The sequence below is a fragment of the Rhamphochromis longiceps genome, linkage group LG6 (genome assembly GCF_057381845.1).
Source record: "Rhamphochromis longiceps isolate RC_006_pf linkage group LG6, R_longiceps_female_GT1.1, whole genome shotgun sequence".
Classification (NCBI taxonomy): Eukaryota; Metazoa; Chordata; class Actinopteri; order Cichliformes; family Cichlidae; genus Rhamphochromis; species Rhamphochromis longiceps.
The window spans coordinates 37,561,398-37,696,196 of record NC_140562.1 but is presented as its reverse complement, the minus strand read 5'-3'; the positions used below and the strand labels follow the sequence as shown (position 1 = coordinate 37,696,196).

Genomic DNA, 134,799 nt, shown 5'->3' with positions numbered 1-134,799 from the left:
GATGGTGGACGTGTAAAAGATAAAGAAAGGGAAAAAAGATATTAGAGTTAGAGTGTAACGTGCTTTGATTTACAAAACAATTTGTAATCTGTCAGCTTGTGTAATGCACCTGAGCCTGTATTCCAAAACTGAAGAGAAACGTGGATTTAACTCTTATCCACTCCAAAGGTCTAATTTATGTTACAGGTAAGCAACATTTCAGTAAAGCATTCTGAAATACTTAACAACAACAACAACAACAACAACAACAACAACAACAACAAAATAAATAAAATAAAAAAAAAGTAATATTATGCATTCCAGACCTAATGGAATTTTATAACTCACCGATAAAACTTAAGTCTCAGCTTCATTCATTCAGCTGTTGCATTTAAATATTGGGCCCATTCATTATGGCTGAAGCCAATGTGGGATTTTAATTTTTTCCAAGTTTTCCAGTGATCAGATTGGATTAACGTGTACAGTCAAGTGCGCTTGCTTTTAAACAAAGCTAGTAATTCATGACTAATGGAACCTATAGGGGGCATGTCCAACAAAAACAGTGTGTGTCAAGTGGATTAGGGTGGCCTGATGGGCAGGTTTATACCCTATACTCTCTCACCTGACCTTCGTATGTCGTTATGCAGTTACAGAACAGCCGAAAAGATGCTGGGCAATTCTTTTTTCATTTATTTTGGTTTCATGATGAATAAAGTTTATTAGAATCGCATAAAAGCCCCTTCTCTAACTTAACGCAAATAAAGCCGGAGGACCTTAACAGCACCCATACTTTTAAAAATGGTTTGCTTTTATTTTGTTGATTATATACTAGCTTCCTAATCAGGCTCAACAATTGAATTTACGTCGGCATCGAAATCACAGCACAGTACTTTGGCTCCATCTAGTGGTTCAACACAAGACTGACCTTTAATAGACTATCATAAGCTGTGTCCTAACATAATTATACGGAGCTGGAAACCAGTAGATTACTCACTCTAGCGCTTAATCTAAAACATTGAAATACTAACATAGCAGCTACATTGTAATTTTAAAAAGTTTCAATGCAAATATAATCAAATCGTATCATTTATATACAATGCATGCATTTAATTTCCTATTATTATACTTTCAGCGTTTCCAGTCTTACGACTGTAATTTATATGCCAACTCAATTTAATTATCGAGTCACTGCCCAAAATAAATGATCCATCATCCACCTAATATGGGCCACTCATGGTTCGCTGTCTATATTACATAACCTCATCTTTTCCTACATGAGCGCATTGCGCCACCTTGAGGCCAAGACACAGCAGTGTTGAAGGACCTAGGCTGGGCAGAGGGGTTGCAGGAGCAGCAGCAGCATCGCTGTTCATAACCTTCTACTCATCGGATGCTGTTTGCCCATAGAGCACCTGGTGAGAGACATTTTGCCATTGTTTTATTTCCCTAACAGGCCTGCGCTGATGCCTTTGGTTGCTTCCTCTGATATAAGGATGAAGACAGTGAAATGAGCTTCGCTGTTTGTGCGACAGACCTATACGTCGCCCATAATGGTCGATCGTGGGATATCAGCAGGAAGCATCCTAAACATGATTTGGTTGGCTTTAAAGCACGTGATAACAGATATCTGTCTAAATTAGCCTGTGTTTGGCTTAAAAGGTGTGCGTAAAGGGATGTACTGAACGTGACAGATTAATGCACGCTTCAGATGACATGTCGCTAATAAATGTTAGACTCATTGTGGCCAGTCTTGTGTTTATCCTACAATCTGCGCGATATTGGGATGAAATTAGATGATACTTTTTGCTTATTATTAGCTGGTCTTTGCTATCATTCTTAAATGGCTCCACGATGAACGCTGGACTGAGACATGGCCTAACCGAGCTAATTTTCAGGCTCAGTCATTGGCCGACTCTAACTCATCAGCTGCTGCCGCTTGCAGCCTCAGTTGATGTGTGGTCATTTGCAGAGGAGATTCATATCAGAGTGGGTGAAGCCGTGTGTGTGATCAAGCGTCTAAAGAGAAAATCTGGGCCACTAGGAGCCAGCCTACTGAAAGGATGGACCACGTAGTTCTCTATTGGGAGGTTGGGGGCTGTCCCATTGGGCTTGAGCTGACGTACAAAAAGGAGCCTCACATATGACAACGTGTGCGTAATTAAATCTTACTAATTCACCTATGACTCTCTCGGAGCATGAGTCAGCAGGCCTGCCTACTAATAATGCAGAGAGGGGACGGGGTGTTTGTGTCAGTGAAAAGCGCTGTTGTGCTGTTTTGTGTGCATGGGAATCCTGACAACTGCCTGGAAATCATATGAGAGAATCATGGGGAGCAGAGAAGTGGATATTCTATTTACGTCTGTATTTTCTCTGTTTCCTTGACTTCCTGTGGTCGGTGTATATGCCTGTCTTCTGTTTGGCTCAGAGTTTCTGGATCTGATTGAATTAGCTGTCATATTACATGTTTTATTATCTCTTTCTTTCTAAGCCCCATCTCCCTGTCACCCTCACATGCACTCTCTTTTTGCACAGTATCTAACTATTCTTCCTCCTTTTTCAGTGGAGTGCGTTGTGAAGCTGATGACAGGACAATCCTGCTGAGCGACTCACTTTGGGAGTTTAGAAGAATGCCTGAAATACTGTAAGCTGTCTCTTTATTTTTGGAACTTACATTTTTTTTAAATTTCTTGTTGTTAGCTGCACTACATGGACTGATAAGCTTGCCAATGTCCTCGGGTGATAACCGAAATAGCTACTGTGCATATGACACACAAGCACACGCACAAATGCTGAAATAATTTTTGCTTTATGTAATTATATGAAACAGCATGCCTCACCCACTCCTGTTTACAGTGTAAGAGTATATTTTTTCATTGATCGAAGGATAAATATTTAATGGTCTCATTAATAGATTTATAGCTATAAACTGCAGTCTAACACTGTTCTTGTTTTCAGCAGGATGCATTAAGGGGCACATGTGAACTTGTCAGGCAGAGATGAGTCTGACTTCCTGGTTCCTGGTGAGCGGTGGGGGGACACGCCATCGTCTCCCCCGAGAGATGATCTTTGTAGGGAGGGATGACTGTGAGCTTATGCTGCAGGTACTGTACTGTGAATCCACCCGACATATGATCTGAGCTGTCATTCTTACTCTGACTGGATTTTTATCTGAAGCACTGAGATTAGTGAGGATTATAGTGATTGACTGGATCTTGTATGGTTTAGTCCCGTAGTGTGGACAAACAGCATGCTGTCATCAACTATGAGCCAAATACGGATGAACACAAAGTTAAGGACCTGGGCAGCTTAAATGGGGTGAGTGAATTTTTTTTAATTTATGTGTATGTGTCTTAAAGCAACCCCTGCCTAATGTTTTTTAATGCAATAAAATCTACATCAGTGTGTCCCAAAATTAAATATCAAACATTTCCCTGAAAGTATACCTTATTTATTCTTATTTATTCTTTTTCGGGCCGTGGCTTTCTCATCTTCTACTGCTTCCGTTTTTACAAATTTTTATTAGTTTCTCTTAAGCCCTCAGTATTCAAGGAAATGCATTACTTTGAGTACTAAATTGCCAGAGTGCCCCTTAACTGCTTCAGCAATTTACTGCTTACAAAAGTAGTCGTGAACCTGTTCTAACATAATTTGGTTTTTTCTTTGGATTTAAATTATTTTCCAACCCTAAATAAACTGAAAGACGTCATTTTTGGTAGTGCAAATATTATACATAGCTTATGACAGGCAGCTTGATGGTGCAGCGGCTAGCGCTGTCACTTCACTGCTCCTGGTTCAAACCTCTTAGTCGGCTGGGGCCTTTCTTTGTGGAGCTTGCATGTTCTTCTTGTGCTTCCTGTGAATCTGTGGGTTTCCTCCAAGTGCTCTGGTTTCTTCCCATAACCCAAAGACATAAATTTTATCCTAATTAGTGATTCTAAATTGACCGTGGGTGTGTGTGTGTTTGTCTATGTTCAGGGTCACACCCATGATCCTAATTTGGGTAAGAGCTTTAAGACAGATGGATGAAAAAAGTGGCAGAGTACAAACATTTTTATGTGTGTACAGATGTTTCCCTGCTTAAATTCAACATGAAATAAGCTTTTTTGTGTTAGATCTGGTTAGGATTGTGACTAAAGGTCTGGTACAAAATTGGCAGTTGGTTTGTGTGTTATGGACAGCATCATTGTTATGCAAGCAGTACTGAGATTTCAGGAGACTCTAAATAATCTCACTTTTGTACAAAGTCCTCATATGTTGTTCATAACCACATTGTTTCTTTGTTTGTTCCCAGACATTTGTCAACGATGTCAGAATACAGGAGCAAATCTATGTCACGCTGAAAATTGATGACAAATTGAGGTTTGGATATGATATCCTTTGAATGTATTCTTGTGTTATCTGTCAAACCCAGTAGCACACAGTACAAGGTCAGTGAACATGGGGTGCACTGTAACTTTATCGGTTCTTGAATAGCCTGTGAATTCTCATTGCACTCTGCCTACTGCATAATAGATAAGGCTATCAGTGCAGGTTTCTCATCCCTGCAAAGGGCTCGTCATCTTTTACCTTAACTTGTCTCACATACCAACCTGTTTACTGTGGTTCGAGGAGAGATGCATATTCCTGAGGAGGCCCTCAAGGTTAGATGACACGCTACACAGAAGAACAATATTCATATGTTTGAAGACGGTGTAAATAGTTGTGTTTGAAACAGGATAGGTGCAAAGATCTTGTACTTTTTCATCAGTTAGGAGCAATATTGTAGAGAATAGATCAAAGAGTTCTGCTGAAGTGGGCAAAATGACTTTTCAAGATTGATGAATTTGCTGTTTCATCAACAAAAACTGCCCAGGTAGCTGCAGAAAAAAAAATAATGCAGATTTCTTATTCATGAGCTAGAGGAACATAGCACATTATCATTCAAAATATATGCAAACAGTATGGCATACGATCAGTATGCCATACTGCTATCTGGAAGATTAAAAAGCAAGAAAAAATCTAGACAAGATATACATCGTAATTATTTTGACAGTATTGTGTAACCTTTGTCTTTGGCTAATTCCCCTTGTTTCTGTTGTCTAATTTGTCAGCATGAAAAGTTTAGCAGCCAACTTCAGTTGAACCAGAAGAAACTCCCAGAGGCAGAATCATCCAAATCTCAAGTCAAACCACCTGAGGCAGCAGCTGCACAGGTGTGTGAGGGAGCCACTGCCAAGCCAAGTGAGGCCAACAGGTCAGAGGACAAGGCAACAGGTAAGTCTGAGCATTGAAAGTTAAAGGACACTGGACACATATAATATAGTAAATCTAATACCTTGAATCGATAAAATATTCCCAGATACATAAACTGATAATGAAAGAATTTTTAGAGGTAGTTCTTAAATAGATTTTAGGACTACAAACTATAGCAGCCGTACTCTAGGACAGTGGCAGACGTTTGGTAATTTAGCTTCTGTATAATGCCACAGAGGATTCAAAATCAGACAGTCAAGATGTGTGAAATATATTTCCCTGTTTTCACAGGTTCAGATGAAGTCTTTTCTGTTATTATTTAATGACAAATTAGACAGATAAAAGACAGCTAATTCCAAATGTTGAACTTGCATTTGGTATCCATTTTCGGGAACTCTTAGTATGATCCAAAGAGATGTAGACACAAAATCTTACGGTGTCAAAATAAACAATCTGGTGCATTCTGAAAACAAAGGAATGCAGTGGTCCACCCAGCAACACCCCAAGGCCTGAAAGACCATGAAAAACAACTAAAGTCAATGATCACAGAGGGTTGCAGGGTTGTTACCTTACAATAAAAAGCACCTTGGGAAACTGTTGTGATTTGACACTATATAAATAGAATTTAACTGAATCAAGGGCCTAAATATAGATGGCAAATTATATGCAGTAATATTGGGGATGTTGCATTACAATGACCTTTACCTGAAGCCTATTTAGGGTCTCTAAGCCTCAATTAATACATATGTGCATTCCTATATATAAAGAAATGTACTGTTTTGGCAGGGGATGTCACAGTGCTGCACAGGGGCACCCCCCTGTATGGCCAGCCTGCCTGGTGGGGAGATGGAGACACTGAAGACCAGCATCCAGGAAAGTCAGAGGACAAGAGTTCAGACCGGAAACGAGAAAAAGTTGAAGCAGGTACCAACAATTATTGCTCATTATCAGTTTACTTTTTTGGAAATATTACAAATATTCTGTAAACTTTATGGTGCCAGACAAATATCTTTGTATTAATTGTGCCAGAATCTAAGAAAAGTGAGGAGATCCCAAAGTGTACCCTGCAAACAGCCTCTAATCAGGAGCCTAGCTACTTCGAGATCCCAACAAAGGATGCAAAGGATCCCTCAGGAAGTAAAGTCAGCAGTGAATCCATCTCAAGAGAACAAGAGGGTGGTGCTTCTGCTGCAGCAGAGCCTGCCCATGGCCACGCCTCCTTCACCATTGAGTTTGATCCTGGGGCCTCAGGTAAAGTGACTGTCAAAGACAGGGTTGCGAAGGTAGGACCAGAGACCAGGCCACGCCCTAAAAGGGCTGTTGGGGAGGAGCTGAGTCCTCTTCAGACAGCCATGGTCGCAGCAGAAGTCAAAGTTGCTGACTGGCTTGCTCAGAATGAGTTACCATTGGCTCTAAAAGAAACGGTTGCAGAGGATGATGGCGAAAGCGTGAAAAGCGATGTGCCTGTACAACTGCGGAGTCTTAAAGGTGTGTTTATATGATATAGAGTTTGGTATAGTGTACAGTATTACACGCGATACTTACTTTATCACTCTTATGCAACATTTTGATCTATTACCTCACTATCCAGGAAGTAAACATGAGGATGGCACTCAGAGTGATTCAGAAAATGCACTGGGTGAACAGCGCAGGGCTGCAGCGCTAGAAGAGCGCTCATGGGGACTCTGGGGAAGCACGGGGATGAAGATCAGAGAGGGTCGTGCAAACGTACCAGAGGGTCTCTTTGCAGAGGAAGACAGTCCTGCACGTCGTCGTAAACCTTCAACATCCAAAGTAGCAGAGAGGAGACGTGGCTCAGCACCCCATCAACAGAGCGGGCGCGACGAGTGCTATCATCATGGAGATGATTATAGTGATAGAGGGACTTATACCATCGAGCTGGAGAATGGAGATCATGAAGAAGAAGAGGCTAGGAAACTGATTGACAAGGTAAAAACGTTAAAGTTATAACTCTTTTTTATAGTTTATCATCTAATCTCCTGATCATAATATGTTTTCTTACTTGTGTATATGTTAGGTGTTTGGTGTGGACCAGGAGTCTGGGTCCAGGGTGGGGAGTGCTGACCAGAGAGAAAGACTCGCCTCCCAAAGGTCTGGCACTGGAGACCGAGGAAAACCCGGACGCATGGAGACAGAGGTGTAACAGCGTTCTTCTAAGTTATACTCAATAAGCTGTCTTCTGACTGACTAAAGCAACATCTGTTTCCAGTTATTGACATGTTTTTGTTTTATTTCCACGTTTGCTTGTTTAGGTCTTGTCTGAAGAGTTGATGGTGGGTGGTCCACGCTGGGTGTCACAGTGGGCTACTCTAGCTGCCAGTCATATTAGGACTGACCCTGAAGGGTCAGGAGGCGAAAGCCACATCTTGGTCACGGAGGACAGAGGTATTAAGTTTAGGTTTACTAAATCTCAAAAAAGGATTCCTTTAATATTTATTAAATTAATTTCAGCATTTTGTTCATGCTTCAGTATGTAAACGTTTGCTAAACAAAGTCCACAGGGTCCAATCACACACTGGGGTTAAATGATAAACACGTTGTAAAAGCAGCATAAGTAGACAGGTGTCACAAATTTACTCATAATTCAGTTATACAGCAGTCTGTCACATTAGGCTTGTCATTTTTCTGTAATAGCTATGGTATACTGTTACAGTGGTGGATAATTACAATGCAAAGAGTAATCCAGATGAGATAAAAGTTAAATTAATTTGTCAAGGATATGAATGCTTGCAGGCCTTCTTCTTAATTGGTTTGTGCAATATAGCCAACCAATGACAACTTATCACTCTCTGTATGTAGTTTCTACTCTTCAGACTGTGGACAACAAATAGAGTGGCCATCTTAGGCACACAGCAGCCACTCAGAAGAAAGTTAGCTTAGGTGGTCTCCTTAAATGCACAGAAGCTAAAATGGCATGTGTCAGAAAGAGTATGACGCCTACTTCAGGTTAGCTAACATAGCTGCCAGGCTGCTGGTCACATTTCACCAAATAGGCATTAGGCAAGCAACTTTTCATATCCAAGAGGAAGATTTATTCCTGATTATTTCACTAACATACAGCAGACTGTAATTATTTGCATTTGGCACAATAGAGTCACGTGACCACAGTGAAGCCAGAGGTTTCATGTTAAAATATTGAAGTATCGCAATATTTTACAAGTGGAAGACAAAATAGTTTCTTAACGTGTGCCACTTTCAGTCAAAGGTCTGAAATTGCAGCTTTTTTGTTTTTTAAAGAAAATAACCTTTCTGACTAACTACAGTGGAACACCAACTTACGAATACCCCATTTAACAAAAAAATTCAAGTTACGAAGGCACGTAACGGCAATATTTCTGCCCGTGTTACGGCAAAATACCCGTGTAACGAAATCCACTGGCTCTGATTGGCTGAGCCCAGAATGCCCACAATGCCTTCCGTATCATATGACAACCCCCTTGGCTTTCGTACTTGCGCTTCGCTGTTCCACTTGAACGACGTATTGTTGTTGCAGTTAGCAATTAGCCTATAGCCTATCGTTCACTCAAAAGGCGCGATGGGTGCTTTGACTTACGAACATTTTTGACTTACGAAAGACCCTCGGGAACGAATTAATTTCGTAAGTCGGGGTTCCACTGTATCTGAATTTTATGTTTTAGCTTCTCGTTGCTTCAAGTTGCAAAAATAATTGAACAAATTTTTATTGGGACTTTCTATTAAGGATCTTTATTATAGCCAACTATTAAATTAAAAATCTGGCAAACACCTCTAACAGTGCACTGATTCTACCAGTATATAATCCACTATATATGTATATATGTATGTTTAATGCACATTCTGATCAAATATTTTCTTTCTTTTCAGCTGATATAAGTGAATCCAGCCACTCAGCCTCCTTTGCCTCTACTGGGTACACAGAGCGCAAGAGGAGAACCCTACCCCAGCTGCCTGGTGAGGATCTCAGCCTAGGAAGGAGGACCCCAGGCTCAGGCCTACGTGCAGATATGGGGGAGAAACAGGACACAGAGCTACAGGAGAAAGAAAACCAGGAGGAAAAGGTGGGCAGAGGAAAGACTCGACCCGGCCAGTGCACAGGAGGTGTGGGCAGTCACAGTGGCAGCCCTAGTCGTTCGTCACCAGCCAAGTCGCAGGATAGTGGTGGTGGGAGGTCAAGTCAGTCAGGTGTGTTGACAAAGCTCCCACCTCGTCCCATGACCAGCGGGGAAAAAAGAATGGAGGAAGTACGGAGGAGGAAAAAAGAAGAGGAGAAAGCCAGGGAAAGTAGTGGGAAACCCCTATTGAGACAGGAGAGCTTCACTGTGGAGAAACCAAGTTCCAACGTCCCTATAGAGCTCATACCACGTATTGATGGTCTCACAGGCAAAACTCAATCTAGAGAGCCTGGCATCGACAGCGCCACACTGCAGAAAGACTCAGAGGCTGTAGCAGCCTTTCTAGAAACCACTGTGTCAGACCAAGGCGATCCCCCAAGTCAGTCCATTGAAGGATCCATGTCACCAGAGTCAGATGTTGACACGACAAGTACAGTAAGCCAAGCTGATGGAGCAAGGAAAGTAGTCCAGAAACGCCGAACTCTAGCAGGACAGCAGAAAGAAAAAACTGTAGTTTGCTCATCTGGCAAGGGTCCTGCTGGTGGTAGGGAGACCCAGGACAAGAGGGTCAAGAATAGAACTTCTGGTCCTTCACAGCCAAACCGTCCTTGGACTTCCCTGGATCTCACTGATGATGATGTCAACTCCAATTCTCTCTTATCAGACTCACAGCCCACCTCCACGAAAGACTCCAAAAACTCACATGCTAGAGGTCAGACAGGGAGCACAACAGTTGGAGCCAGCACTAAGTCTAGCCGGGCTAAGATCAGTCAAGCTCCTGCCTCTGCTTCCGCCAGTAAAGCCACCAGTGTCCCCAAGCCCAGGCCTACCAGGGCATCACTGTTGCGGCGAGCCCGGCTGGGGGATTCCTCAGACACTGAACCTGCTGACCTAGACCGGATGTCTGTGGCCTCTGAGGCCTCCACTGCTAGTTCCACATCCAAGACAGGGATGGCAAAAAGAGGCATGTCCAGAATAGAAGCTCTGGCACAGCCAAGGAGGCCAAGAGTGGGCTCCCCGTCTGCCCAGAGTGACTCAGAGGCCACTGTGACAAGGAGTAGAGGTCTGGGGGCCCGCGGTGCAGGTGATTATGGCATCAGGCAAGGATTGAGAGGGTCCAATATGACTTCAATGCCTGGACCCAGAGCAAGAGCTAACAGTGCCTCCAAGCTACCTGACAAGAGTAAAGGAACCTCATCACATGCCACACCTGCATGTAAGTGTGTACACATTTTTTTTAAATGTTCCTAATTATGCTTCGACTGCCAAAAGATTGTACAGTTACCTGCAATTATCTACTTAAAGAAGAATTCATCTGGCATCTTAAGCTTCATCTAAGCTTCACTGCCATTCTTTCCTCAGCTGGAACTCGGTGGCGCCGTGTACCAGTGGAGTATGCTTCCACCTCAGAGGATGAGTATGGCTCAAATCGTCACATATCCAAGCAGGGGCACACACGGCTATTCCCGTCTACTCGAGTAGCCCAGCTTGGAGGTTCAGCTCCAGCAACCCCAAATCCTGCAGGCCTAGCTACCGTGAAGCAGCACTCTAGGGAACAGGATGAGTATATGAGAGATTGGACAGCACACAGCGAGGAAATAGCAAGGTACGTAGGTGAGAAGTACTCCTGTGTATATGAGTGGATGAATGAGTCAGATAGCAGTATTCTAACACATTTTTCCTGCTTTAGGGCATGTGCCTCTTTATTGCTTCTTTTTTTTTAGCTTAGGGTTGCAGTTCTTTTTATTGGATCTTATTTTACAGCTGTTATTTTGTTTTAAATAAATATCACAAAATAACACAACAAAATAACATCATACTTATGTTTGCTCCACAGGATAAGTCAAGATCTTGCAAAAGACCTGGCCATGCTAGCCAGAGAGATTCATGATGTGGCAGGGGAGATTGACTCAGTGAGCCCTGCAGCGACCGACCCTGGAGCTCTGGTATAGTTGTTGCATCTTAAACTAATTATAGCATACAAAATATAAGGATTCAGTTTATTCAATAACATTTATAGCAATCCTAATGCTAATAGAATACAGATTCTTAATTCTTAAGTTTGATTACATAACATGGACAAAAAAATTGGATCTGAGGAAAGAATATCAATTTTCAATATATTTTATTTCCGTTTCAGTTGGAGGAGCGTGTGTTTGATGACAGTTTGGACCTCGGCGGCTCCTCCACACAGCATAATAGCATTCTGGGAACCAATGGGCAGTCTGTGGAGCTTCGATCTCGTAGGTCTAGCGGACAGAGCTCCAGGTCCATTCGGCGACAGACATGGAATAGAGATGATGTAAGGCCTTGCTTCAATTTTAAATATAATGTTCTCCTCAATATATGGCCTGCTATGTACCATACTGCTAATCTAGATTTTGAATTTGATGTGCTTCTCTGCATTAGAAAGTGAAAGTATGTGGAGCAGCAAACACAGCAAGTTTAGAGTTATGTTAAGAGCAAAAATAGCAAGACGTTCATGTCAGTCTGTACCACTGTTTGACACTAGAGGGAGCTCGATACATGCTAGTTACAGTCATCCCTTAATTGGTATGTGACTTTTGTTGCCATGATGCCAGGTCTCTCTTGGAAATGAGATTTTTAATCTCAATGAGATTTTTTACCTGGATAAATAAAGGACTAATAAAAAAATAGGCCAATGTAAACCTAAAAGCAGTGGTAAAGCTAATGAAAAAAATGATGTACTTAAATTAACTAAATGTAGCAATAGTACAGGTTGTTTACATTTTACCGTGTAAATTAATCACTTTTTGCCAGTAATTTATAACTGGTAGATTCAGATGATATTTTTTTACTGTCTTTCAGGCGGTCCCAGACAATTTGCTGCTAGCTTCTGTGACTCAGCTGTCAACCAGGATACGCCAATCTGTTGACAGAACAACCTGCAAAATCAGGCAAGTATTGTTTGACCACGCTAAACAAAAATTGATTTTCACGTGTTGTTGTGGTTATTTATATATTCAATGCACACACTAAAGAGGGATTGCATGATACAAATATTGTCTGTGTGTGTACAGATTCTTGTCTGTGTTTTTTGTTGGAAATAGCAGGTGACACAGTTTGAATGACACATCACACAGGCTTACTCCGCCACCCAGTTACATATTTTTCTCATTAGAATGACAATTCAAAGGCAGATTTTTTTCAATGCTACAATGTGCTGATGGCATCTGAATGAAATAATTTAAGCAGTCACTTAATCTATATTAAACATGTTTTATGTATTTCACTTTTATCCTATTTTTGTAACAACCTGGCTTTGCAGGATCCTCTTCAAGGATAAAGAACGAAAATGGGATGAGATTGAGACCAAACTGCAAGCAGAGCATGACTCCTTACTGCTCAAGAGCTCAAACAAGGTGATGAATCTGCTGAAGGCTTGTGAAACAGACAGGACTGTGATATTTATAGCCAAATAGGCAGCACTGGTGTAGAAATTACAATATTAGTGTAGCATTTTGGTCCATCAGTCAGTACAGCGCTTGTTCACCGTGAAATATTTTAAAAGGATGGATTGCAATGGAGAAAAACAGATACAGTGTGTAACAAGATTGTGATCCGATTCTGTCTTTATTTTATGGAGACTCTACATTTAATGTATTGAAGCTTCTGGAATGTGAGCCGATAGATAACCAACCGCAAACTCATCTTTCCTTATTGGGGTTATTTTGGCACAGTTTAATTCAACCAAATTTTAAAAAAGAAGTCCACAGTCACAGTATATTCCATAAGTACACATTTATAGAAGTAATCTTTTAGCCTTTTCTTGGCTTGAATTAATTGAACACTATTTTCAATCCAGTCATTCCTTACCATTTTCTGATTACTTATTCTAAGCAATCATAGTGAGTGCTCACAGTGCTATAGCTGTTTGGAGAATGAAATCAACTATGTCATACACCCTTTAGATTAACTTCAAATAAATTTCAGTATTTAGGCACCAAATGTGATTAGACTGTTTGGAGAAAAAAAAAGACTTACAACTTCACCTCTACACACTTTTACCTCTCTCCAGCACAGGATCATAAATTCTGACTGTAACACTGTCTGGCCTCATGTGAACCTCTGAAAAGAGATATGTGTGTCCACGACACAAGTTAAAGGGCTCGTAAAGCATTACTGAGTATAAAGGGCTCGGCTCCAAACTTTTTCCTGAGGCAATGAAAAGATTAATCGAGTTGATTTATTTGCTGTAAGAGCCTTCACTTACTTAATCAGGCCTGAGACCAGCTTTCATTTTTCTATCACATTCTCTTAACAGGAAATTTCAACCATCATTCAAGACTTGAAGAGGGTGGAAAGACAACTGATGGGTATGGCTCTACCTATGCTTCTCTTTAGTTTTTGGAAGAAAAGCGTGAAATATTGTATTGTTGTATTGTATTCTGCAGTGTTACTGCAGTCTACACCACGGGAAGTCTTATGATGTATTAAGTGGGACTGTTTTTCTCTGCTCCAAACTGACAGTAATTGACATGATGGTAGATCCAGATGGAACTCTGGATGCCCTGTCCAACCTGGGCTTGACCAGTCCTCTGACTGACCAGAAGATCAGCCCAGGGGCTCAGCAGAGGGCAGCTGTGTTACAAACTGAAGCAGAAGCTTCTTCACGCACACTTTCATCCTCCAGGCCTGAATTACTGTCCACTGAACCTGTTGGATCTTCAAACCATGCAGAAGTGTCAGAACGAGACCCAGGGCTACAGCAGAGCTCTAATTCCTACAACTGACATTCCACGGTGGATTAATCCAGAATGCAATCAATTGGAGATATCAGACACCCTCAGAGCAGACCCTGGTGTGAGGTTAGAAGTTTTTCTGAGATAAGATGAGGACCCAGAGCAATGCCTTTTATATGGAAAAGTCTCTCTGCTCTGTCAGTCAAACTAAATTATGTTAGGACTCTAAAATTCCAACACTGTCAAAGGGAATCTCTTGAGATGACAGCTCTATTATATGACAGTATTACACTATTAACTGCTAGGCTAACGAAGAAGCTTTGACATCATATACAGTAACCCATCTGTGTTTTTGTGTTGCAGCTCATTATCATTACCCATTATCCTTGAAAACATTTGAGAAAAAGGGCAGATGTGATGTTAAACCTAAACCTACCAAATTCCCTTTTAATTATTCTACTGTTTTGGCTTGAAATGAGCAAAAGCAGACCAACCTTTTACCTTGCATTCTTTGCAAGTGACACAAAAGCTTGACAGACTTAGAGCCAACATGGAAACCCAAACTGAAAAGGTGCAATAGTGTCAAGGAGCCATGTTTGAAAGTGTTCTTCTGTCCTGCCTAAGAGTTGTTTATCAAATTATTAGGGGTGCAACGATACACAAAATTCACGGTTCGGTTCGGTTCGATACTCAATATTTTTTCGACACAAAGAAATTTTCATGACTTTTTAATTTATCATTTATTAAAATTATAAATATATATTTTAACTCAAAAGTACAGTTTTTAAATGTAATGTTGCTGAAACAACAAAATAATAATAAAAAAAATCTATCTGATCGAGAAATCACTCATCTTTGGAAAAGAGAGTTTATTACAGAGAAATGGCTCTTTCCAAAATAAAAGCTATACTATATGCTTCTTCTGGGCTATATTCTCAGCAGCATATTAAACATATCAGGTCCCCATAAGGAGAATCATGTGCTAACGGCTGTCTAAATGACTCTGGTAAAGTTTGTAGCATGCGTGCTTGTTGTTTTTGTCTGCTTCCACTTGTCTTTGCACTAGGATGATGTCGGAGTAAATGTGCAGTCATATTCGTTGTGTTCCCACTAGTGCTGTTAATCTCGTTAAAATGACATTAACGCCATAACGCGGCAAATCTTCATTAACAAGTTACCGCATATCGCCCCATGCATGGGGCTTGACGGCGTCAACACATTAACTAGCTAACTGCGCTAACACACTACTTCCCACCAATTGAGCATTGCGTGGCACATCCGACAAACTGTTTTACTTTTGTCCATGACGCACTTACCATCAGGGTCATGCTTCACTTGAAAACCAAAATAGTTTCAAAGGCCAGATCTGAATGAAGGTGGGGGAGGTTTAATTTCGGGTAGCGTTGAGGCAGTTGCCATGTTGCAACGAGATTAGCTTCTGTCTTGCTAGCTTGCGCTGCGCTCAGTGGATCTGCACTCAGCAGTGCAGCCTAGGCGGAGTAGTCGAACCCAGATCCACTGAGCGCTCGACACAGACAGCATCGTCAGAAGAAAAGTTGATACATTAAATAAAAAATTTTGTATTGTTCGATACATATGCGTACCAAACCGAAAGCACTGTATCGAACGGTTCAATAACGATGTATTGTTGCACCCCTACAAATTATATATTTTTGTCCTGTTTGCAATAGCAATGCCTAAGGTAGCCTCAGTAATGATTTTCCATGAGAAACGGCCACCGTGCCTATTTTTGGGAAAAGAACTGGGTGCCTATATTGTTATGTACCAGTGTTATATTATAAAGTAGTTACGTTTAAAACTTACATCCATGCCCCTTTTCCTGTGCTGATGTCATTTGAAGACAGTTTATCAAAGATAAACCCGATGTGTTAATGAAAATTGTGAACTGAAATGTAGCTCCCAGAATAGGATTTTCCTCTTCCAAATGCATTTTGTCACAAGTGCCCTGGCTCAAACAATCATTATAATCCTAGATACTAGAGAGTCCAATGTAAGGAAGATGGCGAGAAGGAGGTAGACGTCTTTTTGTTTTTGCATTTCAAAGCCAATATATGTTGCTATTATTCTCTGAGGGACCAGGATGTAATGCACCCTAATGCTACTCCTTTATCATGTTTATGTCTTTGACCGTGATGAGATGAACGGTTTATCAAACTACTTTCTGATTGCAAGTTAAATGTGTTTGAACCAGCATAGACAGGGACTACCTCCAAGTCCTGCTTTTTGTTGTTGAATGATCCACAGTGTAATGACTGGGTAGGTTTTCCAATGTCTTGCCTCATACCAATGTTTACATATGAATGTATCCTGATCAGAACTGTTGAATAACATTTTAGCCAAAACAACTTTAATAAAGATGAATAATTGCATTTTGTGCTCGGCATACTTTATCTTTCCTTTTGTTTGAGCATTTGGAGATTTTTTTGTTTGGATGTTTTGTATGAGCTTTTTTTGTATTGATGTTAGGTTTAAATGTCAACCTTGCAATATCAGTGTTTTTCTCATTTTCAATAAAATGCATGATAATCATGAGCTGTTTTCCACGGCTTACTCAGTGGCTCTGAGCTGGGATAGGCTCTGGGCCAGTTGCACAAGCAGAAGAAAATGGCCCGATGGATGGATTTTTCAACTGCCTCCACTCTCAGGGGGACAAAAGGCTGGTTGAGTTTAACTGCATTGCTTATAACAATATTATTTCTATATTTGGTTGAATTAAGAAGTATTTAAAACTCCCTCATCCTCCACTAAAAATGTAACTGGTAATGATTAATAATGTGTTATTAAACTTATTTGTCTAACTTTAGTAATACTAATTAATTAATTACATTTACGTTTCCACTTCTTGCCCTTCATCACCTCACAATCTCTTTTGAACTGCCATCCTTCCACCACAATCTGCCCAATCCACCTCCCAGTCTGGCTTCACTCCAACTCTTTGCAGAAGAAAGTACACACGACAAATTAGGTTTTAGAGGCCACATTGCTAGAGTTACCGCACTACTAATTGTGTGTCTTCAGATATTCTGCTCCACTTCCTTAATCCTTTAAAGCTGTGTCAGGGTTTTTCTCCCCTGTGAACAACTTTCACCACAACTGCTGGTGCACATCAGGGATTGTGCAGGTGCTCATCTACTGGAAATGCTAAGTTTGACTAAACTGCTCCCACTTAGTTTCATTAAGTTCAGGTTCCCTATGGGCTTTACCACCCTCACACTGCATTTATTGCATATAAATAAAGTTTTCATAACACTGCAGTTTTTGAGATATGAGGTATCTGTTTGGTAGTTTGTAAAAAAAAAAAAAAAAAAAAGTTTTCAAAAGTAATTGTTTAAACATATATAATGTTGAAATTATGTGTTAGGTCATGCACAGCTTACATGCTACACATTATTCAGTTTAACTTGCAATAGTAGTATTACAGCAATAGTAATCCTGTTACCTCAGTGTGAGTAAGGTGTATGATGCTACACTGTGACTGTTTGGGCTACTTGTGTAATTTACATATTCTGCAGTTCCACACTGATGAATGTTCATCAGTGTGGAACTGCATTGGAGAGGAGAACAACAGGAGAAGCTTTGTCAGCAAACTGGGTGTTCAAATTAACTATAGAGTGGTACAGATGGCAGAAACCGTGCTCAGAGAGATAATTTAGATTATTGTCAATAAAATGTGAATGTAATGGTCATTGATTATCATATGGCTTTTTAATTGGAAGGAAAGGGAATTGTATATTATAATCTCTATTGAAGAACGGTAACAAGAATGATGCTCTGTGCTTGCCCTGCCTTCCCGTTAACCAGACATTAACACTAATGGCCAAAATGCTCCACTTCAGAATGCAGCCTCCAAATGTTAGCCTGACATCATGTAAGCCACCTCCTAAAGACTTAGGAAACAGCTTATTTAATATGACTTCACTGGTGCACATTTTCCACACTTTCCAAATTTTCTGGACTTTTGGATCAAATATACTCAAGTACAATGTGTCAGAAAATACCAAAACAATGCTACACTGAATTGATTGCCTACATGCTAGGTTCATCCTGGCTTTAGTCTTTATGCTAACATAAAGTAACTGGCTGCTAACAATATAATCATTACATTAATGTTAAAAATCATCAGTTTGTAAAACAACACATTCAATGCATTTCCAAAATTCTATTGTTTAAAATAATTTCAGCCATCAATCTTTAATCAATGAGGAGACAAATAATGTAAATATCACTGTGGTACTATGAACACAGTGGTCACAGGGTTACTTGTGTTGTGAAGTAGGTCGGGGCAAAGTCAGTTTTTCTTACACCAGCAGCCTTTTTGTATTCACAACATAAACTGTCGTGGCTATAAAAATCTTTGTGTGTGCGGTGTGTGCTCCCCTGGCATATGGTCCTGTATAAAAGGTTTCTTAAGGTGAAGTTAGAGTACTTCAGGACATTCTGTCTCTGCCAGTATCAGTATCCGCATGTGAAGTGCAAATGGCAGAAATTCGATTTCCTACAATTGTGTGTGTGGGAAAGAGAATGTGTACGTGTCTCACAGCGTACTCACACTTTTCTCAATAAGATTAATCTCTTTCTGATGCTTTCTGTCTTGTTCAGTACATCCATGCAGCTGCTCAAATTGCACCTCCGCCCTGTTCACAAGCTTACAGAAGCCCATTTCTGCCCCTCCCATTATGCCTGGGAGACTGTACTACAAACTGTAGCTCAGGCACCACAGAGAGTAAAAGTGGCTGATTCAGCTTCTGAAAGATAGATTGGAGAAGAAAAAAAAAAGGACAGGAGTGGCAGCATCTCTGTGTGTGTGTGTGTGTGTGTGTGTGTGTGTGTGTGTGTGTGTGTGTGTGTGTGTGTGTGTGTGTGTGTGTGTGTGTGTGTGTACTTCAGAGCATCTCTGCACCCCAGCAGACAGCAGCAGAACACAGGTCATCAATGGAACTGTCAGATGATCCAAGGTCAAGGGAGCAAGACGAGGCTCCCCCAACACCTCTGCCCTATGTGTCCCAACTGAAAACCAGCAGTTACAGTGCAATCCAGCAGCATGGCTACTCTGCATCCATCTACCTGCGAAACAGAGAAAAGCTGGAAAGGGTAAGCAACTTCCTTACAAACATCAGTTACTTTTTTAAAAGTGAAGAGGTAAAGTTAAACCTTGATTATTGTAGATGTGTAAAACTAGCTAGAAGAAAAAAGGTGTCAGCAACTGTCAAATATGCAATGAGCCATTCTGTGAGTTTAGAGGAGCGATTCACTCCATCTGCTGGAAATCCATTCACTTTGCATGCTTGTGATGTATCTGCTTTAACACTGGAGTATGCAGCTGAGGTTTGTTGCCTCCAATGAAAATAAATTACAACTTTCTTTCCAGCTGGTTCACACCCAGCAAATCCACATCAACCCAAAAAGGACAAATGCTCAGGTTTACCTACCAGATTTTGCAGATTTCTTAGAGTTTGAGTCCGTTCTCGTCTTTATAAGCATTTGCGTTTACTTAAGTATTTCTTTAAACATTATGCTTTAAAGCTGTGAAACCTGACTGAAACTCTTCATTCCCCTGCAGATGATCTGTTAGCTGTTTTACAATTGTTTGAGAAATTTTTGAGATAAAATGAAAGTTTAAGACAGCTGGTTCAAGTGATGGCTTTTCAAGTAACAGTTTAACTACTGCTAGCTTTAAGGCCAATGGTAGCCGATAAATAGAGATAGGCTGATTATATTTAAGATTGAAGATTGATGATTTGTTCAGAATGATAAAATCACATGATGAGAGATGAGGTGCAAATAAGGAATTATCCAAAAAGGGAAAAGTAAGCTATGCAATGGCTTCTCCCTTTAGAAGTCACCACACCGAATCATCTGCCTCAATCTTACTTCATCTCTAGCATCATCCTTTGTCACACCAGCCCTCTGCATGTCCCCCTTCACTTTCCACGAATCTTCCTCTTTCCCCTGGTAGTTTCATATCAGTGAACTATGCCAGTATATCCGCTATCCTGCACCATGTTCAAACCATCTCAGTCATGCCTCTCTAACTTTAGCTCTAAATCACTTAACTTAAGCTGATAGCTTCTATAGACTAATTTCTAAACCTGTCCATCATGGTCACTGCCTATGAAAATCTTAAAATCTTCACCTATGCTACCTCCTGCTTGGTGGCTGGATAAATATCAATCTGATATGTATCTCTGACCATTTTATGTGTTAGCATTTTTCACAAAAAGGGAAAAATGTCTAATATTTCTAATTCCTTTTAAAGCATTGCACCATTACTCCCAACACAGTTCTGTTGCACAGAATTTTAACTCAGAATCGAATCTTTCCAGACATGATTTAGATCCAGTTAGGCCAATTAGATCTTCGGAAGCCAGTTAATATACTTAAAATATTGAGCAGAATTGATGAAGCTATGCATTTACGGGGTGTCCTTCCAAGAGATTCACTTACTTTCTTTCCTGTTTATAAGCAGCAGAACGGTATAAAGCCATTTTCTCTACATTCCCTTTCCTATTGCTGCAAATTGTCCATCATAGCATAAAAATCCACTTTATCTGCATTTCAGTAACTTAAATGCCCACTGAGATATTGTTGTTACATTTAAGAGAATTGTCAAGAAAAACTAGCTAACCCTGTTCTCATTCTTGTAGTAATAAAGCCAAAATGTGTGCATGGCAAGGTTTTTAAATCATCATAATTACACATACTAATGTGTTAGCACTGTGTGGCTCTTAAATGTGAGACTATTAATTAGTTCTTTGTGTTGGAGGACTCTACTGCACATAAGAAAATGTCCTGTACAGAGAGACAGGAAGGGACGAAGTGTAAAGTTTGCTGTGACCTCTGAAGCCTCCTGCAGAAAGCATTTCTTCAAAAGAGAGCATGTGAAGCATCACCATTATTAATATAATGTATATTCAATAAATTAGTAAACAAAGCTCCATTACTGGTAAATTGTAAACAGTTTTCTGGAATGACTGCTTACCTTGAGATCTTAATAATTTTGTATCAAGCAAATTCTTGGTCATGAAAAAAAAGTTAAACATTAACTGATTGTCTGTCTTTTAACCATGTGGCCTGTTAGCTGAAGAGAACTAGTAAACCCAGTGCTCTGCTGGGGACAGACAATTACTGATAGAGTGAGACAACCTAACAGGATCATTTTTCATTGCTGGATCCCTATCTGCACCCCATCCACACTCCCTTTGGCATGTTGCCTAGCTGTCTCCTGTGGCGCTGTGCCCAGTCAGCTTTCACTCAGCACATCACCCTGACTATGACGTTAGAAAACACCACGTCCTGTGCGCTCATGGAAAACCTGCTGTTGAGCTTTCGGTGTGAAGGTGAAACACCTATACACAGAAGCGTTCTTCACAGGCAATCACAGGGGGGGTGTTTTAACGGGAGGGGAGGTCACCTTAATTAATGTGGAGCTAGTAAAAGGAGACAAGATGTCATATAGAGTAATTATAAATGTAAGCCTCAAAGGACAGTACAGATGGCCTGTTAAAAAGTAATAAAGCATTTTAAATTGAGTTTAAAAAGCAGGTGCTTTAAATGCATCTTGAAACATTTAATTCTAACAGAAAGGACAAAAAATTTGAAGAAATTTAGGATCCATTTCCTGTTTTGTAAAACAGAAGCAATAAAGCTAGCTGAAACATTTACACCTCAAGATACTTTCACCATCATCATTTTTCACACATACCTCTACTGCTATAGAACCCTTATATTTGGATCATTTGCTCATTGTTGCTTGGTAGGTATTCCATGCCTTACTATTCAAAAGTCTATCAGTGAAATGACTGTGCAGTTACTAAATTGTTTATGTCAACAGTTTTCTGTCATGACCGCCAGTGACCAGAGTCTCACTCACTTTGTTGCTGAGCTATAAATTGCCCTTTATAACTCCGTCTGAGCTTGTGATGGTTGGGAACACTGAAAATCCAATTCGGCATGTCACTTTGTTTCTTTCTCAGTTTGAAAGTGTGATTGTATGACCCCATGTGTGCAGCTTTAGGAACATTCACCTCTCATGGGAAGTAACTCAAATAGTTTTGTTGACCCATCCCTTTCTCTCTTTCTCACTCTCTCTCTCTCTCTCTCTCTCTCTCTCTCTCTCTCTCTCTCACTCTGTCACCCACACACACACACATACACACACAAATGCAGTTTGACGTGCAGAGGGCACCTGTCCTAGACAGGCAAAGCAGTTTTCCCTGTTACGTTTTTATTCCACTACTACGAGATCTCGTCTTAATGTGTCTTTTTTTTTAGTTAAAATTCAAACTTTGTACTCTGCATGCATTTTGTGTATTAATGTGTTTGAAACTTTGAAGAAAGAATGTATTCATGAGTATTAGTTGTATTAAAAGAGTCACTCCAAAACTCTACAGCACAAATTGCTTGTTTGACGGGTTAATTTGTGATAAAGTCCACAAAGCTATGGAATACTAGCACTGTTGCAATATTTTGCTGCTAGCCTACAGAGTCTGCTGATAAATGTTACTTCAAGCAGTTCTATCTTACTATATCAGTAGCATAATTTACTGACCTGTCTCTGAGAGTCATTCTTATTTGCTCCCAGCCATGCAAATACATCTGTTTTTGCCTAAGAGAGTGAATGTAGCAAAAACCCCTCCAGCCTCTGTGGCATAGCTAAGTGCTAATGCTTTTTTTGTGGCAAGAATGTTACTAACATGCATCTATATAAATGCTGAGTGAGACAACTGCATCTGCTGATTAGCACAGCTGAGGCACACCCTGATGGAAGTTTTATTTTTGCAGGTATTTGTTCATCAATTAAACAATGTTTAAATTGAAAATTGCACCGGATGATGGCTCTGCATAAGATTTCAGGGAGTCGCTAAAGTTACTACAGTTCAGCATGAAGGAGATATGAAATTTAAAGCAAATTTTTTACTGATGAAATTGTTGGTATGTATAACTTAAAATTAGAAAAATCAACACATTTCTTTAAAGTTTACTTAAATGCAGTAGTGCATACAGATTCCTCCTAACATTTTTCGACCTCACATACAGGTCTCATAAACATAACAGAAGCGTACCTGCAGTTTGGAGCATATGTCGTTTTGCTGCCATTAAGCATATATTCATCTGTGAGGAAAGAGTTGTGGGGGGGGGGAGGAAGGAAAAAGGATTTTACATATTTCATTTTTTTCCCCACTGATACCCTTCTGTGCAATAATATGAGGAGCTCTTAAAGCTATAGCAGAATTGAAACATGGTTCATTCCACTGGAATAAAGCAAATCTACTGCAGTGATTTAAACAAAGTGGGAATTAAAGAAGATAATTATGCCAACTTCCATTTATATCAATTATTAATGGGAGCTATAGGGCTTTTGTAGATGCCTCAATATTTTCTGAGTGTAACCGTGAATGCTGAGTGTGGGTGTGCATGCGCCTGCATACAGTATGGTGAGCAGGCATGTGCGATCTACTGAGTCCAAAATGTTTTGGGGGAGTTTTGCTGCAGCTGTCACATTTACTAATGGCATGTTTCAGCATCGCTCCCTTCTAAGCACAGACCAACTGCTTGCTGCCAGATGAGTTTTATTCACTTGGCAGATAAAGGAGGGAAATACAGCTGGAAAAGGAAGAGAAGAGGGAAAGTGAGGGAGGGGGAGGAGGGTACTGGAGCTCAAAGCTACGGCTCTTTATTGGCCATTTTGAACAAGAGGGGGTTGGTCTTTCATCTTCTCTCTCACCGCTTCGACTGTAAGGCAGACAGTGAACCGCACACACAGTTCACACACAAGTACACACACACACACACACACACACACACACAATCAGCTGCTAGAAGAACCATGTCAGGACACATAACAAACCAGAAGCTGATGCCCACACAGACAGACCTTTTGGGACACTGAGGTACCTGCAGGATGAAGACAAGGACCAAGAGTGAAGACATCAGATTTGAACAGGCTGAGGGCTGGGTGGAAAAGAGAGGCAAAGATGTGTGACTGAGCTCCTGTTTCCCACCTTGTAGTTTAAAGGAATGCTGCTCTCATGGCAGGACCAACCCCACAGGAGCCATTAAAGGTGATGTTTTTCAGCTCTTTCTATATTTAATAGGTAATGTTAGTCTCCTTTTGGCCATAGGTGGATTGCAATGCATGTTTTTTCTTGGACTTTTTTCTCTAGGTTTCAGTACACCAGTGTTTCACTGCCTGATTGATTAAACTCTTAAATTCCTTATCTTTTTAAACCATATTAAAACTAAAAGCTCATATGTATATCAAAACTTTAGGTTTTCGTCAAAGTGTTTTTTACTATCCAAGATTTTTTTAATATAAATCAGTCTCTCCTTTAGTCTTTAAATGATGCAAAATGGCAAATAACACAGCCATCCTTATAGCTCGGTGCACAGTAGTTGCAGTTGCCACCAAAAAACATCTGATGTAAAATAATTTTGAGAAAGAGACTATTAGCATATAAGAGCTGGAAATGTTGCTTTTTTTTTCAACAATTATGTAAGATAAGTTTATTAATTACAAACACTGTTTTAAATGCAGTAGCAAACATTACAAAAGTTAAGAAAATAACTTAATAAATTACAAAAACAATTGCCCAGAACCCAATCAAATGTGTCCAAACTGGAAGTATTCAGAAGTTGTAACCACTCACATAATATTTGCTTGATAAATAATTATTTTATCAATAATTCAAATTATTTAGGGCAGCACGGTGGCTAGCACTGTTGCCTCACAGCAAGAAGGTCCTGAGTTTAATTCCACCATCAGGCCAGCATCTTTCTGTGTGGAGTTTGCATGTTCTCCCCAAGTTGGTGTGGGTTCTTTCCGGGTACTCTGGCATCCTCCCACAGTCCAAAGGCATGCAGTTAGTGGGGTTAGGACCTAACCCCACTAACTGCATGCCTAACACGGTTAGGTTAAATAGTGTTTCTATTTAACCTAACTGTTAGGTTAAATAGAAACACTAAATTGCTCATAGGTCTGAGTGCAGGAGTGAATGTGAGCGTGAATGGTTGTCTGTGTCTATGTGTTAGCCCTGCGAAAGACTGGTGACCAGGGTGTACCCTTCCTCTCACCCTAAGACAGCTGGGATAGGCTCGAGCGCCACCCACGACCCTAAAATAGATAAACAGAAGCGAATGGATGGATCAAATTATTTAGTAGTTATTGGAACAGCTATCTATTCACTCCTTGCCATATTAGGCTATTTTTTCCTGTATATTAGATGTGTTGTTGTCCTTTTACAGCGACATACTGCATCAGTACCTTCTGTAAGTGGCTGACCTATCTCACACTGTCAGTTCTGTTCATTTCCTCCCAGCCATGTGCACATCCACAAGTTAAGCATGGTCCTTGACTCTGCTAAATGTAATGAAGAGGCCAACAGAAGAGTGTATGGTGCACCCAGCTAGCACCTGTCTTTCAGCCTCACTGCCCGAGGCAATATTTGAGTCCACAAACCTCCTGCTGTTCATATTTCTATATTTTGATGCTGAATTGCTTTTTTTTATTTATTTATTTTTTTTAATAAAAGCTGTAGAATTTTTAGACGGAAATTTTCTTTTTAAGGAAAAACCCCCTGCTTATGCTGCCAAGATAATCAGTGGGATGCAATTCATTTGACTGATAGAACACAACAAAAGAGAATATGTAATGTGATGTTGACAGCTCACCAACTGACAAAACAAAACAAAAACGCCTAAGTGCACTTTTAAAACTGTGAAAATCAAGACTCCTCAGGCTGGATCAGGGCTCCAACATTACAACCTCTGACCTCATACTGACTGTCACTCTACCTATATTACAAACCCTACAGACATACACTGCACACACATACATGCGCACAAATATTGCCTGCAATATTGCTTAACATAAGTGTAACGTTGGCTGCCACCTTGACACAGAGCTCATAAAACCCCTTTTCAGATGGGAATTGCATGGACAACAAAGCAGTCGGTATGACGAGAAGCAAAAACTTGCACTTTCCAATACACCTTATAGACTGGATTTAGTGTGCATCAATTTGCTGTCAGCTGGAGAATGTTCTACTTCACTTGTCCGGCTCTGTAGCATAAAGTGGGATCGTTGAAGCTGGGGGATTTTTTGCTCCAGAGCATTGAAATCTGCAGTATACTGGTTATCAAAGCAAGGTTTCTGCTGTCAAACGAAGGCCATAGTTGTTATTTTGATCGTCATTATTCACATTGCACAAGTGTTTATGTGCCCACAGTGCACAAAAGGGACACACAAAAAAAGCAGAAAAGTTACTGCAGCACTGTTCACAAAAAAAAAACCCCTCCAGAAATAAAACATTGTGTCTGACATTTGTTAGTGTCGTGTGTGTTTCTAATGTATCTTCCAGACCCAGCAGAAGTGCATTGCCATCTTTGCCCTTGTTTGCTGCTTTGCTGTTCTGGTAGCACTGATCTTCTCATCTGTGGACATTTGGGGGGACGATGAAGATGGAATCACCGAGGAAAACTGCAGCAAAGACTGCCAGTAGGATGTTTCGCAAGATTAAAGGAAATTGTGGAGGTTCCATTCATGTAAAGCACAGTGTATTCACAGCGACTGTCTCTACTAACTCAACATAGTCTTAATCTGGACTCAATCATTACCAATTCAGAATTACATATTACTATTTCATTATTTAATTCTGGTAGAGATTTCTGATGTGGATCTGTACCTCACTTTTTATTGTTAAAATCTAGACCCATAAAAGGATTTATGTGTAAAGGCTTTGAGCTGCTGGGTTGTTGTGTTGGTGGTGTTCCTCTTTAAAGCTCCAGACACTGAAGGAATCTTTTATTTTCAGCATTGTACTTGTGGAGAACATTCCAGACGACCTCTCTTTCTCCATGGATGGCAGACCCCACCTTCCTGTCTCCGTTGGCTTTCACACACTGTTGGACCAGGCGAAGCACTCAATTGAAGTGGTGTCATCTGCCTGGGACTTAAACTCCTGGGACCTGGAGACAATCCCAAACCCCGCCAAACAGGTACAAAGTCACAGTAACCAGTCCGGTAGAACAATGAGCCAATTGCATTTCCCATTTGATCTGTAAAACCAAATGCAATTTAATAAGGTTATTCCTGCAACGAAATAAGAGCTGCCCTTCTAAAAGAAATGCAGGAACATTGGTCAGTCGCTGCGCTACAGTAACACAGAACATCATTCTCTTCCTCAGGGTCAGCTTTTGTTCCAGAGACTGCTCAGGCTAAAATCTCGTGGGGTTAAGCTGAAGATTGCCAGTAGTCTGACAAACTCGACTGAGCTGAAGGCCTTGGCAGCACACAGTGAGTGGATGTGGCATTTTTATTTCAGAAAGGCAATTTGTTGTGTCACTTTGGCTAACAACAACGAAGATATACATTTACAATTCATCCGACAACCCTATAGAGTTTTATTAACGAGATTCTCATCCTCCAGGATACATTTAGTTGAGTTTCTTAAGCAACCCACTTTAGGACAGCAGAACCACACTGTAGGTATGGCATGAAATATCAATGACCTGCCTCAAGGAAAACAGATGCATTTACAGCATGCAGCAGCACCCAGGAGCTCTACACCATATGCATCTGCCAGACTTCACAATCAAGGCCAAAAAACCTTGAATGGATGAAAATGTACAGTCTGGTTTCCTGTCAAATACTGCCTTTCAGACTGCCTGCGTTGGCCCCTGTTCTTGTCAGACAGTACAAGGCCAACTGTCAGATTTACACAATTTTCTCTTTCTTTTTCTCTTAAACTTTTCATTTTCTCTCTTTTCTGTCTCTTTTTATCCTTCACACGGATTAGATGCAGAGGTTCATTTTGTTAACATGACACTTTTTACCAGAGGCGGACTCCATTCCTCATTCTGGATAGTGGATCGGAAGCACATTTACATCGGGAGCGCTGATATGGACTGGAGGTCACTCTCCAAGGTAAAAGCGCACATCAGCATCTGGTTTGCTGGGTCTTTAAAGAGTAACACATAATGTAAATTAGCCACGCTTTCCTCTTATACTTCTTTATGCAGGTACTGCAGCACTGCCAACAGAAATCAGGAATGATTTAAGGTTGTTGTCTGAGATGGTCAGAAAGACAAGTAGCATTTCACTTTTCATTTAGTATGTAATTCATAATAGAGCAGGAACCAGAATGCATTAGCATACTGTAACCTGAAGTGATTGCCCAGCCCTTTTTGGTGCTTCAGCACTGGTTGGAGGTAGGACTGCTGTATGAGTGTAAGTCACAATGAGCAAGAAGGAATGAAGGAATAGCACACATACACTGGATGTGTGTAGTAAGCACTGCAAGCCAGACACATATGTCTGAAATTGACCCTCTGTGGTAACAAACTGAAACCTCTGTGTTCCTCCTTCAGGGGCACACGTTAAAAAAGAAACAGACAAAAAACAGAAACACCAAACACAAAAGAAATTTTCTGCCATCTATTTAATGAGCAGACAAGAATGTATTTAGGACATCTGTCTCTTCTTCTTTCATTTTGTTGTTTTTACCCACACTAGCAGCTCTGTGGATTGCAGTGTTAGCCTGCTTGTGCTCCAGTTATTTAAATTCTTTGGTAGGACTGGAATAATATCCAGCTTATTCGCTTTTAGACAGATTCCTTTGAAATGATTATATATCTATGATGACATCCAGCTTATTGCCTTTGTTATTGTCTTGACTTTTCCTCTTTTTCCTCTTTTAGCATCATTTTATCATATATTATTTTTGGCTAAATACCTTTAAATTAGTGATATTCTATAATAGTACCTTTCGCTCTTCATTTTTATCCTATTTAATCTGAAAATTAATAGAAGATCATCAATCCATGAAACGTTACTATTCTCTCTCTGAACTCAGTCCCTTTCTTTAATTCTTTTATACCCTCTATAACGTCTGCAGAGCACACTCAATATTTTAACTTTTCTGCTGCATCACCTCTTCCTACTTCTTTCTCACACACCACAGAGGAAAGAACTGGGGGTGGTGGTGTATAACTGCAGCTGTCTGGCTCTGGACCTCCACCGAGTCTTTTCATTTTACTGGCAGCTCCACGAAAGGGACTACATCCCCTCCATCTGGTCAAAGAGAGTAACTGCTCTCTATGGAAAGAACAATGCCCTGCAGCTACAACTTAACTCCACCCCCGCCACCGCTTATGTGTCTGTGAGTAACAGCTTTCTTATGTTACAGGACTTAGTGCATACATAAATCAATTCTTCACAAAATGCAGTGGTTCATATACTTCTTGAGGCACCAATTTCCTGCCTCGGGGCTTATAGTGAATGTCTTTATAAGAGTGTTATTACATATTAATAACAAATATAAACAGAAAATGATTAATCATCTTATTATCGCACTAAGGAGCAACTTGAGTCTGAATATCTCACTACGTTAATGAATCTTGTTGCTCTCAAAGCGACAAGACATTTATCAGCTACATTTAAAACATTTATCATCTTATAGGAAACTAATGGAGCCATACTGTCAAGGCTGTTGGCAAACCAACCTTGATCTTTTGCCCCACTTATTCTAGTAATGATAAATGGTCGTTGAAATGTGCTTTCTTGTTTTCTTTCCTTTTTCTCTGCAGAAATGTTACATTGAAATGTATATACCTATTTTTATTAGTGGATTGTGTATTCTTTGTTGAATTGAAACACACACATTTTTGAAAGTTATCCTAAACTTTAACCGTGTGTCTCAGTTGTTTCATTTTTGTGATTTTTACATAATTTTGGGGACCAAACATGCCTTGTCCTTTCTGTAGACCTCTCCTGAACTCTTCTGCTCCAAAGATCGCACCCGAGATGTAGATGCCATCTATCAAGTCATTCAGAGTGCAAAGACATTTATCTTCATATCAGTGACAGACTATCTCCCTCTGGTGAAAAGGAGTTTCAGAGGAACCTCAGTCACAAGGTGTGTGCCGGGGCAAGCTTTGACATTTAAATCCTTTTTACAGGAACATTTATGAGGTCATTTTACATTCATACTGTACATGTGTGTCTGTATCAGAGGACACAATTCATGGCAAACTAGAATATACCCAGAATATAGCAACGTGGAATTTTCGAACTCTATGCCCTTCAGTATCTTTAGACTGAAAAGCATTGTCCACAATAATAACACTAGTTGGATTTTTAGGTATTGGTCGTCTATCGATGAAGTCATCAGAGAAGCTGTGGTATTAAGAGGGGTCAAAGTTCGTCTGCTCATAAGCTTCTGGAAGAAAACTCATCCACTCACCTTTAATTTTGTGACCTCCCTCAAGTCACTCTGCGTTCAGCTTTACAATTGTTCCCTGGAAGTGGTAAGCGAATCACTTACACCTGTAGTTTTAACTACTCATGGACAAGTTTTAATTCATACTGCACTTATGAATTATTATTTCTTATTATACATGCTTTTTGTTAAATTGTTGTTTTTTCTAGCGTTTTTTTAGTCACAAGGAGCAGAACGATGACATTCAGCTTGGGCTCAACCACAACAAGTACATGGTGACCGACAATGCAGTCTACATTGGTAGGAAATATAATGTGTGTTTTGGGGTTTTTATTGAGGTGCAGGTTTCAAAGTATCTTAATATAAAGTTTTTGACAACAAAAATATGCATAGACTAACTGGCCACTTCATTAGGTACACATTGCTAGTATGGAGTTGGACCCCTTTTGCCTTCAAAACTACCTTAATTCTTAATGTTAACATTTCCCAAAGGTTTTTGTCCATAATGACATAAAAGCATCAAACAGTTGATGTAGATTTATCAAGCAGCACGTGATAAGAATGTCCTGTTCCACGACTTCCCAAGAGGTGCACTACTTTATTTAGAATAGTGACTGTAAAGGAGATTTGAGAACAGTGAACTCATTGTCATGTTCAAGAAGATTTGAGCTTTGTGACATAGTGAGTGCTGCTGGAAACTGCTTTAAAAGATGGGTACACTGTGGTCATGAAGGGATGAAGAAGGTCAGCAAGCATACTAAGTTAGGGTTGGCATTTAACAGATGTTCAACTGGAAAATGCTATGAGATACATAAGTATGCTGTTACCACTCTCTTTTTGTTTTTATTACTTATAGCCAGGAGGTATCTATTTTATCATAGCTTTATCCAAAGATTGAAATGGGACAATGAGCCTGTTTGTCCAAAGGGAAATAAAAGATCATCTTACATTGCATTTGTTAATTCAATATAAAACAAAACAGTGGGAAATAAATTTTTTGAGGTACAGATTTTTATTGGCTTTTTTAGTAGCTGGGTTTAGTGAGTCATACCACATACCAAAGCAAAATGTATAAAACTTGAACATTTTAACTTGAGCAATAGCTCAAACATTGCTGTATTGGCTTGCTTTATGAGCATATAGACAAGAAAAGACAAAGAGCAAGATGAGAAGAAAATAAAAGACTGTGAGTTTCAGATAAATACTTTAAGTCAGCGGTCCCCAACCCCCGGGGCCTCGGACCGGTACCGGTCTGTGAGTTGTTTGGTACCGGGCCGCGAGAGTTGAGGCTCAGGTGTGAAATGTATAGTTTTCAGGGTTTTTATCGGTTTTCAGCGTTATTTTGTTATCGTCTTTATCGTTTACTCGGTTTTCCTGGGTCTTTTCACGTGTGTTATGAATAAATTTTCTTTTTTTCGGTACCGGTACTAGTTTTATTTTGTTGTATTTATCCGCGACACCTTAAAGGCCGGTCCATGAAAATATTGTCGGGCATAAACCGGTCCGTGGCGCAAAAAAGTTTGGAGACCGCTGCTTTAAGTCAAAGGACAAGTCACAACCACAAAGTGTCTCACATATGGCTAGTTCAATCCTTACAGCTACAGTACATTTTATGGGAAGTCATATCATCACAGAGGTTTGTGAGAAAATTCCAGAAAGTTACTGTGCTTTTCCAAGAAACAGTTCAGGAGAGGATGTTTTGTGAAACAGGGGACATGTCTTTTAACTAAGACTGCTAAACTAAACTAGCACTGCTATATTTGATTCTTACTCGCTCATCCAAAGACACACAAGCACCAAGTGGTATATACATATGCAGACACATATCAAGATTCAAGATACAGTAATGTAAAGCTATTTCTTTTTAAATAATGACTTTTACGGGCGCTATCTGACACTGTTGTCTTTGTCGCTTACAGGGAACCATGACTGGGTTGGCAGTGATTTTGCTATTAATGCAGGAGTTGGATTGGTGGTCAAAATGAACGGCAGTGCTGAAGACAGAGGAGTGACAATCCTGGAACATGTCAAAGCTACTTTTGAAAGGGACTGGAGGTCCCGCTACGCTCAGAGCCGACATGGAGTCAAGGATCAGCAGGGAAAATACAGAAACTTGCAACAGGGAAAAAAATATATGGAAACTAAGGAGGAAAATGAATGGAACTACCCTTTATATTTATAAGCACAAAATGTCTTTTCCCAGTATGTCTTAAAGCCCCATAAGCCTAAATATGCTAGATCTTACAAATATGTACACAAATAAGAATGTAAACCTACTCTATACTGTATGACTTGCCAAAGTATTGCTTTGACTCAGTATTATAATAATATATGTTTAATTGTTGACTGTTATATAAGCATGTAATACTGCATGCATACCAAAAGCAATATCTCAGTATTAACTCAGTATTAACTATATACTAGCACAAGCAATGTGACAAAAACAATTCTGTCTATGTGTAACCCACCAAAACAGTTTACATACATCCACTATTTTTAAGTCCTTCATTGCATTTTATATGTTTTTAAATCTACAGTTTGGCTGCAACTGTAATCAGGTCAGATCCTGAAATGGCACACACCGGCATATGCAGTAGTTTTATTCTGTTCATCATATCTCTTAAATTATTCATCTGTCTTCATAAAACATAGCTTTTTCCTTGTTGGTGTTGTTTTTATTTCAGTCTGCTGGTATGTTTAGTGCCCAAAATGTTTCACTATACAAATTTGTATTGCTGACAGAACAAAAGTATTTATAGGTATGTTTTGCCTTATCCTGTCTTTCCATCCAAGCCAGTAATAAGCTGCAAGTTAAATGCTCAAAAGCCTGCAGACAAAAAATAAGCCTTGAATAGTTTTGGTTTAAAAATGCATAATTTAAATAAAGGATTTGAGAGTTCTCAAGTGACTCATCTTACCAGCACTTCACAGTTAATAACTGGAAAAAGACAAATTTACTAACAAATCCAAGTTTGAGATTTGGGTCAGCACCACAACACCCACACTTTTTTAACATGACAGCAGGAGTATTCAGGACTGGGATTGTTTTGCCCTGAGCTGGACCATTGGCGTAACTTTGTGCTGAACAATTAGGGGTCGGGGGGACCTATATCGACTGAGCAAGAGGAATTTCTGTTCTTCAAACACGTGCTCAGGCCTGTGGTTTACATCTTTAACCTCTTAAGACCCGAACTCTTCCACGGCATGCATTTTTAATTTCTCTTTGATATTTGGGAATATTGGGGCCCGATGAATGTAAAAACAAAAAATTACCAGATTTTTTTTTACCTTATTTTTGTTTTTAAGAAAAATAAGAGCCACATATGAGGATATTCGTTTAAAACTTTGATAGAACAGTAGCAGTATAATGTCCTTTTAAGTGGATATCAGGCCCTTGTAGAGCAAAATTGAGTAATTTGGTCTAAATAACCCAAAATGTGATGTCCACATATGTGGACGCCAGGTCCTTGTAGGTTAAGGAGATGCATTCATACTGCAGCAGGTTAGTAATTCCCAACACACAGCTCAGAGTGGATCTAGTATGCTCATGCTGTATTTTTTTTTCTGGGAGTCCATTTGATCAACCATGTGGGATTTACAGTTATCTTCTACATGACACTGGTTCAGCCCCACAGTCTTTCACTATCTGAAAAAAATTACTCTTTACCCTTTAATGCCACATTTCCTCTAACTGAAGGCCCCATCACAAACAGGAGGATAGTGCTGCCATGCTCACAGACAGAGCTGTGTGTGATAGCCCTGCTAAAGAGATTCTCTAGCTCAAAGGAATTACTTCTACTATATATTAATGAATATATCTAATATCACAATGGGCATCCAGATATAGATATAGATATATTTAAGACTAATGAACATCAAGGATTGGTACAAAATAATCTTGTCATTGCCCATGATTTTGCTATTTTGAGTTCTTAGTTCGAGTTTGTTTTTTTGTTTTTTTAATTAGAGTTTATTCGTTTCCTCAGTTCTTTCTCTTTGTTTTCCTTTGGTGTCTTTTCCCTTTATTAAATTTACTTTTGTGTCTGAGGTTCCCAGTTTAGTTATTGTTATTTTCTTTCTGAATTACTTTACTCGTTAATTGTCTTCTGTGTCTCATATTCAGTTCCTTCTTCCTCCCCTGTGATTGTGTTGATTCTGTGCACCAGTGTCTCATTTCCTTGATTAACTTTTACTGTGTGAGTATACATAGTGCTGTCTTCTCTTTGTCTGTGCTTGCAGTTTTTGTTTATTCTCCTAGTTTGTTTGCATGTATCACCTCTGCTGTTGGATTTATGAAACTTATTATTTATTGGGCTTTTATCCACCAATAAAGTTGCATTTTGTTTATCCCACCTGTATCCTGAGTCTATATTTGGGTCCTTAACCTAAAAACTGTGACATATCTGACCTCAAGCTTGAACGGAGGCACTTAAAGACTGACAAAGCCAAGCTTGTTCAAACACTGTCAGACAATGCTTGGATAAGACAGGTTATAAGGCTTAATCTATCCGTCCCATTTACTGCTTGTCCAATTCAGGGTCATGGGGTGACTGGAGCCTATCCCAGCTGTCATACGGTGAGAGGCCACATTTGAGCTATGGCCAAATAAAACATCTATCCTCTGAGATCAAGTCAAGGTTTGTGGAAAAAGGAAAATAAGGAAAATATTTTTCAGAATATTTTTGGCCACTCAAGGGTGGACAGACAAACAGCAAACTTACAAGAAAATACCCAAAAAGGAGAGAGAAAAGTGTTACCTGTACACTAAAAACAGAAGTATTTGTTTCTAGGCAATGTATTAAAGGCCAAGTTGTTTTCATTTCTCCTGCTCATTTGAGCCATTTAAAGATTTCGTCCCTAAGCAAACGTCTGAACCCATGGTACTGTGAGTGATGGGAGACAAGAAGAAAAATTCTTCTGTATAAAAATGTATGATAATGTTTATTTGTAAGTAAATGTGGAGGATCATATGTCATATCGAGTAATTAATTTCTGTATCTTTCTGTAGCAACAATTACTAAAGTCAAGAGTGGTGCAGCCCACTCACAAATCAGAAAATTCAGTGGGGCCTTAAATCTTAACTTTAAACAAAATGAAAGTGATGTATTTCCTTGAACATTTTACTCAAAAAAATATAAGCAACACAGGCTGTTGGCTATAAATTGCTAATGCTACCTAGTGTTAAGGCCAATGTATGACCCACTTTCAGTACAAGAGCAAAAAAATTTAGGTCAGATTAATGAGTCGTACCACAAACTAACCTGCTATTACCAATTTGAATTCTGTCTTATAAATCAAACTGTCTAACTGTACATACTCACTTGAGTGAGTAATTTCAACCACAATTTCTCTTATTTCTGCAGCCAATCTGCAGTACCTTTGATGCCTAGCAGGGTGCCTCAACCCACACTTTAGGAACCACCATTCTACTGTTCTAAAGCAGTAATGTAGACTTGTACACATTTACAGTTATTGTTGGAATCATAAATGAACAAAACATATAGAAAGATCAATTGCACAATTGTTCATGATGTTATCTTACGAGTAATATTGACCAGATATCAATATCATTCAGGGTTATTGTGACACTCTTAATATAAACACAACTTTACGATTTTAAATGTATAAACTGTAATTTGTAGCAATGGGAATTGCATTTACCCATGTGTTCCGCCCGGAGTCTTGAGAGTGTAACACCGGAAGGTGAGAAGTAGACTCATGACTGTTTATTAAGAGTTTAAAATAAGTTTACATCGGACGAGGGAAAGTTCAGCCGAGCATCTTGTGGAGTTTATAGAGAGAACAAGATGAAACATAATTTATCTAGAAATTGTGCACAAAAAATGTATAACTTAAACACGAGGTGGTGCTGTTACACCATTATGGTCTTTTGCGTGCCAAAGTTTTGTACTGTGAGTTTATTTTGGATGTATTCTGATGTATTCAGAGGTAAGAACCTCAACGACGTCTCTGATATGTTTCTAGATTAGTCTAGCAACCTTTTGAATTCAGATTAACGCTTTTAGTGATTGCTGTGCTTTCTGGGTTGGACTGTGTATTTCTGTATAAAATTACCGGTGGGCTGCATTTTCTTTTTGGGGGAGTAGGGGGATTTAATAGCTCCACTTAGCATCTACGAGCAATGCTAAGTGGCTACAGCTGAAGTGGATGTATCAGCAGCAGCAGCCTTACTTCTGCTGCCCGGTGGAAAAGAGGCTACTGCTGCTGAAAGGAAGGGGTGGGGGCGCTATCACCATGGTAACAGATTAAAGGCAAAGCTATTTCGGCGTTTCTGCTGCAGTAACTTCAGAATATGAACCCAAGGGGATTTTTTTTTAGAGTTAAATTATATTAGGGAGGTGATATTTCTATTTGGCTCAAATGCCACTTTTTCAAACTTCTTTGCTCCTTTAAACATCCCTAATACAGCAGTGCCAACTCTTTCAGTGCGACGAGCAGAGAGCAGGAGGGGGGGAGGAGGAGGATTGACAGCAGATGCCTTTGCAGCAGAGGACCAGAGAGGATGTATGTCCGTGTGTGCTGTTCCGGGACAAAATCCGCACATGTTTAAACGTTCACTTATCGAAAATTAAACCGCGAGATTTTACGAGTTTGTGAGAGAAAGCAAAGACAATTCAAAGCGCAGTGTCAGAGGGAATTCTTCTCTAAAGAAGATGGACGGGACGACCTGAATAGACGATTGGATCACTTCATTTAAAAGATGTATTTCGTGCTATCATTTTTTTTTCTTGATTAAATCAACTTGGATGTTCTATTGAGACCAGTCACTCAAAGCCTAGCTAACGATGGAGAGTGGAGTTTTTCTGCCCTGTCTGGATCAGTTCATGCTGAGCCCACTTGTCACTTGGGTAAGTGATGTACAATGCTCTGGTCTCCTCACAGATACTGTGATATCGACCTCAAATCCCATATTCTCTTTGCTGTTTAGGTGAGGACATTCGTGCCAAATGATGGGGGCATGCACTTGGATTTTTCTGAACTGCTGGATGGAGTCTTTCTAAACGACATAATGACCCAAATGTAAGTAATTTTATCCCAGTTTGAGCCTCCTGTTCATTTATCTGATTTTCAATCTAAGTTGTGTCAAGATAAATTCAGATTTTTGGCTGACTGTGGTCAATAAAGAATCTTTTTTTTTTTGCTGATTTCTGATCCTCTTGCTTCATGGTGTAGCATCCACTGATACTGTATGAAGCATCTGCTAACATTCTTATCCAGGGATCAACAGTACCAGCTTTGTTACTCTGCAGTAATAAAGGGGATCTTTGTAGTCAGCTGCAGACTTCCTCATTACTGACAGGTTTGGGTGTCTGACATAAATGTTAGAATTAGCATAAAAGTTACCCAGAGATGTGCGGCTTGAGACAGACCAGACTGAAGGCAAGAGATTAACCAAAACATGAGAGACCTCATCCATACTGGCAAGATGCTACTTAAGAGATTATGACAGTTTTGCCTTATGTTCTGAGGGAATTACCCTCGTCCTTAGCAAACACTACCAAACCAGTGTGTTAAGCCTTCATGTGCAAGTTAAATGACACTTCAAAGATTGATAGATGACTCCTAACTAAAACTGAAGCACTCCAAAGAAAGAGGAAAAAAACTATGATCGAGTGCACTTGTGGATAATGCTCTTTAGCCATTGCAAATCTATAGTATCCATTCACCCCAATTATCTCCCCAGGGTCACAATAACCAGTTCTACATGAAAAAAAAAAAGTTGCACTGAAGGGAGGGGAAGAGGCGGGATAATCTCCTGGATTGGGAAGACCCTTTGGGATTAGGGCCTGGTGTTTAGTGCCACTGGGACACAGATGGGAGGGGGAAAGAGTACAGAACAGGACAAACAGCACACAGAGGGAGACTCGGCAGCTCAGCATTATATTTGTGTCTGTTTCAATAATTATGACTGACTCTTTTTACGCTTTGCCTTCTTCTTTTTATCATCGTATATTAAGCGTATATATATACCTGTTTCACTTTCTCAGTAATGAAATCTTACCTCCATAACAACCTATAACAACATCAAGCTTTAGAAACACAACAAAACAAAACTCCAGTTTGTTGGCAGGAAGGAATGATGTCACACAGGCTAAAGTTGGGAATGAATAGGGATCTTGTGAATGTTTCCGAGTCAAGATTTCTATCAGTTGCAGCTTCTTCTTATCCAAACATGTTAATTATGTTTGACTGCTTGCTGGTTGGTTTGAAAATGGCAGTAATGTCAAGTAAAACACTTTTATGTTACATTTTCAGAAATCCTTCAGCTTCATCTCAGGGTGCAAAGAAAATGAGCAAGGATCCAAGTCAGAGGATCCAGAACCTGAACTTTCTCGTGCAGCAGATCAAGACATTTTACCTGGTGAGTTCCCATTTTTTTATAGATACAGCAGCAGCTAAGCTTTCAATCTCCCTTAACATCAGATTATAATATAGTCTGGGTTTACTTTAACTTCAACATACTGGATGACTTAGCAGATCAACTAGTTCTTCTTAAGATGCATGGCCTAAATTTCAGTCATGTGAACATCTGTGTAATCGGCACAGGAGCGGCATTAGAGCACAGCCAGAGCCAGAGTAAAGCTGCAGTCAGAGTCACAGACAGAGCTTTAGACTGACGTATAAAGTTGCAAAATTCATGGGCAGACACCAGTGGTGTTAAAATCTTGGATTTTCTGTCTGTGTCAGAGTAATTAAGCACAATTTAACCCTTGAAATCAGTCAGAATCACCAGAGAAGCGATTTCACTGAGAACAGGACAATGAATTGATTATCTTAAGGAAAGGATAATCCACACAAATGAAACCACAGTAGCAGTATTTCTACTGTAGTTGGTTTTTGAAAACATACATGTATGTCTGCTAGTTATGTTGTTAATAGTACCTCTGCACACCAACACAATGCATTTTAAATCAAAGAGTCAACATTCAATGAAGTTCAGACTTTCATCTTTAATTCAAGAAATCAAAAAAATGCATTAATTGTTTAGGAATTATACACAATTTTATACAGATCGTCTATTTTTATACTAATCTTAGAGGCTGAAAAGTAACAGAACAATTGACAAACTCAGTAATGAGGTCCAAAGGGATGTCCATGCAAGTGAAGATAATCTTTAGACTGAAAAACTAGAATCAATCTGTCAGAAACTTTAACAGTGGACAAATTATTCTTTAAAAAGGGTGCATTCCAACACGTTCTCACTCCCAAAGCGTAACATTTTACGCTAGGTGACAAAACGTCGACATGTTACGCCTCGGGAGTGAGAACGGGCTGTGCATTCTGAACTATACCGGGCTATGATCTCTACTCTGATGTAGCTAAATGCTGCAAAATTGATTGAACAGCAATTCACAGCATAAATAGATGGTGACCCAAACACACTGTAAAAGCAAACCAAGAGTTTATCAAGGCAGAGAAGTGGGATATTCTTCAATGGCCAAATCAGTTATATTATCTCACCTCAGTAGAACAGGCTTTTCAGTTATTGAGGGCATAACTGACGGAGGAGAGAACCAACAGAAGGCAGGCAGGAGGAAAAGTCTGGTAGAGCATCTCAATGGAGGGAACAGTATTTCGTGATCTTCATGGGTTCTAGACTTAAGACTTGCTGTAAATGATTTTTTTTATCCAAATGTTAGAACAATCCTTATTTCTTTAAAATTATGTCAGTTTGTCCACTTACTTTTGAAACTTTGAAAATGAGGAACTATGTATAAAAACGTCTGCAGTTCAGTTAATGCTATACTTACGTTAAACTCATCGAGTTAAAGCTGAAACTCTGCACTCGACTTCTCTATACAGTAACGTTACACAAACAGCTATATTACACAAACTGTGTCACTATCCAAAGACTTCAGGACCTAACTGTACACATTTTAAGTTGTTTGTCCCCAGTGAATGGAAACAGAGACAGTCTGAGATAAACTGCAGCGTGCCATGTTTATTTTTGCATTAAAATTATTATTAGTAAGGCACTGTAGATCTAGGGCATCTAGAAGTGTTGCAGTCTATTTTTGGTTATTTTCATTCTCTAAGATCAGTTAAAAGACTTGACCGCTGCACTGGTTTAACTGGAACTTTCAGCTAAATGTCAGTGTGTGAACATGGTTCAAAGTTACAAGGCTTACATGTTTAGTATGTATGACGCTGTCTACAATTACAACATGAGTATAGCATCTAGCTTGCTGTCATTTAATAATTTGTGCTAAACAAATAGTGCAGCTGCAGCTGTTTGAATTAGTGTATTTTTGTTTGATTTTGACCTAATGGAGCTAAAGCTTACATTAAGGAGATGCAGTGATTCAATATGAAAGAGACAGAATAATAACAAGTGCAGTTCTATAGAGGAGCTTTCGCATAAGGTTCAAAAAGAAAGGATGATGGGAAACTTAGGCAGGGACAAGGCTGCAGCAGTTTTACAGAATTTCACCACGGCACCAGGGAAACTGGCTCTGTCATTTACCCATTCAGAGCACTCACCATTTGTTGGCAGTGTTTCTATACATGTATTTGAGCAGGTCCTATGTGCTGTACATACATACTTCTCCATCTATTCAAACACTTTGGCTAGAATGCAAGAAGTGTTTTGTCCTTGTTTCACTTTAGCCTAAATGTGGGGTTTTTCTCTAACCATCTCTCTTCTCTTTTCTGTCTCTTCTTTTGTAGGATAATCTGAGACAATTAATCATGACTCCTTTGCCAAATGTGTTGCTGCTTGGCAGGACTCCTTACTGTGGTATGCTCTTTAAAACGATTATACATTCCCAATATGCACCGCTTGATTTTCAGTGGTCAGTGATTTCTGAATAGTTAACAATGAAAACCTTTGAGTCTGTAAAATGAAACAGACTCTTTTCAGCTCCTTTAATTCAACTGCACACCGCTATCAGTCTGATAGCCGCACTAACTTCTGATGGCAATGCTTCCGCAAGTGATGACCCAAATACACCAACCAGCGCTGTGTTCAGTTTAAATCCGTGACAGCAGTCCTACTTCGATCCAGTGGGTTTGTTTTCCAATAATTCAATTTCTTTACTCTCATAGAACAAAGCCTGGATGAAATGAGGAAACTTTTGCTATTACTATTGGGATGTGCAGTTCAGGTAAATACTGAGTGATTCATATTTTAAAATGGTGTTTATGTTTTACGTTTCTGGGTCAGATTTGTGCATTTTTGCGTTTTTACAGTGTGAGAAGAAAGAGGAGTACATTGAGAGAATCCAGACACTTGACTTTGAGACAAAAGCAGCAATAGCTGCTCATATTCAGGAGGTATTTGACTTTATATGACATATGCTTTGAATGCTACAGCGTTTTTTTTTTACAGGTAATCATTTGTTTTTGTGCAGTTGTTTGTGTAGTTGCTGTGTTTTGTATTATTCTTTCCTCAACTACGCTGATTGTCATGTCCCGTGTTTAACAGTTGACTCACAGTCAAGACAATGTGCTGGATCTGCAGTGGTTGGAGTCTAGTGAGCTGCACCCCGATGATATGGAGGCAGCAGTAAGGAACATGACCACACACCTCCGACACCTGCTGGATCAGAGGGATACCCATCTGGAGGTACTTAATTTTCATATTTACAAACAGTATTAGCTACATATTTTTATAGGAACAATGGATATTATTTTATTAAGATGCTTTTCATTTTAGACTGAGCTCAGATACTGTACACTCATCACTAATGTTCAACCTGTAGTATTAATCCTGCTTCCTATTTGCAGACTATAGCAGAGCTAATGCAGGAGAAAGAGGGTGTGGTAAGTTTGCTCAGTAGCCCCTCCAGCCCACAGTCTGCCAGCTACTCTCCTACAATTCAGCAGCAGCAGGTGGGGACCCAGCAACACCTTGCAGTCGAACTGGCTGACTCTAAGGCAAAGATCAGACGACTTAGACAAGAACTGTAAGTATGTGATAGGTGGGAAAAATAATTGTTTTCTTTGTTTGTTGACTAAAATTAGCTTAAAAAGTTAAGATATATTTTACACTAACTGGAGATCAGAACATTTTCATGTGAAAGTTACTACATAGATTGGATCAATGTTAAAAAAAGGCAAACTAATACAAAAGAGGTTGTAGTAAGTTGGAATTTTTGTAGAACTTTTCTGCCCAGATTTATTTCATCTTTTGTCCCCTTCATGTCACCAAAATGTTTGCAGAGTAAAGCGTTTGCTTTTCTCCCACATTAAAAGATTATTAGGTTAAGCATTGTAGAGTTCCTCCTAACGGTGCTGATTGGTAAATGGGTTTCCTCTGTGTAACTGCCAGTAGGGAATAAATAGGAGGCAGAGAGAGAGAGAGATAGTACAGGATAAGAGATGCCCTGCAGAGTTTGGCCCACATTACTGCCTGCTTGGCAGGTTCAATGCCTATGCACTACCACTGACCCATATTTGCTCTGCATATCTGCAGATACTGCACACACGAACACACGCACGCTAAAGCTGATCCAATCAAGATCTCAGTTCCATCATTGCTGTCCATCCCATCAGCTCACATACTGTTCAGAAACACAATGTCACATAAAGCCATGCTCTGATTTTTTTGAATGGCCTTAGACTATTCTTTTTTATATAAGAAAATTAACACACTTTTTTTGTCATCAGCATGTGGGAAGGAAAGAAATGAAGCTTAACAGCTAATGTTTGATCCATTTTGTCAGAATGGCTTATATTTCTGTTATGCTTACTTATTATTTAAACATTTTCAATTCGTGTTTAAATTGTAGCGCATGCTAACCTCCCAACTTTATGTCTCTCTGTGATCCACACATGACACCAGAGAGGAGAAGAGTGAACAAATGCTGGACTGCAGACATGAGTTGGAGAACATGGAGGCTGAGCTGAAGAGAATCCAGCAGGAGGTCTGAAGTCAAAGAACACGTTGAAAAAAGAAAAAAAAAAAATCACAGCTAATGGTGACAAACAGTAACCTCCTGACCTCTCTGCAGCTTATGCAGATTATTGAACGCTGTACTTTGCTGCAGCTCCGTGCTTAATAACTACTAACTTAAACCTCTGAACACTGACTCAGATGTACAGCTAAAGCCCCTGTGGATTTGTCTGCTCGGGAAATCTCAATTTGCATTTGTGGCTTAGATGGTCACACTAGTTAACATGGTTCATATATTTATAACAATTAAATATTTAGTGAAAATAAAAGCAGTATTTAATTTCTTACAGCCATTTTTGTCTAGTGGAATGGAAAAAGTTATTATATCACCTTAAATTTTATATTGTTGTGAAACACTTAATCATGATCTTTGTCTCTAAAGGTTCTTTATTAATAACATTTTACTTACTTATATGTGCCTTGGCTTTCCCTGATAAAGTTATCACATGACAACAGATTGGATGTTCACGTCTTACCATAACAAAAAACACACAAATCTTCCATTCGTGTTTCCAACTAAACTAAGTCAGTGTTCTCTGCTGTTTTAGCTATTTGATGTTGAACTGATGTTTGATGATGAACTTTAGAGTTTATGGCGGAAATTTCTGACTATAAAAAGCTGTATCAAGCTTAAGACTTTTTTGTTATAAAACATTCTTTTCTCTTAACTTTACCAGAATTCCCAGTTGCTTCTGGATGCACGCGCAGCCCGCACTTACCGTGATGAACTGGATGCCCTGAGAGAGCGAGCCATCAAGGCGGACAAGCTGGAGAGTGAAGTGGGACGCTACAGGGAGCAACTGCACAAGATGGAGTTCTACAAAGCCAAAGTGGAGGTTGAGGCAGAATAAATACATGTAGAACATACATACATTACAAACATACAATAGACTTTTAATTAACTAGTGTAGTGAAAGATTCAAATAAAGAGAAATATGATGATTGGGTGGGATTCAGTGTGGTTTACTATTTAAGGTGAATTTAAATATTTTTTCATGTTTCAGGAGCTAAAGGAGGATAATAGGGTACTCCAGGAGACTAAAGAGGTTTTGGAAGATCAACTGGAAGGCTGGAGGGCACGCTCAGATAAAATCCACCAGCTGGAGAAACACAATCTGCTGTTGAAGGCCCAGGTCCATGACATGGAACAGGTCAGACATCTCCACAGAGTTTACCAGAAATATCATTTAAAATATCTGGAAGGTTAGATTTCATCTTTAATGTTCATCTAGCTTGTTCACCAGCTGGACAGGTAGCGCTCTTATACCACCGCTTATAGTTTGGGTTTTCACTTAAGGAGAGGGAGGCAGATCGGAGGCGCATTGAGGAATTGCAAACGGACAACTTGGCTTTGTGTTTGGCACAGAGGAGGAGTATGGAGGAGTCCCAGCACCTAGGCTGGGAGTTAGAGCAACTCTCCAAGACCACAGAAAGCTCCCAGGGTAAGAGTGGGTGTAAAGAAGGAATAATGAGAGCTTAGGCTAATCTACAATATATTGCCAAAAGTATTCACTTACCCATCCAAATCACTGAATTCAGGTAGTGTGCAGAGGTGACCAACTTTCTGCAGAGTCAGTCACTACAGACCTCCAAACTTCACGTGGTCTTCAGATTAGCTCAAGAACTGTGTGTAGATAACTTCATGGAATGGGTTTCCATGGTTGAAGAGCTGTATCCAAGCCTTACATCTCCAAGTGCAATGCAAAGCATTGGATACAGCGGTGTAAAGCATGCCCCCACTGGACTCTGGAGTGATGCATCACACTTCCCCATCTGCCAATCCAATGGATAAATCTAGGTTTTATAGTTTTCCAGGAGAATAATAATTTTATGACTATATTATCCCAAGTGTAACGTTTGGTGGAGGATGGATTATGGCATGGGATTGATTTTCAGTTGGGCTCGGCCCTGTCACGGCTGCATAGCCGGTGTGGCTAACCTCTCACCCTGGGTCAACACACCTGAATCACATGATTAGTTTGTTACCAGGCCTCTGGAGAACTTCAGGACATGTTGAGGAGCTAATTTAGCCATTTAAATCAGCTGTGTTGGTTCAAGGACACATCTAAAACCTGCAGGGACACCGGCCCTCGAGGCCTGGAGTTGCCCACCCCTGTCCTAACTAATAATAGCAACACAAGAACTTAACATATTTCCAATATAACATAAGGCACCAATAATACAAAAACAACCTCAAAATGTCAGGCTACAGACCCAGCCCCTGACAGACCCCTTAGTTCCAGTGAAAAGAATGAAGACATTTTGGACAATTTAATGCTCCTAATGTATAGGAATAGTTTGAAGATAGCCCAGTGCATTCAGATGAGCAGTGCACAAAGTCCTAAAAGAAATGGATCAGCAGGTTTGGCCTGAAAGACCTTGACTGGCCTGCACAGAGTCCTGAGACTACAAGCCAGGCATTCTCGTCCAACATCATGTCCAACCTCTGGATGAATGGTCAAAATGTTCCATAAGCACACGCCTAAACCTGGTGGAAAGGCTTCCCAGAAAAATGTGAAGCTGCTATTTCAGGAAAGGATGGGACGACATCATATTAAACTCTGCGAGTTAAGAATGCTGTGTCATTCAAGTTCATATGCGTGACTACTTTTGGCAATATAGTGTACTTTCCAGTGAGAGTAGATAAGGATAAGTTATGTAAAGGTGTGCATGCATTATTGTGCCATCTCTTAAATAAGTTATTTACTTGAAATACTCAACAATCAGGCTTAAGATGTGACTTTTATTGTCTTTGTTAAATGAATCTCTGTTACAAAAAGTGAATCAGAGGCATGTCTGTACATATGAGTGGCGCTTCTACTGATACCAAACTTATTTTTAATGATATTTTTGCAAATAGCAGCATTGCAGAATGTGAAAGTGACCAGTTAATAACATTCCTAGAAAAGTGAGCTATTTTCACTTGTTTCTCTCAAGCGTCTTGCAAACTAACTGTGTGTTTGTGTGTTTGTCAAAAGGCCAGCAGACCCTGAGTGAGGAGGTCAGTGAGAGGGCCTGCAGTCGATTGCTGAAACTGGAGAAAGAGAACAAACATCTCCTGAAGATTATAGAGGAGCTCAGAGCTTCTGTTAATAACATCACACAAACCAAACATAGCCACCTGGCGATGTGTAGTAACAACTGTACCTCATCAACAGACGAGTCCTCTGTGTTGCAGACCTCCTGCTCGAATGCTAAAAATCACTCTAATGGAGTCTCCCTCAGTATTGTAACAGAGTCGATGCTAAATGGGGATTTAAGCTGCCATCAGCAGCTAGACACCGAGGAGTTGGAGCGAGTCCAGAGTGTGAACCATCTCACAGCTAATCCAGTGCGTAATATCCAGGAGAAAGGACAGCTAGAGGATGGAGATAGTGGAGACCATTTCAAAGAAAGGATGTCTGATTTGGAAGTCTTAGAAAACAATCACAATAGGCGCCATTATTTTGTGAGGTCACATGATCACTCGCCTGGCTCAAAGAACAGCAGTCCCCGCCATGAAAGCATCTTCACAGGTCTGCCAACACGCTCCTCCTATGCCAGCAAGCACACACAGCGGCTAGAGGCCAAATGCAGGGCCCTGGACACAATAAATCAGCATCTACAAACTTCACTTGACAACACTGGTAGGTCCCATAGAAAATAAGTAGTGTTTTTGTACTTATATAGCAAAACATTTTCAGATTAATTTATTTCTTCTATCATTCTCCATGTTCAAGACCGAAAGGTTCAGCGTCTAGAGGCAGAGGTTGAGGAGCTGGAAGCAGAGAATCAGAGCCTGCAGGCCTCTTTAGAGGAACTTCGCATCTCTGCACGACGCCTGGAGCAGTTAGAAACAGAGAAGCAGACCCTGGAGCATGAAACAACTGCCCTGGAGAGAGACAAGAGGCAGCTAGAGAAAGAGAATCGACGACTCCGGCAACAGGTGGACAATTTTTTTTTTAAAAATAAAGATATCAGTTTTCTAGCGTTAGATAATGTTTGGAAACCTTATCGACTGTTCTACTTTCCTGTATTTCAGGCTGAAATCCAAGAAGCCAAATTAGACAGCAGTAATGTCTGTATGGCTAGCTTGGAAAGGGAGATGCGTTTTCTTGTAAAGGAAGTGGACGGATTAAGGGAAACTGCTGAGAGGGTGAAAGGCCTGGAGAGAGACAACAGAGAACTGACCAAGCAGGCTGCTATCGACCAGAGAACCCTGGCAACCCTCAGAGAAGTGAGGACTGACTGGATGCATAACATGACCGACAGCGTTTAATACATTTATTAGACTGTCACCCAATCTAAGGTTTATGCCAAAGCTGGCCTAACCGTACTGGTAATTACTAAAATGATTTTATTTTGTGTTTCTGTAATCATTAATACACCAGAAGCACAAGCTTTTTATATCAACATTACATTTTTAACACTAAAATAAAAATATTGTTGTTATTCATGAATTTTCAAATTTACAGTTTTACTAAAAATACTGAAAAAATAGTAAAGAACATCATTATGTTTTGATTAAGATCCCAAATTTTAATTGTTTACTTGCAGTAAAAATTGTCTACTTTGCTGGCTCAAATTTAGGTATAAACATGAATTCATTTTGTTATTTACCTAATAAATAACAATATAATTTTTAGTTTTACACAAGCTTTTGACAGATTTCTAAAATATTCATATTTTCTTTATTTTTTATGAGTGGTGGTCTAATAAATGTGTTAAGCACCTTAACCTTTAGTGGCAGTCTTCATATAACTACTTCAGGCCAACTAAATGACATTGCCGTCCCTTACATAATTTCCTTAGGGATTAATAAAGTATTCTGATTTTGATTCTGATTAAGCAATACTGCTATTATGGAAACCTGTTTGTTTTATTTGAAATGTATTGTCTATCTTTAGGAGCTAGTTAGTGAGAAGCTGAGAACCCAGCAAAGAGACAATGAACTAGAGAGGCTTTCCCATGAGCTGGAAATGAAGGTCCTGAACCAGGAGAGTGCACATCAGGCTGAACAAGAGAGACCAGATAACAGGTCTGTGCATAGTCTTTGGAGCTTTCTGTTCCCATCACGTAACTATTTAAGAGAATGTTATAACAAATGCAAAGTTTTATAACGCAAAATAATTTTCTATACACAGCAGGTTCAAAATGCTCGAGTCTGAGCTGGAGACATCTCTGAAAAAGTCTCTGCAGATAAAAGACGACAAGTTGGCTTCTTTGGAGGCCCGTCTGCAGGAATCCTCCTCTCTGAATCAGCAGCTGCGCCAGGAACTAAAGAGTGTAAGGAATAAAGTTAAGCTTCCCAGACCTGTTAGTTTCTCTGGATCCACTTGAACGACTGTCTTCCATCACACAGGTGAAGCTCAGCTATGAAGCCCTGCAACAGAGGCAGGAGGAAGAGAGGACAACATCAAGTTCCACACCTCCAAGAGAAACTGGCAAGGCCATGAGTGAATGGCTACGTGAAAGTCAGGAAGCTACCAAAGAACTGCTAAAGCTAAAAGATCGCCTCATTGAAGTCGAGAGAAATGTAAGTGACATTGTGTGTGTGAGAGAGATTGGGTGAATGAGACTCGTAGTAAAAAGTGCTTTGAGTGCTCAGTTAAAATAGAAAAGTGTCTAAATAAGTAGCAGTCCATTTACATTTCTGTAAACACATAAAGAGGAACATAGAACACATAAAGCTGTACAATATTAAATTATATCATGGGTTCCTGTACACAGAGATTCCCTATTTTTGATAATGGCACACAAATTATGCTAAAGCTAATACCACGCTACAGTTTGTCATAATATCTTCCTGCTCTCTTATGCAGAATGCGACACTGGAGGCAGAACGCCAGGCTTTACAAGCCCAGCTAAAACAGCTGGAAAGTCAGTCTGACAGCCAGCAGGCTCAGGTCCTTGCCCTGCAGCGGCAGGCTGCCTCACTGCAGGAGAACAACACAGCATTGCAGACACACAATGCAACCCTGCAGGTGTCATTACAATACACACTAGTCTCTGTAACAGAATTCACATAAAAGCTTCTGTAATATCCTCTGGTAAGCTTCTGCTCTTGTAAACAGCATACATAAACTATTTATGTTACATTAATTCCTTGGTGTTTTTCTCCAGGTGGAAAAGTCAACACTGAATTCACAGAGCGCCTCCCTTATGGCCCAAAACACTCAGCTGCAGCAGCAGCAGTCTAAGGCAGAAAGTGAACGGGACAGTGCTATACATGAACGTGAAGAGCTGCGTGGTGCTCAAGAGCAGCTGTTACGAGATCATGAGCACCTGGCAGTCCTGCATGAGCGACAAGCCATGGAGTATGAGGCCCTGATGGGCAAACACGGCTGTCTGAAAAATGCCCACCGCACACTGGAACTGGAGCATCGCACTCTTCAAGACAGGTAGGTCACAAGAGAGCTGTGGACGATGGTAAAAGTTTGCATACAAGTTCATTTAAACCACTTGTCTTAAGGATCATTCATATCTTTAATCTGAGCATTGCCAGTTAACCTAAACCCAAACATGAACTTCATATTCATGTTTGGATTGTTATTTAGATACAACAGCCTGTTGCAGCAACGTAGCAAATTAGAAGACCTGGAGAAAGCCCTCAAGGAGGAGCAGATGAGGATGGCTTTGGAGAAAGAACAGCACAGGACAACGGCTGCTGAGTGCTGCAGACTCCGTGATGAGAAAGACTGGTGAGAACGTGCATGCACACAAACCTACACACACACACAAACTCCAGAGCATGTATATATATGTGGATATATCAACAAAGGAAATTTTTCTCATGATACATAATTTTTTAAGGCTGAACCAGACATACCGCCAGCTTCTTAACGATAACGAAGCGCTGACATCAGATCACAAGCAGCTCAAGAGCCAGCTGAATGAGGCCAAGCTGGAGCACACGTGGCTAGAGGCAGACTTTTCGAAGCTCAAAAAGGACTATCAGCAGCTCGACATCACGTGCACAAAACTCACAAACCAGTGTGAGGTATGCTTTCAAATCCTGTGAATAATCTGACGGTTGCATTAAAATAACAACTTTCAACCATTTTTTTCAAATGCTTAACCAATTCAGAATTCCAAAGGGGCTGAAACCTATCAACCCTATTTTCACAATTGCATATCAGTGCGACTTTTGATAGATGTTTATTTATAAGCATGCATGTTCATCTGACGCTTAGCTGCTGAGCCAGTTGAAGGGCAACCTCGAGGAAGAGAACCGCCACCTGCTCGCCCAGATTGAGACCCTGATGCTACAGAACCGGACTTTGCTGGAGCAGACTATGGAGAGCAAAGATCTCTTTCATGTTGAAGAACGCCAGTATATGTAAGTGCACAGGACAATAGTAAGTTTACCATGATCAAATCTTCATGCTATAGTATTTTGCTAATGGACTTAACAATGTTTGGTACCTGCAGACAACAAAACATTTCGCTAATTAGGATATCAAAAATGCCCCTTTAGTGAGACCTAAATTCTATTGATGATTAACCTATAATCTCTCTCTTTTCAGTGACAAGCTTAATCATTTGAGGAGGCAGAAAGAGAAGCTGGAGGAAAAGATAATGGACCAATATAAGTTTTATGAGCCCTCGCCTCCTCGCAGGTAAGGGGACACCTTTATTTTCATGTTTATGTTGATGAAACAAGTTTTATAACTTTTTACATAAATTCCAGTTCATAGAGACAGTTATTTGATCAATTAAGGCAATTTCATAGCATGGAACATGATTCATTTGTATGTAGTCATATTTCTGGCATGTGAATGCATAAGGATAAAGAAAAGTGAAATGTTCAGTGCATCATGGCAAGACCCTCAGCAGCCTGAACCTATAGCTGCATAACTCAGGCTAGCTTCAGGCTCACGTGAGTCACTAAGCCTTATACTTATACTAATTAGAGGATCCTCATACCTGAAGGCTCTGCCTCCTGTTCAACTTTTGGAAACCATTGGAACTAGGGCTGCTCAATTAATCGAATTTTAATCACGATTACGATCTGGGCTTTCAACGATCATTAAAAATGACTGAGCCGATTATTAGCCCCTCCCTCATTTATCCGCGACACCTTAAAGGCCGTCTGTGAAAATATTGTCGGGCATAAACCGGTCCGTGGCGCAAAAAAGGGTGGAGACCGCTGATTAAGAGGACCCGAGGGAAGCTCGGAAAGCTAAGCAGAAGTTATTTGGAGAGTGACTGCTGTTGGTTGAAAAGAGAGTTAAAAAAAAAAAAAAAACTTCAGTGGTGTTGCACACTATTTTATATTATTTTTTTAAAGTCATTGTTAACCCTTTAAAGCCGGTCAGAGCAGCACGCTCCGTTTTGCGTAACTATTTTTAAATCCCTGTAGAACCTGAACCGTGTAAGCTAGCGCAATAATTTGTTTTGCATATGAAACCGGAGGAGTTGTACTTACATCTTATGCCATCAGCTTGTCCTCAGTCACGGTTTCGTTCCACATATAGCTCTGCAAAAATTGCATAAAAAGCGCTTGCAGGAACAAAAACATAATATTCCAGAAACACGCTTTGCCGTTCCTATCAGCTGTTCGTAACACTTCCCACAGTGAAATGATGCACATGCTGTTTTCTTTGCAAATTTGCATCATAGGATTGTTTTTTGTTTTTCCTGCAGTATATAAAAATTGCTGTATCTCCAAAATAAAACTATGAAGACACTCAAAATAAATTTCCTGTTGTTGTAAACTATTTTTTTGCAACTTTATTGTATTTAAAGCTTTGAGGGATAAACCTCTTAAATTTCTCCAAGTAGAAATATATGTAAACAAAACAAAAGCGATTTTCAATTTTTTTGTAGTTTATTGCACTTTTTTGCAATTTATGTAATTACTATGGACTTAATGCATACATATTATTAAAATATGGGCTATAACAGTTGTATTGATGTATAGCAACTTGAAATGCTCCCACAAATGGCACTACAACATGTAAAAATATATATATATATAAGCTCTGGTGGACTTGGTTCTATGGTAGGTCTTAAAGGGTTAAATAAATATCGTCAAATAATCGTGATCTCAATTTCAGTGAAAATAATCGTGATTATCATTTTTGCCATAATCGAGCAGCCCTAATTGGAACTAGAAGTAAGCCTGCACACTGAGAGTGAAGGTCTCTGTTGGGATACATCACACCAGTGTGTGAATGGGTGGATGACTGGATATGTAAAGCGCTTTGGGGTCCTTAGGGACTAGTAAAGCGCTATATAAATACAGGCCATTTACCATTTTTACATCTTTAAGATATTCCTGAATGAACTTCAAGTATTGATTGTTTAATCTGATCACAAGAATTTCAAGCTTAATTCGATGGGTAAGTGGTGATGCTTAACCACATCGATGCCCAGTGCATTTTCTGTGCAGACCATCCTCTGTGTTATATTATTTATTTGATTTCCCTTGAATTATCTGCTCTTCCACAGACGTGGGAACTGGATTACTTTGAAGCTGAAGAAGCTGATGAAATCCAATAGCCGCGAGCATGGGCCTGAACGCCCACCCACACCCACACACTCAGGCGTTCCTGAGCCTCAGCTCTCCTGTCACGACAACAGTTCTTTCATCAGCTCAAATGGCTCTGGAGGCTCAGCCTCCACATCAGCATGTGATGTCATCTCACCCCAACGTAACAGCAGTGAGTATTTCCTTCTCAAATTCAAAAGATCATCATCAGAGCTGAAACATGCAGATCATACAGGTGCGTTCATGTAAGATCCAATTCACAGCCACTGTACAGAGATGCATGAGTGAAGTGACGGACAAATCAGGTCCATGTACATCTACGTGTGAAGGACGCTCATCTTCCCAGAATTTGACAAAAAAGCCATTTTCTGCCTTAAGATTTTCCATCAAGGTGCGAAAGCTTAAATAAATATGTGTATTTTAAACTAAACCTGTTTCCACATCATTTATATGTGCATTTTGGTAACTATACATATACCAATGGCAGTGTGTGAACAAACTAGTTATCAGTAACTCAGAAAGAAAACTTACAGAAGCATACTTAGTGTATTAAAAATCAGAGTATGTTGTGTGTGTTTCATGTTCAAAGCATCATTCTTTCCAGTGCATGAGGTGTGTCAAGTTTCTTGAGGAATCCTCAGTATTTCTCCCCTTTGTCTTTCTCTTGTCTTTATATTTTTATTCACTCCTCCCAACACCCTCGGCTCTCTTTTCCCCTTGTCTTTGCCCTTCCTACTTCTCCCCTCTCTTTCTTTCCCCTTACTCTCTGCTGGCATCCACACCCTCCCTTCTATCTGTTCTGCGTGTCTCCCATGTGGTCACTCTTAAAAAGCCACTCTGAAAATGTTTCCCCGTATGAGGAACCGGCTGAAGGACAGAGACAAAGTCAAGTCCCTGTTTCGGCGTTCCATATGTAAGAAAGACTGTGGTCCGTTGTCTGGCTTCATCTTGCCCTTTTTACTTACTTCAGTAATTCCAACAGCTTTGTGCTTTATGCTTTTTTAATGCTAGCATACCACTAACTCATATCTGATTTGTCATTGTCCCCAAGTTCTAAAATAACTGGGTAATGTGTTAGCAGTGTGGACATCATTGGCAAACTCATTTCACCAGCCTAATTTAAAGTTATTTGTTATGATATTGCATGTTCTTGCAGATACAGGCTGCTGCAGGACTTATTTTCTAACAGAGTGGCTATATTTGGAACAGTGTGGGGTATTTTATTAGAACCACAGAGGTCAAAGAAATGCTGCATTGCAGGAAGAGACTTTTGTGGCAGTAGCTTTGTAATCCCAGGCTGCAGTGAAAGCGAAACAGATTGAGATTATAATGTAAAAGCTCCATCCTTTACATCTGTTTATATAGTGACCACACTACTGGAAAAAAAAAACCCTCATAATCTTCACAGCCATTTCATCTTTCTGTTCCTTTACGTCATCCACATCCCACTTCTTCCATTCTTTCATCCAACAATGAAGCCCTGAGCAGCTTAGTCTGTCCCTCGCCCCCATTAGAGGTAAACTGCTTGCCTGACAGCTCAGTACAGCTGGAAGAGTCAGAAGCTGATGTGGAGGAAAGCAGGAAAGACCCACTGACCTCATCATTTACCGACTCCATCTCGTCCATCCTCCCCCTTCCTCATACCACCACTCTGCCATCTGTCCATCTCGACAGCACCACCACTGACATTGTTCCAGATGTTTCTGAGTTGACAGGTAGAGGCATCCATTAACTAGTGTTTGTTTTGTTTTTGTTTTTTCTTTTGTTAATTTTAATTGATTATATAGTAAAATAAAGTGCAGAGTAATTAAATTAAAACACTGTCACGCGCTGTTCTTGCCTAAGCATAGAAAAGTGTCATTCACACAATAATTGTTTTATTCTTTGCCCCACAGATAAGCATTCAAATGACAGCAATTTGCCATCTGGACTTGAGGACAATGATGAGCTGCAAAATCACGGTAAAACCTTTGGGATACTCATTTAGAGGATTCAACAAACATGCAGGAATTAAGACTAAATCCATCAAATCGCAATCATGACCTTGTTTCATATTAATCTCTATGTTGATCCTTAGTGCCAGCAACTGTTAACTGCTGCTCCCTATTGGTCATTTAGCATATCAAGGTGAAAGAGCAGAGAGATGTTTTTTAAAATGATTTTCATATAAATTTTAGCTCTGAAAAAACATTGTAATCTCTTTTCAGGGCTGAATTGCGCTGAGAGCAGGGCCCAAAGTGAGAGCAGTGTTGAGTTCAACCTGAGCCTGGAGAATGAGCCGTGGTCAAATGGAAGCAGCCCTGTCCAGCACCCTCCATCACGTCGTTCTTCCTCCTCCTCCTACCAACCACCCAGTGATGCCTCAACCCCCCTGCACACAAAGCAGCAGCACAAAGAGAAAGCCTCTACCATGCCCACTGCTAACAGTAAGATTTCAGATATCCAATGTGAACCAAAACAGAGAGATCCTGTTCTGCCTCAGGACTTCTGGCTTAGAAGGGGCACAAAAAGTATTCGAAGAGGGTCAAGGGGGAAGATGACAAGGCGCGCATCAGATTCAGGAGGTACAGGCAAAATCAATCCAGGACTCAATGGGATGAATCCTAAACTGAGCACAAGCAAAGTTGAAACTACCAAAGCCTCTGCTTGTTCACCAATCACAGTGTTGTATGTTCAGGGCAAGTCATCCTCAATGTCTGGCTGCCTCAACTGCTTCTCTTCCCCGATGGGAAAAGAAGGGCGACTTAAAGGGCCGTGGTCTCCCAAAAGTCTCCCTCGCGCAAGCAGTGTCATTTCAACAGCAGAGGGCTCGTCCCGACGATCCAGTGTCAGCAGTGACTACAAGGTGATAGTCAAGACTGACCTGGTCCCTGTCCAGGTTTCAGAGTATTCAGAGAGCAATATTAAGGAAGAAGCAGCAAGCCCGAATCAACAACCAGAGCCAGAGATTAAGAACAGTGAGCCTGCGCCCATTCCTCCTGTCAAACCTCCAAGAGACCCAGCAGCTGTGCAGGAGCCACTTTTTGACTCCTCATTCACTTTCAAATCTGTCTTTTCCAATACAATCTTTGGTGATTCTGTGGTTACCACCACAACTAGTCTAGATGGGCTTGACACCAACCGAACCGTCCTCTGTCAAAATTCACCTCTGGATCAAACCTGTTCACGAGAAATCTCAAAATCTGTCGAAAACACACCGCAAACAGTTCTTAATATGGCAGATGAGCAGAGTCAAAATCCAGAGCATGCAGCTGGGCTGGAAGGGAAAGACGAGCAGCTCACAGTTGCATGAAAGCAGCCGTCACTGTCACATCACTGTACAATTAGTCACTCAAATAAAGCAGGTGGCTATGAAGCAATTATTCATCACAGCACACAAGGATTTTAAGCAATCAGTATGTTTGCACTGTATTACACTGGCTACCTAAGTACATAACTCCTATAAAAGTGTGTTCAATAAAAAGACATTCTGATATTTTTTTTACATTGCTTTAGTAATCAACCTGAGCAGCAGATCAAAAGTGTTACAGTATTATTTACACGTTGGTTATTGTTTTGCACAAATGATGTTTAATTTCATTCAGTGATGCGTAGATAGATCTCCTGTTTAACCTCTAATTAATTAGATTTATGCGTGTCATTCAGACCTTAGCCATACTTGTAAATATATTCGTGTTTGCCAAAAATATTGTATTCATTTTTGTAACTTCTATTTATGTTCTGTTCCTCATACACGAGTTATAACTTATTATGCACTGCTTTTAGAGTCTCTTTTATTTTGTATTTGAATCTGAGGTGGGAAGTGTTGCTCATATGTAAGACGTGTGTATATCTTCTACTACGTGAACGCTATTTTCCCTTAAATAAAGAAACCTGTGCAAAATGTGAAAAATTTTTGCTCGTCATTCTTTTGTAACCTGGGCCCGCCCCGTGTTCTTATTGGATGGGAGATCAGTCACGTGAGGACATGCGGAACTAGACCATTTTCGGTCGAAAAGCAAAACATTCGGGGGTGGTGAATTGAGTGACTCAGTCTGCTGTAACGTTACGCCGACCTGCTGGAGTGGTTTCATAAACTACGCCGTATAAGTCGACTGTTATACCCGGGGTTTGGCACGATGCTGAGCGCCGCCGCCGCGGAAAGGAACAAGGAGCCCATCCTGGCGGTGCTCCGGGATAGTGTGCACACCGGGAGACCCCTGCTGGCTCTGGAGATCTCCTCCGGTACTGGGCAGCATGTCACACACTTTGCTCAGGCCCTGCCGAATATAACCTGGCAGCCATCTGAGTATGATCGCCAGTCTATAGTCAGGTAAACAAGAGATGTGTGCATGCGTATAAACTATGAAATACAGATAATATACTGGGACATCTGTGCACCTATATTAGCTGTTAATATCCAAGAAACGTTAGTGTTAATATTTATCTCTTATATTTATATCTGTTTTTTATTCATCTATTTATATCTGTGTTTATAATCGTACTTTTTATATACGATTGTTTTGTTGTATGTTGAATGAGAACTCATATTTCTCCTCGGGTCAATAAAGTTTCTCTGATCTGATCTAATGCAGGAAATTATAATTAATTAATTAATTGTGTTTTCACAGCAGTTCTTATCTGATGGAAAGTTTTATGCTTCGTCTTTCTAATACCACTCTACCTGCTCCAGAATGATGGCCTGGAGGGTTCCCATAATGTCTTTTGTTTCCATTAGTATAGAAGCATATAGAGCCCGCTACCGGCTGAACAATGTGAAGCCTGCCATCCACCTGGATGCTTCTCTGCCCTATCAATACTGGGGAGGAATCCAGCCAGAGAGCCTCGACCTGGTGCTCAACATCAACATGATCCATATTTCTCCTTTGGCTTGTACAGAGGTAGGACTGCTGATTCAGTGGTTCTCTCAAACTGTGTGGCATGGAGCCACTACTATAGGCATGGAGGACTAAGGGGGAAATGGAGTGATATGACTTATGAAGAGAAAAAAACAAAACAAAGAAACGTTTGATAATGCCATCTCGTTTTCCACTGATATTCAACTTGAATATTTTATTATTTCTCTTAATTAAAAAAATAGGGGTCTGGGATTTTGATGATTTTTCAGCCTGTTCACCACTTAAGTGAACTGTTGTCTCTGGGTTTATAAGAAAGCACCTTTCAAAATAACAAAATAACAAAAAATGCTAAAACATTAAAACAAACAGTTACTCAAAATCAAGTTAAAAACTATGAGTTTTTAGCTGTTTTTAATAGAGATCCCTGAGTCCACAGATCTCAGGCTCAGAGGGAGAGTTCCAGAGTCACCGTTACAAAAGCTCTGCTTCCTTTAGTTCTCAGCCTTGTATGATGCACATCCAACAGGTCCTGATGACATGACCTTAGGGACCTGCTGTGGTCATATGGATTTATAATTTAATCCTATGGACCTACAAAAGGATCATAAGTTAAAATGTGGTTGATTCCTTTATTATTAGTAGTAGTAGTAATATCGATGTATTTTGTCCTTTTCAAATGCATATATAAACACATTTCTACTAAAGAAAGTCAGCACAATTCCTGAAAGGAGAAGCCTAAATTGCTAACATAGTCAAGACATTTTTCATATTTGCTTAAACTGCCTCTTTGTAACCTTTGTTGAAAAGAGACCCCTGTGACCACGAGTGGTGTAATAGTAACCTAAATGTAGAAGGCTCTCAATCTCATACATACCAGCCGCACAACACATTGACGTTAGCTGTAACTGGCTACTATGAAGTGAGGTTCAGTTATGATTAAAGCTGTAGCAGCAAAACTGTTTTGCTTCATTTTGTGATTGTTTTAGATCAATAATTTGCTATTTCTACTATAAAATTCACCTCGTTTGGCTTGACATTGTACTCATTGGCCCTGATATTTATGGTGCCATAAGTGTAAATAATACCAACTGAAGTATGCTTGCACCACAACTCTTCAGATAATCACTTTAAGCCTGCTTCTGCACAATATCTGCCTCACTTATTTCAATAAAACAGAAACCAAAAACAAAATGTCCTCCTGCCTGCGATGTGGTTCTTAAGATGTTATCTTCTCTTAGGGTTTATTCAGAGGGGCTGGAGTAATGTTGAAATCTCAGGGCCTTCTACTGACTTATGGGGTGAGTAGCAAAACGTTTGGTGTCACAAAACATGACATAGATCACAAGCCATTATCAAGTCTAAACTTAACGTGTAATAGTGACATGTTTTATTGCTTTTCTCAGCCGTATGCAGTGAATGGTCAGATCGTCCCTCAAAGCAATGTGGACTTTGACTACAGCCTACGGCAGAGGTAATGGCATCTGTATTTTCTGGCTCTTTTACAGTTTTGTTTAAGCCAGTCATCTTACGAGGAGGCTTCGGTCGTGGATTGCCTGTCAGAACTACCAGAACATTTCCTGTTGGCCCACGGTTTTTAGCCTGCTGTGAAAAGTAAACCTGAGCAGTGATATTATAGGTCAACAGGAGTAAAGGCTCAGAATTCATGCATCATTTGCGACTCTGTCACTCTTGCTTAAATACACTGCTTTCATCACAGCATCTGAGATAGGGTGTGATAATTGACAGTCAAAAGAATGGTGGACGAGAGAGGATGAGAGTAAAAGGAGATGCAGCTAAATGTTCAGAAATAAGTGTTTGTTGATGGTCTGACTGCTGATACAAGTAGCAGATGAATTCTGAAGCGTACAGGGCTCTACTCGTCTCAGATTCATCCAAGCGATACAAAACTGATTGGACAGCACTTGACAGTGGAAATGGTTAATGAATTAGATCATACTGCGTTAGACGTTAGATTTTTTTTTCAGTGGGCTAGGCCTTCACTTAATCTCAACCCACTTAAGTATGTTTTTCATCTACTGAGGACAACACAGTAAAGTAAAAGTGTGGCAGACGATGTCCAGGGAAGAAACGCAACATTTGACGATTTCTATGGGTTCTTCAGGTTCTTTCATCAAAACAACAAAAACAACACTTAATATAAAACTGTTTAATATGAAGCTTGTCTAATGACTATACATATATATGTGTGTGCGTGTGACCTGCATTTGTGAATTGTGAACCCTTATTGTACTTACTAGTATTGATATTTGTGATATTTAAAAATCAAATGTTAGATGTCATGTTATTAATATGAATAACTCTTCCATTTGCACAGCTTTTGTAGAGATGTGGATCAGAATTTGTCCACCCTCCCACACTCTTATTTTGAATGTAATTCATTTGCCAGATAGAGACAAAATACACTGCTGACAGCACTGCTGTTCTGTTTAAAATAGTGTAGTGAGCCAGTAACATGCTGCAACAGAAAAATAGGATTCTTGTTTCTTGGTAGTAAGGGGTATATCCAGATTGCTTAGGACTCAAAAGTAGAGAAAATATATATTACCGGTATTCTTTTCAGAATTTGCTTTTGTTACAACCATTAACTTGTAACTGATTTATAAATAAGAAGAATAGATTTTTTCTACCTTTTAAGCATAAGCAATCAGGATTTAACACTTATTACACAGGAAGAAACACTGTGTTATATAGCGTAATATCAGTAAAGGGAATTCTTTGGGGGTTTACTGTCATAGTGAAGATGACAGTGAAAATTTGGCGGCAGCCCTAAATAACACATGGATAGTCTATTGTTTCTGTGTGAGCAAAGTGTCTTGAGAAGGAGTCGGTTTGACGGCCTGAATTATTGTGTCAGTTTGCTCATAGAAGGCTTTACACAGTATATTTAAAATCAACTAAGATCATCATAGTCTTTTGAAAATGTTTTTCCTTAAGCACACAGTAGAATTAATAAACTTGTATAATTTGTGAAGCCAAACTCACAAAATACATGCAAAGAAAAAATTTTGATTGTTTTTGTAATTACATAATAAAGATAAGCAAAAGTGACCAGGGGATTTTAAAAAATGTTGTTTAATTTTGCAGAAACCCAGAATGGGGACTCAGGGATATCTCGCTCCTCAATTCTCTGGCACAAAGCAATGGTTTGTACCTGGAGAGAATAGTAAGTAATGAACCCATTTAAGCAACCAGCATATCTTAAGTCAGCATGCAAAATATGAGAACAGTTTTGTAGTATACTGATTTACTGATGCCATTTTTTTTTCAGGTGGACATGCCAGCAAACAACAAATGTCTTCTTTTCAGGAAGGAAAGTTTGGTGTGAAGCATCCTGATGCAGGATGGTCAAAATGCCTTAACTTGGAGCTCAGATACATTGCCAAATTTTCAAGAGCCGTAAACGGATCATGTTTTCTCCACATTTTAACACATGCTGGTATTAGATTAACTAAGTTAATGTAAACTGTTGTGCTCAAACCTATAACCTATATTCTTATGTATTGCACATGAGTTAAATTAATAAATCTCACAAACACGTTGCCTTTGTGCTATATATTCTTTAAGACAATGGCCTATTCTTTTTTTTTGTTTTGTAAGTGTGAAACTGACTTAGCAGAAGTGCTTTGAAGAGGGAAAGATTAAGAGAATATACTGTACTTTATATGAAATAAAAGACATTTTTTATGAAACAAAGATGGATAAACTAAAGTGAAGAGCAGAAAAAAATAACATTAGCAAAAGTACGGTAATTATAATACAGATGTCTATTTGTTTAGTATTACAAGCTAGGGATGTTTGCAACATGATCAACATGTGTGTCTGTTATCTTGGCTGCTGTTTTCACAATGCAAAGTTCACAAATAAGAAAATAAATCTTAAACCTATTTGAAAACAGCAATTTAGCATTAGTATTAATACAATGGGAATCAACACATCTGGAATGTTATTATATCTGTGTTGGAATAAAAAAAAAACCTCTCATACCTACATCAGCATGCAGTATTTAACTTGTTCTACTCTGTTTTGATAAATAGTTATTAAATATCAGCTTTTCTGTTGCAGTTCTGATGCTTGTCTTCATTTCAAACACATACATCACTAAAACCCATCTGTGGACAGAACGAGTCTAAGTCATAGTAAGGTGTCACAGGCCTTTTTACCCAGAGCATCATGCAGCTTTTTCAGCCTGCGTTCATTTATGGCTCTTACATAGCTGTCTGAGTGGATGATAGCCATGCCGTCCTGCACCATACCCATCACCAGCAAAGGGTTTTCCTCAACAGTGATGTTGGGACAGGGACAGCTCCAGTCTATCTTAGCAATAGTCACCTCCAAATGTTTGGTATTGAAGAAAGTCAAGCCCATCTTCTCGTCCCTCAAGACTTCTTCCAAGCTAAAACGGGCTAACCCAGAGTCCAGATCCTCAACAAGCTCTGTCAGTCGGCCCACAATAGCAAAGTCACTGCGGCATAAGCTGGGCACCATTTTCCCCTTCACACGACAGGTCTTGCAAGGCTTCCTTTTTGGTTGCGGGCAGTTGGCCTCACACTCCTTTTTGGTGTGGAAGTTGTTAGCATTCCCATGGCAGCCACCATAGACAAAGGCTTGGCACTGTTTTGTTATGGAATTCCAGGACCAGCGTGCCTCCCAAGCTTTACAGGGACCTTGAACAGCAGGCAGAGAGCAGATCCCCATGTCTTCTCTCTGGCAAGAGGCTTTGCACTCCTCATAAGTCTCAAATCGGTTTCGGCTGTCTTCGCATCCACCACTGCTAAACGTCACACAGGAGCCCAGCTTGCTGTCATAATACCAGTCAACATGACGCTCTCCACTGCACACACTCAGGTCGACTTCCGCCAGGCAATCTGCTGGAGAGAAAGGCCGTCCCATGGGCATCTCAGGATCTTCAGAGAAGTCATCATCTGACCGGCGAATAACAGACAGAGGATAGTCTGCGCGAAGAACTCCTGCAGAATTCCGTGCTATACAGGTGTAGATGCCGGTATCCCAAACCTGGGCGTTATAAATTACTAGCTGTCCAATATTGGTTATAACCACATTGCCATACATCTGATCAGGCCTCATGACAAGGCGTTCACGCCGGTCACTTTGCTTTTCCCATGTTACATCTGGTCTAGGGACTCCAATGACATCGCAGTGGAAGTTGACTGTGCCTCCAACATAGATGGACTGGTGGTGAGGGTTGGAGTACAGCGTGGGAGGCATGGGATCCTCCTGGGAGGATGTTGGGGTTGGGTGAACTGTAGTGTCTTGAGGCAGGGGGCTGGTGGGGGGGCCAGCGAGGTAGAATCGACAGGGGACCACAGTTAGAGTCACCCCCCGGATGCAAGCTTCTGCATCCATATAGCAGCGGTTGAAATAGGTGAGGCCATCCGATGCACAGGTGAAGTTGGGTTCCTTCTCACACCGATCCTGGCACTTACAGATGGGCTGTCCATCCCAGATGTCACAGGTTGCTCCCTGCTGGCTGCAGATAAAGCCCTCACAGGTAGCTGTGGAGGCGGAGGTAGCATCACCGTTCCCTTCACCCTGTTCATGTGGCAGAGCAGGGGTGCCATCAGAGAAACGAGCAGCAACACAACTGTTGAAGCCACACACATTGGTGCAGCATTTCTCAAAGTCAGCACAGTCCTGAACGTACAATATAAAAAACAATAAGCATTTTAACATTTAAATGAACAAATCGCAAAATGCTGTGATGAATAAAATTAAAATTCATAGATTAACTCACCTCATCGATGTCGCATTCCCTCTCACATGTGCTTTGTGCATCAACCCAAAGATTAGCGTTCAGCTTGTTTGGACAAAATCCTTCGTGTTCAACTTTGGTTCCTGCCACACTTTCACACAAAGAGACCTCGAGTAAATCGCAAAAAAGGAGAGTCAACAAATATGCACGTGTCCATCGTACTTTGCTTGAGTTTGGTGCACTATGGCAATTTGCACCCTTTATATGGCTATCCGCGAGGAACTGTAGGGGAAAATTACGCATATTTGACCTTTTGTATGAGTAGACCACCAAGTAATTCCATTCCAACTTTGGGTCTTCACAACAGGAATACGATTATTGTCGATTTTCAAATGCGTCCGCCCTTTTTGTGCGTAAACGTGCGCTGAGTCACTTTTCTTTGCGCAGAGAGAAAAGTTGTATTCCCAATGATCAACACGAGTTCCCGTGCGCTGGACATTAAATTACCCAAATGTTTCAAAGTAATAAATAATAGGCTGTGTAAAATATTCGCCTTGGTAATCAAAACTTGTTCAATACTGAGGAAAAATCGACGTGTGTTTTGTCGAGCAGCTAGACAAACGAGCTGAACTGCACAATGAGCGGACAACGCAATATCAGCTTTTCAGCGTGAGAATGGAGGTGGAAAGGGCAGTCCCTCTATCCGCCCCCATGGTCGTCCAGTGTCTCAAACTTTTATGAAGCAGCACTATGCGCTAAGCAACTGGACAAACATTGTAAAAACATCAAAGAAAACGTGTAGTCGTGGTTTCAAGCTGTCTCACCATGCGTGCACAGACATACACATTCCGGTGAGAAATCCAATGTTAAATGTGTCCAGACAGAATTTATAGAGATGGCAATTGTAAAAGAAAAAGGTTAACTTGCTGTTTAATTTCACGAGAGCCGGTGGTTATTGTTCTTCTTCTTTGCTTTTTTGTAAGTTACATTCAGATGTTATACACGTTATATTTAAGCAGGTTCCGTGCACAAATGAAAAGGAGAAAAATGTAATAAGTCGTCGGTGGCGCAAGGCGGAAAGCGTGAAAACCAAACACGGGGCGTGTCGCATCATGTCTCGCAAAACATGTTGTTCACGTCCTCCTTGTCTAGACTTGGGTCAGTTTACTACCATCCCTCATTCACGCGGAGTTCAGAGATGCCACGGTCAGGTGGGAAGACATAAAGCGCCACATTTTCATCTGTGTGCGAATCATCTTTGTCTCGCTCCAGCTCAGGGGCAATGAGAAGCAGCTCCCCTCGTCTTTTCATTGGAAATGACCCTGCAACCTTTGGGTGACATTTGACCGCTGTGCATTCATGCGCTCCTAGCCATGTTAGACCAATATCCAAAGCTGGCCAATACCAAGAGAGCAGCTAATCAATTCAACCCCCCCACGGGATTTAATGCCTCTGACCTGACAAAGAGGACAAAAATACTCCCACAATTCCCACAGTGAACTTGATAAACGTCTGAATGAAAAATTTCCCCCCAATCTAAAGCACACAATAAATGAAAATAGAAATGCAACTTAGTTTTACTCTTTATTTTGACTGTTTTTGATGGAGATAAAATAAGAATTAAGGCTTCATCCCAATACACAGCGCTGATAGCAACAATCATTATCAAACATTTACATATAGTGCTTTAGATGTTCACCCAAGAGTTGTTAATCCATTGTTCTGGTCTCAATAAATCACATAGAACAGGAGCCAATAGCAAACATGCACCAATTTTTGTAGGCCCCCCATTAGCCGAATACATGTATTTAACCATGAAAATGCTGAAGTGGGAATTCACCAATGTTCTTTGAACGTGGAACAAAAATAAGAGTACAGATCAAAATTAAAATATTTGTTTAGATTGTTCAATTAATAAAAGAAAATATCAGTAGCCATGGTTAAAATACTTAACATCCTTTCTGAAATCTTTATCCAACCTTACATTGTGCTCGCATTATATCCACAGCACATCTGTAAAGAACGACTGTAAGTTCTTCTAGTATTCACACACATTTAACAATGCTGGGAAACTGCAGAAGTGCAACCAAATGTATGAAACTACTAAAGAATATTCCAACCACCAATTATTACAATCTCAAATATAACCACATGGCCATAGAAATGTAGGTGAATACTGTTTTACATTCAGAAATACATATCATGTATATAAAATATCTGCAAAGCAACCAAATTAAAAGATTCTTCTCACCAACGCCCGTTACAAGTTATGAAATATTAAGAACCAAGACACAAATGTTTAATGTTTTTTAAGATTAAACCCCCAAAATGAGCAAACAATCTGTACATGTTTTTGTACAAGGTTTCCTAATGAGCACAGAGCAATTGTTTAATAAGTTAACAGATTAAAACTGATCACGCTCTGGAAGGTTTAATCCAGTTAAGCAGTGATCCAAGAAAGAAAACAAGCTTTAGAGGTGTAAAATGTCAGAGCAAGTAAACAGTTGTCTGAAAAAATGAGTGATGGAGATACAGGATTATTTCAATGGGCTGAAATTTAAGTCTTGCCAACAAACCAACTTGGCTTGAATTTTTTCAGACAGTTTTACAGATTAAGTAATGCCTCGACTAACATCATCTCTCAGTTAATAAATCCTAAATTCTCTTTAAGCCCTTGGCTGCTTGTAAAAAGATTTTCTCATGACATTCAATCTTATTTTAAAAACTATGTGAATTTTGAATAAGTTATGACAACTGAGGCTGGAAAAAAATGTCAATGATAGACAACACTGAAGCAGGTCTCCCCAAAACATTCAAAACAAAACAAGCATAAGAAATTCCTTCCCAAGACAATCACCACAGAACAAAACAAGAGCACGTAATGTATTTACAGTTTCAAGTCAGATTTTAAATACCAATAAACCTTAAAAAAGAAGCCCCTCTATTTGTTTGTAGTGTTAACCGGTGAGTTGTAATCCTCGATTCACATGTGTTGGTCCCAGGGGAATCTTATTCTACTTGATCACAGTGAGTTGCTGTAGTAGAGTACAGGTAAACGAACATCCACAAGATGGCACCAGCACGCGGAAAGAGATAACAGAAACCAACCATCCAAGTCAGTTCCCAAAAGGTCAAGGAAAGTTCACAGCTATATCCATTGCTGGCAGGCCTCCGTACTTTTCTCTGGCCTCATGACCTCTTGGAGCAACAACACTTTTAACACTGGCTCTATGGAGGAACCATCAGTCTGCTCTTTCACTATGATATCTTACAGTTTCCTTTAGGGGACAACGACGAGCTCTTTGGAGGACTCTGTGGAGGCCTGAAGGACTTTGAGCGCTTCAGGCTGTTAGCTTTGCTTCCACCACCGCTACCACCTGAGGCGGCACTGTTAGCCACAGAGTAAGAGCGTCCATGCATCATGACTGCATTCATGCCATTGGCCATGGAGAAAGACTTGAGGTGGGACTTGATGGCCACAGGGAGGGGAAGTTTGTCAATGAGGTGCACCGGTGTGCAGGAGACGATAGAACGGCAGCACAGATCTTGCAGACTGAAGACTGTGGAAACACAGGAATATGGATGAGCACGTGTCAGAGATCTGCAGTACTTATTAAGGTTTTTCATTGTATCCATCAAATTTACTAAGCAAGAGAATATTCTGCGTAACAAGAGATAGAATTAAAGATTTTTACTCCTGCAAACTTCAGTGTAAACTGTGAACATACATAAACCAGACAATTCTGAGTAGTTTACCCAGAATTTGTATCTTAACTAAGAATACTTTTAAAATAATAATCTTATATTTTCTCCATTTGCGAAAAAACACACTTGTGTTGTCATGACATTCAAAAAAACAAACAAACAACTACATAAAATTTTATTATGTAAATGAGAGTATATTTAATAAAACAAAAACTGTACAATAGAGAGCGTTTTAAATACAACATAAATAAAAATCTTAGTTTTCTTATCACAGAGCGAGCTTGATTTATGTAGGGGCACAGTAGAGACTACCCCGCAGTAAATGCTATGAAAACTATTGGCAGAAATGCAGACTGCAGATGACAATATAGAGATCACTTCTTAAGTCTTATCTCTTCTGCCTTTGAGGAAAATTAATGGCTACCTAATATTTATTAGGTCCAAGTCCCTACGATAAGCAGAGTTTCACCTTTGATCAAAAAAGTAATCCAGACACAAGTATAAATGCAAACAATGATGATGTCCACTACAGTGTATGATGTTCTGGGATTCAACACAGGATTCAGTACTGAAACTGATTTATTCACATCTGAGTAACAGAAGAAGAAATCTTGCAGCAATGCATCTACATGATCCCCTTTCTGGAAGGATTTGTGTAACTATTACACAAAGAAAAACAAAACAAAATATGTTTTCTCCCAAGTCTGGTTAGAAAAAAATAAATAAATAAAAATATAGTAACGTAACCAGCTCACCTCTATTGGGCCTCCAGAATTTCTCCATCCCATGCCTCATCAGCACGATGCGTGAAAGCTCTGTGAAGGACTCGATGACGTTGAAGTTGCAGAGCGGACTGACCTCGAAGAATGTCATGCTGTTCTTTTCTGCGTAAGCTCGTGCCTGCTCCGTTGGAACCTGCCGCTTGAAAGCCAAGTGAAGCCGGTTTCCCACAAGAATCCGGGGCACACCTGGGGCATGCTGAAGGAAACAATATAATGTCACTGTAAAACTCGACCTGTAATGTGATACATGTGGACCAACATTAATAGTGGGTGCTGCAGTGATAGGCTAACTGTTGCTTGCATGCTTGGATAAAACACTGTCTGGAAGTTCCACAGATTTACAAACCAATGAGACAGATGGTTTGTTACACAGAACCATCGAGGAGACATCCATCTATTGTAAAACCTAAAGACGTTATTATCTAGGTCCTCATAATTAACTCAACTGCCCACATCAACTGTGATTTGGCAACAAGTACATGGTTTTCAACAAGGGTTCTCTCTGGACCACCCTTACAAGGTAATAATTTAAAAATCTACACACAAATTCAAAAGTATTTTCAAACCAGGTTTCTTTTAATTGCTTGAAATGCAAGTCACTTTCTCTCCAGTCCAGTTGAGTTGTGAAATATCGGTCCCATTACCACAGGGTTTTGCTGAAAATCATGTAATGATGTCGTTGCTGTATCATCAGTCAAGTTGGGTTGTGAAACGTCCGCTATATTACCACATGGTTTTGCTGAAATACTGGTTTGTTTAAGCTTGAGCTACATTAAAGTTTTCTTCAATTGAAAAACTTAATAAATAAATACGTTACGCTGTCATACCCGTCATCAATGCAGAGACTGAGATAGATGGCCTTGTCAGTGCTGCTCGTTTTCCTAAAATTCATTTTTAAATTTGCCTCTCTTTTTTTTTTTAATTACCAATATATGTGAAGTTAATTTTGGCGCCTAGTTGCCTGAGGTTAAGGTTTGTTGCTGGCACTTGCATAACAGACAGTACATAAAGTACACACTATTAAAAGAGGTTGTAACAATTTGCCTACATAACTGAAACTGAAATGTTTATAAACAGCGCTCTGATACACACTCTGTACCAGAGATTAAAAAAAGATTTTCTCACACAGGGGACATCATGCATCTATATGTGCTTCCAGTATTTCTTTGTACTCCAGAGATTAGCTGAAGGAAATTACCTCATCAATTTCTCTGATCCAACGGTCAATGCCATCAAATGACCAGCCATTCGTGATGTCATACACCAGCAGGATGCCCTGTAGAAGAAAAACATTTATTGATTAACATAAATATTGAATTCCACAATAAGGAAAATATATATATATATATATATATATTTCTAATGGCTTTTCCAGTCACCTGTGCTCCGCGAGAGTAAGACCTGAAGATGGTGCAGAATCTGCCTTGACCTGATGTGTCCCTGTTGAAGAGGCACATAAGCACAAGCTAGAAAAATAGGCCTACTCCAGGTTTGTTCATTTCTACAGCCATTACCAGCTTAAAACACTCTGCAGAACTCTTGAAATGCCTCTTATTTCCAAGAGAGATGGGAAATGGATGCAGTGATTTTTTGTAAAGTGCATACATGGAAATACAGTGTATAATATAATGAGTTTGAAAGTCAACGTTTGGCATAACCACCTTTACTCTTAAACATAGCCTGAACTCTCTTAGGGAGTATTCTTGTAATTCCTTTAGTTCAGGTATAGTTCTCCAGGCTTTTTAGGAACATCCCAAAGCTCGTCTTTGGACGCTGGCTGCCTTTTGTTCATTTCTATGTCAACATGATCCCACACTGGTGATGACAATTTGAACAAAACATCTACATTAATCCCTCCATGAGTCTTGTTGGCATTGATTTTTAGTGCAGTTCTCGTGTAATTTGGCACACACCAGCTTTATCTCCCTGTTTTCCTGACAGCCACTCTTCCACTAAGCCCATTTCAGAAGAGGTTTTGGTGTAAAATAAATGGATCAACTGAAAGGCCAAATGCATATATCATGTGATGTGTCAGGTCTTTGCTTTCTACTTATTTCTTAAAGACATAACTTTCAGATATTATTCATCAGGTGAAAATACTTTTTAGGCCTGCTACTCCTTGTTTTGTCCTGCACTGGTTTAACTTCCTGAATTTTTTAAAGAAGTACTACACAACATGCTCCGATATGCAAGGTTTTCATCTAATCACTTTTGGAACCACCTTGTTGGTGAGAAAAATACTACTGTATGCTTGTCAAAATGTATTCTCTTTGGCATTTTTGGTAGATTACTAAAGAAATTGATTAAATTCTGTGTGTTTTGCAACAGGCTGCTAGTTTTAAAACGTGTTAAAGATACAATTTAAAATCACTTCTTTAGCAAGTTGTCTGTTGTGGAGACAACATTAGTCCAACCATTTAGTTAAAAGTCTTTTTAATGCTTGGATGATTCATAAATCAGTTTTAAATGGCTTGACATACAAAACAACAACAACAACAACAACAAACACAAAACAAAACAAAGAACAACATTCCTCTAAAAATGTGCAGGCACAAGGAGTGGAATAAACACGAGTGAAAAAGCAGCCAGTGTTTAAAGAAAACTTTGAAAGACCCTCTGAAAGCCTAGAGAACTACTGCCAGAACTGAGGGGTTGCTCAATAATTTTTCCTCATTAATATTCTTAATATTATATATTTATGTTAAAATAGTAATAATAAAAATAAAGAAATTAAAAACTTACCATAGCTCAAGTTTCACTCTCCTCCCATCCAAAAGAATTGTGGTGGTCTTGTAATCAATTCCTAATATCACACATAATCCAACACAAATCACATTACCGTTGGTCATATTTGGCTTTAAAGTCATCTCAAAATAATAAAGAAAAATCGATATTGATATTTACCACTGCTATACGCATAGGGAGACTCTACTGATCCGTCTTGCAAGCTGTCCAAGATTTCCCCCTTTCCAACATCGCTGTCTCCAACCAATAGAAATTTCAGGAGATAATCGTAGCTCTTGACAGGACTACTCTGAGTCCCCATCATCCCACGCATTGGTTCCGCTTTACAGAGAGCCTTTTAAGCTCACCAGGCATCCACTGGAGAAACCAAGCAGTCCCCGAGTGTGGTACCGAAGGGAAGACGACCGCGGCTGGGCTTAGCTAATGAGTTAGCTTGTGCACTACTTACGATTTAAGTTAACTATTACCTTTTACTTCGCACACACTTTGAAAAATGCAGCTATTTCGTTATTCCACTGAATGCAATGGAAAAACAACCCCGCGATTTAGCACTAGAACCCCAATTTAGTTCCTGTTGATGTAACGTCAATATTAACTGATCTAAACAACCACGGGTGCTAGCTGGCTTGTTAGCTAGCCAGTTAACAAAAACGACAGTAACGCATTCTACTACAAACTACAAGTACAAAATAAAAACGACTCTGTTTTGTCCTACATATAAATGTACTCTAATAAAATCAAAAGGCGATTTCTTCCCTTTGTTTATAAAGAAAATACCTACGAGGAGTATTCCACTTTGAAGCAAAACGTACATCCACAGTGTACTGTACTATGTACTATGTTGGAACTTCCTGGTAAGGAACTGCGTCAGCATCATCAACTGCGTCACATCCTAGCACGATTTAAAGTTATAAAATTACAACAACAACAACAACAAAAATTATACTTTAAATCACCATTTCCTAAATACGATACGGTTATGAATTATCCAAACATGTGGACTCGTAAAAAGTACGATATGCATCTGTATGAATACTATGAATTAACCGAACATGGGCAACTCCTGCTAAGTTGTAGCCTGTGTTGATTTAGCCAGAAGCTAAATAGAAGCCAGAAGTTAAATGAACACCGTTTCCCTGTATGTAACAATTTGGTTGTGGGTATAATTTAGCTTTCAATTTGGGGAACCACCAACAGACCAACATTAAAAACATAATAAAAAAAAATGGTGTCAAACTGTCAACCAGAAAGAAAATGTGAGAAATGTAATTGAATGTGTCGCTTTATTTTGACCATGTTTAAATAATAATAAAAAAAGAAATAAACAAAAAATACAAGCAAACAAAACAAACCATATGAAAAAAATTATCATCATAAAAAACATCAAAAAGGATTAGGAAGAAGCATAATTTAACACCACCCACTTTCCACTAAAAAAAGCTGATTATTGCTGGCCACCACTCATTGGTTGGCACTGATTGTCATTTCTAGCAGGTGTGTGAATTCTTTCTGAACTGAAGAATACAAAAGCTGGCTGAAACACTGCTTTATTAGTTGAAGGACCAGCAGTGTGAGGCAGCCACTGGAATTTAAAATTGTAATAGTAATGGGGCTGATGCAGGCTGGGTTTTTATTTCTGCTGTTTTGGTCTGCCTGTTTTCAGTTTATAGATAAAGCTGAGTATGGTGTGTTTGGGCAAGATCCTGAATTAGACCAGGAAAAAATGGAGACAGTGGCAGATGAAGATGAAACGGAAGATTCTGCACCTCAACTCAAGAGGAGTGCATCACATGGAGATCTTTCAACACCTGAAGCAATGAAGTTACCCAAGTATCTCAATGTCCCAGCCTCCTATGACCAAAAGCAGCTTTTCAAGCCAGAAAGAGGAGTCAGGCCCCTTCCTGAATGGGCCAGGAAAATATTGCTTGCTAGTGCTCCTGCTGCTCCTGTAACTGGAGGAGCAGAAATGGGCAGAGACAATGTGGTTGAAATTTTGTGCCATGTGGATAAAATGTACGTAAGAATCAGGAAAAGGGTCTTCAAATCCAGAGATGCATACAAATATTTGAAACTAGGTACATGCCCCGTTAACCAAGAAAATGAGCACTATTACTACTTTCTCTACTCTTTTGTAACTGGCTGTGGATTCAAGAAAGAGGTTGGTGAATGTCCTAATGTATTTGTTTCATATTTTACTGTGACAAACCAAATGGAAATGTTTATGTTCCAGAGTCATGCAGATTACTTGTCCATCAGCAATGTTCTCCGCTTCAGACAAACCACTCCAGTTTTAAGGGAAATGCCATTTGAAATTCCTCTGCAGTGTCGGTTTCCCAGGTAAGACTTTTTTTTTTTTGTAAAAAAAAAAAAAGATTGAAAGCCTTTCAATCAGCCAAGTGTCCTTAATTTTAAAATTGTCTCCAATTAATTCATTTTAACTATTGCAGGTTCTTTCACTCATACAAAGTTGGCTTCCACCCCAAACTGCGAGGAGGAACAGTTTTCAGAGCACTGAAACAAAAAAGAATGTTCAGCCTCACCCTTGTAGATGGTAAACATTCTAGACTAAATTTCATTGCTGTCCAAAATTTGAATTCTTCAAATGGTAGGCCTTAAGTATGTTTTAAAGTAAAGACTTTCAAATATGGCTGGTAACACTAAATATTAAACTCCCAAAGTCTTCTATCAAAGTGGAAAGTAGCATCCAAACCTTTTTAATTCTAGGTATGAATGAGGAAATAGAAATTTGACAAACCTTTCTGTGCAAGGACTTTTTTTAAAGTTTTTTTTATAGAAAGTACACCACAGACAAGCTTAAGTTCAAGCAAATGTTTATTTCATATACCATAACAGCTGCCTGTCTTTTATTTTGGCATGCAAATGTACACTATGGAGCTACAACAGCATCCATACTGGTGAAAGCTTAGGGAAGGATAAAATGTTCCACAAACATTTTTCAGAACTCATCACAATGCACTCAGTTAGCCAAACATATGCAGCAGCCTGATTTATTTTTGCCTTTTATTGTGCTTTGCCACTTTCACCCTACTAAAGCGTCTGGAAATAATGTCACTGGGACCAAAATCTACACCTTGGGACAGTCGATGTACTTTGAGGCCAGTGTACTTTACACCACAGCAAGCTCTAGAAATAAAAGGCTCTACATCAACAAGTGCTTCATGACCCCTTCCAGCAACCCAGACTCAAATCCTAAATATACAGTCGTTGACAACAATGGGTAATAATTTTACAGTATCATAATTAAAACTGGGGTGACTTGCTGCGAGTGGATAAACCTGTGATCTCCAATTCTAGCTGTATGATTGATGGCAAGGTGATGCTACAGTCAAAGTTCCTTACTGGTAGCTCGAAGATGGTGCAGAGATTGACTGTGGGAGCTGTCATCTTCAAGGACTCTGCTTCCATGATCTCATCACAGGTAGCCTCAATAGGTTGTATAGAAATGGATGCCATGAAATGCATTATGTAAACACTAAATGCAATGTCTCTTTAGGAACAGTACTTGCACTGTGAGATCTTTATGGGGTCACCTACTCCAACTCGTAATTCGAAGGCTTGTAACTATGATCCAGTGACTGGAAGGTGAGTTGGCTAAACTGAAATTCTACGAGGTGTTACTTTTGTGCTTGCTATCATCAAATCTTTTGACCCCGCTTTGTGTTTTAGCTGGAAAGAGCTCTACGGGTATGACACTGTGTGCGCTTGTTGTGAATCAACTTGCTCGCCACCACAGCAAAGGGGTAATTTTTAAATTTACATGAGATGCAATAGCTTTTCACTCAGCTAAGCTTAGCTCATTGCAAGTTGAATGAAGTCTTTTTGATGCAAACTGACAACCAGACAGTCTTGCAGAACACTGAAGGCATGAAAGTGGTCTCACATGTGAGCAAATAAAATTTTAAACTTTTTTTTTTTTTTTTTTTTTTTTTCCCCCCCTCCACCAGCTTCTAGGAAGATAATCTCAAGTCACTCTTGGATGGTTGACTTGACCAGTGAAGATGAACATGTAAAGTCTGAGCCCAAGATGAAGTCCCGTGATGCTGGCATGTTCAACTTGGATGACTCAGATACAGAAAAACATAAGGACTTCCTAAACAATTGGGACCAATAATTTAATGTTTAAATGATCAGAATTGTTTTAAAAATAGCGGCTTTATTTCTTGAACTCTGCACAGTATGCCATTTATGAATGTACAACAACTTGTTTACTGTCAACGGTTCAATTGAAAATTAAAACTCTAAATTGCACTGTCGTCAAATGTTCAGTTTGCTCTTTCAGTATATTTTGCGTAATCATCAACCATCATGTATGCGTTTCTAAGCATCTCCTGGAAATGCATCATAGCGTTCCTGTACATGCAGTTATGTACCACAAGAGGATAGAAGAGATTCACTGGCTTTGCTCTGATTAATTCAGCAGGAAGTTCAATAGCCTCAGTTAAAGAACTGCCAATGAGAATGTGTTTCAGTACCTTTTTCTCAAGGCTTCTTTCTATAAAGGATAGCAAGTCTCGTAACCTCGAATCAACACAGTTTGCGTTCCAGTGTCTTGGGTCTGTGGTGAGAAGCAGATGCATTAGGGCCGTTTTGAAATGAAAATCTTTCAGCGCACTACTTCCTGTCATTGCAGTCTGCCTCTTGTGAAGGAAACGTGCAATTTCAAGTGCTTGAATATGACAAGCATTTTCAGGCAGGCGTTTCGAGAGATGTTCTAGGAGATGGTCTTCATAGCTGGTTAAGGATAGTCTCCAGAAAGTATCTGCATCACTTGAGGACCAAGGTGTGATGAAAAAATAAGCATCATCATTAAATGTAACCACGGGATTCATACTAAAGGTGATCTTCTTGCCTGACTTGAACCTGATCACTAGAGCACCAGGAGCATCAATATAGTGAATATTGAGCTCAAACTCATACTTGTGTGAAATCAGTCTCCATGCTTGTTTTATAGTGCTCTGAAACCATCTGGAGACCAGTGATTTTGACAAGAAAGGAGTGTTCTTTGAGCACAGAAAACCATCACAAACCTCAGTAATTTCTGTCCTTACGTTCTCATTGTGGTCAGAATGCAGCAGGCAAACCATATCCTCATCTGCATCAGAGGTCTGACAGGGGCAATCTTGGGTTTTCTTATTTTCCAAAAGTTTTATTTGACCGCACACTGGCATATTTGAAAAATCCCTCCCTTTGTGGTTACAGAGCTGAATGTGAAAACTAAATGGCTTAGGTGGGGTCAAAGGGACAATGATATTACAGGCACTGAGCATCTGAAAGTCCTCAATCACCATACTGCCATTTTTACCACATATGGTCCTCATAGCATCTAGTAGGTCATTTGCAAATCCTTCCAGAAACTCATCCTTCCTCCACTTCTTTTGAGATGATTCTTGAACGTATTTAGCATAAAAATCGTTAAGTGTGCCGATGTCTGGTAGCTGCACTTCATCAGCAGCGCACGTCACAGGGGAGGCTGCTATTTGTGTCATTTGGGAATTCCTATTCAGGTATTTCCAACAGAAACGGATCATGGAAATCACTGAGAATGTGTTCCAAATGTACCAGAGGTAATCTCTTTCCCATTCTGCAATTGATTTCTCTGAGGTTTCATTTTCTGATGTCTTGACATTTTTAAAAGGTGTGTCTTGTCCTTTGGAACTAGATATTTCCTTCTCAGGTCTTGCATGCTGCCCCTGTGGTTTGCCAGGGTCTCCAAAAGAGCTGTCAGTATGGATATCTTTTCCCTTTAGCTCATTAGCATCTTGTGATGTCTTTAAAGCAGCCTCTGGTTCAGCATTATCATTTTTAGGCACACTTGGATCTGATTTAGCTGTGGATCGGCCCCGTAGTAATTCATGATTGCTGCCATGTCCTTCTGACTCTAAAAGTTTGTCTTTTTCAGTGACGTTTTGATCAGACTTCTGTTCATCATGAAAGTTTCTGTCATGTTCAGTCTCATTTTTGTCTGTGTGTATTTTCTCACTGACAGGTGGCATTTCCTGGTCGAGTTTCTCTTCCTCTCTCAGCAGCTTCTCTTCATGCCTTTGCATGTCCTTGTTGACAATACCGTCCCATTCCTCAACTCCAGGGTCATCCTTTGGACACATTAGGAGACCGAGACCCACCACAAACACTCTCAGCAGAGTTTCTTGCATCGTCAGTATTGTCTATGAGTGAATTAAATGGCAGCATTCAGTCAATTATAAAAATGCATGTGATTAATTAGTGATTAATAAAACAAAACACGACTGAATCTAAAACCTTGCAATTATCCATTAAAATAATTCAAAAACAATGTTCCTGCTAGCAAATTTTACAGTGATGCAAGAAAACAGAGAACGAAGCAACTTCCTCTCTTTACTTATTTCTTTCTGTTGTTACTTTATATGCTAAATACTAGATTACTTTTTGCACATGACATTAAAAGAGAAGAAGAATACGCACCAGAAAGTATGTTTATCTCAATAATGCAACGCACTGAATAGGTATACAGACGGAACTAAGAGATCAACCTTGCACAGCCGCAGGTTCTGTGATCTCTTCCTATTTTAGATGTAGGTTGCCTTCTGTGACTTATTTCCTGCACACCCTGCCCATGTGCTCTGCTGTGACATTTTCCTGTGCAATAGACAGAAGAAAAGATAGCACAGACTTCCTGTAAATTCAACTGCAATTTCAAAATGTCAGAATTGAGCAATTACTTTGAATCGGTTAGACAGTTTTTACCAGTAAGCAGTATGAGGTTGTTTAGATCATTTCATAGTATACTATGAAATGAACGCATTTAGCCACCTACCTTTGTTCAAATAAAAACAATGGTGTTTTATATGCATGAATAGCAGAGAGTGCCTCTGTCTTTTATCTTCTTGTGGGTTTCTAACTGGTTTGTCAAGCTCTATTACAGTCAGTGGGTCCAGGTGCTCTAAAAGAGTTATGTGAAATAAAGTAATCAATATGTGATAACATTAGTAGTTATATTTTAAAAGTGAAGCCTTCGATTTGATTCTTCTGGTTTTGATTACGCAAGTGAGAACAGGCTGAACCCTCACCTCTTAGACAATTACATTTTCCAGCCAAAGCCACAGATATTTGAATGGGTTGAAAGTGTTTTTGCATGTCTTCGTTGTTACGACTACACATTAACACAACTACACCCTCGAAGTTCGGGTTTCTCGAATAAACCTCACCACACACTGCATGCATATTAGCAAATAAAGGCATTCCCAGAAACGATGGAAACTATATGTTCCCTTTAACAGGTGTACTTTTGAGAATGTTGGGTGAATCAGAATTTGTTTTGGCATCACACTAAAGACAGGTGCCTATGAAGGGAGGGGCATGATGACAGATGATGCTGCTCGCTTTGGACAGAGAGTTCGAGAAGCACCTTTCAGTTGGTCAGGGGTATGATGATTGCTAAGTACAACAGCAAAACTTCTATTATGGACACTGTCCTTATATGGTTTTTTTAAACCTTTGATCTATTCATTGACTCTTGTTTAAAGAGGTAAGTGTATTTTATGTATTTCTTGTATTTATTCCTCTATATTAAACCGATAGCCCAGTCCACATTAAAGCTGTTTTAAAGTAGAAGTCATAGTTTACAGAGATTATAATATCACTATTTAACATGGTGCCTTTAATAAATTATGTTTTATGGCCTAATTAATGAATATGCAGTAAGTTCCAAATGCTTTAAAGATAAGTAATAATCACTTTTAATAAATTTTGACAGTCCAGTGTTGTGATATTTCTCTACCTACTAAGCCTCTAATTCAATAGAAAAAGGAATGCAGAACCAAAAGTCTATTTATCACTTACTTGACTGCTTAATAACACATATAGCATTTGGCCTGATGGTTTATTTTCCCTTAAAATTCAACATTCAAATAGTTGTTTCACAGTATGGCACTCCAAAAGTTGATCTTTGCCATCTTTTATAGATTTCTATATCACATGTAAAATATTTGCAATTATTTTTTAACCATTAATAAAGATTTTACTAGAACCTATAATCATTTCTCGTAAAAATCTGATTTTATGCCTTTTTTGCCTTATCTTAAACATGTTACTGTCCTTTTTTTAACAGGTTTAAGTATTTGTGAACTAAAGACCCGACACATTTCTCAAGATGGATAAGTTTCGTATGATGTTCCAGTTTCTCCAATCCAACCAGGAGTCTTTTATGAATGGAATCTGTGGTATCATGGCACTAGCTAGTGCTCAAATGTACTCAGCGTTTGAGTTCAGCTGTCCCTGTATGCCAGAGTATAACTACACCTATGGGATCGGACTGCTTCTTATTCCTCCCATATGGTTCTTTTTGTTAGGTTTTGTATTGAACAATAATGTGTCAGTGTTGGCAGAGGAGTGGAAAAGACCCACTGGGAAAAGAATCAAGGATCCAACAATCCTGCGCTACATGTTTTGCTCAATCACACAGAGATCTTTGATTGCCCCTGCAGTGTGGGTGTCTGTCACTCTCATGGATGGGAAGAGCTTCCTCTGCGCTTTCAGCATCAGCTTGGATATTGACAGGTTTGCGAATTCCAGTGTCATTCAAGGAATGTCAGAGACGGAGAAGTTAAAATTCCTGGCACGTATCCCTTGTAAAGACCTGTTTGAGGATAAGGAATTAAGAGAGGCAGCATCGAGATACATCAAGTGTATATCTCAGGTATCCCATTGTTTATTTGCAACCCTGTGTGAGTGGTTTCTAAGTATGACTTTCTGACAAAATCAAGCAAGGTGTGCAATTTCTCTCACCACATTTATGAAAAATATTAATAGTAGCTAAGCTGGTGGCTATATGCCATGATGGTTGTTTGATAAGCCACTTCGATAGCAAACAACAAACTTAACTTGTATAGCACTTTTCCAAACACATAGTTACAAAGTGTTTACCCGTTTGAAGAAAAAAAAAAGGCAGACACCACATGATCCAACATTCAGGCATTCATTCCAACATACACACTTCCATACAGGCAAATAGATGCAAACTATGGCCCAAATAATGGGAGAAAGATTAGGGAAAGCTACCCTCAATCAAGACTTTTTGGCAGTGGTTGAAAAGAAATCACTGAATCGGCTGAACTCGTAGGCTGACAACGGCTGTTCCAAGGTTATAAGCTAGATAGACTCTGGTTTTAATGTAAAGCACACGGAACAAATAGGAGACCTTCATCAAATGATTTGAGTGATAAGGTCTCACCAGCTTTGATATACAGTGCAACCATAAAGTATCCTTTACTTGTTCCACAATTTTTTATGGTACAGTCTTATTCCAAAATGGATTAAGTTTATTTTTCTCTTCAATATTCTACACACGATATCCCATAATGACAAAGTGGAAAATTGCTTCAAATGTTTAGCAAATTTATTTAAAAAAACAAAACAAAAAGCATAACATGCACATAAGCATTCGCAGCCTTTCCCATGTCACTCAAAATTCAGCTCAGGTGTATCCTATTTCCACTGATCCTTTGTTAGACGTTTCTACAAGTTGATTGAAGGCCACCTGTTGTAAATTCAGTTGATTGGACATGAATTGGAAAGGCACACACCTGTTAAGCCAATGAAGAGAAGCCACTGTGGGAGAAATATTGACTTCTCTTCATTGGCTCCCTGTTAAATCCGGAATGAAATTAAAAATCCTTCAACTCACATACAAGGTCTTGATTAATCAGGGCCAATCTCATCTTAAAGATCTCAGAGTACCAAACACCCCCAGTAAAGCACTTTGCTTTCAGACTGCTGGACTACTTTTGTTACGTAGTGTTTTTAAAAGTAGAATGGGAGCCGGAGAATTCAGCTTGGTTCTTCTGTGAAATCAGCTCCCAGTTTGGATTCAGGAGACAGACACCCTCTCTACTTTTAATATTAGGCTTAAAACTACTCTTTTATACAAAGCATATAGTTAGGGTTGGATCAGGTGACCCTGAATCCTCCCTTAGTTATGCTGCAATAGGCCGCGGTTACTGAAGTCATGATGCATTGAGTGTTATTTTATTGTAGGGTCTTTATCTTACAATATAAAAAATGCCTTGTGGTGACTCTCATTGTGATTTGGTGCTATATTAATACCCTCAGAGAGAGGATTCTGTCGAGGTCCAAATGGGCACACTAGATCCCATCATCCATACATTTAAGTAGTTTGGAACCACCAGGACTCTTTGTGGAGATGGCCGCATGGTCAATCTGAGCAATCAAGGTAGAAGGGCCTTAGTCATGGAGGTGACCGAGAACCCAATAGCCATTCCACAGAAATCCAGCCTTGCTCTTTCTCTCGACCCTGACGAGATTAAACAAATATGAAATAAATATTAACTCTTTGGCCTGAATGCCAAGCAATATGTCTGGCAGAAACTGGGCCAATACCATGCCTACGGTGAAGCAAAGGCTGTAAAATCTATGTACATTTTCTATTTTTATGTATTTATTCATTTTGATAAATTCGTAAGAATTTCAAGCTTTTTTTTACTTAGGAAAACTTATCATTAAGGGGTGGGCAGAATTTTGTGTTGAAAATAAATTTAACGAAATGTGGAAGAAGTAAAAAGCTATAAATACTTTCCTGATGCACTGCATAAGCAGGGGCCTGCTCATGTAGAGCTTTACGTGTTAATAATAGGACTTGCTATGAAGAACTGAGAGATACAAGTGAAAAGTGAGTTAAAATAATCAAGGCGAGAGAAAATTGAAGTGTCGACTAAAAGTTCCAGATAGTTAAGGTCTGACTTTTGAAATAGACTGGACTGGATGAGTTTAGACATTCTTAGAGATTAAGATATTAGACAGCTTAGAGATTCAAACTTTAGATGTTGTTCAAAGATGATACCAAAAGCTTCTTAGAAAATGATCTAATTACCGCCGATGTGGGGCCGATGTGCTGACTGACCTCCTTAGTGAAACTGTCAGGGCCAAATACAAGAATGTTACTTTTAGTAGAATTGAGAAAAAAAGATAACATTAAATATACAAGTGTGAAATAAACAGTGAAAACACTGCATTTAGAGGATACACCAATATATCTTCATCCAAAAAGCATATTAATAGCCAAAATGGGAAACATACACCGATCAACCGTAACATTATGACCAACTAATATTGTGTTGATTCCTCTTTTGCTGGCAAAAAAAAGTCCTGACCTGTGGATACATGGACTCCATTAGACCCCTGAAGTTCTGCTTTGGTATATGGCACCAAGATGTTAGCAACGGATCCTTTAAATCCTGTAAGATGAGAGGTGTGGCCTCCGTGGATCAGATATGTTTGTCTAACACAGGGGTCCCCAATCCCAGTCCAGGAGGGCCGGTGTCCCTGCAGGTTTTAGATCTCACAATGGGTCAACACACCTGAATCACATGATTAGTTCATTACCAGGCCTCTGGAGAATTTCAATACATGTTGAGAAGGTAATTTATCCATTAAAATCAGCTGTGATGGATCAAGGACACATCTAAAACCTGCAGGGACACCGGCCCTCGTGGACTGGGATTGGGGACCCCTGGTCTAACACATCCCACAGATGCTTGATTGGTCAACACCTCAAACTCTTTGTTGTCCTTCTCAATCTATCCCTGAACCATTTTTGCTTGTTAGTAGGGCTCATTATCCTGCTGAAAGAGGCCACAGACATCAGGGAATACTGTTCTCATGACAGGGTGTAAATGGTCTGCATCAATGCTTAGGTTGGTAATATCAAGGTAACACCCACGTGGATGGCAGGGCCCAAGGTTTCCCAGCAGAGCATTATCAAAGCATTACACTGCCTCTGCCAGCTATCCTTCTTCATAGTGAATCCTGGTGCCAAGTGTTCCCCAGGTAAGCAATTCACATGCACCTGACCATCCCAGTGATGTCAAAGAAAATGTGACTCATCACACCAGGCTAGCTTCTTCCACTGCTCTACGGTCCAGTTCTGATGCACACATTTTTGGTGGTTGACAGGGCTCAGCAATAATAATAATAATAATAATAATAATAATAATAATAATAATAATAATAATGTGAGGCACTGTGTTTTCTGACACCTTTCTGTCAGAACCAGCATTAAGTTTTTTGAGCTACAGCAGCTCATCTGTGGGATTGGCCCACATGGACCAGCCTCCCCACCCTAAACTCGTCAGTGAGCCTTGGTTGCCCGTGACCCTTGTTCACAACTCTTCTGTCCTTGAACTTTTAATAGATACTGACCACTGCAGACCAAGAACACCACACAGCTGCAATTTTGGAGATGCTCTGACCCAGTGGCCTACCCATTACAATTCGGCCCTTGTCAAACTTGCTCAAATACTAACACTTGCCCATTTTTCCTGCTTCTAAAACTCAGCTTTGAGAACACTAATATATCTCACCCACTAAAGGGTGAGATGATAAGGAGATAAATGTTATGTCTGATCGGTGTATGAGCCAATCATGTTGTTCCATTGACACAAGTGCACAATAGATGCTCCTGAAAGTTTTAACATATTATTTTTTCTCTGTCTACTGTAACCACAACATGAATTTTATTCTGTGCTCTAGAGCCATAATAAAGCAGCTTTAGTTGTTAGTGGGTTTTTTCAGGTTTGTCCCTATGATCATAAAGAAAATAACTTTTATGGCCTTCTCTCCATTCATTTAGCCGTTTAAAAATAAACCCCCACATACCTGCCTAAAGATTTTGCTAAGATGGGAGCAAAGCGGTGAGCTTTGCTTCTTGAAGGACTTTGGTGTCATCCTTGCTGATTTACACCAACGGTAAAAAAAAAGACATTTATCATTGTGAGTGGCCAATGTTTGTGCTGACTACATCTTCAAACACAGCAGAATGAAGAGCTGAAAGATTTCAAGCTGTTTTAAGGGATCTTTCGAGGCTCTTTTGAGGGAAGTCTGGCTCATGTGATCCAATTTTTAATTATGCAGATTTCTTTTGTTTCCCTGGCAGAAACAATGTGGATAAACAGGCCAAAACCAAAATAAATAGAACACAAAATGTCGGTATTGTCCAGCTGCTGGTATCAGTCAATAATTTCTCCATTAAAAAGTAATGGTAGCTGAATTCCACAGTCTTGGTATTGTTCGTGCTGACTCATTGTCACTCGAGTAGCTGAATAGAAAAGACGTATTGTTACTGTTATTAGTACCACCTGCAGTTTTTCTCCATGGCGAGTCAAAATGACTGACAACAAAATGACAACACTGCCCTTAGCTGACAATATTTAATTTAAAAAAAATAAATTGGTGAGTTTGTATTTGGCTGTTTCAAGTATTGTTCGGCTGAACAGATTTAGATTTGACTCTTAAGCTAACTAAATGAATAGCTAAATAAGGAACCAAAGATTCACCATCTTTCTAAACTGTAGAGAGTTGTCCTTTAAAAGGCATTTACGCAATCAAATTTAATTCACAAAAAAATAATAATAATATGAATAATCTAATTAAATAAAACCATCAAAAGAGTACCAATGTGGGCCCTCGTGACCTCAGTGTCTCTAAAATCCTGGCTTCAGCCCTGGCTGTCATTTCACTGAACTATTTTAACTTCAAAACAAGGAAAACTAATTTTAGTTTCTTCGCTTTATTCCTCAAAGACTGCTCTTAACTTAAATCTCCCTGCCAGACTATAATTCACTTTACAGTTTGAGCTCACTGAAGCTTTCCTGCTGGCTTATTAGAGCAATAGATAAGCCTTGAAATTTATTATTCATGGAACTGGGACCTCTTCCACTTCTTCCAAAAACACCCACACTGTTATTTAGGTCTTTGATCAGCTGAAGGGCAATTATACAGGCTTAAAAGTAAGATATCTCTAAAAAGTCAGTTGATATACAGATTCTGTTAATGAGCTATGACGCTGTCAAGAAGCTGCTAAATATGCCTTCTTCACCACATCTGATTTTCAGTAGCTGCACAAGCACAGATAAATCAGAAGGAGTGAAGATTAGCAGGATGTCTATGTGTGATCCTTCTAACATCTATAGTTTGTTTATAGTGCATCATTAGAGAGCTCAAAATAGTGGTCATTTTGCTGGATTTATCATTTCTGCATTTCACAGGCATGCGGATGGATGGTTTTGCTCATGATGACCTTCACTGCCTTCCTGATCCGAGCTATTCGGCCATGCTTCACCCAGGCCGCCTTCCTCAAAACCAAATACTGGTCCCATTATATTGACATTGAACGCAAGATGTTCGATGAAACCTGTAAGGAGCACGCCAAGAGCTTTGCCAAGGTTTGCATCCAGCAATACTTTGAGAACATCAGCGGAGAGATGAGAAGCTTCCACCGCCATCACAGCAAACACGACAGCGACAACGAAGATGAAGACACGTGGAAGAGTGATGAGGAAAAGCTGTTGGGTATCAGAGCCCAGGATGATATGAACAAAGTTTTGTGGAACTGGCACACCTGTAAGCCACCTCTGGCTCTGAGAAAAGAACATGAAGATGGTGAAAAAAAGGGGGAAATGAATGGAAACATTAACGGGGAAATAAATGGGTTTGTAAAGAGCCACACTCACGATGTGGAGAAAAAAGAGTGGGCGGTGTATTACAGTAAGGTCTAAAGAGTTCAAAGAGAAACTATTTTTTTCCAGAGTATTTTATTTGCGAAAGATAGAATATATATTATTGCATTCTGCACTGCAGTTTAAGCTTTATTTAAACGCACACTATTTTAACTGACTGGTTGACTGATGGTATAATCTATATGTATGTAGCTATGTATAATAGATTTTAAGAAAACAAAAACTGTCGACATATTTCTGGTTCACATACAGTTCAGTTTACAGAGAACATGTCTGGCACTGGGTGTAATCCAGAGTCTGTTGTTTTCATTTCTGTGTTTTATCTGTTTGTCATGAATTATTGTCGAAAACACGCTCTCATCGTTCCCCAAGGGACTGAGCTTGGCGGAAATCTGAAGTCTGTAAATTCTAGGCTGCTAATAAGTGCTCCTTTATCAGGCTGATAGTAAAGCATTATTAGAGCACACTGGAGAGTTCTCATTGATAACACTAATGAATGTTTGTATTGCTCTCAAGTGCAAGGCCACCATAAATATCCCCAGAGCAGAACTAAACAGAAATGAAAACATCGCTTAGAAGAGCTCCGTTTACGTCAAGCACCCACTGTGTCTCGTGCAACCTATATCTTAAAAAAACGATGAAAAGTTGATCTTGTTAGCGATAAAGGACACTTATTTCTGTATGCACAGAGATTTTTCTGAAACGGCTTCTTGCCTTTTCTGCTGTGGCCTGTAGATGAATAATGGCAGCTAACTGAGGCTGCTGCGCACCTGAGATTACTACGTGGATTGTCTCTGAATATAACGCTACAGAAATACTGCATTTGCAATAAAGCAAACCTAAGATTTATGCAAAAACTAAAGGTTGCCGCAGTCAAAACAATTTACATGTCACTGCGAAAACAAGGTCTACATTTGCATCTTCTTTATTTGCTTGCTCAGCCCCAATTCTGTCACTCACTCCCTGGTAAACCCTATTTTACAATCACCGAGCAAACACTTTGCTTCTGTTCTATTTGAAAAGGCTTTTAAATATTTATTTCAGAAAAATGTAATTAAAGCTGAATATGTAACCTTTTTGATATACCTATATAAAGATGGGTAATAAAAAGCGTCTTATTACAGTGTTTGGCTATCATATGCCTCTAAGACAGCATCAGTGGAGCGTCCAATGCTGCTGGAAAGCTGGGGTAACTTTCTTTCAAAATATATTGTTGTCCTGATGGCGGTGGTAGAAATGGTATCTACAACACTGGTCCAACATCTCCAAAATGGTTTAATTGCATTGTGATCCGGTAACTATGATTTTCACATAGGGTAAGGGTTAGGGTTAGTGACCCCTCGTGCTCTGTGCGGGTACTGTCATCCCTGAAGAGCCCATTCTCTTAGAACAACAGAAATTTCCATAATTTCAGAAAATCTGTCAAATGGAATGACCTTTCTCCCTAAAGGGATAAGCAGGTCAACGCAAGAGCAGCAAAATGCTCCAAACAGCCTAACAGAGCTGCTGGACTCCCTCACTATAGAGGTGAAGAGTTCACGTTTTTCCTTTAATTTGTCTCCTGTCCACGTCATCAGCAAGCTGTCAACACAATGGTGTTTTTCCCATATTTCACAAGAGGGCGTCCTGTTACCAAAAGCATCACCTTTCACATGCCTACAGTGGCAACACAACCTTTGGCTACAACACATCGGGTCAGTCAAACTTGTAAGAACCCAACAATGCACGCACTGTGTTAAAGAGAGTATTTAGGCTCGTGCTTCTGTGCAGCCAATCCAGCTGTTCCCCCGTACTCAGGAGTAATGCCATTTCTAGAGCATGGTGGAGGAAGGAGGAGAGGAGGGGTAAATGAAAATGGCATGTATCCTATTGAACTCTCTCCCTCCCTCTTTCCCTGCCCTTAGGGATTAGAGGAGCAGCACTCCCCTTGACCGCTTCGCAGCTTGCCCAGTAGCCCAGCAGCTGTTCTCTCCCTCAGCGAATTGGCAGCCAGGGCTCCTGGTGTGGGGGTGGCATGAACACAACGTCTTTGTCTGTCATTTTTCTCTTCCCACTTTTTATCTTATCTATACAATCTCATATGCAGACGTACTTCCTGATTCATGTTCTTTCTATTGGTTCTCTTGTCACAAAGCAGTGACATCATCATTTACATATATATATATATAATATTAGATCAAACAAAGCAAATATTCAAAACAAAAGCGAGTATCACACTATTACAAAAATACCGTTTGGTTATGTGTGAAGTGAGGAATGACGATGAATCATTTATTCTTTTTCTGACCTCCATTTCACACAAATGGCTTTGTTTTGGTTGTCAGGACATCAGCCATGCGCATATCACTGACCGGGGCCTCCCTTGACTTTGCTGCAAGTGTCTCTTTTCTCTCCCTCTCACATATACAGGCACAGGGGTGTGCGCATACAGACACATACACATCAGCATGCTTGCAGGAGCCCTATTCGCCAGTGTCTGGCTCATTCTGCCTTCCTTCTGCCTACAGATTGGAGGACAGAGGTAGCAAGGGAGGGCTGAGGGAGAGGAGAGTTGCGAGGCAAAACGGCTGGTCACATGAGCAGAGATCTGTTTACAAACCCAAGGCAGAGCAGAGCAAGAGGAGGAAGGGAAAGGCGAATCGCAGGCTCTCTCTCTGAGCACCATTATAGATTGAAAGAGGAAGAAGGGAAGCCTGCCATGACAAAGCCAGCTGGAGGTGCAAGAGGCTGAATGCGACACACGCAGACACACTCTTGCGCACACACCGCCTTTGTCTCAGATTTTTTTTTCTTCTCAATTGAAGCAGCAGATGGTTAGAGGGAGAGTAGGATCCCCCCCTACGCGCACACACATCCACTGACTGAAACACAAACACACACTCGCAAGCAAAACACCAAACCCAGCAAGAGGACTGTTGTTGACTGCATGGAGCTGTCCTCACTTTGTTTGGGCTTTGAAGGAAGCATATCTTTGCCTTCTGTGCTGAGGAGAAATATCAACTGCAAGATCAGAAGACTGGAGGAGGAGACAACAGAGGAGACAAGAGGGGGATGAGACTTGTGAAAATCCCCTGTTAAAAAAAGCAGCTTTTCGAGGAAGACAAAGCACAGATTAATGTCAGATAATTGCCTTCACTGGGTGAGGACTGTCATTTTGAAAGCTAGCTGTTACTGAGTTTCGTGAAGGGACGACACTGCAGACACAAAGTGAAGTCAAAGAGGCCCCTTTCTGGTGGAAATGTAAGTATTTCCTGTTACAAAGCAGCCCGTGTTGTTTACCACACTGCAATCAAGCGAGAATCAGTTTCTCACAGTAACAACTGCTGAGCTGCACCTGGTGTGAGATATATGAGAAACAATCATCTCATCTAAACAGGTTTTCTTTGTCTCTTTTCTCTTCTGTGATGACATCATTCTCACTGGGATCCAGGAGCACATGAGGTCTCCAGTCCTGGTCCAAACCTCAGTCCCAAATCTCCCAATCTTAACACAGAGCGGTTAATCCAGATTTGGGAATGTTGGGCAGCACAGATTGCTGAGCCAACAAAACCACACCTCCAGAGGATTTGTGGAATCTGAGCAAATCTTGATGGTTGTTGTTTGCGGGAGCTAGCACAACCCAAGAAAAAGAGCAATCCAGCTCAGTGTAACTGAATCTAGACTCCAAAACAGATTTCAGTGTCCGAAGCTCCAGCCCACGAGTTTGGCTTGTCTCCAGCCTTTTCCTGACAGGGCCTGAATTTACTGCGGCTGCCTTGGGAGTCACATTTCATGCAACCATTCCAATGGTGTAACGGTAAGTGAGTGGATTCCTTGGCACTTCTCTAAATATATGAGAGATGGAAGCACATGTACTTACTTCATAAACTAAGTTACTTAGTTGCTGGCTGTTGGCTAATGGGATTCAGATAATGGATGTGCTTGTGAATGGGCAAATTGCAGGGAGTGGAGGCCTTAGATAGTGTTTTGAAGAGTGAGCTGAGAGCACTTAAAATAAGCTGCTTTCCAGAACATGTTGTTTTGTTTGGGTTTTTTTGTTGTTGTTGACAACTGTGACATTTTATTCTGTTACCTTGCTCCATATTTTTATTTTTCTTCTTTGGGGTGATTCCTAATTGTATCTTTCATTATGCTACAATAGGTCTTTCCTATGAAACCCTCCACCCAGTTCTTGTAAATCCCCCAACCCCCAGCCATGTCAAATTACCCTTCCCATACCCCCCACAGTGTGCAAGCTGTACCCATTCATTCACTCTAAAGAGAGACACATGGACATTTAGAGGCTGGCAAAGAGCATCCTCGCTACAAATTAATAGGAACACATGTGGCCTGTGGAAGTGGGGCTTCCTCTGCTATTGTTTTACCAAATGGCCCTTGTCCCCCAAGTTCATTCTGTTTAATGCATCACACCCCCCGCCACCTGCAACGCACACATATTTCGATTGTACCACACAGACACCACGCAGCTTTGCTTTTCCATCCCCGAGCGCACACACACGAGCTCACACTCTACCAGTCATCTCTGTAGTCTGTGGAACAGATGGTGGTGTGGCGGAAGTGATGTCTGCCCTTCATGTTTGTCTTGTTCACAGCAAATTAACGCACAGTCCTATGAGCGTCTCAGTTGCCACCACAGTGCCAGTCACAGTTCCCCAGACACACCTGCAACTAAGCACTTACTAAATTTGAACCCTTAACAAATGCTGTAAGTAAAGCTTGTGATTTTTGTGGAGTTTACCTAGAGTGTCACATGCGTTTGCAATTTATAGTTCCACATCAGCAGACACACTCAGTTTTACTGGCACTAGAAGCTTGTCCATGTTCTTGTTAATGATCAACGTTTGTGTACTTGTCTTCAATGATTAATCTTTCTTTTCATTTTATATTGGAAATAAAGTGATTATGATTTGCCAATAAGAGTTTGGGTGTTCCCCTTATTCCTTAGAAAGGAAAATTACCTTCAGCTGTCTACCAGAGTAATTGCTCAAACAAACGGCACAGTCTAATGTTTATGCTATCAGTTTCACTTTAAACTGTCGGTGCTAACGGCTGCATACTTTAAATCTTTGTAGATAGCTGGATATAGTGGGAGATTAAACAATGCTGCAGTCTCTTTTTCAGCATCTCTCTGTTTAAAGCTGAAGAAATGCAGCTTTAAAAAGACAGCAACCCTAAACCAATTTCAAATTCATGACCTATAAAAGAAAACAGGATTTTATTATGTTTTTCTCTCTCATGGGCATCCCATCAAAGAGTTGAAATGAGAAAGTCTTCTAATTCCTCAAACTTGATTTTACATGTTGGACTTTTACCTTAGAAGGTGGCAAACAAGTTAAGTATGTAATCTGTTATTTCAAAACTTTTCCTGGTAGGATGCCAGTGTGGTTTGGGTTCTCAGCGTTCTGAACACTACTGCAGCATGGGGTCTGACATCTATCACCTGCCGCTCAATGTCTATGTCATTGTTCTGGGCATCGGCCTCTTCGTCTTCATGCTCAGCCTCATCTTCTGCTGCTACCTTTTCAGGTAGGTCGGGCGAGTCTGAGATAAACAAACCAGTAGTTCGAGATTTTCGGGCAAGTTTGAGCAAGCTTTGGAACACGCTGCCACGGCAGCTTCAAATTAATTCCTAACCATCTTGGCAGTCAGCTATCTTCACGTATTGATGTGTTAATGTTAGCAGCGAATGTCATGCAAGTTTACCAAGCAAGTGTTGAGCTGCCAAAGGTGTGACATGTTGTTTAGAACTGTTAAAACACAATTTATGCTTGGATTTCTTGTGTAGAACAACAAATATTCTCTATATAAGGCAAAAGCAAAGCACTCAGGAAAAAAGGTTGCTGCTATTCATGAACTCCAATCATTTTTACTGACTCTGCAGTTCACCACAGAGTATTTTAGCACATTCTACTTCATGTCTTTCATTTTTGACTATATCTTAGTCATTTTGTTTCACTCTTCTTGCATACATGGGTGTTGGGTTTCTTTTGGGTTTTTTATTTTTTGGGGGGGAGGGGGGGGGGTTTAGTGGAGGTGGGGGAAATAATAATACAGCAAAATGCTGCATTGATCTCTTTTGTTTATTGATACATTTTACCCATATATTAATTGGTTTATTAAATCAATGTCGGAATGTTTTACAATGTGTTGAGAGTTGTAGAATCTTTGTATTATGATAGTAAGATAATTGTGGGCAACATACTCTAACAGCATTATATCATTACTTACCCTGTGATTCCCTAGATTTCAGCGAAAGGCTGTTAAGGCCACTATATGCCACGTGTACAGCACCAGTGCAGGAAAATTAGTGACCACTGGCCATCTAAAGCAAAACAGAGAAACAAAGTTACTGGAGTTTCATTTACAACATTCCAAATCAATATGAATGCTGCGTGTTGTATAAAGTTCATGTGTTTGTTAAAGCAAAGTGTATTTCCTTATGCTTAGTGTATTACGTTCATGAAATGATATTGTCAGGATGTCAGCACTGTATTTTTGGACCATTGTGCTACACCCAATAAATGAGGTTAGTGCAATTAGTGTAAAGAACTCATAAAAAATGTCTGATTTAAAAAATAAACAAATCATTTTTTTAAAAAAGACATAAATATTACAACTAATACTGTTATCAGATTTTCTTCAGATAGTAATGAACATCCTGCCAGGCTCAACATGATTATAAGTAACGTTTTGAAATATTAGTCGAGAATAAAATTGCAAACAAGTTTCTATAAATGTTGCTAATTTAACCACAGTAATGGACTGGAGGAACAGGAAATGCGAGCAGTTCTGTGAAATTAAGTTAGGATTGTGTGTGTGTGTGTGTGTGTGTGTGTGTGTGTGTGTGTGTGTGTGTGTGTGTGTGTGTGTGTGTGTGTGTGTGTGTGTGTGTGTGTGTTTTATCTTGCAATCACAGGTCAGGATCCACAGAACTTAAGTCACAGTTGTTACAGATGTTGTTTTCTTTGTGTCTCTCCCAGGTTGAAGCAACAAGGAACTAGGGAGCAGTTCAGTTACAATGAGGTATGTCAATGCAGTATCTGGCACTGTGGGTGCACATGTAACACCAGCTTCTTAGGCCTGTTATAAATACAAGTGTAACATCTTAGGCTGATATCGCCAACTGTGAAATCTAACACCCCCTCTTTTAGATGACCTTGAATCCATCTATGTGTCGCTACGTTCTGGTTTTAAAATGGTAATCCGTGTGATGAGGCCCCATACACTAAACTGGTAGCAGAGTGTTAACAGTGTAGCGTGTTGACAGTTGGTAATAATGCTTTCAGACAGGGAAGGTTGAACAGGAACTGCAGGTTTTTTGTTTTCTCTGCATTTATAATGTATTTTTTCACCATGTAGGAGTAAATCAACACATATCAGTTATGTTTTCACAAAAATGCCCGTTTTACACTGTATCTTTTCTGCCGTGTAACACCCCAGTTGACCCATGATGCTGACGCATAGATCACATGACCCAACACATTTCTTCTTTCTCTCCCCTTTTATTCTGCAGGTGGTGCTGAAGGGGGCAAGCAAAAAATTAAGCCTTCTTGGAGTAAGTCATAGTTTCTTATAAAATGTGAACCAGACCTATGTTAAACAATGTCAGCTGTTTGTTGCCCACATTGTTTATGTGCCAGTTTAGATGAGATCATTATGTGCTGGGAATGTTTGGTTGGTTCATTCAATCAGTTTCTCCTTCAGACGTTATTAGCATGCTGCACGTACTCAGGGTGGAGATGTGCTGAAAATATCTTAAATACTGTCAGTGTGAGAGTGCCTGCAGAATGTAGGGCTCCAGGAATAACTGCACTCATTCAAAATGCATTATAAAAAACATCTCTGTCCTGCCTCTTGTGATTTTGTTTAAAAAAAACAACAACAACTTCTAAGTATTTTGTTTAAAACCAAGGCTTAGGGCTAAGTTTGGTATAAATTCAATATCCAATTTCTCTTTTTAGTTTGAAATAGCCCTGCTGCCTGGAAACACAGTTAAGATAAAAGCACATTTTCACAACACTGACATACTTGCACTTTAAAGCAAAACGGTAAATTAATTTACCACTTAAATTTAGCTACAAAAAGGCAAGTGTATTAGGTTTGTAAGGATATATATATATACATATATGATGTCTATAACCAGAAAAAAGCCAACCGAACTAACCTATGTGTCGTTTGTGCTCTGCAGCAAACCTGTGCAGTGTGTCTGGAAGAATTCAGGACCCGAGATGAGCTGGGAGTGTGTCCGTGCTCACATGCATTTCACAAGAAGTGAGTGTTAATAAAACAGTGATGTGAAAAGCTCAGTAGAAATAGTAGCTGCAATTATATGCCGTTCTCTTCGGTTAAGTTAAATTAATGTCATTCTCATTAGGCGTGGCGAGATCACAACAAACTAAATGCTTTGTGTGGGACACACTGAGAGGCAGCCTTTACTTTAATCTTAGCGAAAAGAATAAACACAAACGGGTTGCAATGTCACAGTGATCCTGTGAGGACAAATCTACTTAATTTGAATTTAATTTACCCACTAGATTAATAAAACAGGCGTCAGTGAAAGCTACAGGTTGTTTTGCAATAGCATTTACACAACTGTTTATTTCCCCTTTTTATTCCAATGACTGCAAAACTGTTTTTAACTGTTAGCTTGGCTGCTTGTCTGTATGGTTGCAAATATAACTATAATCAAATATTGATACTATCGATTGATATTAGTGTGATTGGATCGATGCTTTGTTTCTATTCTCTCAGTTCAATATGCAGCACTCTGAATTGTGCTAAATAAATTATTCATTTATTGATTTTTGGGAAATAAATTTTTTTATCTCAAACCAAACCTTACTTCACAACCCTGCTTTAGAGACGGGCACATTTACAGTTTCAAAAAATCCAGTTTCGTAACACATGAGAATCTACAAGGTGTGTTTTGTTATGTTGTTCTGTTAGCTAATTATTGTGGAAAGTAAAAAGCCAAGTGATTTAGTTGTCATTAAAATGAGCCCAAAATTAGCAGATTGTGAAATTCTACTTAGAGGGTGCTCATAAGGTTGATTATAAAGTCAGTGGCCATAAATGGTTAAAAAATATTTTTCTTATTCTTCTAGAAACACACAAAGAAAAAAAAAGGTTAAACCAAATGCTGGATGTAAAATTTTAATTGGGGGAATTTTAGTGTTACTTAATATTCTCACCTGAGGACAGAGCCAACCTAGTGGACTGGTTTTCCCAGCTTCTTGTTTTTGTGTAACACCGGTTAAGCTGTTTTTTAGGTTAACCAGTGTTACACTAAAGCAGTGGTTCTTTAACTTGCACCACACTGCCCATTCTGTCATCAATAATTAACTCTAAAAAGGATCCAGTTAGAATTTTTGTAAAGTAAGTGTGAGTGTTGTTTCACCACTCTTAGAACTTCTACTTTATTATAATAGGTGGCACAAACAAAACGCTGTTTCGTAGTATTTAGACATGGTCACAAAATTTGGTAGCAGTGATGTTATTTTACATAATCCAACAGCTTCATATAATCTGGTAGAAAATTTGACAAATTACAGATTATATTTGCGATCATATCTAAATACTTTAGTATTGATGTGTGCAAATGCAAAAATGATGTGAAAAACATTTGCAGCAGTTGAAAATCCCAAGGAAGTAGAGCAAGAGAGTCCTGTGTGACCTCTTCTGGTGGCACTTTTAAATGACAAAAGTTACTTTACTTTCTCCAAAAAGTGCAGAGGCGTCAGTCTAGCTCAGTGGGTGAACAGGTTACAACATGACGCATGGCTGAGATGCAGCAGCCTGTGCCCCTTTTCTGCATGTCGTACCCCTCTCGCTCCACCCATGCTCCACCGCAGCAGTACTGCTGTGGGATATGTTTTCATTTCAACAGGAAACAAAGTTCTTTCCTGCTATTTTAAGCTTTAAAAGTTGACTTAAAAAAAAAAATCCCCCAAAACTAAAGCAACAATAATAGTGTCCCGATAATAAATCCTGAGTAATAAAAAAAAAACAGCTATGCAGTATTATTTCAAGCTGTTATTTTTCTTGTCCTGTCAGGTGCCTGCTTAAGTGGCTAGAGATCCGCAGCGTGTGCCCCATGTGTAACAAGCCCATCCTGCGGCTACACTCGGACGCTCCCCAGGGTGCCGAGGGGCCTATGGACCCAGAGGAGGTGTGAACGAGCCATCGGAAGAAGAGAAAAGACTCCCTTTACAGAAAACACACACATTAAATACACTAGAGAAGATGAACAAAAGGGTCATCTTGAAGAAATGTTAAAGAGCCCCAAGTAGCAGCTTTGCTGCTGACCTTTGAGCAGTTATGCTTTCGTGGGAACTGAATATTGATAGCACCAACATGATTTGGTCAAATCAGTCAGAAAGGGTGAATGAATAGGATCTTTCATTAAAATGCTCCTAGTTCTACTTCCATGTTGCACTGTTCACCAAAAAAAGAAAAAAAAAGACAGGAAAAGGAGCAGCAATAGAAAGTTGGATCATTGCCACTGTCACTGGACGACTGGTGCAACACTGCCGGAGAGAAATGACTCTACTGGCATTGAGCAGGACATCAAATTACAGGATCAGTATGGATACCTCTAATATCTCAGGGGTGTTACCAATACAGCCAGCACAAACCACGTCAATCACCCTATAACCCTGTGCCATACATGCATCTTCAATACTGCCAATTTAGGTGAAATGCTCCAGGAGCCAGAGGCAGCTACACCCTCTGGCTGAAACAGACCAGCCGGATTACAACTGCGACGATTTAAGTAGATGATGTTGTTACCGATTGTGTCCCAGGCCCTTTTCCCTTTAACAAAAAAAAAAAAAAAAAAAGACTGATAGAAAACTAGTCTTGCCTGTATCTATTGTATGTAATGTCTCCCTATATATATTGTCCTTTTGTATTTTAAATAAAGCGTCATGTAATGTATTGTAACAGCCTTGGATTTATTGAAAGGTCAACGAGTCAACTGACAAAGGTTTTATTGAAGCTTTTATAAATCTGTTCAAACAGTCAGCAATCATCATGACATGATTTACTCATTATCATACAAAACTGTTGTTTTATAGACCCACAGTATTGTAGCATACAAGTTCAACACTCAAGAGTCCACAACTATTACAAAAAACTTAATTACAAGCTAAAATATTGGTCATTTTGAGGAAAATGCTCCTCCTCATCTGAGGATACAAGTACACAGCAAGTCACGTGTGTCCACCTGCATTTATAAGGTGTTTGCCTGCATATATCTGGACTTTACTTGGTACCCTCTGTGCCTTTAGCCTCCACAAACTCAATGGCCTTTTCTTTTACTGCTTGGATGCTCTGAGGGGTGCCATGTGTCTTCTCATATTCCAGGTAACGCTTGAAGAAGAACTTGATCTTCTTCACAGAAACACTCAGGTGGATCACTCGATCAAAGAGCGCTCTGAAAGAGGCAGAAGTTGTAATACAATATTACACACTTATCCATCTCACATGTCAGTTCTTATGAGTGTGTAACTGTTTAGGAACACAGACGCTATAGCATATGGAATAACGTATGGTAACCATGACGATGAAAAGAAAGTTTCTGTTCACCTGATTTCCTTCTGCGATCCATGTTTGACCATGAGGTCGATGAAAACAGACCACAGGTCGGTACGTTTTGGGTATGTGCTCAGGACTTTGTCAAACATGTTGCGACCTCTCTCTACATCACCGTAACGGAACTCCAGCTGAGCGAACTTGGCGATCACATCCACACCTGAGAGAAGAGGATGAGAACACAGAAAAGGTTACGTCCTGTAGAAAAACACAGCTTTGACAGGTGAAAAGAATGGGAATTGTTAAAAATATTGCACCAGTTTCAGTGCTAGTGGTGGTGTTGGGTGGTGGGATGCAACTGTATAAACAGCCACCCTAATATTTAAGAATAACTGCAAAAACCATGAGCGCTAAGTTATTGGTGGACAGCATACATTAAATGTACATAGGAGGTATTGTACATACAGACGCTATGATCACTTTAGTATGACAAGATGTTTAAACAGGCCCTCTTACTTTCTTTTGGAGGGAGACTCTTCAACGCCCTCTGCAGGAGATTACTGGCAGCATCACTCTGACCCTGCTGAAGCAGGAAGGTCCCATAGCTAAACCATACTTCCTTATTCTGACGGAAGCGCTTCACCATCGTCTTATACAGGCCCTCTGCCTCCTGGGTACAAAAAACCCCCACAATGAGTCAACAACACACAGATCGTGCATATATCAGATGCTTATTTAAATATGCATACCTAAATATTTTGGTATTTTCTGAGAAAGTACCTTGATTTTGTTGGACTTGGCGTAGATCTCAGACAGCTTCTGGTATACAGGCATGGGCTCACAGAACTGCACTGCCCGCTCAAACACCTTCTTGAGACTCTCCTCTGTGCCATACATGTTCTCCAGGTTCAGCAGGGCCACCCACACATTCAGCTTCTCCTGCTCCTCCCTGAACCACAACAGGCACAATTTTACACATCTAACCATCTTTAGTTAAATTGTGCACAAACTTTCTTGCAACTGGATGCAGAGATCGCTTTATCAGTTAAACAAATTCAACTACTCATTGCTGTAGCTGACTGGTTGACTAAACTACGATTATTTAGTCAACCATTTTTAGAACAGACTTGCAGCATTTGGGCGTGTAAATATAGTTCAAAAGCTGCTGCAGTTAAAAGTGAACATCAAAGTGCAGAAAAAAGGTGATCTGAATGCAGAAAGGCATTCATGTGAGAAAGGCTGGTTTGACTATTTTAGAAAGCACATTATTAAATGCCTAACACAAAGCAGTGAGTAAAGAGAGGACTTGCGACCAGAGAGAGGAAAGCCCCTGTGCAACAGAGCCATTGTTCTGACAGCATGTCTTTGTTGCCACTTCATCCTCGTGCACATGAGTGTGCTTGATAACTTCTGTTTAACTTGTTTTTGTGACTAGTTCCTCTCTGTTTAGGTGGTGGCAGCAGGGGTTAAAGTCAAAAAGATAGCTAAAGCTTTAACAAAACCTTCACTTGTTCCTGATTCTGCCTCCCTACTTCCACACATCTCCTTGACTTCCTTGAACCTTGCTAGGAGTAAAGTTTTTGAAGCTCTTTTTTGAACTGAGGAATTCCTGCCATATTTCAGGCCTGCTTATTGAACAAAATGACTGGGTGTGCATCAGATGTTAGTGAGATGGTCTCTGCCTATACACATGCCCCTTGGGAAAAAAACCTTAAACTGTTCTAAAGCGTGCCAAACCACATGTTTACTGTTATATACTAAGGTGTCAAAACTCATCAGGGGAGGTCGTCAAATATCTCCTTTATCAGAGAAAGCATTAGCATGAACTGACTCAAAACTCAAACTGCTTCTAAATCCAACAGAAAGCCTTTGGGATGAGGTGGAATAAAAGAACTGCACCACAATAAAAGAACTTCTTATAAATAAGCAGCACCTGTGTAACACTATGATGTCAGTACCGCAATGTTTCCAGCACCTTGCTGAATCTCTATCATACAGACTTAAGCCAGCAGTACTGTGTGCCACGTGTAACTAATAAAGTTGCTAAGTGCGTGTATTCATCTACAAGTCTACCATTACCTGAAGGAGATCGTTTTCAGGGCTCTTTCAGCGACAGTGCGGGCCTGCTCGATCTGTGTAGCCTGCAGATGGTGAGCCATGAACTGGAGCCACAGCAGCGAGCTGTTGGGTGATGCTAGGAGCAGACGCTCGAAGGCAGCTGCATCCTGGGGCCGCAGGTTTGGATCCATCAGCTCAGCCTCTCTCTGTATCAAAGCCTTCTCTGCTTCCTTTTTCTCCTGCTCTTGCTCATGACGAGACTTCTTCTGGGGCTGGGAGGCGGAAAGAGCACATTTAAGGTAAAACACAGGAAGGAAAAGGAGATGGGATAGAGCCGAGAAAGGTTGAGAATGGATAAATTATGAATGAGGTCTTTTAAGGGGTAAACTGATGTGCTGAAAGTTCTGTTTCTCCACTAACTAAGAATGTACATCTTTTTCTTTTTTCACCTTAGTGCTTCCCTCTTGGTCTTCTCCATCACTCGAGTCCTCCTCCTGCGCTGCAGAGGCAGGCTTCAGGGAGCTAAGACCCACATCCCAGGAGAAACCTGCTGTCACCTGCAGTCTAGATGGACACGATGCACTGGATGTAACCTGCTGAGGGAGAGAACGTATTCATAAGATTCTGGTTAAGTGTATTCAAATCACCCAATCTATGGAGATTTACAAGACTGTAAAGGTTTATAAGCAGTTGCTTACTTTTGCAGGTTTTCCTTCATCTTCCTTATCCTCCTCTTCTCTGAAGTACACCTCTACTCCACTATCATTATCATCAGTTCTTGCCTTCTTTGATTCCTTCTTCTTTTTCTTTGAGATCTGCCAATGAAGAACCATTAAGACCCACGTAAACCACAATTCAATACATATATAAAGTCACCTAGGCAAAGATCAGTGCAGGATTTATTATTGTCAGACCCAAAGATGATAAATGGAAGATGAAAAAACAATGGCCTTGTTTTTGTCAAAAATGCAAAGTGATGATTCAAAAATATCAGAGCATAAAATGAAAGAGTTAACAATGTAATAAAAAACACAAGGAAATGAAATAAATTTACATGTGAAAGTAAAAAAGAAACTGAATGTGTCTTTTCACCTCTTCGCTCTCAGATGCTGGGCGTTTCTTGCTCTTCTTATCTTGTTTCTTCTTCTCCTCTCTGACGAGACGCAGCGGCAGACCGAGCGATTCTGGAAGGACGTCTGGCTTCCCGGTGTCCTCAGGGAGAAGCGAGAGGTTGATAAACTCCTCCTCCTTGTCAATACTGAAGACAAGAATAGCAAAAACTAAAATGGTAGGATGGCAGTTTGGAGTCTGAAAATAGTCCCTACCTAAAGCCGTCCCAGAGAACTTCTGAAACTTGGTATGATAATGAACTTTTTCCCTTTTATTTTTAAATGCTACATTAATGGCAGTTAAGATATAATTCTAAGCTGGATCGGTGTAGAAAATTGGTAACAAAGCATAAATTCTGAAGAGTGATTTCTGAACTCTGAGCTGACTTTACCTGAGAATTTTGGTGGTGAGCAGGGCGTTGGGAGGCAGGTGCTCAGAGACGATTTTGTGATTTTTAACAAAGTATTTGGTGGTTTGCTGGAGCTCAGCTCTTCCAATGATGCTTCTTGACAACCTGAAAGACAATTATATAGAACAGTAAGAAGATATAACAAGTAAGAGCAGAAATGTTAGAATAAATGTTGAAATGTTTCTAAAAACAATCATTAGTTTGCTGTGAATGGATCTCTTAGTTACCTGATGAAGACTCCCTGCTCTCCAACAGACTTCACATAGCCTCTGATGATCTGACCTGCCTTCAGTTTGTTTACAGACAACACTTCTGGGTCTTTTTCTGGCTTGGCCTTGTCTGGGTTCAGCCTGGAGGAACACATTATAACACGATACATTTTTATTGCTTTATTAACAAAAATCATCACAAATCAAACTTTTACAACGATGCCTTCTCATACCTTGATGGTCGCAGAGACAACTGCCACTTGTCATTTTCATTATCGAGAAGGTAACACCTGAAAAAATATTTTAAAAATATAAATATAATATAAATATAAAAAATAATCAATATTTACTTCACAGTCACTAAACATGTTTAATCAGAAAGTCTTGAGATTAAAGTTGTGATGATATTTTAATATTTTCATGTCAGTGACACATAACTGAATTCTGCAGACTGAATTTTGACTCCACTTCAAATAACAAATGTACTTGTATTGACTAAACCACTGAAAAAGGTCTTTTCTATTTAAGCTGGCACAGCAATATTACAGCTAATAAAAAAGAGAAATCCACAAGGTAAAGTGTGGGTTGACATATTGAATTTAAAAAAAAAAGCTGAAGGGAAAACAGAACTTCCAGGTGCTGCTCCAAAAGAAAAGTTCTAAAAAATAATAATTTTTTTTTAGATCTAACTTTAGCTTTTCAGATTTTTGCTCCACAGATGTGGGCCAACGAGTGTCACATTACTGTAACAGCTGGACAGAGAGAACTGAACACTGCAGCAGACATCACAGCTATGATGAAAAATCGGTTTTTATAAGAGAAGAAAACAGGTTACAGTTAAATCTACTGCTGCTGCAACACTTGCATTGTTTTATCATGCAAGCTGATGGGAGCTGTAGTGTTTCAGTAGCCACTAAATAAATATAGTTTAACGTTGTTACACTCAAAAAGTTTTAACTCTTAATTTGCTTACTGGTAATTTAGAAAAACAATGAAATAAATGCAAAAGTAAAGTTTGCACTGGATAACAGAAGCTAGTGCAGATTAGCTTAAAACTATTCTTTTCTGCACACGGTCTATAACAGAGATCATCCACACTGACCTGAGAAACTGATCCTTGTTGTAAACAGCCAGTGGGTTTGGCCTGTAGGCATCAGCAAGGTCTGTGACAGCAACAGTCCCCATGCCCCCAAAGGGAAGTTTGACCAGCAGGCCAGTTTGTGGCTGAATATTTGTTACTATCCCCAAAGTAATGCTGCCTTTCTCCAGTTTATGGACACCTGGAGAAAAAAAAAAGGAATCCAGAAATTAAATTAACCCGATTTTATGTGATACAGATTTCAAAACTACAAGATCCAACAACAATAACATAACACAAAAACTTTAGTAGCTAAAAATGGAGCTAAATCAACAATGAAGTTAAGTTACTTCAGTTACTGCTAACTAAAATGTTAACCTGTTATGTTACACTTTCACTAAAACACCTAGCTAGGCTACTTTAGTGCTTATATTGAACTTATGCTGTGTCACTACTACTATAATGTTGCTGCTGCTGCCACCTTGTGGCAATAGATTCAAACTGTAACTTCAGTAGTCTGATAGCAGCTTAATGGAACAGGAGGATGCAAAATGCCCTTATTTTGGTTTGCAGATATTTTTTTAAATAAAATAACATTTTTTCTTTATCATTATAAATGTCATTATTGCACATTTCCTAGAAACATCTTAATCTATATGTTGAGGCTATATCGTCCTCATGTAGCTCTTACCTGTGAGTGACAGCACAAAGCGATGAGGAGGGAAGCTCGCTTCTACCACTCTGGCACGGACTGCTTGGCCCAGCTTGTACAGTTTCTCGGGGTGGCCGATATCCTCAAATAAGCACAAAGTGTAAGATGATTGACCTTTTACAAATAACATTTGCTCTTCCTATACATTTGCAAAGACACAAACTTACTTTAGAATCAGTGGTCATTGCCAGCAGTTCAACCGTTCCAGAAACACTGGGATCAGTTGTGACTTCCAAAGACTTTCTGTCTGAGTTAAACTGGCGAGAGAAACATGAAGACATTGAAGAAAAAAGAAAGAGGACATAAATTCCAAGCTTGCTTTTTGGCTTTCTTTTTCCTTTGAAATTGTTTTTGGATTTTTTAAATGTACAATCACTTCAAGTTTGGGGCAAAACTTGTAAAATAATATAAAGCCAGCCATCTCGATCTTCAAAGCTTACCTTTGATACAAAGCATGTAATTTCCTCCCCAGCTGTATAGCTGCTCAGTTTTTCTTTTGCTGTAACTGGTTTGAAATCGACACTCTCATTCAGTTTGCTACAGAGAGGGAAAAAAGACCAAAAAGATGAAAAACAGAAAAAGCACAAAATATGCAAGAGTTTGGGGAGGGTGAAATTCCCAATGAAAATTATAGTGCAACAAATTTTACTCATTTTAAACACATGTGCAATATTTTAGTAACAGAAAAGGCTGGAGATGTTAATGTGTGAATGATGGTTGTTTGGATATTTTAGGATTAAATAATGATCAGGCTCAGGTGACGCAATATAAAAACCAGAATGCAAGTTTATTTGTGTTGTACATTTACCTGGGTATCAGCGTAAGCTCGGAAATGGTGTATGTGAACTTTGGATGGGAGAATGGCAAGAATCTGAAACAGAAACGGTTGCGATTACATCTACATTACTACATAACACAAAGAAAGTGAATACATATCATATGTCTACTCCAACAGGTGAAATGAGGCACAACAGCCATCATTACCTGTGACTGGAAGCCTCTCGTCCTCCGATAACCCTGGCGGTGACCACGCTGCCCACTTTCACTGATGACGTGGGGAAAGATCCCAGGCGCACTTCTGCAGGCTCCACCACTTCAGACACATGCACGCTACCTGAGCTTCCATCCTCTAAGGTAACCTGGATGCAGGTAGGTTTTACTGTCCGCACCGTGCCCTGCAGGATTTCACCAAAGCAGTGGCCCTTGCGGCCAGTCTGGTTTTCTGAAGCTGTGCGCTTTCGCTCTGGCATACTGCGCTCCCACGACACCAAAGGGAGCCCTTGCAGCTCTTGACAGCTGGGTTCAATAACTTCAGCTGACAAAGTCATGCCCGCCTTCAGCTTCTCTGACTCAGACAGGAATATCTCATTCAGGTGGCTGCAAGTCTGGATCACAGTCAGCTGTGCCGTGTCACCCAATGAGATGACGGCAAAGTCTTTGTCTATGTGCTGCACCATTGCTGTGTATTTCAACCCTTCAGCCAGCTATAAAAAAATTAAAAACATTACAATCAAATGGTGGATTTATATTTTTATAGATCTAATTTTAAAAAAAAATTAAAAATATATATATATATATATAAACACTCACAGATTTCTTCTTCCCCATCACCTTGGAAAGGATAGAGACATGGACACAAGCAGAAAGCATGTCAACATGAAGGACAACTGCACCGACTTTCTGTCCGTTGGTCAGTTTAACACCTGCAAAAAATACAGTTTTTGGTTACATATGAGCTCATCTTTCATACAAAATACCTTCTCTGTAACCTCCTGATGTTATGAATCGGTAAACTTCATACTTCATCTGTTATTAGATATAATATAATATTGTTTTGAATATTGTGAAAACAACATACACACTAAATAGCTCACCCGTCTATTTGACCTTGTGCTTTTGATCCACAAGTTCCAACCAATTTAATATTTTCTTCAAAATTAAAGCTTCACTGACCAAAGCAAAGCAAAAAATAATAATAATAATAATAATATGAGAAATATTTAGTTTTTTCCTGTTCAGTACATACCCATCATGTGGTGCTTATTGGCCAGAATGGTAGCACCAATCAAGGCATCAGACTTAAACGTGGCACCGGTGTCATTCACAGTATCCACAGTCAGCTTCAGTTTCTGTCCAACAGACAGAGCAGCCAGCTGCTGCTGAAGTTCACTGTTATCTAGAAAAAACAAAAACAGGAACTTAAGTCTCACTAAATGTCTGGAATTCTGCAACTCAAATCTTATTTGGCCTTTCGTGGGTCTATAGCTCCCAGCGTTTATTGACACACTTAGCAAAAGGCAACTATTTATATCTAATTGACTTCACACATACCTTTCATAACCAACATTTCAGTGACTGCTCTTCTCTCCTGAAGACCATTAATGAGTCTTGTCTGGGCATCCCCCTGTGGTGATATGACCTCTGAAATCTTCAGTGTGACCAGGAATCGCCGCTTCTCCTCATCGAGGTTTGTCACTTTAGCAATGACCGTCTGGCCAACCTGGAAGGTGTTCGTCGTATCTCGGATGAACTTGTCAGTCATGGCCTGGAAAAGCAGAAACATTTGAAAATTTAACCAGGAAAATATATAACTGTTATACAAGTATGAGCCTTTCAGTTTACAAATTAAAAGTTCTTTACTTACTGATTTGGGTGCAAGTCCACAAAGGCCATATGGAAACTCCACAAAGACACCATAGGGCATGATATTTTTGATCCAGCCAACCAGCTGAAGTCCAACAGTGATCTCAGAGAAATCTTTGGCAACCACTCCTTCCTCCAGTGACCATCTCACTGTTGGTTTCTTGGTGAGAGTCTTTAAATGAGAAGCAGCTAAGGAAACACACATTTTTCAAAATAGATGATGTATGAATTTCCCAAGAGGACATAGTGAATCAATCAAAGCTGAGTAAAGGTCATCGGGTGGTCAGATCTGCAAAATATCTGCAGGCTACTGAAAAAAAGGATACAATATTCTGCTTGTTCTTGCTTGGACAGATGAGTTTTGAGATGATATCTCCTTCCTGCAGGCTCTCCCACAGCAGAGGGCAGTTGGACATGTGATCAGACAGGTGGCTCATAGGCAGTACAGCATGGATCTCATCCGGGAGGATGGCCACTTCCAAACCGTTGAGTGACTTTTTCAGCACCTTTGCATCCAGCCTCTACAATAAATAAGACAAATTAATAAAAATAAGACAAAAGATTATATTTTCAATTGAACACGCCACAGAGACGACTTCTTACCTTCCCCACTTCACAGTCAAACTCAGGTTTTTCAGTCTCCTCATTTTCTTTTTTGACCACTGCCTTAAATGAAAGCACCATCTTTCCCTTTTCAGGATCACACTGAAGAACTTTAGCCTTTACCACCTGGATTATCAATCGAGACCAGCAAACTTGTGAGATACATCACAGAAACAACACAAATCAAGACCATACAGGAATCTCAGTGTACATGACATTCGATCACCTTACCTGCCCAACGTAGAAGATGTCCTCGGGACGAACGATGGGCTCAGAGCTCAGCTCACTGAGCGGCACCAGACCCTTAACCCCATTGTAAAAACGGACAATGCAGCCAAAGTCTTTTACGCTCACGATATAGCCGTGGGACACACGACCAGGACGAGTGTCATTATAGCTCAGGAACAACGGCAAGGAGCTTTCAACCAGAGTCTTTTTTCTGGTCAGGTACAGCTTCTTATTCTCTGCATCTACTGACAGCACCTGAAGACAAAGTGTGCAGACACAAATATTCAGTGGAACAATAAACAGCAAATCAGCGCTCACAGCTGAAACTTCACATCAGAAGTTTTATAGTTGTTTGTTAGGGCAGAAGTGCACTTACCCGACATTTGACCTTCATGCCCTCCATGTACTTTTTCTCCGGATTCTGCAGGACAATGTCAGACAGATGGGTTCGAGGCACCAAACCTTTAATGTGGTCAGACAGATGCACCACCATCCCATGACTCAGCAGGACTGACACTGTCCCCTTGGAGAAAGAGAAACATTGAGAGAAAAGAATGTAACACAGACAACAGGGAACAATAAAGAGAGGTGAGGATTTAACTGTGCACAGTTTAAACCTTCCGTTTCAGGCTCATTTACAGCAATTCTAACTAATGTGCGTCATCTCTCCATTCAGCATCACTATTTTAAATTATTAAACTGGAGTTCCTAAGTCAAAGATATTTTTAACATATCTGCCAAGGAGAATTTCCATTTCTGGTTTGACGCAATAAAAAATTAAACTGAGTAGACGGATTTTTTTAAAAGGGATATTTTGGGAAATACACTTAGTTGCTTTCTTGCAAAGACAAGTTCCAAAGTAACCTCACAGCAACACCGCAGGTGTGGTCAAGAAATAGAAACAAGTGATATTTGTACCATTTGCTTCTGTATAGAAACAAACTTATTGTGTAAGACTTAATACGTTACTTAATGAGTTCATTTGAGTGAGTGTTAATTTAAGTTTTCTCCAAAAACAAACTAAAATTTGTCCCAATAAGTAACAGACCATGAGTTTGCTTTTTGCCTAATAAAGTCGATGTTATCCTCTTAATGCATTGAAAGACTTCATTGACTCAAACTTTCATAATCAAAAGTTACATATAAGCCAAGTTTCCAACAAAAGATGATTCTCTGTTCCTACCTCCACAACCTGACCGGCCTGAACATCATGGTATCTGTAAAAAGGCTTCCCAATCACACTCCTAAAATCAAAAGAAGAGAGGCATGCAAAGATCAGAACAGTGAAGCCTACATTTACTGTGGACACTCAAATGAAGTGTAACATACCTGCGTAAAGTAGCAAAATGAATTTGCTCCATGGGGCTGAAGTCCAGGATCCTGCAGATGTGCTCAGGCTGGGCAAACACTCTGTTTTCATTAGTTTGCTCATTAGACTCCTTCAGGTGGTTCCGCTGTCAACGCAGACAACAAAATGATCTCAATCTCATCTTATGAAGAAAAAATATATAAATACAAGATTTATAAAAGTTAAAGTTTGTCCAAAGCATCACGCTGACTTACATGTACAAAGGCCAACGTTTTGTCCGGAAGTTCCAACACTCCTCCAGACAGGTGGTGCATAGCGGTCATCTTGCACTCCTTCACCACCTCTCCAATCCGTTCCCTACCTGCAGGAACGGGCTCAATCCCAGTCTCAAGATGAATAAGGTGGCTGCGCAGGCTCATTCCCACCAGACGAGTCTGTGGCTCGATGTACAGCACGCGCGCATTCACCTGAATGGATGGATGCAAAAGGAGGTTTGTACTCTCAAATTATCACATGGCATCAAAATTTCTAAACACCCATTTATCATAAGCGCTGTGTTAAACATGCCAGGTCTACTTTACCTGAAGTCCCTTAGTGTAGCTGGAAGCCTGTTCTGGCTCCATGTGGAGAAAATCCACCTGGCCATTAAACGAGGACAGGAAGTCCAGGATCAGGCCGTGTTTGGTCACCTGCAATACCAACATACTGGCTTTTACATGCAGTTCAGAGGTTATATTTCACTGGTGATTGTTTCATGTTGTTTTAGTAGCAGAACACATATAGCGGATAACATAAAAACACTGTCTTTACCTCCTTGATGGCAGCTTTGACCAGAAGGCCAGGAAGAAGTGTTGTGAGGTTCCAGCCCTGCTTGGGTTCAGCACAAGTCTTAGCAATCGTAGTCAGGTTAGCAGAAAGCTGGACCACGCGACCATCATTCTTCACCTCTTCTACTTGGGAAGTCAAATACTGACCCACTTTCAGCTCTGTACATGTGGAGAAACCACAAATGCTTGAGAGATCCTTTTAAAAAAAAACAACTGATTACATTTGTTTTATAAAAACTGAAAACATCTGCAATGTCCTAATGAAACACAACCAAATCATGCATGAAAAACAAAACAACTGTTTCCCAAAATGAGCAACAAGTTATTTTCCATACCTTGAGCATTGTTGTGTTTGAATTTCAGGGATTCCTTAGACAGAAAGGCCTTGGTTCCACTGACACCAATGTCAATGATGTAGCCGTAATCCTCCACGCTCTCCACACACGCACTCAAGACCTACACAAAAGATACAACAATTTCTGTAAATGCAGGTTTGATGGATGTTTTTAAACAGTTACTCTCACTAACAGCTCACCATGCCAGTTTTCAGTCCACTCGGGGTCAGACTTTTGTTGACCAGTTTTGGATTGATTGACAGCTGGATGCTAAGCGAGCCTCTCTTCGTTACATCCAACTTGGCAACCACACACCTGAGCACCATGCCGGGGTAGAAAAGGTGTGGCAAAGAGCAGATTTCCTACAAAGTATAAAGTAATTAATATGGCACTTTTACAGACCTAAAAGTCACAAAACGCTGCACAACAATTAAAACACAGTTAATACAGAGTTACTATGTATGAGGGTCAGCTAACACATTTTGAGTATGTGAGCGAAGACGGTGTTATAGAATATACAAATATAGAAATGTTGTCTTGATTTTTTAAAAGATTTTATGAATATTGTGGACTGAATTACACTGTTGCACACTCACAAGCAGAAATGTCCTCAACACCAAGACAATTCAAATCTCCTACAACATTCTGTTCATTACTATATAGGCCAACCTCTGTGTCAGCTGAGTCCAGCTGCTCACTCAGCAGCTTGGTGTATGAATCGCAGATGTTCTTGATGCTGAGAAAGCCTTGCAGGCCACTAGGCAGGCTGACGGTCACCTCAAAGTCTGTCACCTCTTTCACACAGCCTAGCATCAGCATGCCCTCCTTCACATCCTGGGAAAAAACACACACAAGCCGTTACTGAGACGAGCATCCTGCAAGAGCTTAAAAAATTGCTTAAGAGTGTTATTTTTTTTAGATGCAGAAAACACAGAAGAAATGAAACGTAAAAAACCCATTCAAATACTGTATATGTACTGTAGAGGTTATTGGGAGATTGATTACCTTAACATGCAGAATTTCCACACATTTGACTGGAGCGTTAAGTGTCAGGCCAACTTTCTTTTCCTCTGCCTTTTGCTTCTTGAGCTTTTTGCTGTCATCTTTGGCTCCTGCCTTTCTTTTCTTGGTTTCAGCTTGCTCATTAGACTGCAAGAGAAAAGCAAATTATTGCCAAATGTGAAATATGTTTTAATAATACACTCTAGTGTTGTAGTATACAATAGCCTATTTAAGACCAGGTGACATCAAGGGATTTTTTTTTTTAAACAATATTGGCCTAACCTCATAGCTAAGGAGCTCGGGTGTGGCAAAGAGCAGATCTCTTTGCCAGGTCTGTCCTGTGCTAGATGCATCAGGGGCAGTAACAATCAATTCTGCCTCACTGATGTCTGTTTCATTTATAATTTGATTTGCAGTGGAAGCCACAGAGTTTCTGAGCCAAAACAGAGCCAACTTTGAGTTGAGAAGTACTTCTGTGCAGAAGTGATTCCAGATGCAGAGTAGCAGAAGGGCTGGGTTAGTGATATGGACGGCTTCACTGTACATCTGGCAATGCCTCTCCACAAGATGTAGGCAGCAACACATTCGGGTCAACAAAAGATAAATTCCAATTAAATTTTCATTTGTACATGCTATTGTCACATTACAAAAAAGGAACTCCGAGTTGAAACTGAATAACTAAAAAGGATTTCTTGTGAAAAACATACCTGTGGTTATTAATTTTGATCACTTTTGTCTGCACTCTGAACCCAGATCAATTCTTTTTACACTCAGTAAGACAGACAAAAACAGATGGAAGTTAAAATCTACCTGAAACAGATTGTCCGCTTCTGTTCGATGAACCACTGTTTTACTCCCAGTAGACTTCTTTGCTGTCCCTCCTCGAGGGAAGTCCTCCACCACCGATGCCATCTATGAAGTTCTTTAAGACGTCTAAGAAAAATAATGTCGCCATTATAAAAGACATCTAATTGTTATTAGTTCACATGTGCACAAGTTTCAAATCACTGAGACTGCGAGAGCCAGATTATTTTATTTAGTGATAAAAGTCCATCTGTATTCGTCGATCTAATCACTCCAAATGCACGACATTACGAGCTAAATAATACCGGGTATAAAACGAACAAACACTAGCAAAAAACCTCCACTGGACTGAAGATTTAAATATATGATGTATTGCTGTAAACGTACATTTAAATATACAATCAGAATCATGAAAGGTTTCTTACATTAAATCTCCGGTTTGTGGCTATCCAAACTCACATGCTGTTCAGCAACACGCCATGACCTTAGCCCGGAAGAAAAACTCCGGTGGGCGTTTCAAATTTTGTCCAATGACCGCGAAGAACGAATAATTGGCACCGACTTTAGCCATTCAGTGAACGCTCTCGGCCTTAAATTTGAGTGACAGTATTTTTAACAAATAATGGCGCAGTCCTAGATCGCTGACCATGGGCGGGACTTCCTAGCGAGTTTAGCATTGCGGCCTCTGCTGAAGGGCACCTGTCTCATTCTGGTTGTACTGTGCTCGAGTGTTTAAGGTAAGCCTCAAGACCTTGAGAAAGAAGTTGAACCACTTACTTTGCTTTGAGCAGTTATAAGTAGAGTCAAGTTGTCTTTACAATGCATCTGTGATGTTGTACTGCTTAAGCCATGGATCTGAAACTAATAAACTACCTAGCAAGCTAACCTAGCAAGCTAACGTTAACTGACTACAGAGTGTGCATTACTCGCTAAAATGTCTTGTATTAATGCATTTGAATTGCAGCGTTGTTTAACCAGAAGCAAAACCTGGCATTTTAGGTGTTCATGCGAAGACATGTCCTTCACGTCGGTCATATTTTAATGACGTACCATGTTGGGCTAGCAACTATAAAGGCTGTAACTTCTCTTATGTAACTATGCTGGTACTAATTTTAAGTAGCTAATTTACCGATAGGTTTTTTGTTGTGCATCAGAGTAGTAGTTGCAAACGTGCTCGAGCTCCCCCTTCTCAAATAACACCCATAAAGTCTACCCAGTACTAGGAATTAATTTATTTAAGCTATAGTCTCTGTTAGGACCTTGATGATTTCTGAATTCACCTCTCTCTACATTTACAGAAAATGATAATATGTCGTGTCATGCCTTCTCTGATCAATAGCTCCCAACCAAATCACTACCATTAAATAGAGACATGATTTACTTACAAAGTGTAATAATCATTTGGGAGAACTTGTTCTTTCAGCAAGAGTGAAAATGGAGTTTTAGACGATGGTAGTGAGATGGTTGCGTTAACAGAAAGACAGGTGGGCAACCTGGAAGTGGGAGTGTTAAAGATGTTAAAATTTCCATTGGGCGTAACCAGGATGGACAGAATTAGAAATTATTATATATCTGAGGGACAGCTCAGGTTGAACGCTTTGAATACAAAGTTCAAGAGGGGAGGATAGGATGGTTTGAGTGTAGAGAAGAGGGTGGTTAAATTGAGAATAAGATGCTGGAGCTGCCAGACAGGAGGATAAGAGGAAGATCACAGAGAAGATTCACAAATGTAGCGAAGGAGGCTATGCAGAGGTTTGGTGTGACAGTCGAGGATGTTAGGGATAGGGTGAGACGGAGGCAGGTGATGCACAGTGGCAACCCCTAAAGGGAGCATCTGGAAGACGTTATTTTTCTGTACAGTCAATATATCTGCTTATCATATAGTATACTAATTATTTATTTGCCATTTTTCTTGTGTAGGACCATCTGATATCCATCATGGCAGGACATGACGCTGGAACCCAGCACCAGTTCACTGGAATTGCCAAGTACTTCAATTCATACACAATCACAGGAAGGAGGAATGTGAGTTGTGTATATAAACTGCTTAATTGTATAATTGTTTAAAAGCAAGAAGCTCTACGTCCCTGCTGCTGTCATACTTTGTCATACTGCATTGCTCACAGCATTTATATACCCCCCCCCCCTTTTTTTTTTTTTTTTTTTTTTAGTGTGTTTTGGCCACATATGCTAGCCTTGCAGCCATCGCCCTTTTCTTCAAATTGAAGCCTAAGAAAAAGCCTGCTGTCACAGAAAAGTGATTATGTAAGTATGTTAGTCTTTCTGCTTTTCAGTGTTAACAGTCTGTAGGCAAGCAACCAGCCACCAGCTTTCCAAGTACTATGGTCAAGTCAAATTTTAGCAGAACGTTACTGTTGTCATTAGGTGATTTATTTCTTTTAAATATATCTGATTTTCAAACTGCGATAGTAACTCTTCACTACTCCCTGCTAAACCAAAACATTGATGAAATTCTGATTGTTAGCTTGAATTATATTTTATTACACAGAATTTTATTCTGCTCTTAATGGTAGAATTTATGACCCATATTTATATGGTAATATGGAGCTGTAGTGAAGGAGGATATGCAGGGGGTTGGTGTGACAGAGGATGCTAGGGTGGGGAGAGATGGAGGCTGATAATCCACTGTGGTGACTCCTGAAGGGAGCAGCTGAAAGAAGAGTTATGATCCATATTTATCACCCATGCTTATTCTGCTTATCTATTACTACACTTGCATATTTGCACTAAATGTGTATTTTGTCTGTGGTATGCAAACAATGTTTTTTGCTGTGCATAAAAACGATAAATTGCTAACGAATAGAAACTCATATCTTGCTCGTTTTGAAAAGTATTAGGGAAGCAACTGTGGCTTGCATGGCAAAGCAGGTCGTTTACTCTGCCACATGTGAAAGTGTTCTTTGGCACCATGTTGTAGTTATTCAGTTGAATTGATTGACTCTCTTTTGTCCTTACAGGCTTCCATTTGCCCATCATTTCAAACAGCTTGGAATGGAAAGAGCAGCTGGACATGCTTGTAATGAAATTTGAGTGTTTGGTTTTCCAATGTTAACAATAAAAACATCTATGCCCAAAACATAGAAAACACTTTTCTTTATTTACAGTGTGCACCAGTATAAAAGACTATAATACAGAAACGTCAGCCATGTATTCAGTAAGGCTGTACTCAACACAACGACTTAAACATACAGTCCTCTGTTTGGCTCTCATAGTTGGCTAACCTAATTTGTTATGCTAGCCAAATGTAAACTGATAAATAGTTATTTTCACTGTGCCATAACCTTCCTCAGTTACTTCTGGCAGTCAGTTTTGCATAATTTCTAGCTTCCATTGATTATGTTCTCAGAGGGAAATAGTCTCAAGGATTGAAGGCTCCAGCAGCCAGAAGCAGGTTCCTCCGGGTGAAGTGAAGGTGTATAACAGGTGTTGATTTAGTCGTGTAGGTGCCTAGCAGAAGCTCCTGGGAGTTATCTTGTAAATGGATGTGTCCCGTAGCTGCCGTGAAGTCATCTGTTTCCAAGTCATCGAATGCTTTCATTACATCCCACAGGCGAACCGTGTTGTCCATAGAACCTGGAAAACATTACACTTTGTCACTCTGGCTATAGTGCATTTTTGAGCCGTGACCATGTCATATCATTTTTGTTTGAGGTTAATCGCTTGATGGAAAAGTATAAAGAAACTTGCAACACTCACCGGAAGCAAGGATTTCACCATCCCTGCTGAACCTGAGGGAATAGATGGTATCTGTGTGGCCCTTGAGCTCTCCCACCATCAATCCATGGCCAATGTCCCACAGGAGGACTCTGCCATCAGTGGCCCCTGATGCCAAAAACTTCCCATTGGGGGAAAAAGCGAGTGAATGGATGGGACCCTGGAAGATGACATTAAAATATTAGATTCACAGATGTTTAAACAGCATTTACTATTTCTAGCTGTGCTGCACTATACATCATTACATGAACAATTATGCACATTTCAATATAATGTGACTAAAATGACATTTTCTAAATGATGTCTGTTGAACTCTAACCTTATGACCAGTGAAGATGCGCACACAGTTTCCACTTAGGACATCCCACACACGGATGGTACGGTCAGATGATCCTGTGGCAACATAATTGGAGTTTGGGTGAAAACGAGTGCAAGTGATGTCAGCCAGGTGACCAGAAAATATCCGCAGAGGCTGGTAGTGATCTGTCGCCCAGAGTCTGTTAAGAAAGAAGAAAAAAAAAAAAAGAGCAGAAGGTGGACCAATGAAAAGCACCTGTAGAAGGAGCCAATGTGGATCAACAACAACATGATGTTCCAATATGCTATCAAATAATTACAAAACAAGGTCTGAAGTTTCTTACCGGGCTACCCTGTCATGTCCTCCAGACACAAAATAGTAGCCATAGGGGGAAAACTGCGTGTCCCACACTGGGTAGTTGTGCCCTTTGTAGGCCACCAAACAAGTAAACGTTAGGAGACTCCATAACCTTACTGTACCATCTTCTGAACTGGACAACAAGTAGTTTCTGAAAAGAGAGAAACATTTTCATGACATATACAGCTTGATCTGTTGTATAAATAAATAAATAAATAGTAGGGGTGCAACGATATTCGTATCGATATTGAACCGTTCGATACAGTGCTTTCGGTTCAGTACGCATATGTATCGAACAATACAACATTTTTAATTTATTTGATCAACTTTCCTTCTGACGATGCTGTCTGTGTTGAGCGCTCAGTGGATCTGCGCTCGACAGTGCAGCCTAGGCGGAGTAGTCGAACGCAGATTCACTGAGCGCAGGGCACGCTAGCGAGACGAAAGCTAAGCTCTCCTTGCAACATGGCAAATTTAACCTCCTCCACCCTCATTCAGATCTGGCGTTTGGAACTATTTTGGTTTTCATGTGACGTATGACCCTGAAGGTAAGCGCGTCATGGACTAAAGTAAAACAGTATGTTGGATGTGCCACGCAATGCTCAATTACATGGGTGGGAGCTAGTGTGTTAGCGCAGTTAGCTCGTTAACGTGCTGGCCGTCCAGCCCCATGCACCGGGCGATCGGCGGTAGCTCGTTAACGGAGATTTGCCGTGTTGTGGCGTTAACGTCATTTCAACGAGATTAACACTGACAGCACTAGTGGGAACACAACGAATATGACTGCACATTTACGCCGACATCATCCTAGTGCAAAGACAAGTGGAAGCAGACAAAAACAACAAGCACGCATGCTACAAACTTTACCCGAGTCATTTAGACAGCTGTTAGCACATGATCCTCCTTATGGGGACCTGATATGTTTAATATGCTGCTGAGAATATAGCCCAGAAGAAGCGGATAGTATAGCTTTTATTTTGGAAAGAGCCATTTCTCTGTAATAAACTCTCTTTTCCAAAGATGAGTGATTCCTCAATCAGATACAGGGCTCGCAAAATCGCTAGCCCGACGTCCTGGGGCTAGCGATTTTTCCAGTCGGGCTACCAAAATCTATCTCTGCCCTGCCCGTCGGGCTATCGTAGGAAGGAAAAATATATGTCAATGCTTTTGCATTCTTTCAGAAATGTAGCTGGGTAATTATGTCATTGGCATCGGTGAGCCACTGTCAATATGTGACATATTGAAATCGCGTTTGAATTTGCGCTTGTTTTTTGCTTTCACTTTGCAATCGCGCGAACTGTGTATAGAGAGCGACAGCACTGATCTGTGAGTGATGATAATTTGCGCACCAATTCCTCTGACATCGTCTTATCAATCGTTAGCTTACTATGCAAACATGACAAGTGAAATCTCCCGCAGCTTAAACATGTGAGAGGTTGATCGCGCAGAGAATCGCTGAGCGTTATGTGAGTGCGTGTGTAAAAGCAGCAGGATATATATTTCAGTTCTGCTGAGCCAAATAAGACAGGTCAGGGTGAAGAAGTGACAGCCAAAGAAAAGCTTACCACAAAACGGAAAAGTTATGACAAATCAGACTATAAGGCAAAAAGAAAGTGCAGCTTTATGGTTTCATGGACAAAATAATTTCTGTGGCTGCAACCAGGGCTGCACATAAGTGGTCCGCAGGTGCCCATTTGCTGTCAAAATAAAAAACGCGCACAAGATAAGAAGTTGCAACGCGTGTTTGCGTACATAAGATTTTCAGGAGGACAGACATTTGTTTAGAACTCTTAAAGATGTCGAAGAAGCTCCTTTAAGCAATTACTGTGATGTTCCTCCACCTCCAAAGAAATGTCAGGAGTCCGAACCACAAAAGAAGCACGTATTCTCGAAAAACTAGTTGCAGGAGGTGAGCTGGCTTCAAACAAATGATGAACGCACAGAGATGTGGTGCGGAATGTGCCGTGAAAATTTAATAAATGACAAATTAAAAAGGCATGAACATTTTTTTTGTATCGAAAAAATATCGAACCGTGACACCAAAGTATCGAACCGAACCGTGAATTTTGTGTATCGTTGCACCCCTAATAAATAGTGTAATTTTTAAAGGATTTAACAAAAAACATGTAATCTCCATTATCGTCAGGTGGACGAGTGGCTCTACCTGTCCGGGCTGAAGCTGATGCCATACACTGGTCCACTGTGTCCATACATTATCTTTGATTCGCTGGCCGTCTTCTCATCCATGATCCTTTCCAGCACATCGTCTGACTCTTTGTCAATCAAGTTCAAGTCTTGAAAGAAAATAGGAAAAAATTCAAGGGCAATGTTTTAGAAAAGTAAAGATGTTGTCAGTATAAAATAGTGTACCTGCTGCAGACTTGACTTTGCGGAGCTTTTTCGGTGTGACACTCCACACTCGTACTGTGGAGTCAGCAAAGCCTCCTGCGATCAGGCTGGAGTCATCAGTGAAGTCCACTGCAGTCAGACCCTTAAGAAAATAAATACAATTAATTTATGTCATAGTTTTCACTGCTTCAATGCACAATCATTAGAGGTATGACAATTCTGAAACTACGACCGATATCATATCCAAACACCCACAATCAGAACGCAATCCTACATATTTCCCTACACCGGAAACATAATGAGGTTTTTTTGTTTTTTAAATTCATCACTCATGAACAAGTCTCCAGGTGTGGGATAAAATTATTTTTTCCCCATTTTTATTTGTCCCCTCTATAGGAAAACATAAGTCAACTGAAACTATGGCCAAAAAAATAGGTATTGACTAACCATCATTTTGGAGAACTGCTGCTCCTCTGGCAAACAAATTAAATGCATCATAAAGCTTTACCTGGTATGCATTGAGAAAAGTGTAGAAGCAGACAGAGGGGAGGTTATCTGATCCTAGACGAATCCTTTTCGTGGCCTCCTTCATGTACATGATCTTGTCCAGCTTGTCTGAGTCTTTGAGTTCTGGCAGGGGTATCCTAAATAAGACACATTTTATCAGACCTCTTTCTGTGTTGATTCAAAAAGCATGACTTTGACATTCAAAATATATCTGACCAAGAAGATTAGATTAGTCTCTACAGTAGTGTGCAACAAACACACAGCACAGTACTGTGTAAACAATCCCTACCTATTCTGTGAAGGAGCATTTGGATCCTGCTTTTTGCTCTTGGAGCCCATGCTGTCCTTTTTTGGCTTCTTCTTCTTGGGTTTACCCTCCTCATTCTCTGCCTCCTCATCCTCATCATCAAGGGGCAGCTCAATTTCTGGTTCCTTCAGCAATCCATAGTAAACCTTCACATGGTGAGTGACAAAGGAACAAGGACATGTCATTTCAAAGGTTTTGGTATATAAGTGTAAAGAAACATGAAAAGAAGACAGAAGTAATTGCTCAAACTGGTGGCAGATACATGTGAGGCTATCTTAATTTTAAAAAGCTACTGGATGCCCTCAGTATAGGGTCATGGGTTCAAAATTCAAGTTGTCAAACGTCCAAATGTGTGGCGTAAAAATCCAACCTTAGTTTTATTGGCTTCACGCTTGGCCTCTCCTGCCAAGCTGCCAGACATTGCATCTATCTGGCTCTTGCTGCGTGGCATGCCATCAAAGATATCAATGTAGAGGTGCTCTTGGATAATATTCCAGATCTGGTTGTTCTGACGCTCCTGCAAGTGTCTCTTCAGCAACTGATAGGAGTCGCGGGAGATACGCAGGACAAACTTGCTGGTGCGGAAGTCCAACAAAGTCTCGTTGCCTCTCATGTGCTCCTTCTTTGTCAAGCCAGATAAAACACGCAAGTCCTCTTCATAGTAGCACTCCTGGTCCCCACTGAACCTGAGAGGGAGGTGAACATAAAGAAATAAAGTTATTAAGGTGCACGGAAAATGGAGTGTGGTTGATATTTGGAATAATGTACAATTAGACTCACTTTTCAAAGAAGGCCTTAGCCTCACTTTCATGGTTGTTGTACACCAGCTCCAGATACATGTGGACAAAAAGTGGGTAGAAGACCTGGGACAGTTCAGCTCTGTGACAGTCCAATACTGTTTCTATGAACTTTTTGAGGTCACTGTAGTAGACCTCATAAAGAGTTGGATCTCCCTGCTGGCTGTAAGCTGACAGTACCACACGGACATCTGGCTGGTCCTCTGCAACTGCTGATGAAAAAGTCCCAATGAGATGGGTTGTATTAGTAGTGTGTTGGTTGTATCCACGTGGGAAAAATCCTTTTTAAGATTACCTAAACTGTCAATGTAACTACAAAGTAAATACAACTTTGCCTTTTTTAAGACTTATTTTTTACCAACAATGCACCACCAATGCTCCGAGGTCAATGATCCCACTTTATACTGGTGATTGCTTTTTAACTGACTGATAATATTAAAAACATTTAAAAATATCCATCCTCCTTTTGTCCTGTGTCATCTGACTAGTCGCCCAAATAGAATGTCTTGCATGATTTTTGCATTCCATATCCTAAAGCTTTGCACATTTTATTCCACAACCCCTTTATTTTTTGGCACGACCAAAATACATGTGCACAATTCTACATCAATTTGTCCACACAGTCTCCAGCATGCAGCATTCCTCCAAGTTTTTGAAGCTTAAGAAAACAACAACAAAACAGATCATGTTAAATTCTCTCTGTATCCTGGAGTTAGTGGCCATGCACTGTGTTTTAAAAATTAAAGTTCCTTCTTAAATTTGTTCCTTCTTTTCTTTTATCCTATTTGTCTTTAATATACAGAAAGGACGTCTTTCTGCATGACCTTAAATCTCTGTACAAAGCAGAGATTTCTCTGCATTTTCTTCTGAAATACCTCAATAATCTCATTTTATTTGATCAGTTTTATCCTCCTCCTCACAATAATACCTTACTTATCTTAGGTATCAAAATTGTTCATCTTCACCTAATTCTAATTTTTCCTTCAGTCTTTCAAAACCCAACATATTTTTCCCCCTTAAACATTGTGCATATTGCTGCGATGCCTTTATTTGCCCAGTGCTTGAACTTTCTATCATGCATGCCAGGTATAAATCTCGAGTTTGATGCGAACCACCATAAAAATTCCGTTTCCAAACTTTTCGATTTTGCAGTGTATCCCTCCCATCACCAATATATCAAAAGTCTGATTGATACACTTTGATGCTTGGTAAAGCTAAACCTTCTTTTTCTTTAAAAAAAACTGCAGTTTGTATCTGACCCTGGGTTTCTTTCCACCGCATATAAACTCAAGTTTGCCTCCTTTTTTTTTTTTTTTAATTTTAAAGGGTATGATCAGTTAATAACAATATATTTAGCTGTTTCACTTTCTATTTGCAATTAGACTTTCACATCATACACGGCATATTATTACTGGTATCATCACATTAAAAACACATTATCACTGCAATCGCTTCACTGAATGAACACGAAGTAACCCTGCCGTAAAACTTAAAGCTATATAAACTTCGAATATGTTAGTACTCGAAGTTAACACACCCTGTAGTAAAGAAGTGCTTAACTCTTAGCGCTCTGAGCATTATCCCTAACTGATACCACTACATTAGGCTGTTGTGTCAGACTCGTGGTTGATCAGGAGATGTTTGTTAAGTGTTTCATACATAAAAGCGGCAGCTAACTGTACTGTACCTTTCGTTGGCGCCTGGGCTCCGGCGGAGGATGATCCGGTAACTCGGCTGAGAAGAGAGCTCACATCCCCGCCTTCTAAGTCCACAATACCGGCAGCACCTCCCGATCCTGCCCCGGCCGATTCAGTTGCCTTCGGGTCCAGTGAATTTTCCGGTAATCCCGCCTCACGACGCAAAATCTCGACGGACTCGATGAGTTTGTTCTTTTTGAGGAATTGCAGGACTGCCAGCAATGTCTGCTGGTCCTCCGGGGTAACCGCGGCTGTTTGTTTGTTGCTTCCAGTCGAAGAGCCGGAGCCGGGAGACGCAGAGAGCACTCTACCATCGTTAGCATTGTTATTTCCAAAGCCATCGGTTGATGGTTCTGTTTTAATGTCCGTTTCTATGTCAGCGTCGCTCATACCACCTTGTACGGCCGCCATTTTCAGAATGAATTGCGCATGTGCGACGTAAATCAACGGAAAACACTAACCGTACAAGACCAAGACATATGATTGGTTCTTACCAGTGAGCGTGGTGTTACAGAAGTCCCGCCCTTCGAGTGAGTGTAGTGTAGCGGTTTACGCATTAGGGAGCGGAAGGTCGCCGGTTCGATTTCAGCTCGAGATGAAAAACTGATTTGAGGTTTGCGTTTGGAAGGGCAGCTGATGTCAAAAGTCTGCCGAATCAAACATATGGAATTACCTGCTGTGGCAACGCCCACTTCATAACTTGATGCTATAATGCTATAATAATATAAATATAAGTATAAATATCTAATTGTACCCCAGCATAAAGACTGCATTCACAAGTGCATAGGTTTCACCAGAGAATTGTTATGTGTATAGAGTGACGTATCTATCTTAATAATAATATTAATAATAATAATAATTATACAATCCAATTTATATCATTTTTTACCAGTTGGTGGCACTTTGTTCCCACACAACAGCTGGCCAGCGTCCCAGCCACCTCCTTGGACAATGTGTTGCTGCTATGAATACAATCTGGTATTCTTTTTAATCTATAAAACATTGGTGAATGAAAACAAAGTGAAAATTACTTTGCAAATTTCTACGTCATCTCCTCAGTTACACTGTTATTAATATAGATGTTTGTTGATACATCAATCTTCTGCACCTTTACATTATCTTATGATCCATCTGCCTCTTTTATTGACATACAATATGAGTCTTCAGAAAATGTGTGACACAGTAAGATGAGGTATAAGTAGCATTTTCATAATAAGTGACAGCTTGTATCACTGAGGAAACACAAGAAGGACAGTAACTGTGTATGAGTATGAGTGGTGTTTTCTTTGCATTCTGCTGAGTCCGAATTTTTGTCCGAACAAGACAGCACACCTTGCTTGAGCGAACAGTCTGTCAATGCATTCATGTACAGCTGACTGTGCATCTTTTGAGGCAGTTAATTTGTTTTTATTTCAAGGAGCCTGTCAGTAAAAAATTAGAACTTGATCTTGTTTCATTGTGTCTCTGCTGGAAATAGTGCAAAAATCTGGATTTGTTTGTTTTTTTATTTGACTCCACCCTCAAGTATAATACATGTACTGTAAATACAATAATACTGAGTTCTAACAAAAAATGAACACAAACATGTACTTGCAGTCTATTATTGAGTATAGCTCTGGTTGTAACTGATCTCCACCTTATAAACCTGTGTAATGCATTCTCGACATTAAGACTTTGATAACTCAGCAGCAGGTTCAGCACGCAGGCTACAGTCGATTTTAAAGACTGGGACAAAAGAAGGGTTCACGGCACAAGAAGCGTTGTATAACACTGCGGCTATGTTGCTCCTTGTGGAGGAGAGATGGGGGTGGGGTTGGCTGGTGAAAGTGGGAGACATACATGTGAACACCAGCAGCTCAGGGTGTGGTCATCAGCACAGGGCCATTGTAAAGCTGCTAATTAGAGAGAAAATCCATTCCTTTCTGTGGTGTAAAGATAACAACATTACTTTGTAGGCTGACATATTTTTGTTTTCATTTTCACTTTAAAACACGTCAGACTGAAGGTTTTTGATCTGTAAGTGACTCCTTCATATAGCAAGTTACAAAGCGCCTGATTACTCATGCGCAGCCATATGGCTTCGTGTCTATAAAGGAAACAGCGGCATCTGCTTTTGTACTTGTATTGAATCCCTACAGTTTGTGGTTGTGCTTTTTTCCTTTTTTGTTTGTTTGTTTTTTGAAATGACAGAATAATAGTTCTACTAGGATTAATGTGATCTGAATGAAAATCAAATTAGGATGTGTAAAACGTAATAACGAGAGAAATCTCCTCTAGCTGTTTTGATGCTTCATGATTCTTTACAGATGTCGACACCGATACGATTACTTGAGGTTTATTCGTCTAAAAGTGGCTATTATGGTAAACTGTCTCTGAAATAGGTACAATATATCACCTAACATTACTTTTATGCTCACACAATGAAGCATAACAGAATTTTTCTTCACTATGACAACAGTTTTACTGCAAAATAAATGCATTTATATTGCCTTTGTCTACCTCTTGTGTTATTTAGCGAAACATAATATGAGTAAAAAAGGTTTAGTAGTGTTTATCAGTCTGTGTTTACTCATTAAAAATGTTTTCATGCTCATTTCCAGTTTATTTTTTATAAGTTTGTGTTATTTTTATTTTCTGTTGTTTTAATAATGGCGTTATTTGTCAGATTGTAATATTTAAGAAATTCAGAACACTACTGTCGTACAACACAGCAATACTATCCCTGTCTCAGTAAATAAGCGTACCAAAGCCTACCAGTTGTCAAAAATGTCCCATAAGTTGTCAGTTTAGTATAAATTTTTAAGTGCAAAATATCAACTAACGCTTTTTCACATCTAGTTCTAGTTTTTACCTCATAAAAATCACCCTGGTGAGGATATCTGAAACAGTTTAAACAAAGAAGCTTCTTGTGTTTCCATTATTTTCCACGTGTCAGTGTTTCACAGCATGATCTTTTTGTGCCCCACCCTGATCTACATGAACCTCAGTTCCCCGGTGCTGCCAGGCTAGCAAATGCAGCTGGGGATAGGAAGCCACTTGTTTTCTTGTCCACTTTTCCCTTTTTAAAATTTTATTTTAATGACTTAAATGACCACATTCGAGTAAAAAACCCACTTTTCAAGCCATTCGTTTGATTAAGTGGTCTTTTCTTCATCTTATGTGAAGCTGCTCTAGAGCTCTTTGCAGTCATAATGAAATGGGTGAGTGAGGTGAAAAGAGACGCGTGTTCAGTCTCATCCTCTCTTCACACCTCAGTGATGACTTTGCTCAGTTCTCTCTCTCTCACTTTCTCTCTCTCGCCAGAGTGTGTGTGTGCTGTGCTGGTGTGTATGCTGGAGGACTGTTCCACCATCCCCAGTTTCTCTGTCACGAGGCAGCAGGGTGTGGCTTCCCCCAACAGGGACAGGTTTTCTGGAGCGAACACAGACCCTCAAAGAAAAAGCGACTGTTTCATGTGCTCTTTAAAGTCTGATATTCGCACTGCTTTAGTGCCACGATATACTATTTGAATTAAAAATCTTACCATAAAATCTAGTCAGTTGTAGCATTTAGCAATATCTATGCTGTATTTCATCATTATTTCGACTGCTCTGGTTTTCTCTACTTGCTATAAACCCTTACATTTCTATGGCACTAATAAGCGGAGTGCTGATACGACTGACATGCATCAGTGAGTTAAATTAAAAGGGTGTTGGAGTGTGTTTGCATGGTTACTGCACAGAAACAGAAGATGTGCTTTATGTTTATATAACCCAATAAAACTGGGGAGGGTGTTGGGGGGGTGTTTGATGTGATAATTACAATTGGTGTCACCAGCAAATTCGAAAAAAAATCTGCAGGTTTGCAGGTTCAGTGATGGTGTTAGCAGATGAAAGTTTCTGTCACATTTGATTTATATTAATTTATTCCAAAAAAAAAGATTTATGGCAAAGGTCATCATTAAAAAAGCATTCACTTTGCAGGGAAGTGTGTATGTGTATGTGCATGTTCATGCGATGCAGTCCTGCAAGTGCAGAGAGGGATGAGGCAGATTTCTAATCACTTTTTTTCTTTTTTTTGTTAATGTTTTATTTCAGTGGATGTGTGTGGAGGATATCTGTTTCTTGAGATTTAGTTAAATGAATCCAACTACATGAACATTACTATTTATGCATAAATTATCCAAATGATGATGTAATTTTGGCTTGATCACTGTTGTTTCACCTTGAGTGTCCTTACGGCTAACACTTTGTGCTCCTGCTGTTTTCACTGTTAATCCTTCCTTAATTTTTTGACGAGTATTCTGCTGTCAGCTGGGGGAGAGAGAGAGAGTGTGACTGAAAGGACATCTAATGATCACCTTTATTAAAAGAACCATTAGTTTTCTTCCGCTGACAAAACACTGCCTTCCTGTCTTTGAGCAATAAACGGTCAAGAAACGGATTTAAATCCCCCACTGACATGCACGAGTAAATAATTCATGAGGTGTGACTCTCAGAAGAGGTGGAAAATACCCGAAGAGATGGAAAGGGAAAGAGAGAGAGAGAGCAAAAGAGAGAGTAAGGGAGGGATGAAAGGAGAAAGCAGAGAAAAGGAGGGTGGAGGTAGAAGCATGGTGTGTGGGATGGGGAGAGGGTCGGGAACCGAGTGGGGCGGGGCAGCACTTGGGGAGCGGTAACAACGCAGGAAAGATGGTAAAATGAGAGTCTGTACGGCTGAGAGAAGGTCGAGGGAAAAACATTACATGATCGTGAATGTGAATGTGAAAAGTGACATATACAGGTGAGAGGCAGGTGCAGAATAAGGTGTGAAACATATGAAGTATAAAATGAAACTGAAGCAGGCTTGATACAGTAGGTATGAAGTCTTCTAGTAGCTATTGGCAACAGATAAGAACTTCATTTCTATCTGGTTTAATTACACAGATATGATACAAAACATAAAAAGCTGCAGTGTTTGATGGCCATAATAAAAGGCTGATAAGTGCTAACTGAATATAGTTATTTGTCGCAATAACTAATCCCTCAGAAACACTTAAGCCTCCATTTGTGAAGACTGGATAAACATTGTTTTGCACCCAGTGTGCAACAAGCTTTGAGATTGCTACACATGCACCACGTTAGGTAGTGCAATTGCCCTGAAATCCATCTTTTTGTCAGAGTAATGCCTTCAAAGCACCTACTAGCCTGTCATTCCTTGTCTGGCAGAGGCCCTTAATTTATTTGGCCTGTGTCAGGAAAGTTTGTGTGTGCGTGCGTGAATGCACCGTGGACCTTTTGCCTATCCAAGCGGAATAATGGGTGTGATTGTGGCACTAGAGATCTCCATTTCGGGGAACGGAAATGTGGGGAGTCTGCATTATTCAGTACTGACCTAACTGGAGAGCTGGATTCTGCACGCAGACATCAGCTTTGCTGGTCTTACAGCTTAGCTGGCGTTTTGGATATATGCTTTATTGTCTTGTAGTGTTGTTTCTGGTTTTTGTGTAGATAAATCCCAATAACAGGGTTAATTTAGCAGTATCTTGATGTTTAACATTAAAAAAAACATGCGGTAAAAGTGAATAAATATATTTCCCAAAAATGCTCAACTATACTTTTAAGATAGTTTCACTTATTAATGACGTGCTGAATGTAAAGTTAAAAGTTTTAGAAAAGCTTTCCAACATTTTGTATATGACCTGCCACTGTATGTCAGATGCAACTGCAGCCAGTCACAGCTGAAATCTGACAAAGCAAGATTTTATAAAGAAAGTCAGATGGAAACAGGAAGTCTAATGAAGTTTTCAGGTCTTAACAAATTCTTTTCCAGACTATTTAGAAGTGATTTTATTTGGAAGTAAAACAAACTGACTTTCCTCTGTAAATTATGATTTAGTTTTATTTTCCAGTCATTGGAAAGAGAGCATGTTTATCCTTGGGCTTCTAATACCACATGATACAATTATGGCCAAAATCAGTGTCATAATGACTTTGATCAGTGTTGAGATCCCTGTTTTTTTCATGAATATTCATTGAGTTTTAGTGAAAAAATGTTTTGCACAAAATGCAATGTTGTGCAACATTCCTGTTAATGCACAAATCCACACAGTGAAATAAAATTCCCCTAAATTCAATGCATGTAGAAGAAAATTAACAAATCTTTAAATAAAACAATGTAGCAAAACTTTACACAAAATTTAATCACCTTTATATTGTGCTGTTTTCCTGTTAACTAAAACATCTTTTCAAACAAACAAGGTGCATGTCCTTGAATCATGATATAGTCTTTTTGCTTGTTTTAGTATTTTTTAATCATAGTTGTGATTAATCATGTTCATTTGGGTGTGGGAAGCCAAAATTGTGGCTGACATTAAAATTCACTTAATTTTGCAGCCCCACTGTGTCTACTAATCACTGTCATCATTATCGTTCTCACCATCCTAGCATGTTAGTAATTATCACATTGTCATCTAGTGGCTGAGATTTCAGCTAAACAGTTAAACAACCTGATTTTTGTTTAACTGGATAAAAATTCTTTCTGTGTTTTGTATATAAAGTTGTCATCCACAATATTCTTGTAACAGGAAAGTTTGGACATTCACTGGATATGAAGCACACACACCAGTGATTTTCCAAAATGCTTGTAGTCCTATTGTTAAACTAGATAACTATTAAAAATTTGTTATATTTTATACTAGCAAGCCCAAAGTCAGTCCAACTTTTTTTTAATGCGGTGGCATTGAGGCAGTTATTTTCTGCAAAATCTGATATCTTTGCATTGGTTTTGTTCTTAACTGAGCGTTCAGTTTCCATTAGCCAAGAAGTTAGCTAACTATCACTAGCAAAACAATAGAAGTGACCTAAATTTTGCTAACAGCAAACCTAACTTGATGACATATTTATTATATTGTATAAATTATTGAAGAAAACGCTTGAAACACTTGCCATTAGTTCCACAGGAGGAAGGGCATTCTGTCCCTTTTTCCTCACCCTGCAAAGCTATGACATCACAACATCATGAATGGTCGGTTACAATGTTGATCCTGCATTAACAGTATTATGATGATTCAGAACAACACCAACGCGGGGATACTAGAAACACTGTTGTTGTCTGGTGGATATGGTACAAATGTTGGTCTCAGGATGACATCCACATGGTAAAATATGCATATGAACCATATGCCCAGTCTCACCTGGGGGGAGGTGCTTAGAACAGAGAGGAGAGAGCTGCAGGTGGAAGGCTTTTCTTTTTCTTTTTTTTCTTTTGCCTTTTCTAGATTTTTGTTCTTTTGGAACTTTAGCTTTAGTTACAACCAGGATGCAGTTCTATAAATAGCACTGGAATTACAATAAAGTTGAATTATACATAAGATGTGCATTCCTGTCGGTGTGTGCCTGTAGCCAGTGGATGCTGTTCAATACAAGGCTTAAGCAGAGATTATAATGCTTTGCTAGATAAAAAAGATAAAAATGTGTGGAAAATGCAGTAATTACTGTCGATATTTTACCAAATAACATGTTGATTTCATATTTTAACATTTTTTTCTTTCTTCACAGCTCACCCTCTCTCTCCTTCCTGTTTCTCCTTGTTCCCTCCCACACATTTTCTGTCAGAAGAGGTCTAACTAGGTGCTTAAACAACCCCCTGCTCCAGGCACCTCACAACACGGTGCTGGGTACATTACAGTTTCTCCATCACTATAAATAGCACAGGTTCTAATTAACCAGCACAACACAGTGAGGCAAAGAAATCGGTTCTATTAAAACAGTTGATGATTCAAGTTGTTTTATACATTCTAAGCTGTATTTCTATATATCATAAAATATTCCACATGATTGTTATTCTAATTAACTGATTTATGCTGCTGACTCACATGGTATTCTCACAGAATGAAAAGTCCTTTGTTCAGCAACACAGACATTGCCTCTCCCTACAAAACTATCCCTCTTTGTGGTCCAGTGACTACATATATAGACTATCACACACACACACACACACACACACACACACACACACACACACACACACACACACACACACACACACACACACACACACACACTGACACCATGAATGACAGGGTAAGATAAAGGGATGACTTCTAATTTGCTAAAGGTCACAGTCTTGGTACTTAGAGCACCTTTTGAGAAAAATACCAAATCAATAATTGCATTTGCTAAACAGCAACATACATTTTAAAGACAAATAGCTTGCATAATTTTATAATTTACTCATGTAATGTGCTTTTGAAAGTGCAAGGTGACTGTCTTCTGTTTTAAACTAAAGGTAAAGTAGCAGTTGATTTTTTGTGAGAGGGTATGCGCATTGATGCTAATGTGGATAACCAAATAAGATGTGATACAGTAGCAGTGGTTGCCTTTCTATAGTTTCATATTTGTGAGAGGTACAGTATGCTCCATAACACCTGGTATGAGCCACATTGGCTGGGAATTTTCTCCTAGGACATTAAGGACAATAGAGCAGCTGATAAAGATCCCCTCACATATGGATAGCGAGCTTTAGTAAAGTCCTAAGATCTGTCAATAAGACGTGAACTAAATCTCAACCTGCTCTGTAAGCCCAAGTGTTCTGGAGGACCTTGTTATTGTACTTTATCAGTTAATTTGCCATTTGAAAGTATACATTGATTTTCATTCAGCTGTTTTTTTTTTTTCTTGGCACAAGAGGACTGAGGTTGCTGTACAGTCAAGCTGTTGCACTCATTTTCTCTCTAACTTAAGAACATATAAATATATAGAAAAATGGCATGGTCAAGAAAAGCCTTTATTCACCTTGAGGTGTGTCTGTATGTGTGTCTGAGACACAAAAGAGCAAATGGGGGAGGACCTGGTTTTCTTTTGTTACCACTATGCGATGTCACCAGGAGGGGAGGGTGGACAGGATGATGGGAATGTCCTTGGGGACTGGCCAACCTGTGCAAAACGAAACAATCGACAGACGCGGTGTTGCCGAAGCCCACGCTGTAAAATTCACATGAAAAGACAGTAATAGCCAGATTTCATGCACAGGCTGGGTCAAATTCTCACACCTGAAGTTACAGCCATTTTTTTAAAATACTAAACTGCTGCGTAAAAAAAAAAAGTCGATTAGATGTCTTTTTATTGCTAAAAGACATTTGCATAAAGCTGCTTATCTCCAGTGGAATCGGAATCTACTCAGTTTCCATTTATGACAGGATTCAGATTAAGGAAGCAAATTATTCAGTGGAATTAACATGACATTTCTTTGCCAATAACAGGGCGTTTTCACACCCAGACAGCCTGTAATTATGCTGCTTGATGAAAAAAGACAGGCTCGCTGAGAACCAATTGGAGAGTCAATTAGGTTATTATCTCACACAGCATGTGAAGGTACAGTTCATGTAACATTCTGGCACAAACCAGCTTAACCTTGCAGACCTCTCTGCCCCCCTTAAAATATAGCTAAGAACCTTTAGCTTGAGGTTCTGGTGTTTTATTGGGCCAATGCGTCTTATCCCCGAGCGTAAAATGATGCCATTTTGTCAGATTCTGTACGTGTGTCTCTTCTTTACACACAAGGTATCCTTTGGCACCGGAGCCTTAGCACATCAGGTGCAGCAGTACTGGCTGCAGAAGCATTATGACATTGCTCTGCTTTGATCATCGAGCTCTGACCTGTTCATGTTGGACTAAAAAAATCTTGAACAGTTTCTTTTATTCAAATACAGGATGAAGATAAGGCCAAAACTGAATGAGCCAGTTTTAAAACAGAGAAAAACAACATATATTTGCACTGGCCAAATAACTACCCCGATATAGTTACAATAACTTTTCATTTTGTTTCACAGAGCTTTCCTTCCTGTGCTAATTAAAACTGTTTGCATGGCGTGTTAACAACTAAACAGACCTATCTGTGCTGCCAGGACGTGTAGTAACATTTATGCAAAGGTGCATAGGTCATGTGGTAGGGTATTAGGCCACCTCCAGTGGACACACATGTGCCTCAGTGTAGCACCCTTTATATGCTCTCTATTTTAGGAACATTAAAAAAGGCCATTACACACAAAAATAAACATGCAAACCAATAAGTAAAGCAATAAACTGTAGATTCTTTCCAGAAATAGAATTTACAGTAGAACTGCTGTATTGGATTCCAGCATGTTCCTAATAAAGTGGTCTGTGTGTGTATTTTCTCTCAGTCTACACACAATGAGACCACACAAGCCTCTAAACTGCTTTTTAATTAATAGCTCATGCTGCTCCATCGATTGTCTCACTAATTATGGGGCCATTGATTACTATAGGTCAGCTGCCTTTGTACACACACACGCACACTCCAGCACAACCACATATACAACACAAAGACACTTCTAGGAATGCCTACACACTACTTAGCCGGATGTTTTTGTGTCCACTTAATTGTGGCCGGTAAATATTTGAACAGATTACCGGTCAGAAGCATTGCCTGAATGAGTCCTGCATCTCAAGTCCCTCAGGCTGAGCATGAGCTGACATCTTTAAATATGGCCATGCCAAGATAATGGAATACTTTGGCTGTTTTCTATCCGATCAATAGTTGTTTATATGTGTACAGTGACACAGTATATCAGGGTCTGGGCAGACTGCCAGCAGGTGGGGAATGGCTTCAGTCAGCACTTTGGGAGATGTGGGATTGGGGGAGGAGGGAGGAGGGAGGAGTACACACACACACCAAGTACACACACACACATAGAAACCCATGCACACAGATTGTGGGCCTAGAGGCAGGGTACCTTGGGATTGCATGTATTTGTGAGGCTGATGAAGAGCAGCAGTAAGGGTGGAGCCAAGAGCGCTGAAGTATTGGCATTCAGTGCATTGTGAATTTGAAATCTATGGAGCTGCAACCTGCAACACGGCAGTGAGAATATGAGGCAGACAGACAAAGACAGGAAGACAGGAAGAAAGATGCAAACATACATACGATGCTCTTATTTTGATCAGTTGTACCTGAGTGTTTATGCCATCTAAATCCAAACACAGTTTAAAGTTTATTTTTTAACATGATTCATATGTATATTTCCAGGTTTCTATTAGGCTTTGCCTTCACAGCCTGGCTGCAGATAAAGATGCTCATGGTTCATAGATAGTCAAACCTTTCATCAAAAATAAAGTAACTAACATGTCATAAATAAAATGTTTTTCTATACACATGCCCACTATAGAAAGACCCTTCATTTCTGGTGCAGCCATGTAGTATTTTTCACATCTGTCACACCGTCTGTGCAGCAGTGCCAACATTAATTGACTCAATGATCCAACAAAACATCTGTCCAGAGGTTTCTCTCACTCCACCGCTATCAGTAAGGCAATGTCTTTGATTAATGACGACATTTGATTAATGAAAACAGCCATTGTCTTCCACTAACTGTCTCTGTTTTTATTAAGAGAGCAACCGCTCCGCTAACTTAAGCTAGCCATTTCATCTACGTGGAATGACAATGTTATAAAATCATAACACCGTGAAGCCATTCTTTGCTGCCTTCGTAATGATGAGATTTTGAATTATGTCTTGTAATCACCCTGCACTCACCAGTGGCTAGCAGGTTAGAGTGAAAGCCTCGGCAGCAGTCCATAAATCCATCTTTGCAGCCTTCAAGGTTGAAATAGCTTTTGCTGCTCAAATGGGCTTAGGAGACTAAGGTGATGATGCCAACTAACCACACATCACATGCAAAGAGTAACCTGGGTGAGGGCTGACAGTATGTAACATTAAAAACTTGGTAAGCATGTCATGGCAAGCCCCCCTAAATGTTAAGATGAGAAGAAAACTAACAACATATTTACAGGAAATGTCTTTTTGTGTCAAACTGAAACAGAAATCTGACTCTGAGAGTCCTCTTATCATTGTGCAGAGAAAGTCTTTTGTTTTTTCCACTCCATTCACAACACTGTTTGCTCTACAGAGATTTAAAAGGGACCTAGCGGCATTAAAGGCGAAAGCTGAACAAATTTGCAAATATGCAAATTTCCTCTCAAGCTATACAGCGACAGCTCTGTAAGAGCCGACCGTGCTTCCCTTTAACGCTTGAAGAAACAGAAAAATTATGTTGTTTACTACTGAACTCAGCTACAGGAGAATGGAATATCAGACTAAACTGCTAATGAGATTTACACCTCAGGATTCAATATATATATATGCTTTAAAAAAGAACCAATGAAAATGCAAAAACTGAAAACAAAGTAGATGAAGAGGTGAAGAAGTTCGTTGCAGTGTTCGACATAAAAGCTGGAGTGGATGGAGTCACTGTTTCCAGTCTTTATGCTAAGCTAAGCTACTGTAAGTAAACCTGCTGGCTTCATATTTAGAGTACAAACATGAAAGTGCTGTCTTCTCATGTAACCCAAAGCAAGAAAGCAAATAAGCCTATTTCTCAAAATTAAACAATACGGTATAATCACTTTGTTTTGGTAGGGTTATCTTGTAGCTCTTCTCCACTGAAAATGTTTACTGATTAAAAAAACACACCAGCAAGTTTTATGTTTTATGGTTACAAAAAAAATCTGCCAACACCAATTTTGATCTGACAAACTCATCAGAAAATATTTGAAAAAAATCTGTTTGTATCATGTGTGCATATCATTTTTCTCTGCTTGTCCTAAAGCATTTTACTTTGTCAGGGGGACATTTTCAGTCATGACTGACCTTCATGCTTTAAACAGCAGTGATGTGCCTTGCATTTTGATGAACTGCAAGAGAGAAATAAGCTAGAGTAATTTCAGATTCCAGTCTGGTGTAGGGATTCTCTATTAGGTGTTACTGCTTTTTAGCAAACGAGCATGGTAGAGGACACTCGTGTGCCTACATATAAGTGTTTCAGTCAGTCATTGCTAGGGGAAGGTCGGCTTGCATCAGCTGGTAATCTAATATCTTACCCTCACCTCTCATTAAGGGCACATGTCACTATTATTCCTGCACCTAATAGATGAATGGTAGAAACAGAGAACTGAGAGGATTAGGGACGAGACCTGCATCTTTCAGCCAGCCCCCAGCCTCCACCTCAAAGCTCCCCAGTGTGTGCCTGCATGTTTGAAGACTGCAAAGGCCTGTACTCTGTGGAGCATGGGAGATTTGTCAATAATTTGGCCTCTGGAGAAAGGTAATCTTTACTCTGCCAGCCTTCAGGCTCCACAGCGTTTCGTGGGGGGAGGAGAGTGTCCCTTTGTGTCCCTTTTATGTGTTTACCTCCTCCGTTGCACATCCCTACAAAACTGCGGAGACACTGTAAGGATTCATGTATATCTCATACAGTAATGTCCTTCTTAGTGTGATACCGGACAAGAAGACAACCTCAAAGCTGTTCTATCGTGTGGTAAAGAGAAAAACCACCTTATGATGTTTACTCTTTAAGTAGAGCTGCTGTATCACGGGAGTTTAAGATGCAAAACCCTCATTAAACAAGTCAAAGCCACAGTTACAGCTTCAGTTTTAATAAGTAAGAAATGTCTATTTGACCAGATCTGTAAGAAAGCTGCAATGAAAAGATTAAAATACAAACAAATCAATCTTATGAGAGCTTCCCAAGGTTACACAGTAATCCTTTCCCACATATCAAGACTTTAGAGGGAGCTGTGAAAGAAATAACTGAACTATTCAGTATTTTTTATTTGAATTTTGAGTCAAGTTATATATTAGGAAAACAAAAAGCTGGTTTGAAAAATAACTACTAGTAGTGTTTCTCTGCGTATCCCTCTGGTTTCCATAAGCACTGTACAGCAACTCAAACCTTCTATGCTGCCAATTGTATTTTACCAATAAGTTGACCATGTAATCCTTTGCATAAAACTCACTTTCAAGGGAGCATGAATGAGGAAATGATCTCAGATGCATCCAAGATATGTATCTCTAATGTGATTTGCCTTTATAATATGTAACTTCTACACAGAGATACAGTAATAGTGACATTTTATTAAGATATTCCTGATGTTCTGTTATTAATGGTGACCATAATATAGTCAGTCCTGTTTTTTTAAGTCCTCTGGATAGAGAGCCTGAAGATTAATGATAGAAATTTGCTCTTTCTGACCCTATTTCCACACCTGTTCAGCTGCAAAGGAAATCAATGCTCTCTGATGAGACCCAATTATGCAAAGCAAAGGCTATTATTAAACTACCTGATTTAATAAGTGCATCTTTTAATATTACCTCTGGAAATATGTTCATGGTTTTCTTTGCCTTTTCTTTTTGTTTCCTTTCTTTTTTTGAACCAGATTTAAAGAAGGCATTCAATATCCCGACTTTGATGATGTCATTTTAATATTTCATCACTATGGCTGAGAAACAAGAAAGAGGAAAAAAAACTAGAATACATTTCTGAGAAAATTTCATCTTTTATGAAAACTTTAAACCGATCAGACCATCTGAGTATATCTTTAAAGCTCCCGGATAAGTAAGAAAGGGAATTCTCAGCAACAGTCACTAAAAACGATTCATCTGAAACTGATCAGAGGCATCGTCCTCACTCGTGCTTTGAGCTTCTTATGATTAACTATTCCATTTGACACCCTCACTTCTCTGACTGATCTTATGGCTCGAGGATGGTCTTCTTAACATCAGGTTTACTTCATCTTTGTTGCATTTCTCTGCCTTTCTTTTTCTCTAAATGCTGTGTCATACACTGTAGGATAGATATTGAATGAAGCCCCTGTAAGGGCGCAGCTGCTCTATTATGGATTAGATGGCGGCAGCACATAGCTCTTACCTCATAAATAGCTGAGGGAACATTTTAGGACACTGGAACATTGTGCACACTCTTCAGAGATGTGCATTTGTCTAAAAATGTTGCAAATATACTCTTCTGTGTTATACAAGGCCAAAGAATGCAGATAATTAATTGCTTTGTACTTAGAATTGGTCCTTTGTGTGATGATTATGCAGGAAATGCAGTAAAGCAGCCCTAAAATGGTGCTGCCAGGAGAAGTATTATTTCTGAA

At 39.8% G+C, this 134,799-nt stretch overlaps 13 protein-coding genes across 23 annotated transcripts; 8 read left to right on the top strand and 5 right to left on the bottom strand.

Moving 5' to 3' along the window:
* Positions 1-1,308: 1,308 nt before the first annotated feature.
* Positions 1,309-16,486, top strand: cep170ab (centrosomal protein 170Ab). The gene is made up of 20 exons (XM_085410597.1): positions 1,309-1,394; positions 2,540-2,620; positions 2,938-3,080; positions 3,205-3,294; positions 4,271-4,349; positions 4,561-4,619; positions 5,070-5,232; positions 5,998-6,135; positions 6,241-6,699; positions 6,803-7,161; positions 7,250-7,369; positions 7,485-7,617; positions 9,076-10,539; positions 10,686-10,929; positions 11,161-11,269; positions 11,464-11,625; positions 12,153-12,241; positions 12,613-12,706; positions 13,609-13,660; positions 13,815-16,486. The coding sequence occupies exons 3-20, from the start codon at positions 2,976-2,978 to the stop codon at positions 14,075-14,077; spliced, it is 4,182 nt and encodes a 1,393-aa protein (XP_085266723.1). The 5' UTR covers positions 1,309-1,394; positions 2,540-2,620; positions 2,938-2,975; the 3' UTR covers positions 14,078-16,486.
* A 2,493-nt stretch (positions 16,487-18,979) lies between these two features.
* On the top strand, positions 18,980-33,041 carry pld5 (phospholipase D family member 5). The gene is made up of 10 exons (XM_085408853.1): positions 18,980-19,138; positions 26,404-26,540; positions 26,857-27,040; positions 27,230-27,338; positions 27,841-27,968; positions 29,005-29,202; positions 29,807-29,958; positions 30,184-30,349; positions 30,471-30,561; positions 32,181-33,041. Exons 1-10 carry the CDS (start codon positions 18,980-18,982, stop codon positions 32,441-32,443), a joined length of 1,587 nt encoding a protein of 528 aa, XP_085264979.1. The 3' UTR covers positions 32,444-33,041.
* Positions 33,042-35,964: 2,923 nt separating this feature from the next.
* Positions 35,965-56,510, top strand: ccdc88aa (coiled-coil and HOOK domain protein 88a). Of its 8 annotated transcripts, none has more exons than XM_085410588.1 (30): positions 35,965-36,210; positions 36,709-37,130; positions 37,211-37,302; positions 38,539-38,644; positions 40,951-41,020; positions 41,329-41,387; positions 41,473-41,556; positions 41,708-41,848; positions 42,010-42,188; positions 43,067-43,148; positions 43,855-44,013; positions 44,182-44,328; positions 44,475-44,619; positions 46,156-46,803; positions 46,897-47,102; positions 47,199-47,393; positions 48,064-48,194; positions 48,301-48,442; positions 48,519-48,692; positions 48,979-49,140; positions 49,280-49,557; positions 49,714-49,857; positions 49,970-50,156; positions 50,350-50,495; positions 50,683-50,775; positions 52,610-52,821; positions 53,482-53,562; positions 54,128-54,364; positions 54,545-54,610; positions 54,857-56,509. In XM_085410588.1, exons 2-30 carry the CDS (start codon positions 37,068-37,070, stop codon positions 55,939-55,941), a joined length of 5,514 nt encoding a protein of 1,837 aa, XP_085266714.1. In that variant the 5' UTR covers positions 35,965-36,210; positions 36,709-37,067; the 3' UTR covers positions 55,942-56,509. The 8 variants fall into 8 exon arrangements, with proteins under 8 accessions (XP_085266714.1, XP_085266713.1, XP_085266715.1 ...); XM_085410587.1 differs by having other exon boundaries at positions 36,691-37,130; XM_085410589.1 differs by having other exon boundaries at positions 35,965-37,130; positions 48,304-48,442; positions 54,857-56,510.
* A 112-nt stretch (positions 56,511-56,622) lies between these two features.
* mettl26 (methyltransferase like 26) lies at positions 56,623-61,045 on the top strand. Its single transcript, XM_085410596.1, has 6 exons — positions 56,623-56,961; positions 57,367-57,529; positions 58,726-58,785; positions 58,891-58,958; positions 60,593-60,671; positions 60,777-61,045. Exons 1-6 carry the CDS (start codon positions 56,768-56,770, stop codon positions 60,831-60,833), a joined length of 621 nt encoding a protein of 206 aa, XP_085266722.1. The 5' UTR covers positions 56,623-56,767; the 3' UTR covers positions 60,834-61,045.
* Positions 61,046-61,152: 107 nt separating this feature from the next.
* wfikkn1 (WAP, follistatin/kazal, immunoglobulin, kunitz and netrin domain containing 1) lies at positions 61,153-64,462 on the bottom strand. 2 transcript variants are annotated; one of them, XM_085410595.1, is made up of 2 exons: positions 63,261-64,462; positions 61,153-63,058 (listed from the first exon to the last, which is right to left on the bottom strand). In XM_085410595.1, exons 1-2 carry the CDS (start codon positions 63,519-63,521, stop codon positions 61,640-61,642), a joined length of 1,680 nt encoding a protein of 559 aa, XP_085266721.1. In that variant the 5' UTR covers positions 63,522-64,462; the 3' UTR covers positions 61,153-61,639. The 2 variants fall into 2 exon arrangements, with proteins under 2 accessions (XP_085266721.1, XP_085266720.1); XM_085410594.1 differs by having other exon boundaries at positions 61,153-63,160; positions 63,261-64,460.
* Positions 64,463-64,790: 328 nt separating this feature from the next.
* On the bottom strand, positions 64,791-71,297 carry LOC146668628 (ras-related protein Rab-40C-like). The gene is made up of 6 exons (XM_085410584.1): positions 70,610-71,297; positions 70,448-70,508; positions 69,085-69,145; positions 68,904-68,981; positions 67,679-67,901; positions 64,791-66,778 (listed from the first exon to the last, which is right to left on the bottom strand). The coding sequence occupies exons 1-6, from the start codon at positions 70,761-70,763 to the stop codon at positions 66,477-66,479; spliced, it is 879 nt and encodes a 292-aa protein (XP_085266710.1). The 5' UTR covers positions 70,764-71,297; the 3' UTR covers positions 64,791-66,476.
* Positions 71,298-72,034: 737 nt separating this feature from the next.
* zp3c (zona pellucida glycoprotein 3c) lies at positions 72,035-74,582 on the top strand. Its single transcript, XM_085410583.1, has 8 exons — positions 72,035-72,608; positions 72,681-72,787; positions 72,898-73,001; positions 73,505-73,688; positions 73,766-73,889; positions 73,965-74,053; positions 74,138-74,211; positions 74,416-74,582. Exons 1-8 carry the CDS (start codon positions 72,057-72,059, stop codon positions 74,580-74,582), a joined length of 1,401 nt encoding a protein of 466 aa, XP_085266709.1. The 5' UTR covers positions 72,035-72,056.
* Positions 73,314-76,985, bottom strand: LOC146668626 (inositol 1,4,5-trisphosphate receptor-interacting protein). Its single transcript, XM_085410582.1, has 2 exons — positions 76,913-76,985; positions 73,314-76,635 (listed from the first exon to the last, which is right to left on the bottom strand). The coding sequence occupies exon 2, from the start codon at positions 76,621-76,623 to the stop codon at positions 74,734-74,736; it is 1,890 nt and encodes a 629-aa protein (XP_085266708.1). The 5' UTR covers positions 76,624-76,635; positions 76,913-76,985; the 3' UTR covers positions 73,314-74,733.
* A 1,614-nt stretch (positions 76,986-78,599) lies between these two features.
* On the top strand, positions 78,600-85,017 carry calhm1b (calcium homeostasis modulator 1b). Its single transcript, XM_085408709.1, has 2 exons — positions 78,600-79,145; positions 84,508-85,017. The coding sequence occupies exons 1-2, from the start codon at positions 78,600-78,602 to the stop codon at positions 85,015-85,017; spliced, it is 1,056 nt and encodes a 351-aa protein (XP_085264835.1).
* A 2,494-nt stretch (positions 85,018-87,511) lies between these two features.
* On the top strand, positions 87,512-95,919 carry LOC146668624 (RING finger protein 122). The gene is made up of 7 exons (XM_085410578.1): positions 87,512-88,218; positions 88,409-88,774; positions 90,351-90,504; positions 91,959-92,001; positions 92,492-92,533; positions 93,167-93,249; positions 95,032-95,919. Exons 2-7 carry the CDS (start codon positions 88,750-88,752, stop codon positions 95,150-95,152), a joined length of 468 nt encoding a protein of 155 aa, XP_085266704.1. The 5' UTR covers positions 87,512-88,218; positions 88,409-88,749; the 3' UTR covers positions 95,153-95,919.
* On the bottom strand, positions 95,755-110,368 carry pdcd11 (programmed cell death 11). Of its 2 annotated transcripts, none has more exons than XM_085410552.1 (36): positions 110,263-110,368; positions 109,844-109,966; positions 109,037-109,180; positions 108,701-108,865; positions 108,232-108,393; positions 108,032-108,152; positions 107,680-107,855; positions 107,451-107,558; positions 107,124-107,336; positions 106,890-107,014; positions 106,744-106,804; positions 105,937-106,083; positions 105,564-105,815; positions 105,333-105,458; positions 105,056-105,250; positions 104,731-104,901; positions 104,418-104,631; positions 104,113-104,262; positions 103,677-103,789; positions 103,071-103,570; positions 102,895-102,957; positions 102,527-102,623; positions 102,254-102,343; positions 102,066-102,168; positions 101,399-101,576; positions 100,530-100,586; positions 100,315-100,437; positions 100,070-100,192; positions 99,661-99,826; positions 99,267-99,383; positions 99,018-99,164; positions 98,590-98,840; positions 97,291-97,459; positions 97,027-97,180; positions 96,565-96,730; positions 95,755-96,412 (listed from the first exon to the last, which is right to left on the bottom strand). In XM_085410552.1, the coding sequence occupies exons 2-36, from the start codon at positions 109,943-109,945 to the stop codon at positions 96,241-96,243; spliced, it is 5,421 nt and encodes a 1,806-aa protein (XP_085266678.1). In that variant the 5' UTR covers positions 109,946-109,966; positions 110,263-110,368; the 3' UTR covers positions 95,755-96,240. The 2 variants fall into 2 exon arrangements, with proteins under 2 accessions (XP_085266678.1, XP_085266679.1); XM_085410553.1 differs by having other exon boundaries at positions 99,018-99,161.
* A 50-nt stretch (positions 110,369-110,418) lies between these two features.
* Positions 110,419-112,943, top strand: atp5mk (ATP synthase membrane subunit k). The gene is made up of 4 exons (XM_085410581.1): positions 110,419-110,574; positions 111,758-111,862; positions 112,009-112,102; positions 112,816-112,943. The coding sequence occupies exons 2-3, from the start codon at positions 111,776-111,778 to the stop codon at positions 112,096-112,098; spliced, it is 177 nt and encodes a 58-aa protein (XP_085266707.1). The 5' UTR covers positions 110,419-110,574; positions 111,758-111,775; the 3' UTR covers positions 112,099-112,102; positions 112,816-112,943.
* On the bottom strand, positions 112,937-120,319 carry taf5 (TAF5 RNA polymerase II, TATA box binding protein (TBP)-associated factor). Of its 2 annotated transcripts, none has more exons than XM_085410558.1 (11): positions 119,875-120,319; positions 118,171-118,396; positions 117,761-118,076; positions 117,373-117,536; positions 117,085-117,220; positions 116,598-116,718; positions 116,392-116,521; positions 114,214-114,378; positions 113,892-114,069; positions 113,555-113,732; positions 112,937-113,431 (listed from the first exon to the last, which is right to left on the bottom strand). In XM_085410558.1, the coding sequence occupies exons 1-11, from the start codon at positions 120,293-120,295 to the stop codon at positions 113,217-113,219; spliced, it is 2,250 nt and encodes a 749-aa protein (XP_085266684.1). In that variant the 5' UTR covers positions 120,296-120,319; the 3' UTR covers positions 112,937-113,216. The 2 variants fall into 2 exon arrangements, with proteins under 2 accessions (XP_085266684.1, XP_085266683.1); XM_085410557.1 differs by having other exon boundaries at positions 118,171-118,399; positions 119,875-120,318.
* Positions 120,320-134,799: the final 14,480 nt, after the last annotated feature.

Bases quoted from the DNA above. Each gene is read 5' to 3' on its own strand.
- cep170ab (XM_085410597.1), top strand. From the start codon at position 2,976: ATGAGTCTGACTTCCTGGTTCCTGGTGAGCGGTGGGGGGACACGCCAT. The intron at 7,618-9,075 runs GTATTAAGTTTA...CTTTCTTTTCAG, and splicing joins CTTGGTCACGGAGGACAGAG to CTGATATAAGTGAATCCAGC. The intron at 13,661-13,814 runs GTATGGCTCTAC...CCAAACTGACAG, and splicing joins GGTGGAAAGACAACTGATGG to TAATTGACATGATGGTAGAT.
- pld5 (XM_085408853.1), top strand. From the start codon at position 18,980: ATGGAACTGTCAGATGATCCAAGGTCAAGGGAGCAAGACGAGGCTCCC. The intron at 29,203-29,806 runs GTGAGTAACAGC...TCCTTTCTGTAG, and splicing joins CCGCCACCGCTTATGTGTCT to ACCTCTCCTGAACTCTTCTG. The intron at 30,350-30,470 runs GTAAGCGAATCA...TGTTTTTTCTAG, and splicing joins ACAATTGTTCCCTGGAAGTG to CGTTTTTTTAGTCACAAGGA.
- ccdc88aa (XM_085410588.1), top strand. From the start codon at position 37,068: ATGGAGAGTGGAGTTTTTCTGCCCTGTCTGGATCAGTTCATGCTGAGC. The intron at 38,645-40,950 runs GTGAGTTCCCAT...CTTCTTTTGTAG, and splicing joins AGATCAAGACATTTTACCTG to GATAATCTGAGACAATTAAT. The intron at 41,849-42,009 runs GTACTTAATTTT...TCCTATTTGCAG, and splicing joins AGAGGGATACCCATCTGGAG to ACTATAGCAGAGCTAATGCA.
- mettl26 (XM_085410596.1), top strand. From the start codon at position 56,768: ATGCTGAGCGCCGCCGCCGCGGAAAGGAACAAGGAGCCCATCCTGGCG. The intron at 56,962-57,366 runs GTAAACAAGAGA...TGTTTCCATTAG, and splicing joins GATCGCCAGTCTATAGTCAG to TATAGAAGCATATAGAGCCC. The intron at 60,672-60,776 runs GTAAGTAATGAA...TTTTTTTTTCAG, and splicing joins GTTTGTACCTGGAGAGAATA to GTGGACATGCCAGCAAACAA.
- wfikkn1 (XM_085410594.1), bottom strand. From the start codon at position 63,521: ATGCGTAATTTTCCCCTACAGTTCCTCGCGGATAGCCATATAAAGGGT. The intron at 63,161-63,260 runs GTGAGTTAATCT...TTGTACGTTCAG, and splicing joins GGGAATGCGACATCGATGAG to GACTGTGCTGACTTTGAGAA.
- LOC146668628 (XM_085410584.1), bottom strand. From the start codon at position 70,763: ATGCGTGGGATGATGGGGACTCAGAGTAGTCCTGTCAAGAGCTACGAT. The intron at 70,509-70,609 runs GTAAATATCAAT...GTGTGATATTAG, and splicing joins TCCCTATGCGTATAGCAGTG to GAATTGATTACAAGACCACC. The intron at 67,902-68,903 runs GTAATTTCCTTC...TGTTTCCTTCAG, and splicing joins GGATCAGAGAAATTGATGAG to CATGCCCCAGGTGTGCCCCG.
- zp3c (XM_085410583.1), top strand. From the start codon at position 72,057: ATGGGGCTGATGCAGGCTGGGTTTTTATTTCTGCTGTTTTGGTCTGCC. The intron at 72,788-72,897 runs GTAAGACTTTTT...TAACTATTGCAG, and splicing joins CTGCAGTGTCGGTTTCCCAG to GTTCTTTCACTCATACAAAG. The intron at 74,054-74,137 runs GTGAGTTGGCTA...TTTGTGTTTTAG, and splicing joins TATGATCCAGTGACTGGAAG to CTGGAAAGAGCTCTACGGGT.
- LOC146668626 (XM_085410582.1), bottom strand. From the start codon at position 76,623: ATGCAAGAAACTCTGCTGAGAGTGTTTGTGGTGGGTCTCGGTCTCCTA.
- calhm1b (XM_085408709.1), top strand. From the start codon at position 78,600: ATGGATAAGTTTCGTATGATGTTCCAGTTTCTCCAATCCAACCAGGAG. The intron at 79,146-84,507 runs GTATCCCATTGT...TGCATTTCACAG, and splicing joins ACATCAAGTGTATATCTCAG to GCATGCGGATGGATGGTTTT.
- LOC146668624 (XM_085410578.1), top strand. From the start codon at position 88,750: ATGCAACCATTCCAATGGTGTAACG. The intron at 88,775-90,350 runs GTAAGTGAGTGG...TTTTCCTGGTAG, and splicing joins ACCATTCCAATGGTGTAACG to GATGCCAGTGTGGTTTGGGT. The intron at 92,002-92,491 runs GTATGTCAATGC...TTTATTCTGCAG, and splicing joins AGCAGTTCAGTTACAATGAG to GTGGTGCTGAAGGGGGCAAG.
- pdcd11 (XM_085410552.1), bottom strand. From the start codon at position 109,945: ATGGCATCGGTGGTGGAGGACTTCCCTCGAGGAGGGACAGCAAAGAAG. The intron at 102,624-102,894 runs GTAAATGTACAA...CCCTCTCTGTAG, and splicing joins GAGCTTACGCTGATACCCAG to CAAACTGAATGAGAGTGTCG. The intron at 99,165-99,266 runs GTAAGCAACTGC...TCTCTCCCTCAG, and splicing joins ATGAAGGAAAACCTGCAAAA to CAGGTTACATCCAGTGCATC.
- atp5mk (XM_085410581.1), top strand. From the start codon at position 111,776: ATGGCAGGACATGACGCTGGAACCCAGCACCAGTTCACTGGAATTGCC. The intron at 111,863-112,008 runs GTGAGTTGTGTA...TTTTTTTTTTAG, and splicing joins CAATCACAGGAAGGAGGAAT to TGTGTTTTGGCCACATATGC.
- taf5 (XM_085410557.1), bottom strand. From the start codon at position 120,295: ATGGCGGCCGTACAAGGTGGTATGAGCGACGCTGACATAGAAACGGAC. The intron at 116,522-116,597 runs GTACACTATTTT...TTTTCTTTCAAG, and splicing joins CAAAGTCAAGTCTGCAGCAG to ACTTGAACTTGATTGACAAA. The intron at 114,070-114,213 runs GTAAGAAACTTC...CTTTCTTAACAG, and splicing joins GGACATGACAGGGTAGCCCG to ACTCTGGGCGACAGATCACT.